We start from the raw sequence: 118,387 nt of genomic DNA on the forward strand, positions 1-118,387 counted from the left end.
TTGAGCTCCATGTTGATTGGTTCAATCTTTGTGCTATATTTCACAGATGTTGATTTATCTTGTGTAGAGCCAAACAACAGTTGCAACCTTTCATCAATTCTCCTCCTTTGCTCTTTCACTTGAATTTCAGCTGCTGCTAGCTGAATCAAATCAATTCCATCAGGCTTTCCTTTGATTTGAATGATTGGAGAAGTAGTGATGGCAGGAACTAGCACTTTAGATATTTTGATTTTTGTAGATGGCTCTCCTTCCCCTTCCCTTTTACTCTCCCCCTTTTTGTTATCATCAAGGAGAGGGGTCAAGCCTTGTGCTTTTGCCAGCTGCATTAGGAGACTGGTTTGAGATTGTTGGTTGTGAAGAATGGTGGCCACAGAATCTTCAATAACTTGAACTCTGTCTTCCAACTTGGCCAGCCTTTTCTCAGTAACTGATTCCTTTTTCAATCTCAAAACCAAGTCCTGCAATGTACCATAGGGCATGACTGAATCCAATTTTTCAGAACTGTAGGATTTCAAGTCAGCAATATCCTTCCTGAGATCATCCATACTCAGATTCTGCTTTACTTGCTGCAACTTCATGAGATGCAGTGAGTCCAGGTGAGCTTGAAGGATAGCCTTGATACTTGCATGTGAAGTGTTCTGAATGGCCTGTTGAATAGTGTTGATTTGTTTGACTAAGGAGACATTGAATTCCCCTGATCTATATTCCTTTGTCAAAGCCCATTCAGGTAGATTTGGAATTGAACTAGGGCCTTCATCTCCCCCTAAGTTCATGCTTCCATCAAAAGAAACAGAGTCATCATCATCAGAATTTACTCCAAATTCCTCAGATGGCTCACCAGCTGTAGAAGGCATCTTGTTAATAGCAGCTTTATCCCTTTGAAGAGATTCTGTTGTGTGTACTAGATGTAGTATCTTTTCCACCTCCTCATTGCCCTGAGCAGCCAACATTTGATAGGCTGACACAGGATGAGTAAAAGTGTCAGCATCCAAGGAAATGTTATCAATTACAGCTTTGTAATGTTGCTGAAATTGTCTTTCCTTTTCAGCATCATCCACAATCATTGACTCACTAGCAATGGCTGGTTCCACCCTTATATCTACTGTACCTGCCTTTCTCTCTTTTTCTCTATTTTCTTGCATCAGGGGCTCCCCCTGGCTCACACAACTCACTCCCTCACCTTCACCTACTAAGGTGGTACTCCTCTCACTTACTTTTGCCATGCTGGAAGAAATAGCATGCATTTTTGAGCTCTCAATCTCTCCTTTTGCCTGGGAGCAACCCAGCCTCTCACTCAAATTTTCACTCCCTTCCCTCAATCCTAAGAGTGATTGCACAGTATTCATGTCTTCTACACTTGGAATTGATTCAGTTATGTGTGGAGAGACTATCAACGGATGTGGAATATCCGTTGAAGGTGAAACTGATGTTATCAACGGATAACTGATGTTAAGCTTATCCGTTGAAGAGCAACCACTTGTCAACGGATGAGTGATATCCGTTGAAGAAGGAAAAGAAGTTGAAATTGAAAGTGATATAACTGTTGAATCTGTGTAGATTGATTTGAGATGTGGTGACACAGATCCTTCAATTATATCTGAAAGAATTTGCGGGTGATCCAACAAATCATCTAAGAGATGATGATCACCTGTATTTGAGTAGGGCTCCTCCCTGAGTTGTAAAGAGGGAGAATCAAGAATTGATGGGAATAACATATCCACATCCAGAGATGGTGATGAAGTGTTTGGTGATTGATGTGTGATTATTGTGAGAGAATGGGGCTGTGACTCCACATTTATTGGAGCCACATCAAACTGAGTTTGAGAAGGCATAGATACAGATGGATGTATCTGTGCAGTGTGTGCACCCTGTGTAGAAGATTGGGTTCTAGCCTTCTTTCTTCTAATAAAAGCTTTTGTTGGTGAGTGTTTGGCTTCAGTGTCCCTCCCTCGTTTGTTCTGTGTTCCTGGTTGGGAACTATTTTCAATAGTAACATCCTTTTGGGAGGATGCAACTAGGGATGTGCTAGATACCTTTTCAACCACCACAGCTTTTTAAGAAACTGTGGCTTGGCTAGCTTGGGAAGCACTTAACTCTCCTTCCTTATCCTGGGGGTTTCTTTGATGTTCACCCCTCCCCTCACCACTCACACCCTGTTCACTCCCCTCAGGGTTAATGGTTGGTGTTACAACTGTTGTCTTTTGAGAAACAACAGAGGTGGTTTTCTTTGTCTTTGATTTTGAAAGTTTAGTTTTGGTGACCTTGGTAGAAATCTGTTGGGGCATTGTCACAGATTTCATGGCCACACTAGAAGATAAAGAAATAGAGGGGTTGGAAGAAGTAGGAGTTGTAGAAGCAATTACCTCACCTACCTGAGGTGCATTCATGATTGGTAAATATACCAATGGCACACTGCTGTTGAGATCCATTCTCAATAAATCTGCAAGAACTCTTTTCTCTTGTGCCCAGCACTTGAGTTTATTATTCTCATTGATTATGACCAAACCTTCAGCAACATGGTTAGCCAATAACATAAAGAATCTAGCATAATAGATGTTATTAGGTCTATTAGCTTTGTTACCTAATCTAGTACCCAATTCTAGCATCACATAGTTGCTAAGGTTAAAATACCTATCAGAAACAAGCATATAGAGCATATTAACAAGAGATGAAGTTATGGCATCAAAATTACTAATTTTCCCAGAGAAAACCTTTATAAAGGCATCCCCAAGAAAACTCCATTCTTTCCTAAGGCCTTTTCTTCTAATACTCCCTAAACTAGCAGAGTTAAGAGAATAACCTATGGAATCTAACATGCTGGATACATCATTATCAGTGTGTGGTGTCATGGCATTGTTCTCAGGTAATTTAAAACATGCTTGTAAATCATCACAGTTAATACAGTGATTTTTACCTTTGAGAGTGAAGGAGATAGTCATATCTATGGAGTTGAACTCAGCAGTTGTCCAAATCTCCTCAACTACTTCACAGTAAATCGTTGGGGCTTCCAGCATTGCATAGCTAAGTTTACAGTTTTTGATGAAGTCCATCATTTTGTGATAGTCTGAATGGGCTTCATTCTTTTCTACCAAAGCTATGAAATTGTTCTTCTCATAGATGAACCCAGATTGAGACATAATTTTCACGACTGGTGCCATTGTTGTGAGTAGAAATTGCAGAGAATAACTTGAAGGTTTTGCAGAGAGAAAATGGTAAATGCTTGAAATTTTAAGAAAGCGTAAAGTAAAAATGAAAAATCAGAAGGGCTTATATGCTTTCAAAAAAAAAAAAAATTAGTAAAAGATTAATCAATAAGTATATGTTAGTGAATTTCAGCCGTTTAAGAATAAACTGTAAGTATTCTAACAACTACCTTTAAAACCAATACATGCAGATGTATGTATGAGTATCAACGGTTAAGAAAATAGAATCAACGGCTGTGAAACACCTGAATCGACTGATGTGACATTTCAACGGATAAGGCAAATTGTCATCCGTTGAAAGGTACTTCAGTTTTATCCGTTGACGGATAAAAATTCCAGAAATGTATTTGTCTTTCAACGGATAATGAATATCCGTTGATAGAGCAATTTTGACTTTCAACGGATAGGAAACATCCGTTGATGGTATAAACTTTGTTAAAAGTCAAATTTGTTCTAGCAACTAATATATTTCAGGCTTCAATTCAAATTGCAATAAGGACATGAATTTTAAGAGTAATTAAGCATACCTAGCTCACTTACTAATCTTGTGAATGTTGATTCATCAAGTGGCTTGGTAAATATGTCTGCAATTTGTTGTTCACTTGGAACAAAATGTAGTTCCACTGTACCATTCATGACATGCTCCCTAATGAAGTGGTACTTGATATCAATGTGCTTGGTTCTTGAGTGCTGTACAGGATTCTCTGTTATGGCTATGGCACTTGTGTTGTCACAAAAGATAGGAATTCTATCAACATGAAGTCCATAGTCAAGGAGTTGATTTCTCATCCATAACACTTGAGAGCAGCAACTTCCAGCAGCAATGTATTCAGCCTCAGCTGTAGAAGTAGAGACTGAATTTTGCTTTTTGCTAAACCATGATACAAGCTTGTTTCCCAGAAATTGGCAGGAGCCTGTTGTACTTTTCCTGTCTATTTTGCAACCTGCATAGTCTGCATCTGAATAACCAATTAGATCAAAGCCAGATTCTCTAGGATACCAAATACCTAAATTTGGTGTACCCTTGAGATATCTGAAAATCCTTTTGATAGCTATTAAGTGAGACTCCCTAGGATCAGCTTGAAATCTAGCACACAGACATGTAGCAAACATTATATCTGGTCTGCTAGCAGTTAAATATAAAAGTGAACCAACCATGCCTCTATAACTTGTAATGTCCACAGACCTTTCAGTCTTATTTAATTCAAGTTTGGTGGCAGTGGCCATGGGAGTTTTTGTAGATGAACATTCCATTAAGTCAAACTTCTTTAAAAGATCATGAATATATTTAGTTTGACTAATGAAAATTCCATTACTAACTTTTTTAATTTGTAAACCAAGAAAATAGGTTAGTTCTCCCATAAGGCTCATTTCATAATTACTTTGCATTAGCTTAGCAAACTTTTTACAAAGTTTATCATCTTTAGAACCAAATATTATGTCGTCTACATAAATTTGAACAAGTATACTAGAGCCATTAACATTCCTAAAGAAGAGAGTTTTATCAACAGTACCTCTAGTGAAGTGATTCTCCAAAAGAAATTTTGATAAGGTTTCATACCAGGCTCTAGGTGCTTGCTTCAGTCCATAGAGTGCTTTCAACAGATAATATACATAGTCTGGAAAATTTGGATCTTCAAATCCTGGAGGTTGACTTACATAGACTTCTTCCTCTAATTTCCCATTTAGAAATGCACTCTTGACATCCATTTGATAGACTTTGAAATTGGCATGAGCTGCATAGGCTAGAAAAATTCTGATGGCTTCAAGTCTTGCAACAGGAGCATATGTCTCATCAAAATCTATTCCCTCTTGCTGAGAATAGCCTTTAGCAACCAATCTGGCTTTATTCCTTATGATAATGCCATTTTCATCCATCTTGTTTCTGAATACCCATTTTGTGTCAATAGGACTCTTGTTCTTTGGTTTGGGTACCAGCTTCCAAACTTGGTTTCTCTCAAATTGGTTTAGCTCTTCCTGCATAGCTAATATCCAATCTGGATCCAATAAGGCTTCTTCCACTTTCTTAGGTTCCTCCTGAGATAGAAAACTACTATACAGACATTCATCTTGAGTAGCTCTTCTTGTTTGCACTTTAGATGATGCATCACCAATGATCAGTTCAAAGGGATGATTCTTGGTCCATTTCCTTTGAAGTGGAAGATGTGCTCTAGATGAGGTGGCCTCAGTATTGTCATGATGTGAGACAGAGTGTTGACTAGTTGAAACTCCCCCTGAGTTGTTGGTCCTTTGCAGGGAACTTGGAGTTCTATCAACTGATGATGTAAATCGATTATCCGTTGATAAACTATGATCAACGGATGCTTCATTTAGTACTTCAACGGATGATACACCATGTCTTTCAACGGATACTGCATTGCCTCTATCAACGGATGCAGAATTCTGACTTTCAACGGATGCAGTATTTTGTGCATTATCCAAGGGCATGTTTTGAATCCCTTTTGAAGTGTTATCTCCATCAGTCTCCTCTTCACTATCATCACAATATATCTCAATGTTGTCAAATTTGAGTCTCTCATATTGTCCCTCATCTGTTAGTCCATCAATCTTTTTATCATCAAACACAACATGCACAGATTCCATAACAATGTTGGTTCTTAGATTGTAGACCCTATAAGATTTTCCAGCTAAATAACCAACAAATATCCCTTCATCAGCCTTTGCATCAAACTTCCCTTTATGGTCAGATTGATTCCTTAGTATAAAGCATTTACATCCAAAGACATGAAGAAAGTTTAGAGTTGGTTTTCTTCTCTTGAACAACTGATAAGGAGTCATGCCTTTAGCTTGATTGATCAAAGATATATTTTGAGTGAAACAGGCACAATTAACAGCTTCAGCCCAGAAATATGTTGGTAACTTTGATTCTTCAAGCATTGTTCTGGCAGCCTCAATTAAAGATCTGTTCTTTCTTTCAACTACCCCATTTTGCTGAGGTGTTCTTGGAGCTGAGAACTCATGCATGATTCCATTTTCTTCACAGAACAGCCTCATTGATAAATTCTTGAACTCAGTTCCATTGTCACTCCTGATATTCCTAACCTTCAGGTCAGGATGATTATTGACTTGCCTGATGTGATTGATAATGATTTCACTTGCTTCATTCTTTGATCCAAGAAAATAGACCCATGAAAACTTTGAGAAATCATCTACAATCACTAAGCAATATCTTTTTCTTGCAATTGACAATACATTGACTGGTCCAAACAAATCCATATGTAGCAGCTGTAATGGTTCATCAATTGTTGTTTCAAGCTTCTTTTTGAATGATGCTTTCCTTTGTTTGCCTTTCTGACAAGCATCACACAAACCATCCCTTGAGAATTCAACAAGAGGGATTCCTCTTACTAGGTCCTTTTTGACTAGATCATTCATTGTCTTGAAATTCAAATGGGATAGCTTCTTGTGCCATAGCCAACTCTCAACTGAACTTGCTTTGCTGAAGAGACAAGTAATAGATTCTGCATTTGCAGAGTTGAAGTCAGCTAAGTACACATTTCCTTTTCTAACTCCAGTTAGAACCACTTTGTTGTCTTTCTTACTAGTGACAACACAGGCTTCAGAATTGAAGGAAACTGTATTCCCTTTATCACATAGTTGACTGATGCTCAGTAAGTTATGTTTGAGACCATCAACTAATGCAACTTCATCAATGATGACATTCCTTGTTGAAATCAAGCCATATCCCATAGTAAACCCTTTGCTGTCATCTCCAAAGGTTATGCTAGGGCCAGCTCTTTCCTTAAACTCTGTGAGCAGGGAGAAATCTCCTGTCATGTGTCTTGAACAACCACTGTCCAAGTACCATAGATTTCTTCTATTTCCCTGCACACCATAAAATCAATCAATTTGATTTTGGTACCCAAGTTTTCTTGGGTCCATTCTTGTTAGCCTTTCTCCTAGACTTCATTCCTCCTGCATCTCTAGACTTAGTTAACTTTGAGTCAACCTTGGTCTTGGATGTAGTTGGTTGAGGTGTAGGGTTAGTCACAGAATCATTTAGCACATTTGGAATATGATAAGGTATGGATTGTGCATACATGTTATTCCACATAGGCATATTGTATGGCATTTGAGGCATACTAAATGCAGCAAGATAAGGATTGTTAAAATATGGCATGTTTGCAAAATGTGCATAAGGATTCTGTTGAGACATAGTAGGCATAGCATGTAGAGATGATGCAGACATGTTAGGCATGGAAGAGGGTACAGTTATGGGGGTTTTCTTAATAGATTTGCAATTAGCAGATAGATGATTAACACTACTACAATGCACACAGCTTTTTCTAGGAGCATACCTATCAGGTGTGTAATTGTTATGTTTGTTAACACCTACCTTCCCATTTCTGTTAGATTTTCTTTTAGTTTCCTTTTTATCCTCAACCATCTTGAGTCTATTATTTAACTGTTCTAAGGTCATGTGCCCTATATTCACCTTACTGACATCTTTGGATGTGCTTGCTTCTTCTTTAACAAAGTTCTTGGAAGTTGAACCAAACTTTTTGTTGAGTTTCTTTAGATTTTCACTATTAGAAACATCTGCCTGTTTTGATTGAGGAACCTTCAACGGATGCTCATTTTCTTCCTTCAACGGATAACCTTCATCATCCGTTGATTCCACATCCGTTGACAGCCCATCAATTAATTCCAGTTTCTTTTTGTTTTTATCCCAGGCAGTTTCACAGAATGATTCAATTCCTTGGACCTTGGCAATTTGAGCACTAACATCCCTAGATGTTTTCCAGGCTTTAATCACCTCTTGCTCTCTCTTTAATTGATTAGAAAGTATTTCTACTTTCTTAATAGATTCAGCTAGTTCATTCTCAACAGATATACAATGCAGCTTGGTTTTCTCTAGGTCAATCAACTTATCTTCTAACATAGCATTTATATTACTTAAAAACAGATTGTTCTCTTTAATCCTACTATTTTCTTTAGCAAGAGATTTAAGAGACACACGCAAATGATACAATTCAGTAGACATGTCATTAAAAGCATCATTGCACTCTTCTTTAGTAAGTTGTGTTACATCAGTAGTGATTACCTGAGTTGTTACCTGATTGCTTGATGAACTAACTTCATTTTCCTCAGAATCAGCCATGAGAGCTAAGTTGACATACTCCACATCTTCATTCTCTTCCTCTCCATCAGCTGCCCAATCTTTTTCTTGAGTAATGAAAGCCCTTTCCTTTTGCTTGAGCAGATCAAAATATTTCTTCTTGTAATCTACTTGGTCAAATTTCTTCTTTTCAGAAGTTGGCTTTCTGCACTCACTTGCAAAGTGTCCACTTATACCACAATTGAAACACTTGAACTTTGATTTGTCCACCATGTTCTTATGAGGTTTAGTGGCTCTAGTGTTTTTCTTAAACTTCATCTTTACAAACCTCCTGGACAGAAATGCAAGATGCTCATCAACACTATCAGAGTCATCTTGACTGGAGTTGTCTTCATTCTCAGCAACTTGCTCTTTTCCTTTGCTTGATTCCTGATATCTTGTACCATCTTTGGAGTTTGATGTAGATCTCACAGTTTCTTGTCTGCATTCCCTCTCATTTTCAGCTACCAATGCAACTGAACTTCCTTTCTTTCTCCCCTTCTCCAATACCTCATCCTGTTCCAACTCTAGTTCATAAGTCTTCAAGATTCCATATAATCTTTCAAGAGTGAAGTCCTTATAATCCTGAGAGTTTCTTAAGGAGACAGTCATGGGTTTCCATTCCTTTGGCAAGGATCTTAAGAATTTAAGATTTGAATCCTTCACCTGGTACACTCTACCATACAGCTTCAATCCATTCAACAGCTTTTGGAATCTGTTAAATGTGTCATTTAAAGATTCATTTTCTTCAAAATGAAAATACTCATACTGTTGAATGAGAAGCTGCATCTTGTTCTCTTTTACTTGTTCTGTACCTTCACACAGCAGCTGAACTGTGTCCCAAACCTCTTTGGCAGTTGAGCAATTTATCACATTATCAAACATATCATTGTCAAGACCATTAAACAAAATGTTCATAGCCTTCTTATCCTTGTGGACTTCTTCTGTGTCTTCCATTGTCCATTCTGCTCTAGGTTTTGGAATGGATTGACCAACAGCAATTGTGGCCGTAGCAACTGTGGCTACTTTGTGGGGAATGTGAGGACCATTCTCAATACAGTTTACATAACCTTCATCTTGGGAGAGTAGATGAAGGTGCATTTTCACCTTCCAGTGGTGATAACTGTCTCTGTCAAGAACTGGGATTTTTACTCCAATATCCTTCTTACTCATCTTTGTTAGATTCCAAGATCTTTAAACTCTTTGTTTGTCAAGAGCCTGCTCTGATACCAATTGTTATTTCTAGAGAACTAACAATGAGATTTACAGAAGGGGGGTTGAATGTAAATCTCAAAACTTTTTCAAGTTTTGAGCAGTTTATAAAGACTGTGTGTTCAAGATGAACAAGTGTGTGAATTGCTTTAAGCTGATACAGACAGATATATATTCAAACACAAATGTAAAGAACACAATAAACCTTTAAAAACTTTTCTGGTGGATTTGTTGTTCCACCAGAGATGGTATTTCAGAAATTCTGTGATCTAAGAATTTGATCACAGCTGCATCCTAGTACAAACTAGATAATTTTTCTCTCAAGATTTTTCTAAACAGCTCTGGAAAAATTCTTATCTAATTACTAGCTACTACTTGGTTTATATATTACCAAGTTTACCAGTGAAGACAAGGATATATAAAATAATAAAGTAAGATCTCCACTTGTTTCTTCTCCAGTTCACTCCAGTACTTTGTTGACTTAATGTCTCTTTATACTAGAGTAGAACGGATGCTTTTTCTGATGTTCCTGAAATTAGGCTGCCACATTTCAGTTATCTCTGTTCACCCACGTGCCTCTGTTTGTAGGTACAACTACCACTTATCAACGGTTAATCAACAGAACATCCGTTGAAGCTTTCATCCGTTGATGCACTCATCCGTTGAAGGATGTTATCCGTTGAAGCTTTAGAGACATCCGTTGAAGCTTAGCTTCTCATTCGTTGAAGGTCTTTAAGTCATCCGTTGATACCACTTCATTTATACAAAATTACAAGGCATGAAATATTTACAATTGGCCTTCCTATCTGCATATCTTCTAGTAGTCAACATGACTCATAGTTTCTCTCAACTTCTAAGAATTACATCTTAAATACAGAGACTGAAATATGCTACAACACTAGACTTATTTCTAAGTAAAGCTACACCATCAACGGATAGCCAAAGTGGTCTTATCCGTTGAGGCTACAGACACTGAATTTCTACTTAAGTGTTTTGTTAAACATATCATCAAACTAATGCACATATATTCCTAACAGACATGTCTACTGAATTGTATCATTTGCGTGTGTCTCTTAAATCTCTTGCTAAAGAAAATAGTAGGATTAAAGAGAACAATCTATTTTTAAGTAATAGAAATGCTGTGTTAGAAGATAAGTTGATTGATCTAGAGAAAACTAAGCTACATTGTATATCTGTTGAAAATGAACTAGCTGAATCTGTTAAGAAAGTAAAAATACTTTACAATCAATTAGAGAGAGAGCAAGAGGTGATTAAAGCCTGGAAGACATCTAGGGATGTTAGTGCTCAAATTTCCAAGGTCCAAGGAATTGAATCATTCTGTGAGACTGCCTGGGATAAAAATAAAAAGAAACTGGAATTAATTGATGGGCTGTCAACGGATGTGGAATCAACGGATGATGAAAGTTATCCGTTGAAGGAAGAAAAGGAGCATCCGTTGAAGGTTCCTCAATTAAAACAGGCAGATGTTTCTAAAAGTGAAAATCTAAAGAAACTCAACAAAAAGTTTGGTTCAACTTCCAAGAACTTTGTCAAAGGAGAAGCAAGCACATCCAAAGAATTCAGTAAGGTGAATATAGGACACATGACCTTAGAACAGTTAAAGAATAGGCTCAAAGTGGTTGAGGATAAAAAGGAAACTAAAAGGAAATCTAATAGAAATGGGAAGGTAGGGGTTAACAAACATAACAATTACACACCTGACAAGTATGCTCCTAGAAAAAGCTGTGTGCATTGTAGTAGTGTTAATCATCTATCTGCTAATTGCAAATCTATTAAGAAAACTCCCATACCTGTACCCTCTTCCATGTCTAATATATCTGCATCACCTCTGCATGCTATGCCTGTTATGTCTCAACAGAATCCTTATGCACATTTTGCAAACATGCCATATTTTAACAATCCTTATCTTGCTGCATTTAGTATGCCTCAAATGCCATACAATATGCCAATATGTAATAACATGCTTGCACAATCCATGTCTTATCAAATTCCAAATGTGCTAAATGATTCTGTGACTAACCCTACACCTCAACCAACTACATCTAAGATCAAGGTTGACTCAAAGTTACCTAAGTCTAAAGATGCAGGAGGAATGAAGTCTAGGAGAAAGGCTAACAAGAATGGACCCAAGGAAACTTGGGTACCAAAATCAACTTGATTGATTTTATGGTGTGCAGGGAAAAAGAAGAAATCTATGGTACTTGGACAGTGGCTGTTCAAGACACATGACAGGAGATTTCTCCCTGCTCACTGAGTTTAAGGAGAGAGCTGGCCCTAGCATAACCTTTGGAGATGACAGCAAAGGGTTTACTATGGGATATGGCTTGATTTCAACAAGGAATGTCATCATTGATGAAGTTGCATTAGTTGATGGTCTCAAGCACAACTTACTGAGTATCAGTCAACTATGTGATAGAGGGAATACAATTTCCTTCAATTCAGAAGCCTGTGTTGTCACGAGCAAGAAAGACAACAAAGTGGTTCTAACTGGAGTTAGAAAAGGGAATGTGTACTTAGCTGACTTCAACTCTACAGATGCAGAATCTATTACTTGTCTCTTCAGCAAAGCGAGTCCAGTTGAAAGTTGGCTATGGCACAAGAAGCTATCCCATTTGAATTTCAAGACAATGAATGATCTAGTCAAAAAGGACTTAGTCAGAGGAATTCCTCTTGTTGAATTCTCAAGAGATGGTTTGTGTGATGCTTGTCAGAAAGGCAAACAAAGGAAAGCATCATTCAAAAAGAAGCTTGAAACAACAATTGATGAACCATTACAGCTGCTGCATATGGATTTGTTTGGACCAGTCAATGTATTGTCAATTGCAAGAAAAAGATATTGCTTAGTGATTGTAGATGATTTCTCAAAGTTTTCATGGGTCTATTTTCTTGGATCAAAGGATGAAGCAAGTGAAATCATTATCAATCACATCAGGCAAGTCAATAATCATCCTGACTTGAAGGTTAGGAATATCAGGAGTGACAATGGAACTGAGTTCAAGAATTTGTCAATAAGGTTGTTCTGTGAAGAAAATGGAATCATGCATGAGTTCTCAGCTCCAAGAACACCTCAGCAAAATGGGGTAGTTGAAAGAAAGAACAGATCTTTGATTGAGGCTGCCAGAACAATGCTTGAAGAATCAAAGTTACCCACATATTTCTGGGCTGAAGCTGTTAATTGTGCCTGCTACACTCAGAATATTTCTTTGATCAATCAAGCTAAAGGCATGACTCCTTATCAGTTGTTCAAGAGAAGAAAACCAACTCTAAACTTTCTTCATGTCTTTGGATGTAAATGCTTTATACCGAGGAATCAATCTGACCATAAAGGAAAGTTTGATGCAAAGGCTGATGAAGGGATATTTGTTGGTTACTCAGCTGGAAAATCTTATAGGGTCTACAATCTAAGAACCAACATTGTTATGGAATCTGTGCATGTTGTGTTTGATGATAAAAAGATTGATGGACTAACAGATGAGGGACACCATGAGAGACTTAAATTTGACAACATTGAGATATATTATGATGATAGTGAAGAGGAGATTGATGGAGATGACACTTCAAAAGGGATTCAAAATATGCCCTTGGATAATGCACAAAATTCTGCATCCGTTGATAGAGGCAATGCAGTATCCGTTGAAAGACATAGTGCATCATCCGTTGAAGTACAAAATGAAGCATCCGTTGATCATAGTTCATCAACGGATAATCGATTTACATCATCAGTTGATAGAACTCCAAATTCCCTGCAAAGAACCAACAACTCAGGGGGAGTTTCAACTAATCACACTCTGTCTCACATCATGACAATACCGAGGCCACCTCATCTAGAGCAAATCTTCCACCTCAAAGGAAATGGACCAAGAATCATCCCTTTGAACTGATCATTGGTGATGCATCATCTAAAGTGCAAACAAGAAAAGCTACTCAAGATGAATGTCTGTATAGTAGTTTTCTATCTCAGGAGGAACCTAAGAAAGTGGAAGAAGCTTTATTGGATCCAGATTGGATATTAGCTATGCAGGAAGAGCTAAACCAATTTGAGAGAAATAAAGTTTGGAAGCTGGTACCCAAACCAAAGAACAAGAGTCCTATTGACACAAAATGGGTATTCAGAAACAAGATGGATGAAAATGGCATTGTCATAAGGAATAAAGCCAGATTGGTTGCTAAAGGCTATTCTCAACAAGAGGGAATAGATTTTGATGAAACATATGCTCCTGTTGCAAGACTTGAAGCCATCAGAATTTTTCTAGCCTATGCAGCCCATGCCAATTTCAAAGTCTATCAAATGGATGTCAAGAGTGCATTTCTAAATGGGAAATTGGAGGAAGAAGTCTATGTAAGTCAACTTCCAGGGTTTGAAGATCCAAATTTTCCAGACTATGTGTATTATCTGTTGAAAGCACTCTATGGACTGAAGCAAGCACCTAGAGCCTGGTATGAAACCCTATCAAAATTCCTTTTGGAGAATCACTTCACTAGAGGTACTGTTGATAAAACTCTCTTCTTTAGGAATGTTAATGGCTCTAGTAACCTTGTTCAAATTTATGTAGATGACATAATATTTGGTTCTAAAGATAATAAACTTTGCAAAAAGTTTGCTAAACTAATGCAAAGTAAGTATGAAATGAGCCTGATGGGAGAACTAACCTATTTTCTTGGTTTACAAGTTAAACAAGTTAGTGATGGAATTTTCATTAGTCAAACTAAATATATTCATGATCTTCTAAAAAGGTTTGACTTAATGGAATATTCATCTGCAAAAACTCCCATGGCCACTGCCACCAAACTTGAGTTGAATAAGACTGAAAGGTCTGTGAACAGTACAAGTTATAGAGGCATGGTTGGTTCACTTTTAAGACATCCGTTGATACCATCAGTGTCACCTTCAACGGCTATTCCATATCCGTTGATAGTCTCTACACACTCAACTGAAACAATTCCAAGTGTAGAAGACATGATTACTGTACAATCACTTTTAGGACTGAGGGAAGGGAGTGACAATTTGAGTGAGAGGCTGGGTTGCACCCAGGCAAAAGGAGAGATTGAGAGCTCAAATATGCATGCTATTTCTTCCAGCATGGCAAAAGTAAGCGAGAGGAGTACCACCTTAGTAGGTGAAGGTGAGGAAGTGAGGAGTGTGAGCCAGGGGGAGCCCCTGATGCAAGAATATAGAGAAAAAGAGAGAAAGGCAGGTACAACAGATATAAGGGTGGATCCAGCCATTGCTAGTGAGTCAATGATTGTGGATGATGCTGAAAAGGAAAGACAATTTCAGCAACATTATAAAGCTGTAATTGATAACATTTCCTTGGATGCTGACACTTTTACTCATCCTGTGTCAGCCTATCAGTTGTTGGCTGCTCAGGGCAATGAGGAGGCAGAAAAGACACTACATCTAGTACATACAACAGAATCTCTTCAAAGGGATAAAATTGCTATTAACAAGATGCCTTCTACAGCTGGTGAGTCATCTGAGGAATTTGGAGTAAATTCTGATGATGATGACTCTGTTTCTTTTGATGGAAGCATGAACTTAGGGGGAGATGAAGGCCCTAGTTCTATTCCAAATTTACCTGAATGGGCCTTGACAAAGGAGTCTACATCAGAGCAATTCAATGTCTCCTTAGTCAAATAAATCAGTACTATCCAACAAGCCATTCAGAAAACTTCACATGCTGGTACCAAGACAATCCTTACAGCTCACCTGGACTCACTGCATCTCATGAAGTTGCAGCAAGTAAGACAGAATTTGAGTGTGGATGAACTCAAGAAGGATATTGCTGACTTGAAATCCTACAATTCTGAAAAATTGGATTCAGTCATGCCCTATGGTACAATGAAGGACTTATTGTTGAGATTGAAAAAGGATTCAAATACTGAAAAGAGGCTGGCTAAGTTAGAAGACAGAGTCCAAGTTATTGAAAATTCTGTGGCCAGCATTCTTTACAACCAACAATCTCAAACAAGTCTACTTATGCAGCTGGCAAAGGCACAAGGCTTGACCCCTCTCCTTGATGATAACAAAAAGGGGGAGAGAAAAAGGGAAGGGGAAGGAGAGCCATCTACAAAAATCCAGATATCTAAAGTGCTAGTTCCTGCCATCACTACTTCTCCAATTATGCAAATCAAAGGAAAGCCTGATGGAATTGACCTAATCCAGCTAGCAGCAGCTGAAATTCAAGTGAAAGAGCAAAGGAGGAGAATTGATGAAAGGGTGCAACAAGTGTTTGGCTCAACACAAGATAAATCAATATCTGTGAAACATAGCACAAAGGTTGAACCAATCATTATGGAGCACAAGCCAGAAAGGAGGAATAAGGTTGGAGAGACTTCTTTCAAGAATCTAAAACCAATGGTTCTCAAGCCCAACACTAGATCCAGCAAGGACTCCACAAAGAACCCCCTAGACTTTGCTCAGATGAAAGAAGTGGACTTTCCTCTTCCAAAGCCTGATGAAGACAAAGTTTTGGGTGCTAACATCATAAAGTACAAGGAGACCAAGGACATAGTTGAAAGAATGAAAATGGCCATTATCTTTAGAGAGGGAAAGAGTATCTGTGTGATGCAAGGACATCCCAAATTTCCAAAGGCCAAGAGGGAAGAAACCAAAAGGTTGAAGAAAGAAGCTGAAAAACTCAAGGCTGACAAAAGAGCACAAGCAAAGCTTGAACAACAGCTAAAGTCAAGTCAAGTTGAAGGAGAGAAAGGAATTGAAGTCAGGGGTGAAGACAAGATTGCAAACCTAGATGAGGTTTTTGGGAGTATATTTGGTGAGAGTATGGAGGAAAGAGAGGAATGGCAGAAGGGAAACAGAAGAAAGGCCAAGGCACATAGAAGGAGTGAAGATAACACTGAAGAAACTAAATCAATATCTAAACCACTACCTTCCATACCTGAACCTTGTGTTGCTGATCCCACTATAAACATACATGGTGAACTAATCATCCCAAAAGAGGAACCTATTGATTGGGACACCATCAAATTGCCTACCTTTTTAACCACTCTTCCACTACCAAAGAAACAGAAAAGAAAATCCAAATCTACACCTCCCCTAACCTCTAAGAAATTCACTCAAAAATAAAAACCTAAGCCTAAGCCACCCATTTCTAAAGATGATTATGTTCACATCTGTGACATAAAAGAAATTTCAGACATTGAACTCTATCTGGATGAGCTGGAGGATGTAAGGGGAATAGCTGCCTACAGACAGCTACCAGAGAGATTGGTGTTCAGATACAAAGGAGCTGGGGAAAGAACATGGCCTCTCTACAGGATTCTGAATGAAGGCTACTCTACCTTGATCAGAGTCTTTTCAGCCATACAAAAGGATTCTGGCTTTACCAGGACTGCCAAGACTGAAATTCTCAACAAGATTGCCAACATAAGGAAAACTTGGAGGGAGCCCAATGCTTTGCCCAGAACTTTACTTATTCAAGAAAGGGGAATTACAATCCACAAATCACCTCATTGGTTGATGGAATTTAGAGATGATAAAGGAGTCAGAAGATTTTTCAGACTTGAAGACAACTCAAGATTGCCAGCAATGAAACTCTCAAGGAAATGCAATCTAAGTTGGATATCAGTGATGAAGATGAAGCTGAATTCTACAGACAACTCCAACTCCAAATTGAGGAAAATGACAAAGGGCTAGGAAAGAAAACAAGGGAACAAAGAAGAAAAAGATGATTTGCTCAGACTAAAGGAGCACCCTTGGAAATTTTGTAAATCTTCAATTACCTCCTAGTACATACACTTTTGCAGCACTTTTAAATTTCTACTTAGTTTCAATTCATATATTTGTTAAGTATTTTGTTATCATCAAGTTAACCCTGAATTTATGTCTACAATTCTTATAGACATAAATAGGGGGAGATTGTTAGGAATATATGTGCATTAGTTTGATGATATGTTTAACAAAACACTTAAGTAGAAGTTTAGTGTTTGCAGCCTCAACGGATAAGACCACCTTGGCTATCCGTTGATGGTGCAGCTTTACTTAGAAATAAGTCTAGTGTTGTAGCACATTTCAGTCTCTGTATTTAAGATATAATTCTTAGAAGTTGAGAGAAAATATAAGTCATGTTGACTACTAGAAGATATGCAAATAGGAAGACCAATTGTAAATATTTCATGCCTTGTAATTTTGTATAAATGAAGTGGTATCAACGGATGTCTTAAAGACCTTCAACGGATGAGAAACAAAACTTCAACGGATGTCTCTAAAGCTTCAACGGATAGAGCTTCAACTGCTAACACATCAACGGATAAAGCCATCAACGGATGAAGGCTTCAACGGATGTTCTGTTAAATAGCAGTTGATAAGTGGTAGTTGTAACAGCAGACAGAGGCACATGGGTTGACAGAGATAACTGAAATGTGGAAGCCTAATTTCAGGAATATCAGAAAAAGCAGTCGTTCTACTCTAGTACAAAGAGGCAATAGTCAACAAAGTACTTGAGTGATATGGAGAAGAAACAAGTGGAGAACTTATTTTATTATTGTATTTTTATCTTTGTCTTCACTTGTACACTTGGTGATATATAAACCAAGTAGCAGCTAGTAATTAGATAAGAATTTTTCCAGTGCTGTTTAGAAAAATCTTGAGAGAAAAATTATCTAGTTTGTACTAGGATGCAGCTGTGATCAACATCTTGAATCACAGATTTTCTGAAATATCATCTCTGGTGGAACAATAATCCACCAGAAAAGTTTTTAAGGTCTGTTGTGTTCTTTATATTAGTGCTTGAATATATATATCTGTCTGTATTAGCTTAAAGCAATTCACACACTTGTTTATCTTGAACACAAAGCCTTTAAAACTGCTCAAAACTTGAAAAAGTTTTGAGATTTACATTCAACCCCCCTTCTGTAAATCTCATTGTTAGTCCACTAGGAATAACAAAAGTAAATTTGGTCTTCATCCAGATGATGGACGGGCTGGTAAGCTCCATGAATAAGTCTGTAGGAGACTAGGGCATCCATTTGAGTGAGAGAGAGAGAGAGAGAGATGAACAGGAGGTGAGTTTGAAATTAGATGTTTGTTGAGAATAAGAGTAGTGATGAATGATAAAGGGTGAAGCATTTTAATTTATAGAGGGAGTAAAGATAGAAACCAAGAGACTCCTGAGTTGCCCAGAAAATAAGAGTAATAATCACATAAGCATATTTGACAGTTAGAAATGACTAGTTACTATTATCCATGCAAGTACTCAAGAATCTTAGTCCACTATTTAGAATAACTATTCCCCATGCAAATAAACAAGTACTCCCTACACATAAAGTAACTCCTCCTATCAGCATATAGTCAATTAATTTTAACTATTACCAGCTTTCTCAAAACACCAGATATAATGTACTAGTCTACTTACATTAGACTAACATATTTCCACATTAAAAAAAATATAAGCACGTAAATGTGTCAATAAGTCAGAATAATTATAGACAAAGTATGTCAAAAGTAATTTGCTGAACATAATTTATGAATTAAATTATTTCAGTTTTTCATACTTTTTACTTCTTTTGATCTGTTATTTATTAACTTCATATAGTTAGAATATGAATTAATAAATATTCAGTTTGCTTAGAATTTCGAGAAATTCCAAGTTAAAAGAATCGAGAAGTCTGGGTATTTATAGTAAATTAGATGACTTTTCGAGAACTAAAAAATAGATATTTGGAGTTTGTCTATCGAGAAGTCATTTTGAGAAGTGAAGTACATGTCGAGAAGTCATATTTAAATTACTCTTATATAGAACTCAAACTTGACTTATCGAAGTGTCAAATAAATACCCAGTTTGTCGAAAAAATGAACTGAACTAATTCTAACTTTTACTTGAATAAATTCAAAATAAAATTAAAATAAATTTTCCAAAAGTATTTTACCAAAATAATTTATCAATTTAAATTATCTCAGTTCTGAGTTATTGATAAGTCAAAAATTGTACTTGTAGAGATCTCTGTGAATAAACACTATTAGAGAACTCTACAATGACTTATCGATAAGTCATTTTAAACTTATTGAGAAGTCACTCGAGAAGTCAGTAAATTGACTTATCGAGGACTCACTCGAGAAGTCCTAAAATGACTTGTCGAGAAGTCAATTTATACTTATCGAGAACTCAGTTTTCTAAATACTTTTGGTTATTGTAGTTTTGCCTTGTGTTAATTTTACATATTAAGGATGTAAATTAACAACTTAAGCAATTGACTTAGAATTTAAAAAATTCCAAGTTAATTGAATTTGAAAAATAAATATATAGAGATTTCTGAAATATTTATAATTCATATTTCAGTTAATTTCCAATTTAATCAAATTAATTTTGATTTACTGGAGATTAATCTGCTGCAAAACATTAACTGAGTTCTTGCCTTAAGATGAAGAATTAAGCATTCAAATTTCACTTACAAGTCTAGTGAAAGTTGCTTCATCCAAAGGTTTAGTAAAAATGTCAGCTAAGCGTTTTTCTGTTGGTACAAAAATGAGTTTAATGCAATATCAGGATACAGCTCTTTGAAAGACAAAGTTGACACCTTCCACTGGAACTCTTTTTGTCATCCCTCCTTCTTAGCAAAATCTGTATCTGTGAGACCAACAGCTCCAAAACTGATTCCCTTGGGATACCATAATCCCAAGTTGAGCTTCGTTTCAGTATCTGAAGACCCTCTTTCTCCCCCTGAGGTTGTGCATTCAAACTCAGTTGTATGAGATGAGCTTCCATTCCCATGATTCTCTTGTTGAGTAGTTTCTTCATTTCCTTAGTCTGACAGACTACACAAACTTCAACTTGAGCAAGCTCCATCTTAGGCATGTCTCTTACCAACTCCTTTTTGACAAGGTGTTAATTTTCTTGAAAATCAAGTGAGACAGATTTTTGAGCCAGAGCTTGTTTATTTCTCCTGATACCTTGGTGTATAAGCAACAAATACCATCCTTATTTGTTGAGTCAAAATTTTCAACAAACAAGTTTCATTTCCTTGCTCCTTTCAGAGCAACTTCACCAGTTTTCTTGCTGATAACAGTGCATTCTCCTTGAATAAGACTTGAGACCATTGTCTACAAACTGCTAGTTCTGAAAAGACTCACTTCAAGATCAACTACCAGTGCTACATTATTCAAAGACAATATTTTCAGAACATTCTTTCCATATCCCATTTTAAATCCTTTGTTGTTGTCTCCAAAGGTCACCAATGGGCCAGCTTTCTCTTCAAACTGTGATAGCAGGGCTTTACCACCAGTCATATGCCTGGAACATCCATTGTCTATGATCCAGATGACTTTCTTCACTTGCCCTGCACACAATGAGTCTTAAGTGTGTTTGGAAACCCAAGTAGTGTTGGGTAGTTTCTTCTTGGTAACTTGTTCAGTAGAAGTAGAATGAGTAGTTTTAGAAGAAACAGAATTCAGTGATTGTTGTGCATGTTTTCCTTCTGACGTGGACTCATTTCTTGATTCTTTAAGGTCTACTCTCAGTTTGTGGCAACTCTTCATTAGCTTCATGTTGCAAGGAATGCAGTCAAACTTGTCACAGAATGAATAGGGATAATTAGAATTTGCTTCATTGTATTTGCAAGTTCCTTCAGCTGGCTTGCTAATAACCTTTTTACAAAGGTGAGTTAGATGATTTGAAGAGCCACATTTTTCACACTTCTTTCTAGGAGCATTAGCAATATAAGAAAAATTATTGCTTTTGTTTATCCCTATTTTCCTATTTCTATTTTTATTTCTCTTTCTTGCATCTTCAGCTTTGGTTTCTTGAACATGAGTCTTGGGACTTTGTTTGTTCATGAGCTTCTCTTCAGTATTAGAAGATTGAACTGATTCTTCAGTTTTCTTCTTTTTATCTTCATCAGCAATTTCTTGCTTGATAATCAATTCTTCTTCACTGAAGTTAACTACACATGATTTGAATATAGGTGCATTAACCTCTTTCAAAAAGGTTGGAGCATTCTCAGTCTTCTTTGTTTTCCCTTTGTCACCTACAATTTTCTTTTTATCACTCATGTCATCATAGTCAAGGCCAATAACAATGTTTGCACATGGCTTATTCTTCTCATGATACCGTTCGACTAGTTCAGATGCATTTTTGAAAGATTTCATCTTTACTTCATTCTTTTCTAGCTTCTCCCTTAACACTACTTCAATTTCATTTGCACACTTGAGCTTGTTCTTGAGATAAGCATTTTCTTGTTTTAAAGCTTCAAGCTCAACTAGCAACAGTTTCTTGCTTCTCACTCTCGAGCTTCTTATTTATCTTTGTTAATCTGTTAACTTCTTCATTAGCAGCAACCATGCTTGTGTGAATGTGAAATATTTTTGTGCTCATCTTTTCAATATTTTCCTTGTATTGATTCACGTTTAAATCGATAGTGGTAAGAGTTGGTGTCTGTGCTTTTGATGAGGATGATTCACCTTGCTTCAAAGCCATTAGAGCATAGTTTCCAACTTCCTCATCTTCATCATTATCTGAATCATCCCAACTATTTCCCTCTGCAATGTAAACTTTGCTCTGTTGCTTTTTCAGAAGAGCTTCATATTTTGCTTCCAGTTCAAGATAAGCTTTGTATTTCTTTGCCTTCTTAGGTTTCCTGCATTCTTTAGAAAAGTGGCCTAGTTCATCACAATTGAAACACCTTATATTAGATATGTCAACATTTCTGTTTTATAACCTTTCTTGCTGTCAGAATTATACTTCCCTTTCTTTTTCCAGTTGTTGTCTTTGTTGAAGGATTGTCCTTTATTTCTGAAGTACATTGGCTTCTTTACTCTAATGTTAGAAAATTTTCTAGCTAAATAGACCATTGACTGATCTAGCTCATCCAGTTCTTCAAGAGTGTAGAACTCATCCTTTTCCAATTCTAGTATGACTTGCTCCTGTGAATCATTTATTCTCTGCTCACTTGTTAAGGCAACTGAAGTTTGGGATCTTAGTTCATCATTGAAGGATTGGCTTTCATTTACAATTAAAGCACTTGAGTCATCCACTACATGTCCTTGACCAGACCTCAACGATTGTCTTGAATCATCTCTAGTTCATATGTTTTGAGAATTCCATATAGAACTTTCAGAGTTATTCTGCTCAAGTCTCTCCCTTCTCTGATTGCTGAGATTTTCTGCTCCAAATGGTCAGGGAGAGTAAGCAAGAACTTTAGATTCACCTCTTCAGCTTCATAGCATTTGTCATGAAGCTGCAAGTCATTTATCAGCTTATTGAATCTTTCAAACATATCAATAATGATTTCCTCAGGCTTAACCATGAAACCCTCATATTGTGAAATCAGTATCCTTCTTTGATTAGATCTAACATCCTCAGTTCCTTCACAGAGTATTTCAATATTTTCCCATATTTGATTGGCAGTGTCACAGTTAACAATATTGTTGTACATCACATTGTCAAGTAACTCAATTAATATCAATTGCAAGCTGCTATCCAGGGAGACTTTCTCCTTCTCAGGGTAAGAATACTCAGCTGGATCTTTGGGAGCATAATGAGTTGGTATGACCATGTCTCCATCTATAGATTCTTCAACTCTTACCATAGGAATGATGAGTCTATTCTTGAGGATCTGAATATAGAATGGATTGGCCATCTTGATAAACAACATCATTTTCTTTTTTCATAGAGTGTAATTAGCTTTGTCGAAGGTAGGAATTTTGATGCTACCGATTTTCTATGTATTCATTCTTCCAAGATCTTGAATCTGTTTACTTTCAGATTTTGCTCTGATACCACTTGTTAGGTAATGAATCACACATAGAGGGGGGGGGGTGAATGTGTTTTTCTGATTTTAGGCTTTTCTTGACAGTTAATGGTTGGACAAAGTAAATTAAATCTCGTATAGAAAAGTGTTCATGCAGAATCTAAACTTGCAGAAAGTAAAGAACACAAATCTTCAAAACTCACTTAATTTTTATATTAAAAATTAAGACTGTTTTGCTACAAAATTTCTAAGCTCTTTGATATTAAAGAGCTCAGCTTCTTCTTGAGAGTGATACAAGAGATTTGACCTAAATTGTTACTTCTAACTAGAGGACCAGTGTTAACTTTATAACTCAGTTAACTGTTGATTTACACAGTGGATAATAAACATGCTATTAGCTTTTCTAAACTGTCACTTGTCAGTTTTATTTATAGGAAAGCAAATCTTCCATTTCTGGCTTAGCATATCTTTAGCATCCCGTATTTACTTTAATCTTCCTCTGTCAGTTAATCTTTGCCATTGATCTTGCACACTCTTCAAGCTGCTTTTTGTAGACTTGTCAATCCAGCTGTTGGATTGTATGTTGATTGTTTATTTTGGATATTGAACTGATCTGCAATTCTGTACTTTGAGACTATACCTCGAGATCTCCAGTTTGAATTATTAGAACACTTGACATCTCGATAAGTACATAGGCTTATCGAGATCTCTAGCACTCCATATTGAGTTTGACTTGTAGAGGTCATCAGCTTGTCGAGATCTGTAGCTTCACATCTTCACTTTGTCTTATCGATAACTCAGAGTTCTCTACTAAATGTAGACTTGTTGATAATTCTAAGTTTTCTTAGTGAAGGAATGACTTGTCGATATCTCCCATCTTCATTTCTTCAATTTTGCTTGTCGATATCTTCCTGAGTTCTCTAGTAGCTTTCCTGACTTCTCTATTCTGAATTCATTCATTTCTTCTATGTCGGTGGATATTGCTCATCCGTCGAGTAGTGACTGTAACTCGACGGATGTGCCTAACATCAGTCATCCGTCGACTAGCCAAACTACTATTCCGATGGATGTTCCTCATCCGTCGGTACTCTCTCGATGGATGTTCCTTATCCGTCATTACTCTCTGAAACTTGAATGACTTCTCGATAAGCCATTCTGGAGTTCTTGAATGACTTCTCTATAACATTAAATATGTGACTTGTAGAGATCTTGACTTAGGGTAATTTTCTCCAAACAGATTTATTTAACTCCAAGCTTCTTCAAAATTCTTTTGAGGCATGATCTTCTTGATCTTCTTCCAGATAAAATCCTTAGGTTTGATACTGTTTTAGGAAAAAGACTCCAGTCTGCTCCTTTGCATTTTTACAGATTTTAAGTGTTACAAGTACAAAATATAAATTTAGATAACAATACAACTTACTTAGAGTTGACCCCAAGTTTAGCTGATTACTGAAAATAATTGTTCATTAATCTTCTATTCAGATCAGATGTCCATTTGGTTTGCTTCATACTATGATCAGAGATGCTTATGACATTGTTAGCTTCAGTAATCTTTGACATCATCTATTATATATTACACTTTAATACTCAAGTCTAACAATACTCACACATCCGCTCTCGAGTGATACTTAAGTTCTATATCTTGTTCTCTTATCAATCAAATAATAATACCTCAATGGTGTTTAAACTGATACTTAAACCCAAATACCGAAGCATCTCTCAAATAATATATAAAACGATTACATGTTTTAAATATATCTATCAAATATAATATATAGTAATCACAAAATTTAGCCAAAAAAATATATAATCTAATTATAATAATAGTTATCAACTAATACAATTATTACCAAATTCCCTTATAATACTAATTATCTATGCAACTATTATCTAATTCAATTATATGTTAGTATCCAAAGCCCATATAATTTTTAAACCCAACGGTAATGATCCTAAAATTTTATGTACTTCTTTAGTACATCACCCACTTCATATTTCAACTTTTTTTTATGTCCTGGTCTTATCTTTCGCTTCCTTTAGATCAATTTTGACTCGTCTCTTCCTTTAGTTGTAGTATTAGTAGTACTTGTCGAAACGACTGCCTAGCAGTGGTTCAATGGATTTGTAGCTTTTTTGTTACTCTTTCATACTTGGGGAGAGTAATTAATCAATGTCGAGAGCTCTTACTAGGCTTGAAAAATCAAAACGTGATGTTAAGATTTGTAAAACGATCTGCGAATAACGTAGTTCACTATCTAGCGAGTTATAGTTCTTCTTTAGCTGATCGGAGGTGGAGGAAGGAAAATACCCATCCGGAGTTCCTTTCTATTTTATGTAATGATTTGATTCAATAAAATCATTTTCTTTTGTGGCAAAAAAAATAAAATAAACCCTTTTATTATTTGTCGCACATTTATAGGATGAAGACTTTAGGGGAATTGGTCCCGAATATTATTGACGGAAAGATATTGTGAAGAAGAGTTCATGTGCATGGGAATTAATTCGAATGTTGTTGATGAAAATTTTATTTGCATCGAGAAAAATTTAAATACGAATTGATAAAAACGAGTCAATAGAAACTAATAACCAAGTAATCACACTTTTAATTCACATTTTATGCCTTACACGATAATTGAACCTTATTAAACACAAAAAAGGAAAGATCACCAAAGTCCAGTTGAACTCGTTATGGATGAACCAGTTCAATATATATTAAACTCTTGCTCTTCTAGATACACGCAGTTATAATACATTATTATTTTTTTAATAATAATAATTGTTATGTTCACGCAATTTACAACAATATTATGCTATAATTGTTAGTGAGATATTGAAGTAAACTTAAATTTTCATCATATATATGACTGGTTACTTCACGGGATTAATTTTTAAGATTTTGTTTCTGTAGCCTACTAATGTTTTAGAAAAAAAAAGTCAGCATCTTCTTCCCCAACGGTGAATCGGTGATGAAGTTATATGTGATAAACAATTGAATTTTATAATTCGATTATTTCATAATTTCGTTTGTTTTAAATATTTTTGTAGCCGATGAGACCATAAATTCATATACATTAACATACATTACAGTATCTATGTTTACAAAATGGATAAAAGAGTAACATCAATGATCCTGGCACTTGATTTTCTCTTGCACAGCACTGGAATTTTTACAATGAGTAATAGCAGATTGAATTGCAGCCTGCAACTCTTCCATTGTGCTATCACTAGTTGAGCAACCAACCATAGCTCCGGTTGCTACAAGAAGTCCACTATTTGTCGGAGAAGCTCTCATAGAAGCCGGTGCTGAGAACAATCCTCTCCTTCCTCTGAACTCATCTTGCTTTCTGGAACTTACACTCCCGGGAAACGAATATGATTGGTTATGAAACGTCTTGTTTATCGACTTTCTTGATCCTCGAAAGGGCAGTAATGGCCTCAACATTTTCATGTACTTTTTTAGTACTTCACTCACTTCATATTTCAGCTTCTTTTTCTGTCTGTCCTGGTCTTGTGATTCATTTCCTTTTTTTCGGCCTCCAAAAATGGAGAACGATCTCGACTTGATTCCTCCTCTAGCTGTAGCATTAGTAGTACCAGTACTGTCATTGAGTTCTTCAAAGTTGGTGAACTCTATGTCATCATTTGAGCTGTTTTCTTGAATCATTTGATCTTCATCTTCGGAAAAAAGTTCCGTTATTGGCAGAGTAAAACTATCTAGAGAATTCGTGGAGGAACGAGGGGAAACCGGGAGGTGGGAGAGGAGGTGCAGAGGAAGCAAATGTCCATGAAAAAAGATGTCATCAGCAGGCGAAAGATCGACAGATGGAGAATTTATCGAAGACTTGTTATTGTTATTATTTATCGCGTTCGACGAATGTTGCTGGTGAAAAGATATTGTGAAAGAGAATTCATGAGCAGGAGAACTGGAAGAAGATGAAGGTGGTGAAGCTGGTGCAACTAATGTCGGTGGTGCGCCCTTCGCACTCGAATCCGAACAGTCAATGTAAGATTTGTTGCTGTTTTTTTGAAACTTCTGAATTTCCATTTTGAATGTCACAAAAGGAAGATTGGAGGTGGTGAGGGATAAGGAGATGAGGAAGCAGTGGAGAAAGCTAGGGGAGTGTCATTTAGTACGCGCTTGAATATAAACTAGACAAATAATTGCTCTAGAGCTAATTTTTCAAAAATTTCCGATAAATTACTTAAAATATAAGTTTTATTTGATCGATTTCTAATAAATCATATGATTTTTTAAAAATTGTACGATAAATCACAAATCGATATCTCAACCGAATAATTCCGATTTCCACCTGCGGTTGTTCAGCTGCGTATTCCCCGAAATTTGTAACACCAGTCGAATAATTCTGATTTCCGAAACTATAAAAGACGAGGCTGTTGGGTTTGTGGTTGGTATGGAACCTGTATTACAAGGGTGAGAAGAAACAAAAGAATGTGGGTCCTGGTCAAATTAACATACTGGTGTGTCCCATAAATTGTAGAACACTGTACTAAAAAATCCCATGGTTCTTTATCAATTTCTTTCCATACATTGCAACTACTATTATTCATGAATTGCAAGTTTTATATTTATGGTGCATGGGTCTTTGCTTCATATTATACCAATCACCAAGTATGCCTCACATGTTGACAACGGAACAATGATGTACAGGAATTCTCTCGTTTTCTTTGCGGGATGTTCTCTGACAATCGATAATCTAAGTATCGTTAACTCGAACGGATACTGAGAAATTAGAAGTCTCACTAATTAAAAGAATACTCGGTCGAGCACTCAGATACCGAAACAAATACATAAAAAACCAATTACTTGGATTTTGGAGACACGATCAAGTAAAACCGATTTTCGAGTTTTATAACTTGATTATCAAGAAATTATCAACACAAAATATTCATCTCCCATGCACAAGCAAGTTTGCAAAAAATCCCACTTGAGCTTCTTCATCCTTTTGCATAAAGGAAGGGGCATAAAAGTAAATATAGAGAATGAATGCCAAATGATTTGAATAAAGATCCACCTAACTCGAATACTTTCGTCTACCAAACTTTTTTTTCCTCGAGCACCGAAAACACGGATCAGAAAGCTATACATTCACGATACGCCATGTACATATTATACAAAAATGGACGCAATGTAAAATTGCTAAATTTGAAAGATCCATTTATCTAATTATACGTACATATAGACATAAAAAGTATAATTTACAAAAATGACATGCACGTAGAGGTGTCAATTTCAGGTTCTGCCTCGGTTTCGTGTCGAATTGGATATACGTGAATTTTTTTAGTCAGCTCCGAACCTGACCCGAGCCGAAACAGGTTTAAAAATTGTGACACGAACCCGACCTGATAGATACGCGAATAACCCGAAACTGACTTGTTTGACCCGAAATAACCCAAAATTTAGAATAAATTAATAAAATTAAAATTAAAAAGTTTTTATGTGCAACATTACAAAAATAAAAAGTTAAGCTAAATTAACATAATAAATTATAATGTAATCAAACACAATACTACAAATATTTTATAAGTAATAACCAACCATATATATGCATTATATAATATATTATTAATTATTTAAATAAACATATTGTGTTTGGGTAATTCGGGTCACTTCGAAAATGACCCAATTTGTTCTGGTAAATTTTTACCCAACCCCAATTCAATCCGAAAGTCAAAAACCTCAACCCTAATTCATATTTTTGCGGGTTGGGTTCATGTTGGGTTTCAGGTCATATCTAATTTTACCACCCTTACATGCATGTGCAAGATGAGTTTAATTAAGTCTTTAAACGAATCAAGTTGTTCATGAAAGTTGGAACTCAACTAGTTAATTAAGGACTTGACTAACTCGATTTGTTCAAGGCTCAAATCGATAATTACAAAAAAATGTGTTAATAAAATGAGCTCGAATCGAGCTACTAGCCTGTATAACTTAAGCTCGATCAGTTCGTGATTAGAGCTCGTGCTCGGCTCGTTAAAGTTCGAAACTTTGACCAAATGCATTATGCATATTTCGGTCTCCATCTTGTGCATACATGTATACACATATAATAATACATATTGTGCAATTAAACCATATAATGCAATAATCATTCACCCCCTTAAGACAAATTATCCAAGACCCTCTTATATACGATCTGATCACGGACACCAAGATTAGATATGATAATTATTAAGCTTCATATTTTTAGTATTTAACTATGTTTAGTTTCTTCTTAAAACGGTGTTAAAAATATTCCCAAATATTATAAACCGGGGTTCTTGTTTGTCAATAGAAATTAATAGAAAATAAATAAAAAATAATAGTATTAATTTATACTCCTTCTGTACCATTCATTTTTATACACTTTTTTTTGAATGTTTCATTCAATTCTATACAATTCAAACTTATTAAAAATAGTAAAAATTTTATAATATAAAAATCAACTACACCCACTACTTTCTCCCACTATACTCACTTTATTCATTAAATATTGAATAGTACCGCCACTTTAACCAATCTTATACTTTTTTTTCTCTCTCATCCCACTATCTTAATAAAAATAACATTATTTTATTATGTTTCTTATCCTCTGTATTTAAACCATTTATATACAAATGATCGGGACGGAGGAAGGAGCATAGACCAGAGAGCTTGGTGAGTGGGGACGAGCACACGTGTGCTGAGCGGGATCATGGTCCCTTGCGTCTTAGAAATTTGTTTACGTGGTCAAGGTCAATATATCTCAATTATACAGGCATTATTTGAGTGGACAGGCAGCTCATCTCCTCCGTTTATTGGTCGCACAACAGATAATTGTTATGACATATTTTATGACGTTTGTGTGTCTAGACGGAAATTTACCATATACTGCGATTAAACATAATGCAGAGTGTTTATTTTTGTATGTTTATTATACATATGAAATATGTTGAAATATTTATGTGTCAAAAACGTGATCACGTATATAAGGGACGATCTCGTATATAAGGGAAATAATCGGGAGCAAATATATATTGATACTCCGGAAAGTTTTAGCAATCTGTATAAAAGATGGGGATCATGTATGCTCACCAAAAATCATAGTGTACATGTATAATAGGGGAATAACGGAATTTTTTTATATTAACATACGTTTGTCCCTGACTGGATCCCGTAGGCAATGGATTAATGAGCAAATGTATTGCACCATATGATACTCCAGAAAGTTTTAGCAATCTATATAAAAGATGGAAATCATGTATGCGTACCAAAAATCATAGAGTACATGTATAGGGGAATAGGGAATTTTTTTTTATGATAACATATGTTTGTCCTTAACCGGATCCCGTAGGCAATGGACTAATAAGCAAACGTATATTGCACCATATGATACACCAGAAAGTTTTAGCAATCTATATAAAAGACGGAGATCATGTATGCGCATCAAAAAACATAGTGCACATGTATAGGGGAATAGTGGAATTTTTTTATGATAACATACGTTTGTCCCTGACCGGATCTCGTAGGCAATGGACTACCGGTGTATATACATGATGGTAAGCAGAATGAGAGAGGATAAGAAGATTGATAGACAGTTGGAATTAGCATGGAAGAAAATAAAGGGGATGGTCAAGTGCTTTTGTCCTACTTCACGTTGCATTGCTTTCTACCTTTCTGCAAATGACTCTTTCTGTCTGTAGTGTTTTGTTTTGAGAAAAAAAGAATATATAAATCTGGGTGGCAAGTATCAAAAGCCAGAGAAGAAGAAGAAAAAAGCATTGTCAAACAAAGGATGTTTGCTGGAAGACTGCGAAATCCTTTGTTTTATCCATGTTAGAATAGAATGAAGGAAAGAATGCCCATAACTCTACTTTAAATTTGTGTATGACAATGTCACAATCTTCACCCCCACAATAAAAAACCAAATCAAAAGAAAAGAGTGGTCTGTTTTGACTCCAGGCCTGTCACTAACAACACAAATAACCCTACAAGTGCTTCAAGAACCACTTATTTCCCAAGAAGCAATATTACTGTAACCATCTGTTTGCGGAAAATTTTGGTGCTTAAGTGTTTTTGGTTTAGGGATTTTTTGTGCTTAAGTGTTCTTGGTTTAGGGATTTTTCGTGCTTAAGTGTTTTTGGTTTAGGGATTTTTCGTGCTTAATACGAGAAATTGATGTGAATGTAGGTGTCACGACGTCACTTTATTCGTGCTTAAGTGTTTTTGGTTTAGGGATTTTTCCTATCGGTGGAAATTTTTCGCAAACAAATGGTTTGTCAACAATCGTTGGATGTGGACCAGCGCCTACAAGAGCTTCAAGAACCACTTATCTATGATTCCTGATCCTCGAAAAGCGATGATTGTAATCATCTGTTTGCGGAAAATTTTCGCGGATAGGTTAAATACGAGAAATTGATGTGAAAGCTACGTCACTCTGTCCACGCTTAATTTTTTGGTTTTAGGGTTCTTCCTATCCATGATTTGCCAACAATCGTTGGATGTGGAAGTGCCCCTTATCTACAGATGTACTACCGAAAGAACAAATGAGTTGATAAATTATTGCCACCGGTTTCTTTATCCCGAATAATTACCTATTACATGATAATGTTACCTGAAGAACTCTAGTTGGAACTGAGAGCTCTTGTTGAAGTCCCTAACATCATTACACCAAAAATTGAGTTACATACTGTTGGATTGTGAGGTGAAGAGCCAGTGTACTATACTGAACATATTTAGAGGAACAAAAAAAATTGTTTCACTTTCAACTTGTCTGGTGTATTACTTAGTGAGTCTCGCATCCTCAAATTGAGACAGACGTACCTGATATATTAACAGCGATCATGATTACTCTAACTACAGTGTGCAATCCTAGTTCTGATCTCTGACTTGCGTATAAAAAGCACAGCGAAGATTGTCATAAGCCCCGAGGTTTTTATAATTTTGGACGCAAATTGAATATCTTGCAAGAAATTTAGGAGGAATACTTCTTTCTACTTTGCTTTCCCTTTACAATTTAGCTTCAAACAATGGTTAGTTCTTTGTGTAATGTACATGTAGTCAAGTCTGGCTATTCGCTTCCACTACTGTATCTAGAATCTGAAAAAAAATGATACAGCAATGTATAAGGTTCAAAACAACAAAATGTGAAGTAGAGGGTATATATTAGAGTTTACCTCCAGAGGGTCTTTTCCCTTCCATGGCTTCTTTCTTCTCTTGGCAACTTGAGCAAAGAAAAGGACCATCCCAGGGCCGTAATTTTTTTGAATTTTCAGGTCCCGCGTATATTGATATTCCCTCTCCAGGTTTCATTTCCACTTGACACACAGCACATATGAACAACTTAAACATGTTGCAAATGGGGTATTTCGTATCCAGCCTGCAAGTCATAAAACAAATCAGACAACACTGAACTAGGCAGGCACGAGCGTTCTCCTACTGATGGTAGGAGAACATCAGGAAGCATGACAAACCTTTCAGAAAGATTTGCAGATCCCTCTTCTACTAATTCCTCAACCACATCAGGTTCACTGTACTCCTTCTCAGGAGCTGAAGATGGCTCAGAACTCTTCTTTTTTAACATAGACTTGAAAACATTCATTCCCTGCTTCTTTGGTGGTGCTGGCAAAGGAGGACTTGACTTTTCTGGGGGTTGTAAATCTATCACGATGCAGGTTGTGTCATCTCGAAGTCCTTTATACCCTACAGCCTCCTGCTTATAGGGCCATTTTATTGAAAACAGACTTCTGACTAATTATAATTAACAGTAACAAAGTTGCTGACATGAGAGAGCATTTGCAAGCATATACCTTGACTATTTGTGAAGCTGCAGCATCTGGTGGCATTCCGCGACAACACTCAAGTGCCGTTTCAGCACTCAAAGCATCCCAGACACCATCACTTGATATAACAAGCCTGCCACCACTCGAGGCGAGCTACAGGAGAAAACATTTACAATGTTATTTATATAAGTTAGGCACCATTAAAGAATTCAGTTGTGAATTGCATAAAAGCAGAATCTCAAACTCGTGCCAGAACCAGTTTAGTTTAAAGTAACCTTCATGCCCCATAACATATGGCTGTGTTCATGTCCATAATTGTTATTCACAGCACTATGACAGTAATAATTCGTCATACAATAACAGTGGAAGCGTCTTCTGATTAATTTGGATTGAATAATATAATAAATTCTTATACCATGACAGGCGACAGCTACAAATTTGGACCAATTATTTTCACACACGAACACATGGTATTCCAACATCTAAACAATTAATCTTTAAACCTTATTAGATCTTCAAACCCTAGCTGCAGTTAGGCTTAAATTGTAATATTGATTCATGCTAAAGGTTTTAAGAAAATAATTAATATGTTGAGGGTTTTACATGTTCACGTGTAAACATACAAGGGTCCAAATTGTCATTAATTCTTCTCTAACACACCCAGTAAGCATCCTAATGATTGCTCAAATATAATTTACACTAGAACCTGATTCATTGATCCTCATCACGGGTATACAGAGGAGATTGTCTCGGTCTTTAGATCATTCCTTATTTTAGACAATATATAATTGTTTCAGCAATTTCTATTCAATTTGGTCCTGCTCTTCAACTTAATCTCAGTGTAAAAACATGGGTTTCCAAGTCTGCGGGATAACAAGGAGGAAGCAATAATAGTATGACGGAGCATATTATGTTAATGATTGTCCTGACTAAGCAATCAGGAAAGGTACCAACTACTTTACAATATAAGCTGTTAGATATAAACATAAAAACAAGCTCTATGAAAGGAGTAAGAAAGCTAACAAACCTTCACTTGTTTTACATGAGGAACAGGAACAATAAACTCGCCAACATCCATATCTCCAATAGATCGTGAAAGGCACAAGCCACCTGGCCAGCATCTCAAAGGACCAATCTGCCATGATTATAATCTTGTAAGATATTGTTATAATAAGTGACTGGATAAATCAGTGATTCTTTTTCCTCAAATTTACTCCACACCAAATTCTAGGATGTTCATGTACATCAATGTGAATGATCGATTTAGGATGTTAAACCAAATCCAGGGAATCGTTCTAGATGCAATTAAAATCATCAATATGCAACATTGATGTTGAATGTTAAATCTATACAATTGTTATGATTCAGTATAGAGCATCAATTACTTGAGATGGAAAGTAACACGATTAGAAAAAGATGAACTCTAAGTAATTAAAACACTAAAAGACGACTAGAAGAATATAAATTACATGTACCTGGGTACCGCCACCAGTATTAAGTCGACCAACCTCACCACCACATGCAGTGATACGTTCCCTCCTGGTTCAGTAAATTAGAAGTTAAACAAACGGCCACAAAAGAAACAGTGATCTGACAAACTAAAAGTATGTGAGCATACTCTTCTTCATTGGTTTCAAGTCTATGATCTGCTGACAGATAATAAATATCCCCATCTGAAGATTCAAGGATGCACCGGGAATCACCAACCGATGCTACACTTACAATTAGTCCTTCGATTATCATAAAGGTAACAGTTGTTCCTGAAGTTTGCGCTGATAACCAAAATAGGATAACTAAGTATCTACAATATATAATATAACTACTTCAATCAAACACACTAAACTTGACAGGATATTGCAATAGACCATAAGTAGAAAGTATATTTCAGATCAAAATGCAACAAATACAATGTAAAAGATACAATTAGTCCTTCAATCATCATAAAGGTAACAGTTGTTCTTAAAGTTTGCGCTGATAACCAACAATAGAATAACTAAGTACCTACAATATATAACTACTTCTATCAAACACACTAAACTTGACAGGATATTGCAATATACCATAAGTAGAAAGTATATTTCAGATCAAAATGCAACAAATACAATGTAAAAGACATCACGAAGCAAGACGTTGGGATTACTGTTGAATTTAATTAGTGCAAGGTAAGGCCAAACAATATTTCCCTACTGCTAATTTTCAATAAGACATGCCCCCAAAAGATCATGATTTGTTGGTGCAAGTAGTAGTAGTAGTACTCTATCTTATAAACTAAACAGAAAGCCCAAATCTCCTCGATTTGAGAATGGGGTGTTACAATGTAACTATAGACTTAGACATGGATTCCAATCATTTATACCTTTTTCTTGCAATTCCTTATCCGTTTTCACAAACCCTGCAACCAAAGCCCTCGGCAGTGCTGCAACCCATTCATCCCTGTTAAGGTCTGGCGGAATAGCACCCAAGACATTATTTAGGAGATTCTCCTTACTGTATATAGCAGCTGCAGACCCATTGTGCCCATCAAATAGCTGCAAACAATCGGCTTCATTATAAAAGAAAAGGGCAAAAAATCGATGAAAAAGATAACTAAAATTTGTTGCATAGGTTTTCTAATGATAAAACCATCCTCAAATAACATTAGAGTAACGAAAACAAGCAACATCCAATCCTTGACCATTAAAAAGGAACTCTTGCGTGAGCCCGTGTGGTTTACCCAGTAGTGCGCACCCGAAGGGCAGCGGCTGCGGGTTCCCTACGATTAAAAAAAACTAGAAAACAATCTTACTGCAAAAACATGAAATGTAGTAACATCATCTCCTAGCACATGTTCACATTCTGTCTTCCAAAACGTAAAGTCTTCGCCTTTCTTGCTGTGATTAGCCTGGCCATACGATATCTCGAGTTTATCAACCTTGTCATTATCCGATTCACGTTTAAGAAGCACAGAAAGTGGAACACTTTGATGATGATCAGCCTTATTGGAGGTCATTCTTGTTCAAAAATCACACTTATATCCTCAAATCAAAGAATGTGCCTCCTCTTATTGTTCCATTCGTAATCCAATCAATTCCTAAAACACATAAAAACACATAATCAACCTACATGAAAAAATTACATTAATCAATCAAAATCTAATTTTAAAACAAAGATAAGATCCTCACATTATAATAATTAACATGCAACATGAAAACAGAGGAATCAAAATGCATATAACTTAACACTACAACATATGTACATATAAATTAATCGGTCCTGGTCCACACAATCGATAGCTGCAACCATCTGTCCGTCGAAAATTTTAATGAATAGAACAAATTTCTCGTTACTAATACAATATACATAACAAGATATAAACTTATCAAGAGCATATCCTTGCATGCACAGAAATTCAAAACATTGATATATAATGTTGATGCATGAAATGCATATATAAATGTAAAAGGTAAGGAAGAAAAATTACATGAAAATGTGAAGAAATGCAGAGAGAGATTGAGAGAGAGAGAGAGGAGAGAGGAGAGAAAGTATTGATTTTGGCAGAAAGAGGAAAACAAAAACGGAAATGGAGCTGTTTGTCCTCTTTCATTTGCCAACTAATTTCTGTCTTTTTTCTTTTTTTAGAATTATTTATATTTATTGTGTACAAAATCAATTAGTTCAAAATATTTATAGCAAAAGTTTTAAGATTGTTAGAAATATACTGTGTGTTGTCGTCTTGTCGAATTATTTATTTGACTTTGTATTCTAAAAATCTGTCGATTATACGAGTATCAATTTCAGGGTTTGAACCTTGTTTGTATTTATAAACGGGGTAATTTTGGGTGAAAATAAAATTGTTATAATTGAATGAAATTGAATTTATATGAATGAAATTCTAAAATCAGATTATTTTAAATAAATTGGATCACTTTCGAGTCAGTTCGAGTTAGAGTTCAAATGAAAGTCGGTTCAAGTTCGAGTTCGAGTTCGAGTTCGGATGATACAATGTAATGGATACGACTTCTGTATGTAATGCATTTGGGTCAAAGTTCGAGTTGGCTTTGATTGGATGGATGTGAACTGTAAAACGCAGCGTTTTAGGTATGCGCTAAAATAAGTCGTCAGTTTACATGTGCTTTTCGACTGTTCACATCTTTCATTTCAACCCCTTTTTCTTTTTTCAGTTTTTTAACATTCGCATTTTGTTCTACTTTTTCTATTTTCTTTCATATTCGGAAAGATAAACAACTTTGGTCTACGTACAATGAACTAAGGAGCCGTTTGATTTACGATTAATAAGTCTGGTTAACGAGAATCGGAACTTCGATTTCATTTCATGTATAGTATTTGGATTAGTAAATGAGAAATATTATTTTCGGAGCTAATTTTTTGTTTCCCGAACTAAAAAATGTGAAAAGATCAAATTATTCTCGCATTTTTTTTTCCAGTGTTGTTTATGTGATTTCGGGGGAGCAATTTTGCTTTTTCGCCATATTCTTGCTCCGGAAATAAAAAAAATAGCGCTGAAAATAGCATTTAGAGAACCTCATCTTCTCTAAAGGGAATTTCATATCATTCTCATTATCATTCTCATTTATCCTAATATTCTCGTACCCTTCATTCTCATTCCAGATTCCAGATTTCGTTTCCCCGCTACAATCCAAACACCCCAAGACTTACGACCAAATATTTGGTATATATTTAAAAGGCGTTATGTTAAACGAGTAAAAAACACACTTCCCTGTATGCTGTTTAAATCATTTCTTTCGGACTGAGATTGTTAAAGAAACAAAATTAAAATACATTTACAGAATGTCGAGAATTTGAATTTTGTCAAAAACGACAATTCAAATTACTCTCTAAATTGAAAATTAAGGCCCCAAATGTCACTATTTGGGGTCAAATGACCCTCAATGTCATTTTTTAAAAAATTGGCCCCAAATGTCACTTGAAAACGGCATTTCGGGTGAATTTTTTTAAAATAGACGAAAAACGCAATCCCGTGTTGAGTTTTTCTATAAAAAAAAATTTATTTTTTTTGAAATAAAAGGAAAACGCAGTTTCGTTTCGTGTTTTTGTGTAAAAACGAGGTTTCAAACTGAGTTTTTGATGAAAACGCAAATTCAGAAATTGTTTCGATTAAAAACGCAGTCTCGTCTTGAGTTTATGAATATAAAAACGGCGTTTCAAACCGAGTTTTTCGTAAAAAGGCAGTTTCTAACCGAGTTTTTCTCAAGATACAAAAAAAAAAATTCAAAACGCAGATCCAAAATAAGTTAATATGAAAAACTCATTCTGAAATTGCGTTTTTGCCCCCATAAACACGAATTGAAGTTGTGTTTTCAAATTTATTTTTTTAAAAAAAATTGAAAACAGAACACGAAATCGCGTTTTTCATTAATAACAAAAACTTCACCCGAAACTACGTTTTAGTGTGACATTTGGGGCCAATTATTTAGAAAGTGACATTGAGGGTCATTTGAATCAAAAAAGTGACATTTGCGGCCAACACCCCTAAATTGATTACAACGTTACGTATTGCTGCATCAATAATATTTTGCAAGGTAAAATGTATTTCATATTTATATTCATTTAAAGGGAGGACATTATTAGATTAGCAGATTCCTCTTATTGTATGTCTAATAATACAGTGAAGTGATCATATTTCCCTCTATAAACAACAGTCTATGTTTCATGGTATATATTGAAATTACAAGAAAAAAGAAAGCTGCCACTAGTTCAAACTTCGAGACCAGAGCGATACCTTTGCAGCAGCAGAAAATTTGCACATGAAACCTGTCCATCCATTCAACCTGAAACACCATGCCGGTCCACAACGGTTTTACCACAGTACTCGTGATCCACATACTGACGATAACCAGTTTTGAAGCTTCTCTTAGATGTATGAACTGCCGATATTAGAGCCTTGAGCGTCGAATGCACTTGATGGGATTGAAAGGTGAACTTTTTCTTGAATAAGAGGAGGGGGGCTTTAAGAAGGATGATGGCTTTATATCCCAGTTTTCGATATCCGTTGGAACGCAGACGTCAAAGAGAGCCTGACCAAGAATACCATGAGCCTTGATGACTGGTGGCTTCGTCAGAGTAACATAACGTTCTTTTTGTTCATCGTGTACAGACCCAAGTACTTTATCCCCGTGATACTCCACGGAGCCTGGCACAAAGAAGTGGTCATTCAGCTCCAGAGCAACTCTTTTCTGAAAGGTCTGACTTGAGCTCACTGCTGCATCCCCCAAGTGGGCTATTGATTCTGGGACCTCATCCTGTGTTCCAGCAAAGCCCATATTTTCTCCCTCGAGTTGTCTAGATCTTCGAGAATACATAACTGCAGCTTTTCCAAGTAGCTCTGTAACAGCTGCCTTGTAGTCAACTGGGTAACGCCTAAAGTGGCCTGTGTGACATTAATTCATTACATAGTATATGACATTAGCGTGCAGATAGAAAATATGATTGTAGCAACACATGGCAACTAAATAATTCATATTAAAAGAGTAACTGATCCGAGAATCATTCACAATGCATCATTATGAGACAGGCAATAAAGACATCAGCCTAACAGTCTACTGAATCGTAAACCTAAAACTATACACTTCTGTCATGTTCTTAATTATTACTCTCTGGGCCATTCTTATGAGGTGGTTTTTTATTGAATTAATGACCTTTCGGCCCCTAAAGTATAAGCCGTTATACCCATCAGCCCCAAAAGTATGAAGTCATAGCTTTTAACCCCTGTAGTATTAGGTATCGTTCCTTTTAGACCTTTTCGGCAATAAAACGACATATCAACCAATATCGGCCATACGTTTTTACCCTCCGATATTGGCCGATATGTCGTTTTATTGCCGAAAAGGGCTAAAAGGAACGATACCTAATACTACAGGGGTTAAAAGGTATGACTTCATACTTTTGGGGCTGATGGGTACAACGGCCCATGCTTTAGGGGCCGAAAGGTCATTAAGCCTTTTTTATTTTGAGATTCTCAATTTTCACGGCTGAGAACTGATCACCTGCAAAACTATCTTCCTGTCAACAAAAGTCTTGGTGTGTCCGCACTATCACTAATAAACAGCTCAAATAAATTCCCCTCTACCAAGGCTTTCACTGTAATACCTGTATATAAACCCTTCCTTTTTCTCAACGCAGGGGGCAATGAAATTAAAGGTTTCGTGAAAACAGCAAGAAAGCGGATTAATAGGTAATTAGAATATCATGATTATAGGCAAGGTACAAAAGAATAGACCCCCATTTTACGATCCAAATTGTCCTAGGAGAAATGTTGCTCAGATTCTTTTATTGATGAATATTCGGGTAAGGTTTGCAGATTATACGGATCACTGAAGGAGGGATGTAAATATGTAATGCATTAGAAAAAAAGTTCAAATTCATTCATCAGCTGCTAAAAAATTACGACAAAGTCCTACCAGATGCATATATCACCCTTGCTCTCCCACCAAAGCTCTTACGATATAATAATCAAAATAAAATATATAATGCAGCTTTTTACAAAAAACGTTCGCAGGAACTTTTAAGATATTCCTATTAATTAATAAAACACATTTTATCAATTATCGGGAAATATCTCTATGTAATGTACGACATTGTTCCATTCCATCAGCCACAAATACCAAGGCTTGGGTTTCGATCCCTAGTTCTTGACATTGCCACTTATATATTATGCTCACTTCAGGTTTCAAGTAATCAAAATCCTACTTTACTGATAGTTAGTACAGAATGAATATAACTATAAACAAGATTTAAATAATTACTATGAAAATATCAAATTTACTACCTGAATCAGAAAAAAATAAGCGAAAAGCAAAAGTATAATAATAGTATCACTTCTATACCTAAATAAAAAATTAGTTCGAAAGGAACAAAAATTATAATCAGCAGGGGAACATATGGACAGAGGGCTAGGCTTATTACTTCAAACATACAAGTAACTAGCAACTAGATTTCCAATTCAATGAAAGACCGACTGCCTAGAAAATCTATATAAAAATGGGAAACTAAAACAACCTGGAGCAATAAAGTTACACAGAGAAAAAATTGTCTGGGAGGCCTACCTACATGAGAAGAGCTACTCCACCTAACCAGTTTAACCTCGCCCCCCAGGTCTTTTAATCTTTGAGCAAAATTACATATGGTTTGAAAAGGAGCAAGGTCATCGTTCTCTGAGCACAAAATAAGATATGGAGCCCCCATTCGCTGCATGACAATAATAATAATAACAATAATAAGCTGCGAAGGTGGAAAAGTTGTAACAACTTTATATGATTTTCAGCCTGAGAGATACTTACAATTGTAGAGTATAGAGTTTGCCAATATTCAGCCCGAAGTGATTCCATTCTGTAAAGGAAGAATCTATCTGCCGTATACTGTAAGCTATGGGCAATCCAGGATGCTATAAGAGGAGGACGCGGTCTTTTTAGAACAGTTGGATGAAGCACAAATTTTGTACCCAGATCACTAGTGAAATCTACTGGAGTAGAATCAAAAATTTGCCCAGAAATGCAATCTCTAACCAGTTGATATTCATCCTACAAAGAAATAAACAATTAATGAATAATAAAGTCACCTGCCTAAAAAGTTAATAGTCATTTCCAATTTCAGTATAACTATTTTACAACAAAACTCTACATCATATGAAAAATGCAGAAGGTTGAGTAAAAGCAACTAATTAGTGGGTAATACACTGGAAAAAGATGATTGTATAATTCATGTGCACAAATATATGTAGGGAGGTGGGCATGTATGAAAAGAAAAGAAAAAAAGAAGGCATACCCGATTGGCGTGCTCTGCACAGTTCTCTTCAATAATCTACGAACAAAAAATAAAATAGTAAGATAATCTTTACTAAAGCAAGCTCAGACACGCTAAGTTCCCTTAAGTATCCCTAGTCCCTAATTGGAGAACTCACCATCACAAAACAAATTACCTGAAAAACTTTACACATGCATGCTTTGGGTCCACCGGAAAACGACGCAAACACCACAGGGCATGACCGTACTTTTAACTCCTTCATGTACAAAATAAAATAGAGTCAGATGAAGTATAACTGTTTAACCGGTTACCTTCTACCTAATCATAATTAGGAAATGATTATAAATTAATAACAGTAAATCAGTAGACAGAAAACTTGCGTTATTCCATAAGGAAGCCAAAAAATAACATTTAAAATAATTGCCACTATAACTCTTCATAATAGTTATTTTTATCAAAATCATAGCAGAAGAGAAATCATTCAGAAGACTCTTTCTCATGCAAAATGTGAAATGTATAGGGTTACCTCAATAAGCTCATGGAGAACTTCTAAAGCCAATGATGCGCCCTTCTCAGGGAAGAACCTGCATATAGTGTTAACATAAGCAAACATTGAATAAATAAACATTAATCATATATATAAATGGAGCACACTAACAATCCATATTAATTCTATTGGCCCGAATTCATACTTATGTCATAGTGACCATTTATAGAACTAATAATTTGTTTTACTCTTACCGCCCCACTATGTGATCACTTTGATTTAAAGTACACCCTAAAACATACAATGCTCAGTATTGGTGCAGTTGATTTGAACTTCAACAGTAATGAACATTCAGTTAGTAGTTTGTTTAAAAAAATTACTACTCTTAGCTGTATATACCAAATTCAAACGAAACATAGATATTTTATTTATTTTTTTAGAGAAAACAGTGGACCTAACAGTTAGATTCAAAATGAGTAATCTATCTGTAAATGGATGAATCCACATTTTGTGAAAAATAGATTACAATTCCAGTACAGTTCTTCAAATGTACTACTTACTTCTGACCCACAGTTATAAATTTCAAACTGAAAGTTATAAATGCACATACATATTCATAATCACATCACTCGCACATGCGCGGGCTCACACTCATGCACCGATTTAAAATTACTGAATTTAGATAACTAAAATTTAGTAGATTACATTTTACTACAGGCTACCGAAGGATATAGTTGTTTCGTCAAAACAACCTTATGTGGAATGCAATCCTCGGTCAAGAAAATACAGCTGATAAATGATGTAATCATCACCAAGTAACTTAGATGTATCATTTTTCGGAGATGACCTCATTAAAAAAGTGATTTTTACTAGCAACAACGGAGTTCACGTCACTTCATAAAGTTTCCATTGAAAAGGGAGTAGAATTACGCAATTTGTGAAAAGGATATTTGATTACGCAATCCATGAAAAGTGATATTTGATCATTGCGTATAAAAGGCTAAAGGACAAAATTAAAAATTTATTACTAGTCACAACAAAATATTTGAGACCTCTAATTTTAACAACTATAAAGCAAGACCATAGCAAAAGGTAAGACTTTCTTCAAGAACTCCTAACCATGTACAAAATGTTTCCATCCCCAAACCCCTCCTATGATTACATTAAACACAATCCATAGACTTAGCACCAATGTAACCGTTGCACAAATGTACCTCAACTGCCAAAACAAAATTACATTTTACATAGTTTCAAAGTCATTACATACAAAGATAAATAAATGACTAAAACAACAAGCTAACTGGGAACTAGCACATACTACTCATCAGCATTTTATCTCAAAAATCAAACCAAACTAATATCCATATAAATCAAGAACAAAAGGAAGTCCATTTAATAATTATTAAGCTCAAAATGAACAAAACCCATAAACTGAGAGAGAGAGAGAGAGAGAGAGTGATAGGGGAGAGGGGGGAGGGAGGGGGAGAGAGAGGGAGGGAGGGGGAGAGAGAGAGAGGGGGGGGAGAGAGAGAGGGGGGGGGGAGATAGAGAGAGAGGGGGGGAGAGAGAGAGAGGGGGGGAGAGAGAGAGAGCGAGAGAGAGCGGAGAGAGAGAGAGAGGGAGAGAGAGAGGGAGGGAGAGAGAGAGAGAGAGAGAGAGAGAGAGAGCGAGAGGGAGGGAGAGAGAGAGAGAGAGAGAGAGAGAGAGAGAGAGAGAGAGAGAGAGAGAGAGAGAGAGAGAGAGAGAGAGAGAGAGAGAGAGCGCGGAGAGAGAGAGCGGAGAGAGAGAGAGAGAGACGTACATATTCAAGAATTGGGAATGACAGACAAGTGAATTCCAACCAAGAGAAGCATAAAGATCAACATAGCTTTTAACATGTTTCTCTTCACTTGACATCCAAGCATATATAACTACTAACCCTTTTACTTTTTCTCCTCTCTCTCTTCTTCCCCAGTAACATCTTCCCCCAAATCCCCACATCTCCACAACAACTTATCACCAACTTATCTACACAAGTTCTTGAAATTTCTTAAGCATTAAAAATCTCATCTTTATTATTAATATCAATTTGGGGAAATACAAACACAAAGGGGATGATGATGATGATGATGATGATGATGATGATGATGATGATGATGATGATGCTGGATTGTGTTTGTTACGAGAGAGAGAGAGATGAGGAGGATGGGCAGCTTGCCTTTCGATATTTTATACTCTAGTTTCCAATTAATTTTTCTTTTAGGATGGGCTATATGCTATTACTGTTAAATGGGCCACTGACATAAAATAATTGGAAATCAGGTACTGTGTTGCATTTGCATCTTTCATGTGTCCGTTTAACGAATCGGAATCTTAAATTTCGAGTAATAGTATTCGGATTATCAATTTCGTGGTGGAGAATGAGAACCTCGTTTCCTCTTGATGTGTAAATTAAACCCTCATATTTTTTTATTTTCATTTTAATCCCATTCTTATTAACCTCATATTCATACCCTACATTCTCATTTTATGATATATCCGAACATCCTTTAAAGTCTTTAAATAGGGATGGGTTTTTCCCCACCCCGATCCGATCCCCACCCCACGGGGTGGAGAATCGAGGATTTTTCGGGTACGGAGCGGCGATCGGGGAGATATATGTAAAAAATTTGGGGATCGGGGCGGAGGCGGGGATTAGTGTCTCCCCGCCCCGATCCCCGACCCCGAATCATATTTTAAATAAAAATAATATAATAAATATATAAATATCTCAAATAAATATTGAAATATATACAATATATTATTATTTTCAATTTCTTATCTCCTAAATGGTTTAAATTTACTTATCGTGATATTATTTCATTATAATAATATTATTTTTGTTTATTATTATACTAGAAATAAATATTAATTCAAATTAAGGTTAAACATTAATATTAAATTTTAAAGGAAATCTATATATTATGATTTATTATGTGAATTTTTATGACAAAATATTATTTAAAATTTATTTTTTATTAAACGAAAAAATTAAAGAAATTCTCTGAATCCCCGTTCCCCGTCCCCGTTTGGGACGGGGAACGGAAAGTATGTTCACGTTTTCAATCAGTATTATAAAAATCGGGAATCGAATAAGATTGATGAAGTTATTAATTTAGGATTAATTGAAGATCATGAATTAATCGGAATAAAAATTGAATATATTATAATATTAAATTAAATTATTATAATTATATTAGTTATATTAATAAATATATATATTTAATATATCATACTTTCTATAAGTATTCATATTTATAAGAATTAATCAAATTTCAAAAATAAAATCCGTAGAAAATCTTGCAAGGTTAATCGGTAATTAATTGGTAATTTTTAGAACAATGATTTCAATACAGTTGCTTTGGATTATTACTTATTAGTATTATTTTGAGGTTTGAATACGAAGACTTTGGCGAGGCCGGAGAAGATCCATGTCCATAGCTTTGTAAAAGAATAAATTTATTTTCATTTGACGAGAGATTTAAAGAAATATAATTAGATAATTAGTTAAGTGATGATAACAAACGACCAGACAGCAAAATATATAAGAAAACAAAGCAACTGATCAAATACATTACACTACTTTATTACTAGTATACTACAGTTGTAGAATGCTCAATTTTCCCTCGTGTTCTCTGAACAAGAAAATATTAATAGTCCATTTCAAGTATTGTATTGAGCTTCTTATAAGAACAGCCATCAGGACCAAGACATTACACTTGTCCACCACCACTATGCTCTGTGCTCAACATAAGAACCGGAAAGCCCTGAAGTTCCGAGAACTGTAATCTGCAGTTGCATACGCGAAGTATTATTTATAATTAGAGACCAGCATCACATGTCTTGTTAAATGTATGAAAACGACAGTATTGTATTCATTAATACCATTCTCAATAATAACAATTCTATGGCTTAGTGGAAGCCCTAACATAAGTATAGCTATTGGCTGAAGTTAAGTTCTCTCTTGTATTATATAACATAAGTATAGCTATTGGCTGAAGTTAAGTTCTCTCTTGTATTATATAACATAAGTATAGCTATTGGCTGAAGTTAAGTTCTCTCTTATATTATATACCTACTAGGCATGCAAGTACAAGAGCAGGTCCAAAATACTCTTAGATCTGTACTTCAACAAAAAACTAAAGAAGTAGGCTCATAGTAACCTGGGACATAAAAATGTGTTTTTTATCACCAACCATTCTCTTAAGTCTTAATGCGCACTTATCTGATATTTTATTATTAGAAGTACTTTCTTTCACTAGAGGTCCAATATAAAATGGAGAGCGAGAAAGAGAGTTCTTTTAATAGGAAGGGAGGGAGGGTAAGGGGAGGCTCCTTATAAACCACCCCATTTGAAACCAAACTTATACTTGGACACCCACCTGCACCAATGTTTACAATCATGGTTCCAAAATTGGAAAATGGCACCTAATTGGTTGGGTTGCTGGTGCGATTTAAACTCAAAACCAGAGATTCTCAGACGTAATATAATTTATAAGTGCACAAGAAAAGGAGATGGAGCTATTTTAGTACTGTACCTTTCCCCATTCAGAACCGAGACCACCGCATCTCATTTTTAAGTGAATCATCCGTGTTCCCAGCTCATTCTCCACTTTCTTTCGGATAAAAGTCTCATCAGGGTTGAAGGCATCCAAATATGCATTGTAACGCTGAAAAGCAGTTAGCAATGCTTTGGCAAACACATCTGGTAGAGGCTTGACATCCTGAAAAACTGCTATACTTTGAGTACTGAACATTAATCAAACAAACATAGAATAAGTAGTCACTAAAAACACTGATCTTCTTAATCTTATATAACCTCTCCACTCAATCCAACGGAGTCGTCAATTTCCATCCTCAGGGATACAAGTTTGCCTGTAAACTCCTCGACTGCCTCAGCTGCAAGGAGAACATTTTTCAAGGTCTCCTGACCAGACTTATCTTCTGTGCTCTTAGTCAATGCTTTGTTTGCTTCAGAAACTACAGCACTTGGGATTTCACTCCAATCTGCCGCTAGTAAATCCTTAATAGCGATGTTTATCTCGGAGTCTTTAATGGTAGGCATATGAGTTACATCCTCACTAAAAGAACGCGTGCTTCCCATGTTTTTGATTAACAAAGGGGACCTGAAATCTGTGCGAAGTACATATAAGAAAACCAATTATTTCTTTCTAAGCTCATGCAAAAAAGACGAACAAACTCACACAAGAATCCAGACAAAATGAAAAACATTATTACTGAACTAAGCCACGCCTATTTATTCACTTAATCTACATAGTTATTGAACTAAACTACACCTATTTAGTTAATCTACGTAACAATAATTTGTGCAAGCATTAAGCAACATGATTTTCAGACTAAAAACTGCCCCCCTGTTATTATGACATAGACCTCATTGCAATATACAAAAGTAATCTTACATTTCTTTTGCTTTTAACACAATGCATCATACATTTATAAGATAAGAAAATAAATTAAACTAACACATTTCATGGCAGAAAAATACTACATACATAAGATGTTACACCGTAACAAGATAAATTGTTGGAAAAGTTCAATGCATAAAATTTCTGAGCACATTTTTCCTTAGTCATCACAAAACTAAATATACATTGTAACCTTTCTCCTCTCGGAAAGTTTTATCTGTTTCCATTTCGTCCACTAGTGTATCAAGTTCAACTTACGTACAGGAAATCCGACCAAACACTACAACAAATGGCCGAAAGCAAAACAAAATGCATTCTGTAAAGCTGCAAATTTACGATACTGGCATTACTAGACTTCACATCATGTCCAACTTAACGAATTACGATTAAGTCTCCAACAATAAAATTATCCACAAAAATCAAGGTGTACAAGTAATTGTGATTGTAATTTAATTATTATGCGTATTTTGTGGTTTAACAAATCTAATGTGCCAATCTCAATAAACACAAACTTATAATTGTACAGAGCGAGGGAGTGTGTGTGTGAGAGAGAGAGGGGGGAGGAAGAGAGAGAGAGAGAGAGAGAGAGAGAGAGAGAGAGAGAGGGAGGGTAGAGCGAGAGGGAGAGAGAGAGAGGGAGGGAGGTAGGGAGAGAGAGGGAGAGAGAGAGAGGGAGGGGGAGGGAGAGAGAGAGAGAGGGAGAGAGAGAGAGAGAGAGAGAGAGAGAGAGGAGTGCTGTACCTGGAGAGAGGCGTTTAGCAACGGTAGAGAGAGGAGAACTCCGGCGAGAGGCGGCGAGGAGTTGGTGGTTGACGGAAGTGGTGATATAACCTCGGGATCTGTGAAAGATCGAACGGTAGAGAGATCTAGCTCTCACTATTTTCTCCATCTCTGTTTCTTCTCTTCGGAGTTGCTGATCGATCGATTAGTACACAAAGCCTTAAACAAAATTAAATATTTAATATTACAATTTAAATTACTATTATGTTATATTTTTATTTATTTATCTTTCTATAAGATAAAATCTCGATACTATTGGATAGATGAACGATCTTTAAAAAAATAATATTTTTAATTTTATCATAATGCACATGGACTCCAAGGGAGTGCTATTAAAAACTGAAATGCGGGTGAAAAAGTGTTGTCAGGAAAATTAGATGACTGTTTCGTAATTTTTTTAATTTATGCATATTCTGAGATATAATATATAAAAATAATATTTTTGAGAATGTTTGATAATGAAAATGATAGCTATTTCATGCAAAAGCTGTTGCCAAAACCAGGGGGACATGTTTTTGCTAACGACGGCATTTAGATCAAAAGCGTTTTTCCAAACATCAATTTTTAGAATTTATCAAAAACTTTTCTGACAGATTTTCAGCAAAAAGCTGTTGTAACTGTTGTAACAGCAATACCAAAAGGATCCTAAATCTGATCCTAAAATTATAATATGTAACCGTAATTATATACTATCTTGTCGGACGTAGTCATGTAATGTAACTAATAAAATAGTTTATCGGAGAATATTACGAAAAAGAGAACTGGAAATCCGACAAAAAATGTACAAAAACCTGTAAACAAAAACCGCAGAAATGCAAGCTAGCTAGTAGCTATATGGTGTTGAGAATTTGGATAATTTGACTGTAAACTTGTAATTAATAAAGGCTAGAAGGTAAAGTTATATCACTATGTACAATTGTTGGCCATGAATGATACATATGGATTTTGATTGAAAATATCAAACCCAGTTAAATAGACTTCTGTACACTTGACACCTTGAGGCTATACAAAAATGAGTAATTAAAAAGATTGGTTGAGATTTCATATGGACTTTCATTTCATGTTCAATTCTTCAATGATGCTCCTCGCTTCAGTGACCGGGTTGGATTGAGTGAAGTCCACCCCCCATATATTTCTCATCGGAAGATTTGGCATGTTCAGCGACGTCAATTGGTTTTCTAACCTCTCAGTTTCGGTTGAATCCATGGGACGGCCAACAACAGTCTGTAAAGATATAGAAGTACGAACTTTGTCAGCACGTTAGGAAAGATGGGAAATGAATATGCATTTTAGACGAGAATCATAATTGCGATGGGCATAAGAAGGCTTTTACAGTAGATATATTACTTATGCGGAAAACTTACCCAAAGGGTGCTTCTGAAGCAAGCATTTAGGATACTCGACTTAAGGAAAGCCTCATCTCGCCAGCTGAAAAATTTATTTGAACCAAAAGATACTATTATGTCCTGAAAACAAGAATCGGAAGTTGATCCACAGTTTCTCATGACAACTTTCCCATACTGCTGCACAATTTTATCCAATTTAACACTGTTGGGATTTCTGGATTTCGTTAGCAAGGTCTTCTTTAATCCCCTTGAACTTTTTCTTTTAGTATCGTATTCTTTATCCAGTTGTAACAAAGTCAGCGCCTTCTCATTATTAGTCCAGCAACAACACAAGGATGATCCATCGTCTACATGCGGAAAACAGGTACTTTTTTAAGAGTACGAAATCATAGTAAGGAACAAGATGATAAAGCTAAGCTATCAGCACACACCAAAAAGGTGCAAACATACTCTCCATTCGAAAGTAATTTAGGTGCTTCTTTTTCTGTTCTTAATAGAGACAGGTGTCTGATTTCAACATAGTAGAAGTTGAGAACTTGTCATACATAATTAGAGCTGTTAAAGTACAATTGTCACCCTGATTAATAAATCAAAAAATGCTGTTTAAGTGTATTAAAAAGATAGGGTACAGAATGGCTTTAAATCAAATCTGTAACATCATCCTTTGCAACCAAAGCCTATCATGTGACGAACCAGCATGTGCACCAGAAGAATTCACAAATTAATGTACATTGCAATAAGCTCGTCCTAATAAAACATTGCTCAAGAGTTTGCTGATGTTACATTACTTAGATTTATCGATTTCAGCCAAGTGAAAAAATTTCTGATGCAATTTCTACTTCTTAGGGTGTAGGCTTTTAAAGCATAGATGACAAAAAATATTCATAAGAAGAAATTCCATTTAGAGGAAAAGACACATTAATGGGTAAACCGGAACTCCATTCTCACAAGAGTGCAGCCCTTAATCTTTTTGCGAACTGGTCAGAGATAATAACCCAAAAAACCCTAAAGCATAATCTTAAAAAGTTGAAAACGAATGAAAAAACCAGCAGCTTGAAGATAAAAAGGTTTCTCGAAACAATCTATCATAAGTTCATGCCAGATTCTTCATACAACTGTAAGTAAATAGCAGAAACACATCCATTTAGTTGGATGTCCTTGCTGCAAATGTATATCAACGGGCACTCATTTGCTACGTGAGGAATGGGCGTGATACCTTTCCCATTTAGCTGAATACAGAAAGTAATGATTGTAACCTCATGCCACATTAGGTCCAAAGAAAAAACCTAAGAAATACAACCTAGCATCCAGATATTATTTCAGGTAAAACGTAATAGCATAGAGGAAGATGGCCAAAACCACTTTTTCTCCTTCATATATTGTAGTAAAAACCACAAAAAAACACTTGAGTCACTTGTTAATCACCTGGAACACGGTCCTCTAATAGCCGACACAATGCAATCCAAAATAATCATGGGGTGTGTGCGTGTGGGAGGGGGGGGGGGGGATTAGAAGCAATAACATACCAAGAATAAAACCCGCAAGAGGAATGTTAACTGCACTTGAGTGGATGTGAGCTATTGGATGAGAGTGCACAGCTTTTTTACTTTTCTCCAGCATCAAGATATATACAGCAATAATCTGTGACATACTAATTAATAACCATAAAAACCAAGAAATGAAAAACTAATAAAGCATTATCGGAATTATATTTCATTTAGATGTAGTAGGAAATCTGATAAGAAAGAGATGGAAAGTCAGTTTGTGGATCATTAAGTTGACAGATTAAACGCAAATCACCTTGCAATGCAACTGCAGTAGCATATGGTCTGAGCATTTGTCCAATTCAGATATCAAAGACACTGGCCCAACTTCTTTTGAGGGAATGTTGGGAAATTCTAAAGTAGCTGAGAAAATATTACAACTGCCTTCATACACAACCAATACAGAACTGATAACGATGACAGATGCGGGTATTAGCAGAATTTCATTTTGCCGTCTGAAAAATAAAATATCCAATAGTTTTTTAGACAAGTATTAACGGGTTCTATTACATATAGAGCAAGTTCAGAACATCCTAATGCCGTAAAAATACATAAATTATAGGGATAGGTGCACGTAGGGTCAGAGTCCAGAGAAAAACCTCAGCACTTATATATAAAAGAATGGGGGAGACTGGAGAGGGACCACCCTATTGAATCAGCAGGCCCATATATAAAGAGTTTATGTATCAAATATCTAGTTCAAGAGGAAAATAGCAATATGAATTAAGAACTAAACTTACCCTGTTATGAGTATTCTGTGGAACGTAGCATTTACACCTGCTCCAAATCCAACAGGAAGAGCATGTTTACTCAAGTTGCCAAAGACTTTCACCTAATTTATAATTCAAATAACATAAGATTGCAAAGTTCCCTGAACAAAATGAATAAGACTAGAGTTCGATGAATATTACCATGTGGTTCTTAACTAGAACATGGATGCAGGCACTCTGTGTTATACCCATATTGAAATTTGGGGCATAATCACCAATAATACTCTTAGTGCTGTGAAAACCAACCACATGTCCATGCAAAGATATTAGTTTTCCCTTGGGCAAAAAAACATCCAAATTTGGAGTCTGAAGAGATTGTACTGATCGAGTCATGCATTCAGAGACGTAAGTCAATTCTTCAAATGAGACAATTGGCTTTACTAAACCTTGCCCTAAAATATTTATATTGCCTTCTAAGAAACCTAAAGATTCAGGAGACAAAATTATTTTTATGTCTGAACAGGATTGAGGACATGCATCGATGAATCTTAAAATTGGATGCTCAACTCTATGAGAATCTTCGGGCAGGGTCATTTTATTGCTGAAAAATGTTTCATGAATTAGAGGTGTTTGATCAGTTTTCAAAAGTGCCTCCTGTGATGAGAATGAAATGCTCAACAGACTTGCTCTAGAAGTTATAACTATTTTACTACTTCTCATATCGTTGGAGCACTTAATAGTGCAATAACGATCTTCCTTGTGGTGCTTTATAATGTAATAACCACCAATCTTCAGTGACTGCAAAAGTGGAAGAAAATTTGCATGTTCTATAAGAACTCGGGTTAAAGTAATAGGAATTTATTAATTCTTCCAAGAATGAGGTAAAAGAGTATGGAAGCATGCTCACCTGAAATTTGCAAAAGCTACCCTGATCAAACTCCAGCAAAACCTTTCTGACACCTGAGTTGGAGGAAGAAGTAATCTTTGCATTATCATTTCTACAGTTGAACAGGGTTTCTTTTGAAAAAACAGTGATGCAGGAGATTTCAAGTGGATGACTTGATCCAAAACATATCTTCTCATTGTAAATTTTACTGCAAGGGTTTAAGCAAGAAGTTGAACTGCCAGCTGAATCATTTCCAGCATCACTGAAGCCAACACTAGATGCTTCAATTGTTTTACATCTTTTACTCCTCTTCTCGTAACTTCTAGTATAACGTTCCGTCGAGTCGCAGGAAAGAGTTTCGGATATAGCAATTACATGATCTCCATTTTTCTCAGGGAGAAGCAGATCCCAAGGCAAAATAATGGCCTCAGCATATATTCTCAACCTCTCTGTAACAATTTGATCGCCTTGAAACTGGATTTAAAATGTAAAAATCATCAAGTGAAGAGATGGAATTAGTATATTGATTAGATTGCACAAGAACACACCTTTTGTAACACGGGAAATTTGTGAGTAACATTAAGAAAATGGAATCTTCCGCTTAGATCTTCAAAATTCTCCTCGTTACTAAAACCAGGGTAAACTGCACGGTTTCTATAAAGTTCATCTTTTAACCGGCAATGCAAATAAATGGCCATATTTCTCCCTTTTACAGATATAGCATTATCAAATATACTTTTACACGAAAACAATCCACTTGGGACTGTTTCTAAATGATCTTCTCGGTCAGAAATGCCTTCCATTACAACCGTGAAGTCATAGACCTGATAACATAGACAAAATAATATTAAGCAACAATGTGTAAAAAGATATATTGCACTTCAGACATAGTGCACAGCTGCAAGCTAAAATAATACAGCACGAACTTCATAACATGTACTTTAGAAATAAAGTTAAATATACCTGATATATGGTTCCGATGCTCCAACTTGATGGAAGGTTGGGTATGACAGAGTCGATGCTGCCAGTTGCATCAGCCAGCTGCAAACGTCCGGAGGATAGAGAATTCTAGATAAAAATTACAAAAAAGAAGATAAGAAGATAACATATCCGCTTTATAATTTCACCAATATCTCCAGATTCAGGAAAACCTACAAGCACATTAACTGCAATCATAATCCATTTAATTATCAGTTTTGGACTTCAAATATCCGTGCTTGACATATTAGCTGGCAAAAAGCATTTTTTGGCATATTGGAAGTTGGAACTAGGTCTTAACGTTTCATGGTAAAAAAAATTAATGTCTGAGGTTGCAGGAGAATAGGTAATAGTTTTTTCATAATGATGAGGTAAACAGTAGTGATTAGGGAACAAACTATAGTCACACCTAGGTCATAAAAAAGAGAGCAGAAGACATATCTATGTGTACACAGTCACAAGTAATTGGAGTAATCTAAGTTCCCCTGCTTCCTGTGTGTGCAATCTAACCTAATTACTGAAAATTTAATGAAGAGCATGCATTATTAGATTCAACAAAGCAAACTTTGAAATAACATTTACTCCGGCAAATATTTGAACCACATAAACAGTTTGGACAAAATTTAAAAATAATTACTGTTTTTACTACTGAAGCAATGTAAAACTATTTATTTATGGTCCTCACTAATATTTAAGTCGTTGCATAGAGAATGCTTTAATCTCTGAATTACACTTGGCAGCACTGGCAAACAACCAAGTGCCATATTTCCTATGCATAGAAACTGACTTCATCTATAAACTAAATTCTAAACATTGACCAGTGATCTATTGTCCATTTATACAGGGCCGGCTCAACAGTAAAGCAGAATAAGCGGTTGCTTAGTGCCCCACATACAAGGCCTCAAAATTTTTAAGCCCTTTATATATACATATTTACATAAAAATTAGTATTTGTTTTTTATGAAAAAAAGATGGGAGCTGATATGTGCACACCCTTCGTTTATAGGTGCACACCTTTTCTTTATATTGTGACTAAATTACCCTTATATACGTATTCAATTTGAAACTATTTTCATGCGCATAAGGATAATTTGGTCACTTAATTTCAAAAAAAGATGTGCACCTATAAATTAGGGTGATTAGGGTGTGCACATATCATCTCCCAAAAAAATTATATAGAAAATGTTGAAAACAAAATTCTACAGAAAATTAACCTAGTATTAAATAATATAAACTAGATTTACTTTTAAAAAAAATTAAAAAAAAATGAATTGCATTATTACTATATATCAGTAATAGGTGTGCAATCTCTTTCCAAAAATATTAATGTATGTTTGCTGCATGTTGATGTGCTCATGACAATTAATATAACAAGTTTTGTTTCCAGAAATTTAAGAGTCTATAGTTTGAAGTTACATAAATTGTATTTTTTTTACATGATTTATAATTTTTTTATATACTTAATTAATTTAAAAAAATTAGGTATCATTTAAAGATGAGAATAATTAAATAATTCATCATCTTTTTGAAAGATTTTTGGAATATGAATTATTGTTATTATGTTACTATTAATTATATATATATAATATATATATCACATTTATATACAAATTTGTTCAAAAAACTTAAAATATATATCACGAATAATTTTGATGAAAAATATTATTACATTTTACTAATATGTATTATGTATGATATGTTAGAATCAAATATAAAAAAGAGAAAAGTAACATACCTAGAGAAGTTTGAAAGACAAGTATGCGCTTGATAAAAAAGAAAAAGAAAGACAAGTGTGTGACATAAATAACTTGTCTAGCTAAATGTAATATCAAGTTCATTAAATTGAATTTTAATTACAATATTAAAGCTACTAATTTTTTTCATTTGCCTATATAGTTGATCAAATATTAAGAACAAAAACTTAGTTTTGATTGTTTTGTTACGTAAGGATCTTTTTGTTAATAAATTTTGCATTATATTAAAAAAAATGAATTTTATATATACATACAAGGGCCACATTCCCCAAATTTAGTTGAGACGGTCATGAATTTATATGCTTTTATGCAAATCTACTTACAAATGGAATTTAATGAGTACTTCAAAAAATGCATAGAAATGTTAAGTAGCACAACAAATACACGTAAATCACTTACCCTTAAGCTTCCCAACAAAACCATATCGATATCTTGACTTTGCAGCATCCTTTTAGTAGGCTGATTAAAAGATTTCTGCCCACAAGTTAGGGGGCTGTTTCGGTTATTGTTACTAACTATATTAGAATCAGTCTTCCCAGCTCTCATCTTTATCCATGTGGCCTCACAATGACTAATAAAACTAGACATGGGAACCACCTGAGGATATGAAACAGTTAAAGTAAGTATGTGCAGCTCATTAGACATGCTTCAATGCCTAAGAAGTGTTGTACACTTCTAATTCTCCATTACTTGGGGATAGATATTTAGTTCGATAAGACGAAAACACAATATAAGGTGTTACGATTCTCAGTGACGTGGGAGCCTTCATACAAATCACAAAAAAAAACCCACCAATCATGCATCATATACATACCAATTTCAAGTGGCTACAATCAGGTTCGGATCCACAACCACAGGAGTCATGCTTGCAGTATTCTGTAAATATGCCATGCTGCAATTATCGCTACCATTAAAAATAAAATTGAACATAAGCATGAGTCACTCGCAAGTAAAGTGATCTTTTACCCGTAAACGGACGACTGATGAAGGTAAACAGGAAGTGCAATATTTTTGAGCCACTCCTTGCTTCTAGAAATAACATGCAACTGTACAGATCAGCTTCACAACTTTAAAAGCACTAAAAAGTGTAGTAACAACTTCGATTCTTTCATATTTACAAGATTTAGGCCATTACTATATTTTAATATATTTTCTAATAGAAGGAAGATTCAGAAATGATATACATTGTGACGAACAAGAAACATATTTAGGCACAAAGGAGGAGTACATGTTTTGATCCTAAAATATCCTTCTCGGATAAAATCCCGTAGAACTTTCTCTTGAAGCACGAGATGGTAAGTAATACCCTGAAACATAAGAACATTGTCTAAGAGATTGTATCAGAATTAGTAGAAAATAAGGAAACTACTTCATTATGGAAATAATTTTAATACCACATTTTTGCAGAAAATGACAAGGAGTCAATGAACTTCCTCAAAAGGCTTCCAGAGTGTCGCTGGATATTGCACCTGTGACACACATTTATGAGTAACCCGTATCCATGTAGCAGAATAACGAAACGATAAGTAAGCCCAGTTACTAACCCAGTTTTCATGGGAGAAAATGAGTTCACATAAATGCTGGTTTTAATACAGGCACCAAGTACAAGTAGTTTTGTCCAAGAAAAATTGGGATGCACAAAATGTACATTCCTCACAGATACCTACAAAGAAGCAAATTATCTAATTATCTTGTAGAGCATGTTAAAACTCCAGCTGTCCAAAAATTCTACGACACCTACGATTATATTTACCAGGATTACTCATTAAAACTAAGTAGACAGAAAGGTTTGTTACTCACGATTGCACCAACTCTGAGACTATGTGTAAAATTAAGCAGCTGGTCTGTTAATAGTAACATCACTTTCTTATCAAACTCAACGACCATTCCCTGCATGTAAATTTCCGTTACAATGCCCGTGTAATCACCACATTCACCTTTACCGAGAATATTGCTCTTCTTCAATAAAACAAACTGATCCCGCAATCTAGGAAGATGTAACTTAGATTTCTCCGAGGTCACATACATTAACTGCGACTCTTCTTTCCCAATAAAAATTAACTTCTTCTTCAAACCCGTCAATGAAACATACTTTCCCACCAATCTCGAAACCACAGGGTGCCAGCACGATGCAAAATCATAAAAATACACAATAAATGATTTTGTAAAACTATCAATACTATGTCCTTCATAAACACCACACAATGCTCTACCCGGATCACTACAACTACACGATTTACACTCACAAACCAAAACTTTAGTTAAAAATCCACACACTAAACTTGCTCCCTTACCATCATTTCCCCCAACACTACAAGGAACAACCGTAACAGGACTAACCGACTCTACAACCCCATGAACATAATACTTAGCATTACAATTCCCATTCACATTACCCAAAAACTCCAAATTTAACGAAAAAGACTCAAACTTCAACTCACACGAAACCAACAAACCCGAAAATTCCACAAAATCCCACTTAATAATTTCCAAGAACCCCTCACCACACTTAAAAGGAATGTAATTCCAAGCAAGAACACGAATCTTTTTCCCAATTACTCTCGGATGAAAATCAAGAAAATCGCAACAAATCGAAAACCCATCATCACAAAACAAAAAGCAACTAACTTTACAACACCCAGAACCTGAATTCAAATTCAAATTCAAACTTGCAAGATTCTTGTGAATTGGAAGATTTAGGGTTCCTATTAGAATTGTGGGCCCATTTAGGGGTTTTAGGGTTTTGGGGTTTGGGGAATTTAAAAATTCAATCTTTTGCTCATCTGATCGGTTATTTTTCGGGTTCGGTTTCGGTTTCGGTTTCGGTTTCGATTGCGAAGAGGGTATAAAAGAAGCAGCTGTGAGTGGGAGAGATTGACGAATGAGTTGAGAAAGTGAGAGGATTGTTACAGATTGTTGGTCCATTACATCAAGAACTGAATGGTTCAGATCAAGAATTAGTACTAGTAGTTGTATAGAATATGTGAGGAGTATGTACACATATAGACACAAATTTAAGCTGTCGATGTGCAGAAGTGATGAAGGATTTAGGAGAAGAAAGATTGCGCGGGAAGGAACTATAGTTCTACTTTTGCTTGCCCTCTTTGGTTTTTTTGTTCCATTTTTGTGGGATCGAAATTTTTAAAAAAAATTAAAAACTTATACCAAATAAATTAGATGACGCTCCATTTGTTATTGCTGTTGCGGAAAAATTGTAAGAAAATATTTGATAGCTGTTATCTGGAAAAGTATTTTTGGTTCAAAAACTGTTGTTCATGCTTTTGGAAAAAACAGTTTTTAACTTTGCAGTAAGTAACTATCAGTTTCACCATCAAACCTTTTTAAAAATATTATTTTTATATATTATATCTCAAAATATGCATAAATTAAAAAAAAATACCAAACAGTCATCTAATTTTCCTGACAGCATTTTTTCAGCATTTTTTTTACTAACATTTTTTCTCAAAACACACCAGTTTTAAACTGCACTCCCAAATAGAGCATATATATAATAAATAATTTTTTAAATTTTTTCTTCTAATTTTGTCATAATGATGTAGTATTTGGTCATGCCCTAAAAACTACTATATTTTAATAATAATGATTCAAGATCAAAATACCGATAAGATATTCTATTTTTGCGCTAACATGTAGGCGGCAGAAAAGCAGATATGTCCATTAGACAAATCCAACGGTGATTCAAAAATCCAAATTTTAGGTACATTATCCCAAATTCTATTTCAACACTGATCCAAATGGTGATGCAAATTTGGATCACTAAACAATACTGATTCAAATTTGGACCACTAAACAATACTGATTCAAATTTGGATCACTACTGTTCACTGATCCAAATTTGGATCACTTGGTTTAATATAAAATAATGGTTTGTTATTTGTAGTTTATGAGATGTTAAATTAATTTATGATTTTTAAATTATATAATTAATAACAGAATATAATTAATAGTTAATAAAATTTATTTTTAAAATAAAACTTAAAATAATGAGAAAACATAATTTCATTAAAATTTCATTAAAAATTCAGAAATGTCGGATCCAGAAGTTGAGACTATTTCGATCGATGAAAATACTCGATTCTAACAATTCCTGAACCCCCATTAAAAAATAAAAAATAAAGAGGCACATATTGCACTTAGAGATACATTAATTGAGCATTTCTAAAAAGAATATACTAATTCGGAAAATTGGTGTGTATCAATGATACTTTGTACGTTAATTATTGCAATAAATGTATTTTTTGTGAATTAAGTGCACAATTTTAACATTTTTATGTGTATTAATTTTTTTTTGATTTAATTAATTTATGAAATGTTATATAAATTGTTAATAATGATTAAACGATAAATTTAAGGCAAAATTTCTTAATATGATATTTATATATTATTATATGTAAAAAGTAATTTGGATCAAATATTTGGATCATACTGTTGGAGTGGAGTTGATCAGAAATTTGGATTAGTATTTAGATCAAGATCCAAATTTGAATTTTTGGATCACAACTATTGGAGATGGCTATGGATTTAAAATAAGTCATAGTGCACTACGGCCCCAATTTATATGTATAAATATTTTCAGTATGTTGCAACTTTGAGCACCTTTAATATATCCGGTGATAAATTTTGAACATGATTTATAAATTGTGTTGAAGTTGTTCTATGATTAATTTTTAATAAATTTTGTTGTTATGTAAAATGCTTCAAAATTAATTTTACTTTTAGGGGGCCTCTAAATATTTATCAGGACGTTCAAAAACCAGTATTGAAGTATCTCACAAAACACTCCATTTTCAGTGAAATATCATGATATTTATTTGTCAACGGAGTATAAAACCTAATGCTCCTTTATTAATTTAGTAACATGTACCATATTTTTTTGTCATCGAAGTATTATCCAGAATTTTAAAATTACTAAATTAAGGTCCACACTTTTAGTTATAATATAGACTCTAAGTTTTAGGGTTCTAAACTCTAAATTGATTTATTTTATTCGTATTTTTTAAAATATTTCTAAAATTCGAATGAGAATTTTTTGAATTCTTAAATATTAAAAATTGTAAAATATGGTAAATATTTAAATAATAAAATTTAGAGTTTAGAATCCTAAAATGGGTGATTAAAAATGAAAAAATTGAAGTCTAATACAGAACTAAATAAAAACTTTTCAATCAGGTGAGATTAAAGATGCACAAACAACCCGAGTCCAAAAATCTGGCACGGCCCGATCCGGTCAAACTCCGGTCAAGCCCGACCCGATCCGGTCAAAGCCCAGTCAAGCCCGGCCCGGTCAAAGCCCGGCCCGGTCCTCCATGATGGAAATGTTAATGCATGGCTGTCTCAAACGTTGACAAATTTGACATGACCCAATTACATTACCATCCTCCATCTGCATCAACAGCTTGTATAAGCTTCAAATATTCACAGGTAACCTAAACATTTGAGTTCATAATATATAAATGGTCACTGAACAATGTTGAGGATGTGCTTGGAAGAACATGAGCTTCTTGCAAGTCTGGAGCTTCAAGATAAGATTTTGCACTCGCAACAAATCGGAAAGGTTGTCGTAAATCAAATACTCCTTCCGTGACTCTGTCCCACTTTACTTGTCCAATTACGTAATTTAAGGTGTATTGTCCAGGTAGTTCCGTTGTTTTTTTTAAATTTCATTTTGTGAATAAAATTTAAAATTAAATTTTTTATTTACAAAAAAGAAATTTGAAAAACAATCAATAGAGTTATGCGTTCAAGGTATCTTAAAATACGTGTAAAAGTCAAAGTAAAAAAGTAATTCGGATTGGAAATAATAGTATACAACCATGTAAAGTCTTTGTTACAGATCCCTTGCAAAATTAGTGGCCTGTAAAACCTGTAACTCTATCGTGTGTATATCTGTATGTATAATGTGGAGAAGAAGTAATTTGTTGTATGTACTGAATGACGAATTGAAATGTACAGAGAGGGAATATATAAATACAAGCCAAAGGCGGGAAAACTACTAACTAACTAGCCGACTTTCTAAACAAATATTTACAGAAAGAAATAGAAATGCCAGCTGGATATTGTCTGTCAAGTGACGTGTCTTGTGATAATTCAAACACCCCCTTCATGTTGGAAGGGGAAGATGTCATTCCTAACTTGCCAATAATGACCCGATGATGAAGACCAGTAAGGGGTTTTGTTAACACATCAGCCAGTTGGTTCGTAGTGGGAACATAGGAGAGGGAAATGAGTCTGGAAAGTAATTTGGTACGAACGAAATGTCAATCAAGATCGATATGTTTTGTGCGTTCGTGAAATACGGGATTCTTGGTTATGTAAATGGCTGCCTGGTTGTCACATTTGACAGGAACCGGAAGAACATCAGGAACTTTAAGATCATGTAGAAGGCGAGATAACCAAGCCAATTCTGCAGTTACGCGGCGAAGAGACCTGTATTCTGCCTCGGCAGAAGACAGAGAGACTGTGTGCTGCTTCTTGGACTTCCAAGAGATCAGAGTTCCACCAAGAACAACAACATAACCACTAACTAATTTACGAGTATGTGAGCAGGCGGCCCAATCTGCATCACAAAAGGCCTCCAGAGCAAAAGAAGGGGAAGAATTAAAAAGTAGACCCTGAGAAGGGTTAGTTTTAAGATATCTGAGGACGTGTATTGCAGCATGCCAATGAGGTAACCGAGGAGAACTCATGTATTGACTTAAATGTTGAACAACAAAAGATAAATCAGGACGCGTGTTTGTCAAAAAAATCAGTTTGCCCACCAATTTTCGATAAGAAGAAGGATCTGGATAAGGATCGCCTTCATCTGGATGAAGCTTAGTGTTCAAATCAAGAGGACAAACCACTGGAGATAAGTCTTCAGAAAGAATTTCTGATAGTAATTATGTTGCAAACTTGGCTTGAGATAAAACAACACCATGGGAAGACTGTTATAATTCTAAACCCAGAAAGTAACGAGGAATACCCAAATCTTTGATTTTAAAAGTTGAATCAAGAAACTGCTTGATACTAGAGATTTCAGCATTATTATTACCAACAATTAATATATCATCAACATTGATGGCCATGTAAATGACAGATGAACCAGATTTCTTGTAGAGCAGAGAATAGTCATTTTGAGATGCAGTGTAGCCCATAGAGAACAGAATAGTAGTGAGCTTTTCAAACCGTTATGTGAAGCCTGTCGAAACCCATATAACGACTTGAGTAGCTTGCAAACAAGGCTGGGATCAGAAACAGTAAGGCCGGGAGGAATTTTCATGTAAACATCCTCATGGAGATCTCCATGGAGGAACGCGTTATTAACGTCCAATTGAGACATTATCCAGCCCTTCTTAACAGCAACAACGATTAGACTTCGAATAGTGGTCATTTTGACAACAGGGGAGAACGTTTCTGTGTAGTCAATCCCTGCTTTTTGAGTGAAACCTTTTACAACCAGACGAGCTTTATAACGCTCAATACTGCCATCAGAGTGATGTTTTACCTTGAATACCCACTTACAGCTAATTGCTTTCTTTCCAGGAGGAAGGGGAACTAAGGCCCAAGTGTCGTTGGCCTCTAAAGCAGAAAATTCATTTGCAATAGCATGTTGGCATTCAGGGTACTCATTTGCTTTTTCAAAAGAAACAGGTTCAGCAGGTGGTAAAGAAGGTTGAGATATGGAGACTTGACAACAGACTGATTGTAATGGACTGCTGGTGGTAGAAGAAACACACAAGGAGGTGATAGTATGATCACATACTATAGAATTAAAATAAGAAGTATATGGATGGACATAATCATGTAGATATGTAGGTAGTTTTGATACTCGGGTGGACTGTCTAGATAAAGGTGTAGAAGGTGAAAGTGTAGGGGCAGAAGGAGAAATTGTAGGTGCAGAAGGTGAAATTGTAGGTGTAATGGTAGGAGAAGAAGGAGGTGGTACAGATGTGACAGGTGTAGATGATGGAAATGGATCTGTAGATGGTATGTGTTCTACAGGAGGAGTAATATCAAATGCATCTAAAGATGTAATATTAGTGTGAACATTATCTTGGGTAGAATGGGATGTGCCAGTAGCATCTTCAATAATGTGAGGAATGAAACAAGAAGAATTACCCTTTACAAAAGGGAATATGCTTTCATAAAAACGAATATCTCTAAAAAATTGTATTTGATATGTGAATAGATTAAGAACCTTATATGCTTTCTTGCCAAAGGGATAGCCAAGAAAGACACAAGAATCTGCTCTAGGAGAAAATTTATCTCTAAAAGGTTTAAGAGCGGATACATAACACAAACAACCAAAAGGTTTTAGGTGTGTGTAAGAATGCTTGGTGTTGAATAAGAGTTCATAAGGTGATTTGCCCTGCAACAATTTAGAGGGATATCTATTAATGAGATATGTGGCCGTGAGAATACAGTCACCCCAATATGGCAAAGGTGCATTGGACTGAAACAGCAGAGCCCTAGAAGTTTTAAGGATGTGTTTATGTTAGACCCCCAATCATAGCTACTTACCATAGAAGGGCAAAGAAAATTAAGGAGTTAAAAGTTTATCAGAGACGCAAAAAGAAAGGAAATATGGTGGAGACATAATCAAGGGGTCAACTATATATCTTGATTGGTGGGGACAGTATCAGACTCAATAAAGGGAAGATTTGAAATAATTTAGGAAAGGATTCCCTGCATGATTAGGGGGATCAGATTGGAGAAAATAAAGTATTTATTATGTCATTTAGTTGTAGTTGAGGTATGGAGAAATTTATAAAAAGTTTTGTAGCAGAGCAGCTCTGCAGCGATGGTGAAGCATCATCGGTTTTAATTCTGGTGTAGCATCAGAATATATCTATTATAAGAGTTCTACTATCATTTCAATAAATCATATTGCTTACTTTTCTCGTGTTCTAGGTTAAGATTGTTCAGAGTCTTAACAATTGGTATCAGATTCAGGTTATCAAGGTCTTTTGGTGCAGTAGTAAATGGTCGGTACAAGAATGGAAGGAAGACTGGACAATGTTGAGAAAGAGGTCAAGTTGTTACAGGAATTGTTACAGAAGGAGCATCTGGAGCGTAATAATCAGTTCATGGTACTAGAAGGGAAACTGTCGGAGATATCTTCTATCCATCAGATGCTTGCGAGCCTGCAAGACAAACTCACTGTTTCCGGTGGTCAATCAAGTGAAAATACATCACCATCTAAAGAACATCCGCATGAGAAAGGGGTGTCATCAACTTTGATACAACCACCATCGTATCAGGAATATGATGACTTCCGGCTTGCCGTCAAGAAGGTGGAACTTCCAAACTTTAACGGGGATGACCCGGTGGGCTGGGTGTATAGAGCAGAACAGTATTTTGAAGTTCAAAACACGAAGCCGGAGCATAAGGCCAAACTGGCATTTATTGTAATGGAAGGAGTAGCGGTTCATTGGTTAAAGTGGTTGCGAGGCAAGTCTCCGGGCATTCAATGGGATGATTTGGCTACGGAGCTAATGAGAAGATTCGGAGGCTCGAAGGCGGGTAACCCATATGAGAAATTGGCAGAGCTTCGTCAAGACTCTACGGTGGAAGAGTATATTCAAGCATTTGAATATGTGGCCGGTATGATTCCAGGTCTTCCTGAACAAGCATATGTGGGAAATTTTATCAACGGGTTGAAGGAGAACATCAAAAGAAGGTTGCGGGTACACGATCCACAAGAGTTAGTTCGCACTATGGAGTTGGCAAGAGATATTGAGGATGAGTTAGCAGAAGGAAATCCAACTCAGGTCGGTAGTCAGAGTCACAGACCTGTATTTCCTTCAAATCCAATTCCACCAAAAGCGGGGTACATGGTGACAAAGCCAACGTCAGCTGTAGTACATAAAGGCGACATACGAGTGAAGTCTGTGCCACAATTGTCCGCAACAGCAGCAACATCTAATCAGCAGCCTTATAGAAGCAACAGGGGAAATTTGAACATATCATCTGCTGAAATGAGAGCCCGACGTGCGCGCAATCAATGTTTTAGTTGTGAAGGTCAGTTCTCACCGGGCAATGTTTGCCCGAATGCCCATCTCCGAGTTATGATTGCGGCTGAGAATCCAGAAGACGAGCTGCCAGCGGACAAGGTGGACGAAGATGACATTCATACGTCAATTTCCCATGTGGAATGTCACACCATGGAGTTGCATCTATACTCTACAGCAGGCATTACACGACCAAGCACTATGAAGATGCAGGGATTTGTACAAAAATGTCCGATTGTGATACTTATTGATAGCGGTGCTAGCCATAATTTTATTTCAGCTGATCTGGTAAGAAACATGGGTCTACCCGTGACTCCAACGAATGAATTTGGTGTGAAATTGGGTGATGGACATACAGTGCCTTGTAACGGGGTCTGTCGAGCTGTGAAGATGCGTGTCGGTGACTTACACATCACAGCAGATTGTTATCCCTTCCAATTAGGCGGGGTGGACTTAATTCTTGGCATTGCTTGGCTCGAAACATTGGGAGAGGTTAAAGTAAACTGGCAGAAGATGACAATGACATTTGATGCGGACGGATGTTTACGGAGATTACAGGGCAATCCATCTCTGTCTACTTCTGTAGTCTCTTTAAAGTCTATTCTCAACACTGCAGATGCAGATACTTGCTTCATGTTATGGGCTATGTCAGCAGTGGAACCAAAACATTCTAACATCCAACATTTGACGGAACTCCAACAACAATCATTACACATGTTGTTGGAACAGTATGATGTGGTCTTTCAGGAATCAGTGGGTTTACCTCCTCAAAGTGATCGGTCACATGCAATTACATTGAAGCCGGGTGTTACTACTATTAACGTGCGACCTTATCGTTATGCTCATAGCCAAAAAAATGAAATTGAACGCTTAGTTCAAGAGATGCTGGGTGCCGGAATCATTCAACCAAGCAGCAGTCCTTTTTCTAGTCCGGTTATTTTGGTTAAGAAGAAAGACGGGAGTTGGCGATTCTGTGTGGATTATCGGGCTTTGAATGACGCCACTATTCCAGATAAGTATCCGATTCCAATTATAAATGAGTTATTAGATGAATTGGGAGGTGCTAGTTATTTTTCAAAGATTGATCTTAAATCAGGGTATCATCAAATTCGTATTCAGCCCAAAGACATCCCGAAAACAGCATTTAGAACTCATGATGGCCATTACGAATTTCTGGTGCTACCTTTTGGACTTACAAATGGTCCCGCTACATTTCAATCTGTAATGAATGATTTATTCAGGCCGTATTTACGAAAATTTGTGTTGGTATTTTTTGATGATATATTGATTTACAGTCGAGATTGGGAATCTCACATGGAACATATGAGGATCGTGTTGGAAATTCTTCGCTCTCAACAATTTTTTGCTAATAAGAAGAAATCTGCTTTTGGGCAGCAGCAAGTGGAATACTTAGGCCATGTAATATCAGCCACTGGAGTCGCGATGGATCCTAGTAAGTTAAAGGATGTGGAGAAATGGCCAGAGCCACGTTCAGTTAAGGCTGTCAGGGGATTTCCCGGTCTCACAGGTTACTATCGCAAATTCATTCGAGATTATGGTAAAATTGCTCGACCCCTGACTAATGTCCTTAAAAAAGATTCCTTTCACTGGAATTCGGAGACTCATCAAGCTTTTGAACAGTTGAAGCGTGCGTTAGTAACAGGTCCAGTTCTTGCTATGCCTAACTTTTCTAAACCATTCTTGGTAGAGTGTGATGCTTCAGGGAAGGGTATAGGAGCAGTTTTAATGCAAGATAGTCGTCCTATAGCCTATTTTAGCAAAGTTATTTCAGATCGAGCACTTAGCAAGTCAACATACGAAAATGAGTTGTTAGCATTAGTGTCTGCTGTCCACCATTGGCGACCTTATTTGTTGGGAAGGCAGTTCATCATCCGCACTGATCATAAGAGCCTTAAACACTTGTTAACTCAGCGTATATCAACTCCAGATCAGCAAAAATGGCTATCTCGTTTGTTAGGATACACATTTGATATTGTCTATAAGCCAGGAACTGAAAATAATGCCGCTGATGCTTTATCACGTCGGGATGACGACAGTGAACTAGCGTTGAAAGCAACTGATGCAATGGAACTATCTGCCATATCTCGACCCCAATGGAGTGATACCCCGGCTTTGGCAACAGCAGTTCGATCAGATACTTACTTATCTAAGATTGTGCAAGCTTTGGAAAACAATCAACCTACACTATCAGGTTACACCCTTGCTCATGGTCAACTACTCTATAAAGGGCGTTTGGTAATTCCTGCAACTTCTGAGTGGGTGAGTCAATTTATTCAAGAATTTCACTCAACTCCCACAGGAGGACATTCGGGTTTTCTCCGTACTTACAAACGAATTTCCAGCAACCTCTTCTGGAATGGCATGAAAGCTGATATTATGAAATATGTGGCAGAATGTACTATTTTTCAGCAACATAAATATCAGGCTACCTCTCCGGCAGGTTTGCTTCATCCCCTTGCATTACCCACTGCTGTTTGGGAAGATATCTCGTTGGATTTTGTATCAGGTTTGCCGCGATCACAGGGCTATGACACGTTATTGGTGGTAATTGACCGTTTTTCAAAATATGGTCATTTTGTATTGTTGAAGCACCCGTATACAGCTAAAAAGGTTGCTGAAGTGTATGCCAAAGAGATTGCACGCTCACATGGCATGCCTCGATCGATTGTAAGTGATCGTGATCCGACCTTTTTGAGTCAATTTTGGACCGAATTCTTTAAATTACAGGGTACAACGTTGAGAATGAGCTCTTCGTACCATCCAGAGACCGATGGCCAAACCGAGGTATTGAATCGTTGTGTTGAGACTTATCTTCGCTGTTTTGCGTCCGATCAGCCTAAACAATGGAGTCGTTGGGTCCACTGGGCAGAATATTGGTACAACACCTCGTTCCAATCAGCCACTAAGATGACTCCATTCCAGGTCGTTTATAACCGACCTCCACCAACGATTTTGAAATTTTTGAAAGGGGAAATAGATGTGGAGGCAGTAGCACAAGAACTCGAGGACAGAGATGAGATTCTTCGTCAACTTAAATACAACTTGGAACGTGCCCAACATAGGATGAAGAAGCAAGCTGATTTAAAACGTCGAGATTATTCTTTTGCGGTGGGAGATTGGGTGTATTTAAAGCTTCGGCCATATCGCCAACAGTCTATAGCTAGACGCATCCACCCTAAATTATCTGCTCGTTTTTACGGCCCCTTTGAAATCATCGCAAAAATTGGCTCCGTTGCATATCGCTTACAACTCCCAGAAGGCTCTCGCGTGCATCCAGTCTTTCACGTCTCTTTATTAAAAAAGGCTTTAGGACATGGTCTTCAACCTGGTCATCTACCAGCAGGCCTAGAAGTCGAGCTTCCTCCTACAACAGAACCACAATTTGTTCTAGCATACCGTGATATAGTCCACGATGATCAGTCTACTCCGCAAATATTAGTTCAGTGGAAAGGTCAGTCACAAGATGAGGCTACTTGGGAAGATGTCCATACAATCAAGAAGCAGTTTCCTCTATTCCGCCTTGGGGACAAGGCTACTCTTGAGGAGGGAGGAATTGTTAGACCCCCAATCATAGCTACTTACCATAGAAGGGCAAAGAAAATTAAGGAGTTAAAAGTTTATCAGAGACGCAAAAAGAAAGGAAATATGGTGGAGACATAATCAAGGGGTCAACTATATATCTTGATTGGTGGGGACAGTATCAGACTCAATAAAGGGAAGATTTGAAATAATTTAGGAAAGGATTCCCTGCATGATTAGGGGGATCAGATTGGAGAAAATAAAGTATTTATTATGTCATTTAGTTGTAGTTGAGGTATGGAGAAATTTATAAAAAGTTTTGTAGCAGAGCAGCTCTGCAGCGATGGTGAAGTATCATCGGTTTTAATTCTGGTGTAGCATCAGAATATATCTATTATAAGAGTTCTACTATCATTTCAATAAATCATATTGCTTACTTTTCTCGTGTTCTAGGTTAAGATTGTTCAGAGTCTTAACAGTTTATGTTTTCTCTCTACCACCCCATTCTGTTGGGGTGTGTAGACACAAGAAGTCTGGTGATGAATGCCTTGAGACATGAAATAAGCAGTGGCAGAGGTAGAAGAGCCTAACTCTAGAGCATTGTCAATTCTAATACATTGAACTTGACATTTAAATTGAGTTTTGACCATGATGACAAAATATTTGATAAAATCAAAAGCACTGCTTTTGTTACATAATAGATGTGTCCAAGTAGTTCTTGTGAAGTAATCAACTATAGTGATAAAATACTTGTATTTATTGTAAGTTGGAACAGAATATGGACCCCACAAATCAATATGCAGAAGTTGAAATTTCTGAGATGTTTGAATAGTACCGTGTGGAAAAGGTAGTTTGTGTTGTCTAGCTTTAGCACAGATTGCACAAGCATACAATTCAGACAAACAAGCATTGTCAAACTTACAAAGAGACAAGGTTTTTAGTTTAGACATTGGTAAATGTCCTAATCTAGAATGTCATAATAGAGCATCTGTATTACAACCATTGGTTTGGACAGCTAAACTGGAACAATCAGCAGCAATATGAGAAGAAGATGTTGAAGAGAGGAGGTAAAGGTCTTTAAAATTTCTACCAAGAACCAGAGGCTTCTTCTGTGAAGAGCCTTGCAAATAACAAGTATCAGAAGTAAAACTGATCATGCAGTTTAATTGTTTTGTCAACTTAGGAATTGAGATTAGGTTATATTTAAACATGGGTACATAAAGAACTTCAGTCAAAACAATGTTATGTGAAATAAGGACTTGACCAATGGCATAAATATCTAAAGTATGACCATTAGGAAGAGATTGTGACTGGTGTGGGCAAAGATTCCAAGGAAGTAAACAAGGATTTATCAAAACACATGTGATCACTGGCACCACTGTCAATGATCCATGCTGATTTGTTTGTATTAGAAAAATATGCTATATGAGAGCTGACAGAGAAAGTACCTGCAAAATTTGCAGAAGAGGGTTTGTTGTCTGATTGCTGCACTGTTTTAAGCATATTCATGAGCTGTGAGCAAAGTTCAGGAGTCAAAGTGGCAGGGAGAGAAGGTGTACCCACAACTTTCTCATCAGAAGATTCAGTGCACTGAGTAGTTGGAGAGCTTTCAACTTGACCCGCAAATTTCTTGTTTCTAGTAAACTTAAAGTCAGAAGGGAAACCATGAAGTTTGTAGAATTTTTCAATCAAATGTCCTGATTTCTTACAGTAGTTGCAATGAAGATTCTTTCTTGCATCATTGGGTTTTGTCTTAAATTGAGGTCTTGAAGAATTAGCATTGAGAGATGCAGAATCTGAGAGAAAATGACTGGTGGAGTGAATTTCCCTTTGGGCTTCTTCTTGTAGGAGAAGACTGTAGACATGTCCTAAAGTAGACAATGGTGACATCATCAGGATTGATCCCCTCATCATGTGATATGAATCATTCAATCCCATAAGAAAGTGTATAACACGTTGGTCTTGATGAAATTGAAAATTTTTCTGAGTTGCTCCACAAGTACAACCGCAGGTGCAAACAGGGGCCAAGCAAAGTGAAGCGATGTCATCCCACAACATTTTGACTTTAGTAAAATAACCCGAGATACTCTGATTTCCTTGTGAAATTTCAGTTCACTCTTTATGCAATCCAAAGAGTTGAGCACCATTCGATACTCCATAGCGTTCTTCAAGTTCTGTCCACATTTGATGAGCAGTGGACGAATATATGACACTACGCCCAATTGTTTTAGAGAGAGCACCAAGAATTCAAGAGATTACCATGTCATTGCAACGCTTCCAGCTCTTATAAGAATAAGAACTAACTTGTGATTTTGGCATAGAACCATCCACAAAACAGAGTTTATTCCGAGCTGAGAGTGCAATGGTCATGGAGCGTTTCCAATTTCCAAAACCAGTTCCGTCAAAAACTTCATTAACTAGTCTCATTCCAGGACTATCAGATGATTGTAAATGAAGAGGATCATCAAGATGATTCGTGGAAGAATTTGTAGTCAGATTTCGACAAAGGTCGAAGAAAGATTGAGTATCGGTATGAGATGTGGTATTGTTGAGAGAAATATTACTACTTGAAGCCATTAGTAGTGAGAAGAATTGAAGAAACTCTATGAGATTTTTACTCAAACAGTTTGTGTGCAAACGCAAGAAACTATATTATATAGACTGATGAGAAATGTAAAATGCCAAAAACACAATTAAGAAGTTTCAAATCGCAATCGCAACACACAAGAGAGTAAATTGATGAATTATAAGTAATGAATGCGGAAAACTGTACGAAACGAAGGATATATTTGAGGGAGAGAGATCGAGAGAGAGAGAACGAGAGAGATGAAACAAACAGAAGAGATGAGTAGTACGAGTGTGAGAAATAGAAGCTCGCCCTACGTCACCATTGAAATTGATCTTCGTCTCAGCTCTGATACCATGTAAAACCTGTAACTCTATCGTGTGTATATCTGTATGTATAATGTGGAGAAGAAGAAGTAATTTGTTGTATGTACTGAATGATGAATTGAAATGTACAGAGAGGGAATATATAAATACAAGCCAAAGGCGGGAAAACTACTAACTAACTAACCGACTTTCTAAACAAATATAAACAAATATTTACAGAAAGAAATAGAAATGCCAGCTGGATATTGTCTGTCAAGTGACGTGTCTTGTGATATTTCCAACATGACCAACTTAAGAAGCAACCCTTAGTCCTTACCTTGTGCTGAGATCTTTTTCCTTGGTAACAAATGTTGATGGTGAAACTGACCTCAAGTTCTGTTTGTTTCTACATTATGTACATAAGATTTGATGACACTGGAGTTTGTACACAGTAATTTAAAATTGCGAAATCAGTGAAAGAATGCAGAGCAAACATACTATACTTAACTAGTGTTTGCATTATAAACAGTTTCAGCAGAATTATTAGAAATGATACAAAATGTATTACAAGTAGTAAACATATAGCTGATTGAGACCCCTTAAGGGGGTCTGAAACTTACAGGCAATTTACGGCCAGAATATCTGTTCTGATCCTGTAAGTTGCTTAGAAAAGGATGGTCTAGTAGTATAAGAGCTGTAGGCCTGTCTGCTGGATTTCTCTGGAAGCACCTACCGAGGAAATCCTTGCCTTCTGCAGATAACGTTTCTGGTATGGTCGGGGATCTGTTCAAGACGTTGAACATAGCTTGTACCTAACATATTGGCACAATCACGCAGAAAGATAAACAAAAAACAAGAGCAAGATAGCGCCTTTTCTTCTGCACATTTTCGTTAGAAAAGTGATATTGATATAATAAAGACAGGTCTGAGTACATTTACTTGAACAATTCATACATCTTGTCACTGCATACTTCTTAATGTGCATCATGTTTCTATTGATATCATGAATATTGAGAGGCTAACTATACTGATTAATCAATACGCGCAGTTGTTTAGATCCTTACCCCGCTATATTCACTCCATGGCGGTTTTCCAGTCAGCATCTCAATGACGGTACAACCTACACTCCATATGTCAACAGCAAAGGCAAGCTCTGGTTTGGAATCTTTTCGCATCATAGACAGCAAAACCTGTGCATAAAGATATGAGGATTATACTCGACAGTAAGCATTAAGCAAGGCCAATTTATCGATCCAAGTACAAATAAGATACCTCTGGAGCCATCCAATGTGGACTTCCCTTCAAAGAAAGATCAACTGCATAATTTGTAAGCTGAATAGAGAAAAAGACCGCAACATAAGACAAATGAAGAGTGGAAGATACAACCAAGAATTGCATACCGGCTTATAATGAAAAAAGAAAACTTACAAAGTTAAGCATCAAGGCAAGATTTAATATAAAACATAGCAAAATCTATGATGATATCAGTGGCTAAGGACTGTCAGATCTTACATGTTTTGCCAACCCAAAGTCGGCAAGCTTGACAACACCGGATGCATTGACAAGCAAATTTGCCCCTTTAATGTCCCTGAAAGAAAATCAGCATTGACTCAAACAACTCAGCGGATCAGCATATCTCATAAAAATTCTTCGTAGCCAAGGAGAAACTAATCTGAAAGACATAAGCAACATGTAGTTATAGAAATGGGCCATTTCTGTGATTCTTAACTTCTTTTGAAGGCCTATTGTAGCTTCTACAATATCAAAACATGAAACAAGAAAACTGCCTACATGTTTGGATAAATAGTACCCTCTAAAAAAGTTCATCCAATGCTGATAAAGTCAAGCTTTCACCTGTGAATTGTATTTGTGCTATGCAAGTATGCTAGTCCCAAGAGAATATGACGGGTAAAACTGCGAACCACAGATTCAGTTATTGATCGATGATGCTCACGGACATAGTTATTAATGGATCCTGGATGGACATACTCTAAATATATGCAAAAGCGATCCTCAATCTGCAATAGATATTCAATTTTATGATCTGTCAAACTCACAAGGAGTAGAATCAGACAAACACAAGAGAACATGAAACCAACAGTATACTAACTATATCACTGCCAAGATATTGCACAATGTTCGGATGATCCAGTTGCTGAAGAACTTTTATTTCCTGCTCCAACTGCTTAATACATTCAGCAGATTTAGAGTCGGAAGGAATAACATCAACTTCTTTCATTGCGCACATCGCTCCATCATTACTTGAAAACAACAATAGCAGTGATAAATTATATGATATGCATGAACAACACCAACACAATGGCAAGAAAAGTACAGTTCATATCTTACCGGTTGATTGCAACATAAACACTTCCATACGTACCACGTCCAATGAGTTTTTCTTTTTGCCATTGACCTTTTGTTGATGAATCATTCATTTTGTGGGACATATTAAGTAAATGTGAAGGCGATGGCATTCCTGGTGGACGGGGCAAAGGGTGAGCGCTGGAATTGTAACCTTCGGGCCATGCTGCAGGACTTCCAGGAAGAGACTTATACTGTGAATGGCGAGCAATGCCAGAACGATTCCTGATATTTTGGTGTGGACTTGGTAGAATTGGACTATGAAGTGGAGAACAATCAGGGCCGGGTAAAAATCTTTCTGGCAACACATAGGACGTAGAAACTACATTCCTATTCGTAGAAATCTTAAATTCACGAGGAACAGAATATGAAGAATGGAGAACATCCACCGAGCCAAATCTTTGTGGGCTAACAGCAGGACTTGAGAAGCCACTAGTTGGAGCACTCCTTGCAGGAACATCCAGCCTAAAGCTGTGATCATTACCAGCATTTTCTGGATGGAATCCTCTTCGACGATAAGTGGGAACTCTAGATAATTTACCAGCAACATAATTTGTGCTCTTGCTGATGGTACAATGAGAAAATAAAATTAAGATTGCAGCAACACATCAACTATTTACTTGAAACTTGGAAAAAGAGTAAGATGTTAGAAACATATCAACTATACACTTGAAACTTATTGTACCAATTTGCTTTTACTTTTACAAAGACAAAAACTTATAAATCAGAGAGTATATAACATTGTGATAAAGCACACATTTTATGTCACAATCTAAATTACTCCCTCGGTCTCTAAAAACGTTTCCTCTTTGTGTTGGACACGTTTGCCAATGCACACTTTTAATTGTTAATATCTTTAATTTTGTATTAGTATTAAATATAAAAATTTCATTGTATTAAAGTACTCATAAATACGAATCCAACAAAATCACTCGTGATTATGTTTGATCTTATAGATTATACGTAAATTAGTAGTCAATCGATTACCATGAACGGTACAAAAAGTCAAAATGGGAAACTTATTTTGGGACGGAGGGAGAAACAAGCAGCATCATATAACAGGTACTTTCTGAGCATAATCAATGTTTTTATGAAACAATCTTTTCAAGCAACATTAAGAATATACTTTTGAAATCATATAGATGCAAATCATCATTCTTAGTATGATGATTCAGAATCCTAATTTGTTTACCTCCCGCTGAAAGAGCTCGATGAAGTACTCTCCCCTACTGCACCCCTTCCATTAATCTGCACTTTTAAGTCATCACTTTCTTTGAAAAATGAAGACGGTTCAGGAAGTGGCAATGGTTGAGGCACATCAGGCACAGACCAATGCCTGATATTAGTCGGTGATCGCGATCTTCCTCGTTTAGGAGAAACAGGCAACGACTTTGAAATGACCTCAACAGGCTGCAACCCGAGGTCAAATTCAGTAGCATGGCGGTACTTACGTTGTCTAGTAAGCTGCCTTCTCGACCCCAATGATCTTCCACTAATCAGTGGAGAATCAGGAGGAGACGACGGGCGAGAAAAAAACACATTTTTCAAATGAGGCATATGCGATCTCTTAAGAAACTCAGTCAATACATTCTTGTGTTTAACTTGAGAACTAAATGAATCAATAAGTCTAAAAACTGTCCATGTTAGAGACTACTACTAGAGTCATCACATTCACCCAACTGGCATGAAGATACCAAGTCAAATAGTTGAACTTAGAGCCATATGTTGAAATGTCCTCGCTAGTGTTATATATCAACAAAAGGTCAATATTGTATTCCTTTATATATAAAAAATGACTCAAATTCTCTAGAAGTTCTATGGTGACCACGTTTTTCGCTCATACAATAATCTGGCGGAAAGTCACTATCTAGATCGACATTTCAGAAGTTGAGAAATAATATGGGTATGCGGAGGTTAAAAAGTTTGCTACATCAAAATGTCAAAATGTGAGACATTTTATTCGGGGGAGGTTTTTCCTTCGTCAAGGTTTTTATCCCACTAGGTTTTTCCTTGCAAGATTTTAACGAGACAGTCAATCTTTGCAATAACTCGCATCAAGGGGAGTATTAAAATATTTCAATAAATATAAAATGATTGTCAAAGAGTATCGAGAAAGTCTCTCAAATCCTACTGAGGAAGATTTGCACAGCTTCTTAAGAAATAAAACTTATCGAGAAAGACTTGTAAAGCTTATCGAGTAAGTTTTGTACTACTTTATGAAAATGATTTGAATATCTTACTTAGTAAGTGTCCGTTTTGAAAATTTTAAAATAAGTAACTTATGATTTAAAATGAATAAGTGACTTATAAGTGGTAAGTAAATAAATACCTATAAGTTACGTAAGTGTTTGCATAATTTTTTTATAAGTTAGAGTTACTTTTACTTAAATGAACTAAAATAAATAACTTTTAAATATAATTATCTTAATTCGGAATTTTATATTAGATTAACATTTACAAATATATTTTTTAAAATTAAAATTAATAAAATAAACGAAAAATCATAATAAGTGGAGAAAAAGTACGTCGTTGCTAATATTCAACTTATCAGCTTCTCAACTTTGAGCCACGGAGATCACTTATGTTCTGCAACTAAAATCTTGCATAAAAACATTGCTAAATGTATTATTTTACGAATTATATTCTACAAAGATCATTATTTTATTCAAAATCTTGAACATCATACATGTACTGCATGTAAAACATTACAAAATATTTTATTCTACGAAACATGTCTAGTTTGCAGAACATTTGTTCAAATTGCTGAACATACACATTATACTTATTAAACTTAAATGATCTTCAACAATTTTAATGAATTAGTTCTATTACTAAAACATATTTCACATAATAATATATAAATTTGATAGTGTTTTGATTGCAGAATATAGGTGGTCTCCGAGGTCTCCGAGTTCTCTGTCGTCTCGTAGAACTTTTCTCTACAAACGATAACATGACATGAAAAGTTCATACTTCTAAAAATGAATAAATTAATCCTTCATGGCCCAAGGCCAAAGCCCATATTAGAAGACCATATTTTACAAAGTGTTTGTATTTGTAAAGTTTTCAAGACTACTGTACAAAGCCCAAATAACGAATAGCAGCTGTAAATTTGGTGTATGTAGAAAACACATATGTGGCTATGATACGTTCAGGGTCCATTTAAAAATAAGTGGCTGTAAACAAAAGAAAGTTTCAAACGATCAATGAAGTGATGCTTTGCAAATCGGTTTATTATTGTTAAAAAAAGTTTCAAACGATCGTATGAAGTCCTTACAATTGCTTCTAGAAAGTGGGCTATCACTTACACAAGTACGATGGTGAGCTAGCAAACACAAATTTATTACTCTCTCCGTCTCTAAAAACATTTATTATTTGTGTTGAACACGTTTACCAATATACACTTTTAATTGTTAATATCTTTAATTTTGTATTTCATTATATTAAAATACTCGTAAATATGAATCCAACGAGATCACTCATGACTATATTTGATCTCATAGATTAGACGTAAATTAACAGTCAATTGCTTAGCATGAATAGTGTCTGAAGTCAATATATGAAATATATATCGGGACGGAGGGAGTAGAACATTTATTTGTGTTTGACACGTTTGTCAATGTACACTTTTAATTGTTAATATCTTTAATTTCGTATTAATATTAAATATAAAAAGTTCATTGTATTAAAGTATTCATAAATACGAATTCAACATAATCACTTACCATAAATAGTGTCAGAAGTCAAAATAGGAAACGTATAGTTAATCGTTTTACATGAATAGTGTTAGAAATATGAAATATATAATGGGACGGAGAGAGTACCGGATATAAGAGAATCAACTATCTATGTCTTGTCTTGTTGATGAACCAAGGTCAAAGATACTCCTATTAACTTAGAACATGTTAGCCACTATTATACGTAAATTAAGAAAAAGGAAAGTCCGAAGTAACGTAATTTATTAATATTTAATATATAAAATTGATATAGTGAAAAATAGTATAAGATATAAGTGAATGTAATTAATTTTATATTATAAAAAAGTACTATTTCTCATATGTAGTGTGGATGTTCAAAAAATGAACGTGACAAATGGTGTAGCATGTGTATTCTCAAAATTTTGGCATCAAGAGTTTACTTATTGAACTGGAATTTTAATGAATTATATATAATTCATGAATTTTTAATGAATTATATCTGATTTTAATTTTACGCAGATTCTATATAAAATGTTGTGGAGTTGATGAAAAGTTTTTAGAATTTAAACACAAGAGTCCAAAAAATACAAGAGTCCAAAAAAATCCGTCTCAAGTGAATACCATCAGAACCACCAGATTTTAATGGATTTTAAATAATATCATTTGAATACAGATTTTTAAGCATAATTTAAAATTCCGATTGAATACCATCAGATTTTTTAGCATAATTTAAAATCCTAGTTGAATATCATAAAATTCTGATACATTTTTTAGAATCACAGTTGAATACACCTAGACTTCGTGAATGATTTTTTTTTTTTTTAAATCCAGGTTCGAAACATCCCCAAGTAATTTATTTTGTAGTTATGTAGCTAATCATTTTGTTATACAAATTTTGAGAACTTTGATTAAAATATTTGTAAACTTAATTTCATGTTCTCTATTTTAACATCATTTTTTAAGCAATTCATTTTGTAGTTATGTAGCTAAACATTTTGTTACACAAGTTTTGAGAACTTTGATAAAAATATTTGTAAATTTAATTTCATGTTCTTTATTTCAATATCTTTTATTCAACAGTAAGCCAATAACTAAGCCTACCTCTAATTGTCATATTCATTCGAGAGTCCCATTGGCCAATACAAATAACTTATTACACATAAATCAATAAAATGTGTTTCATATTATGTGAGTTGCGCCTCTTTTCCATATAATTAGATAAACTTTTGTATGGATAGCCAAAGTTTCATAATGTGAAATAAATTTGAAGTCAAAAAATGGGTACTATTTTGCTCTATAATTGAGTGACATTGAGAGGCTCCAATGATACACCAAGGAATAAAAAACATATTGATTCCAGGACAGCAAAAATGGACAATTTTTCTATATAAGCAGGCTGCATTAACAGTAATTCATTTATACACAAGTTAAAACTACTACTAGTTTCTCATTGCTTTAGAGCCTACTCAAAGCAAAGCTCTTTCAACAACATGGTACTGTTCTTTTCACTCTTAACCCTACTTGCATGCATGTTTACTTCATATTTGTTTAAACATATCCTTGCTAAAATTGGATGTGCATTATTGATTTATTTGTTTATACAATTCATTATTGTTTATTTGTTTATATTTAGTTTAATTCCACTGAAATCTGTCAAAAAAAAGGTTATATACCACGGATTTTGGCAGTGGTTGAGTTTTTGTACCACTTACGGGAGGAGGTCATTACCAAAATGGATATACATTATGATTTATGATTTATGATTTATTAGGTGTTTATATATGGGGTTTTGAATTCTTGTAATTACAATGCTTGTTGCATTATGATCAGAGCAACTCAGGAGAAATCGAAACAAAACATAAGCAGAAAATGGAACGCGGAGGAATGAGAGCTACTCTCTTTGTATTTGGTAATATTTCTTGATTTTTATACAGTATATACAGTCATAACCGACCGCACCAGAGGTGATCGGTTTTAACCCCGCTTATTTAGACGGCCGGATATGAACGGTTTAACCTGTTTTCTTGCGGTGATATTCAAATGTTTAGTCTATTGCATGTTTACAAGGGAAATACATTTGGGGCCACCGGAAACTAACATTCCTAGTATTTCTAAGAATATTACAATTCTGCTAAATAAGTGGGCTAACATGTATTTATACATGCAAATACAATTTTACAATAATTATTGTGTTTGATATTTGTGAATGATATCTGCAGTGACCACGGTGTTTGAGAGCACAGCATTTATAGGGAATGCAGCGAGTTTATTCATTTACTTCTATGGATCTATGAACTTCAGCTTGACAAAGTCAGCGACAATTCTTACCAATTACATGGGATCTGCATATTTGCTATCATTAGTTGGAGGTTTTGTTTGTGATACCTTCTTGTCCAGATTCTGGAGTTGTGTTCTCTTCGGACTGATACAAGTCTTGGTACGAGCCTTCTGACTTCTTTTTTCGTTAAGTAAACTCACGCACACCCAAGGCACGTAACTCTTGACCTCCGTCATAGGAGACAAGAGCTAAACCACTGCACCAACTCTTTGTTACCCGAGCCATCAATTGTGGGAAAGTATATATTATAGCCACCAATTAGATGATATTGCGATCTGCAGCTAGGCTGTAGCGCCATTCTGCTAATCATGTTAAAAGCGAGGTTCATGTTTATTTTTCTAAATTTTGAAGTTCTTGTTTTTATTGACTCAATTGCAGGGCTACGCAATTCTAGCAACACAGGCATTTATCGACCACTTAAGACCTGCTCGCTGCAAGGACATCACTCTTCTTCTAATGAATAAATGCGAGAAAGCAGATGACGGGCAAGTCTTAATGCTTTACACAGGCCTGTATTTGGTTGCACTGGGAGTAGGTGGAATTAAAGCGGCAGTCCCCTCACTAGGAGCTGATCAATATGATGAGAAAGTTCCTGAGGAAGCCGTACATATTCCTACATACTTCAATTGGTATTTTTTCTCCTTTGTGATCGGGGCTATGATTGGTTGCACATTCTTGGTCTGGGTAAATACATATCGAGGCTGGGATTGGGGTTTTCTCGTGTCCACGTTATGCATGGTAGCTGCAGTTTTGTTCCTCTGCACCGGATTTACATTTTTTAGGCATAGTTCCCCGAAAGGAAGCCCCCTCACTCGAATTGCACAGGTAGAAATAGACAAGTGCTTAATCACATTGATGTTTTTAAGTAACTGGCTTACAGTACTATTCTATTTTCAATACAGGTATTCGTGGCTGCATTTAAAAATCGAAATGTTTCACGTCCAGAAACTTTACAGGGCTACCATGAGATTACTGATAATAAAGACGGAAGTGGAACCGAGATTCTCAAGAAAACAAATCAGTTCAAGTACTAGTTTATCCTTTCCATCATTATCTACCAGCTTACAGTTAAACCTCGATAAATGAATACTCTTGAAACCGACATATTGTATTTATTAATCGAGATTATTCATTTATCGAGGTCAAAAACACACTATCTCTATTATGTTGGGACTGAAAAAAAGTATTTATTTGACGAGATTATTCATTTATCGAGGTTCTACTGTACTTGCTGCCAAAAATTATGTAGTGTGTACTATATAATAATCCAACTCCACAGGTTCTTGGATCGCGCTGCAATTATTAGGACCACCGAGGCGTCTGATACTAACAGACCATGGTCAATATGCACGGTGACACAAGTCGAGGAGGCGAAAATAGTTGTACGGATGCTCCCAATTATAGGGAGCACCATTTTCCTAAACACGTGTTTAGCTCAACTCCAAACTTTTACAGTCCAACAAGCCAATACTCTAGACAGATACGTAATCGGAATTCACGTCCCCAGCTCTTCCATTCCCGTCATTCCACTAATCTTCATGTTCATTGCAGTACCATTATATGACCGCATTTGTGTTCCAGCACTTAGAAAGCTGACAGGAATTCCCACAGGGATCCGACAGCTCCAACGCATTGGAATTGGACTCGTTTTAGCAACTATATCGATGGCAGTGGCCGGATACGTCGAGACAAGACGCAAGCGTGTTGCAGTCCACCACAACATGGTGGACTCTCCGAATCCACTGCCAATGAACGTGTTATGGTTAGGTATTCAATACGGTATTTTTGGCATGGCAGATATGTTTACACTGGTTGGGCTCTTAGACTTCTTCTACTCGGAGAGTTCAGCTGGAATGAAGTCATTAGGCACCGCGTTTACGTGGTTTTCATCAGCCATCGGATACTATTTAAGCACGGTGATAGTGAATGTGGTGGATGATGTGAGTGGTGGATGGTTTAAAAGCAATAACTTGAACAGGGATAAACTGAATTACTACTATTACTTGTTTGCAGGTTTGAGTGCTTTAAATTTCGGGTTTTATCTGCTGTGTTCATCTTGGTATAGGTACAAAGATGTGGAAGTGAAGAAGATAGAGGGTGAGAGTAAAGTTGAAATGGGGAGTGTATAGGACAGATTATTATTCGAAATATTATTTTAAAGTATGATGTTCTTGATATGCTACGGTCGAATTTAGCTAAATACAATCGATTTGTATTTAGCCGTTAATCCTGAGTAATCTTCATTTTTCAATCAAGCAAGTAGAGTGTAATCTAACTTTCACTGTGTTGAAATCAGTTAATTATCGGTAAGTACTATCTCCATCTATCATGTATCCACTTTTGACTATTATATAGTTAATTTGACAATATTTTGACTATAATTAAAATAAATTTATGTATTATTTTTATAAATTAAAAAATACATTTTAAAGAGAATAAAATATATTTTCCAATTATATAAGTTTTGACATTTATTTAATTATATATTAAGTATAATTTGCGGTCAAAATTCAAATAAGTTAATTATTGACTAGTCAAAACATGACACATAATATAAGATGAAGAGACAATAATCTTCGACATTTTTAACACATTCATTTCTTAAATTCGTTTATTCCTTTAAATTCAACATAAATTTAAAATTCGGCTACACATATATCTTCTTATACAAGAGACATTTCAATAACATCATATTTGTTATAATATAATATAATATAATAATAATTGTCAAAACTTAATTAAGGAAACTCATAAAATTTATCGAGAAAGTCTCTTAAAATTTATCGAGAAAGACTTGTGCAGTTTTTTAGAGAGGAAACTTAGTAAGGAAAATTGTAAAACTTATTAAAGAAAACTTACGATACTTATCAAAGAAGACTTAAATAGGTAAAACTTGTCAACCAACGTCTATAAATAGGATTTTTAGTTATTGAAATCAGATACACTGAAATATATTAAAATACAATTCTCTCTTCAATTTTTATTATCTCTATATGTGCAATTTAAGTTATTCATAATCAAGTAATTCAAGATCTACAATATATTATTTACAACATGTTATCAACACGAGTCTCTGCCCGAGCAAGCTTTATTTACGAAGAAGGTATTATCCAAGTAAACTCTATTCACGAAGGAGGTATTACTCGAATAAGTTCGTGAATAGAGTTTTACTTAACGAAAGAGGTACATTTTAAATTTAATCATTTGATTTTAACTATTATCGTTATCTATTTATATTACTATTTAAATGGTATAAAGATGGCTATACCGTTAAGTATTACCCAAAAGTTTTCTGACTGGTTATGACATCGTAACTTTTGTATTAATCGTATCATATATGTTATTATTTGAAAATAATTGTTTAAATATATATGTGCAGTATTATATCATGTTTTAATATTTATTTTACATTCAGAATGGCAAATCTTGCAAAATTAGAATTTATTGTTTTGGATGTGTCTCGGGATAATTATTTATCCTGGTTGCTCGACGTGGAATTACATCTTAGTGCTAACAGGTTAAAAGACACCATAGAATCAACAAAGACCCCAACTGTTGAACAAAATGACAAAATTATCATTTTTCTTAGATACCACATCCATGAAATTTGAAATCTTAATATCTAACTGTGAAAATCCACTCACCCTTTGGACCAATCTCAAAGAGAGGTTTGATCACCAAAAATTTATCCATTTGGCACATGCCCGTTATGATCGGATAAATATAATGTTGCAAAATATTAAATCCGTCACTGAATATAATTATGCCTTGTTCAAAATAAGTTCAAAACTGATTTTGTGTGGTGAAAATATTACTGATGCTAGCATGATAAATAAGACCCTTTCAACATTTCACCCCAACACCATGATTCTGGCACAACAGTATAGAGAGCGCAATTTTCGGAAGTATAGCGAGATGATATCTTTTCTTCTTATCGCTGAAATGAATAATGAGTTATTACTGAAAAATCATCAGATATGTCCCTTAGACTCTACCCAGTTACCTGAAGTACATAACACGTCATTCTAGAAGAATGAACATGGGAAAAAGTATAAAGGAGGACGAAGTTACGGATGAAACCGTGAGCATGAAAACTTTCGAGGCCGATTTCGAAATCATTATAATTCTAGCCACCTGAAGTGGCAACGTGAAGGTTACACCAATTCCGACCACCAGAAGTGGCAGCATGGAGTGCCAAATAAAAGAAAGGCACCACAAAAATAAAATACTAGGGATATCTGTCTCAGATGTGGGGCACATGGGCACCGTAGACGTATTTGTCGCACACCGAAATATTTAGTTGACCTCTACGAAGCAAATAAAAAGAATAACGGAAAAAGGGTAGAAACGAACTTCGCTAGTCATAATCTAAGTGAATAACCAAATAACAAGATCTCAAATGAACTAGACACTGGTGCTAACCTTTATTATAATTTAGATAACTAGATTTCATTTGTATTTCTTTGATGTTATATTTTAGACGTGCTTGTTTTAATATTTTATTTTCATGTACTTATTTTATTTTCTTGTATTATGTACATTGTTTGCATAATTTAATTGTTGTTCATTTATATACATAACATAAATATGGGAGATATATGCATTGTTGATTGCACAGCCACTCACACAATTTTACAAAATCAGAAACATTTCTCAAAGTTGACTAAAACCAACTCACATGTTTGGACGATTTCGGGAACATCAAATATCATTGAGGATTTCGGGAAAGCCAATTTTATACTATCAAATGAGACACAAATTCACATACATGATACTCTATATTCTAGCAAATTCACTAGGAATCTTCTGAGTTTTAAAGATATTCGTCTTAATGGTTTACATGTAGAAACCACTAGAGAAAATGAAAAGAAATATCTCCTTATCACCTCAATCACCTCAGGATATAAGAAGATCTTAAAAAAATTACAATTAATCTCATCTGGATTATATGCTACCGAAATTAGAGTAATCGAGTCTCACAATATCACTACTCCCAAAATTATAGATCCAAAATCGCTCACCCTTTGGCATGAAAGACTTGGTCATCCAGGAGTATCCATGATGCGTCGAATTATAGAAAATTCTACAAGACATCCCCTTAAGAATCAAAAGGTCATACCACGTGATGAACTTCCTTATTCAGCATATTCTTTGGAAAAACTAATTGTTCGAACATCTCCAATTAAACTTCAAAACGAGTCTCCAGATTTCTTAGAAAGAATTCAAGGTGATATATGTGGTCCTATTCATCCATCATCTGGACTATTTAGATATTTCATGATCCTAATCGATGCTTCAACTAGATGGTCTTATGTTTGTCTACTCTCGACCAGAAATACAACCATTGTCAAACTTCTTGCTCAAATAATCAAATTATGAGTCCAATTTCCTAATAATTCAATCAAATCAATTCGACTTAATAATGCCACGGAATTTACATCTGCTACTTTCAATGATTATTGTATGTCAGTAGTAATCACTGTCGAACACCCCGTAACTCACGTGCATAGACAAAATGGTTTAGCAAAATCGTTAATTAAAATACTTCAGCTTATTGCACGACCCTTACTTCTAAGAGCTAAATTACTCACTTCTATTTGGGGTCACGCAGTACTTCATACTACAAATATGATTAAGATAAGACCACCTGCTTACTACAAACAATCTCCTCATGAATTAGTTCTTAGCCAAACCCCTAATATTTCTCATTTTAAGATTTTTGGTAGTGCCATATATGTTCCAATTGCACCTCCACAAAGATCTAAAATGGGATTACAAAGAAGAGTATGTATATATATTGATTTTAATTCACCATCTATTATAAAATATCTTGAACCATTAACTAATGATGTCTTTACTGCTCGATATGCTGATTGTCATTTTGATGAGTTTGTATTCCTTCCATTAGAGGGAGATAATGTTTTGCATAAGTTAAATTCTGAACTATCATGGAATGCATCTGGATTAAGTGCTATGGGTTCACATACTAAACAATTTGAATATGAGGTTATAAGAATCATTCATATGCAAAATATTGATAATCAAATGCCAGATGCTTTTAATAATTCTAGATATGTCATAAATCACATATATTTGCTGTTAATGCACCGTAAAAGATTGAAATCTCAATTCATAAAGTAATTCCTGAAGAATTGGCTGGTAATTCAAAATCATACCTGAATCATGGTAGACCTATTGGTGCAAAATATGTTGTACCACGAAAATGGAAATAAATTGAACATGTCCCTGAAGTGACAAGTGTTCCAGAAAAGCATCCAAATATTTTGAAATATTTAAATATGATATTTGATATTGTTTAAGTACTAAATTTGATCTATCCCTGAATTGTAGATTAAGGGACCATCTAGCATTAACAGTTAGGAGTTGTCCCGCATCATTTGTGGGAGGGGCAGTTTGCTAGAATATAAGCAGCCAGAAAACTCCACTAGAATGAGGCCTTTTAGGATGTGCCCAAAATCAAATCCGTGTGGGCTCGACCCAAAGCGGACAATACCATGCTAATGTGGAGTTAGGCCTGCTCAGCAAGCCCAACAAGTGATATCAGAGTTTCAGATTATAAACGGTCCATAACAATCTCAGATGAGCTCCAAAAGTGACTTAGGAAGAGGCAGATGGACTTACCCCAGAATGAGCTCAAGTAAAAGGCATAAGGGCCTTCTAATATGGGTCTAGGGGGAGCAGATAGCCAGATGGACTTTCAGTATGGATCGAGGGGGAGCCCGGTCACACTGAAGGAGGCAGAATTGACAGGTGTCGGATCCGATGTGTGAAGGGGGTGATTGTTAAGAGTTGTCCCACATCATTTGTGGGAGGGGCAGTTTGCTAGAATATTAGTAGCCAGATAACTCCAATTAGTATGAGGCATTTTGAGAGGTGACTAAAATATCATACTTGTGGAGTTAGGTCTGTTGAGAAAGCCCAACATTAATTGTATTGGAACAATTAAAGTTGGTATCCCAAATACTAAAGAAGTAGTGCAAGTGTCCTAATTTTTTTTATTAAATAATGTGAATTATTAAATTTTATTTTGTAAACACACATGTATGAACACGAATCCTATATTATTGTTAATATTAGAAATGTTACTGATCATGCTCATTTTACATCAGAATTAGAAAAAAAATAAGACATTTTTTGGAACCCATAGAAAAAAATAAGTCTAATGCACAAATCCAGCTTTACCTATAAATGATTGGAAACTATGGATGTCCAATTATGAGATGTGTTCTTAGATGATTTTAATTGTATGGATGGACTAAATTTGATGATACAAAATAAATTTAAAGTCAAAAAATGGGTACCAATTTAGTCTACAATTGAGCAACATCGAGAGGTTCCACTAATACACGGAGAAATGAAAAACATTTAAATTCCATTACAACAAAAGATTGACAAATTTTCCGTATAAACAAACTGCTTTAACAGGACTTCACACCTAAGAAGAAGCTACCACCTTGTTTTCTCATTGCTAGCCACAGAAAAGCTCTTTAACATGGTAATGCATTTCTTTACCAAGTAATAGCCTACTACTTACATGCATGCATATTTATATTCATATATACGGGAGTTGTTCCCCGGCCATCGTTAGATGGGATACAGCTGCCGCAATATTTCATTGCGGTAGTACTCACATGCCGTAATAAAATATTGCGAAAGCCTGCAATGAAACATTGCGGATGGTGTATTCCAACTAAGTTGGTTGGGGATAATTTGCCTATATATATATATATATATATATATATATATATATATATATATATATATATATCGAATCAGGTACTAAAAATTGTTATAAAATGACGGATATGTGTTTTACGAAATATTTTTATTAGTAATATCGATGTTAATGCATGTTGGTTCATTGAAACAGGGGTGGGACTCCTGACCCCCACACTCGAGGGCCCCAAAAATTTCTAATTTCTTCAGATAAATGTATATGAATTTTCATGATATATATATATTAGGGTCTCATAAATTGATTTCGACTAGGGCCCCTCGAACCTTATGGTCCGCTCTGCATTGAAACATAGTCAATCAGCTAACAGGTGTCATTTTGTAAAAGAAAATTGTACTCAATTTGGGGTACGTAGCATTTCTCTTGATTTATATAATTTTTTTAGGTTTTATTTTTTCAACTCATTCAGTGACATTGATAGGTTCCAATAATAGACTACATATAAATAATATATATTTTGATTCCATTACAAAAAAAGTGGACAACTTTTCCTATATAAACAAACTACTGCAATAGTATTCCATACCAACAAAAAACCGCTACTTATAGTTTCTCATTGCTCTATCCATTGAAACCCTCTTCAAAGATGGTAATGCATTTCTTCATCAATAGCCTACTAATTTGCATGCATTATGCATATATATATATATAGATAAATAGATTATTTCATGTGTTTATATATGTTTTTTCTAATTCTAAGACAAATGTTTGCTGCATTATGATCAGACCAACTCTGGAGAGATCGAACCGAAACATAAACAGGGAATGGAACGCGGAGGACTGAGAGCTACTCTCTTTGTGTTTGGTATTCTTCTACCGACTTGAGATTTTAGAGTAACCGGTTATTTAACAACGAAAAATGTCTATGATTTTTTATGGAGCTGATTGAATTTAATGTCTGGTATCTGCAGTGACGACGACGCTTGAGAGCATAATATTTGTTGGGAACGCAGTGAGCTTGTTTGTTTACTTTTACGGAACCATGAACTTCAGCTTGACAAGATCAGCAACGATGCTTACCAATTACATGGGGTCTGCATACATCTTTTCATTGTTGGGAGGTTTTATTTGTGATACTTTCTTGTTAAGATTCACAACCTGTGTCCTGTTTGGATCAATACAAGTCGTGGTATGTACCCGCAACTTATTTAACTAAAGATATCTCGTTTACTTACTATATACGTGCAAGAGTAATGCTAGAGGTACCAAATTTGATACCAAAAACTGTTACAAAATGAAATGTCACTGGTAATGTAGCGTTATGGAATGTTTATAATGGTGGTATTTGTGTGAATACACGTGCCTCTATTGACATATAGTCAATCACCACCTGACACTGACATTTTGTATATTGTTTTTGACCAATTTGGTACCTCTGACATTTTTTAGACGTGTAATATTGTTTAACTAACTAAGGATTGAAATGAAAATGAAAGCTAACTTGATTCATGTTTGAACTGAATAAACTGCAGGGCTATGTAATTCTAACCATACAGGCATTTACCGATCACTTAAAACCTGCTCCCTGCAAGGATATCACCCTTCTCCTAATGAATAAATGCGAGAAATCAGATGATGGGCAAGTGTTTATGCTCTACACAGGCCTTTATTTAGTTGCATTGGGGGTAGGTGGGATTAAAGCTGCAGTCCCTTCACTGGGAGCTGATCAATACGACGAGAAAGATCCCGAGGAGGCGATGTACATTCCTACGTACTTCAACTGGTATTTTTTCTCGTTTGTTTGCGGGGCTGTAGTTGGTACCACATTCTTGGTCTGGGTAAATACATATCGAGGCTGGGACTGGGGGTTTCTGGTGTCCACCTTAACCATGCTGGCTGCGGTTTTGTTCCTCTGCACCGGAGTTGCCTTCTTTAGGCACAGTCCCCCGAAAGGAAGCCCGCTCACTCGAATAGCACAGGTATAAATATAGAAGAGCTTGATCATATTTGTGTTTTTATGTAACTTGCTTAGACTAATCTGTTCTCAATGCAGGTTTTCGTGGCTGCATTTAAAAATCGACATCTTGAACGTCCAGAAACTGCAGAGGGATACTACGAAATTACTGATAATAAAGACGGAAATGAAACTGAGATTCTCAAGAATACAAATCAGTTCAAGTACTAGTTTATCCTTAATTTTTCATTATTATCGATCAGCTTGCTGACGTAAACTATATATTGTTGTTACTGATTAGCTATGGCAATCCAACTACAGATTCTTGGATCGTGCTGCAATAATTAGGACAGCTGATTCGTCTAATAGCGGACCCTGGTCAATTTGTACAATGACACAAGTTGAGGAAACGAAAATAGTTGTGCGAATGCTCCCAATTATAGGGAGCACCATATTCCTCAACACTTGTTTGGCTCAGCTCCAAACTTTTACAGTCCAACAAGCTAATACCCTAGACAGGAATGTCATCGGGATTCACGTCCCGAGCTCTTCCATTCCTGTCATACCACTCGGTCTCATGGTGTTTGCAGTACCAATATATGACCGTTTTTGTGTTCCAGCACTAAGAAAGCTGACAGGAATTCCTACAGGAATCCGACAACTGCAACGTATTGGAGTTGGCCTCGTTTTAGCAACTATTTCCATGCTAATAGGCGGGTATGTAGAGACAAGACGCAAGCGTGTTGCTGTCCATCATAACATGGTGGACTCCCCAAACCCCCTGCCAATGAATGTGATGTGGTTAGGCTTCCAATACGGAGTCTTTGGAATGGCTGACATGTTTACAATGGTTGGCCTACTAGACTTCTTCTACTCTGAGAGTTCAGCTGGAATGAAGTCATTAGGCATCGCCTTCACGTGGCTGTCATCGTCTATTGGATACTATTTAAGCACCGTGATAGTGAACATTGTGGATGATTTGAGTGGTGGATGGTTTAAAAGCAATAACTTGAACAGGGATAAACTGAATTACTACTATTACTTGTTTGCAGGTCTGAGTACTCTAAATTTCGGGTTTTATCTGCTGTGTTCATCTTGGTACCGGTACAAGGATGTTGAAGTGAAGGAAATAGAGGGTGAGAGTAAAGTCGAAATGGGGAGTGTATAAGCTGTTGAGGCCAAACTATTATTTAAAATTCTCTTTGGAAGATTCATGTTCTTACTTTGTACTTAATTTGATTCTATAAGGATGACTTGTTTTTCTAAATTCTTACTGATGTTCATTTTATCAGTCGAGTAATATTACTGGTAAGTTTTCTCAGTGCCTCAGAATGCCTCAATGCTCGGTAGGGCTGTAATTCAGCTCGCGAGCTCGCCCGGCTCGAACTCGTTAAAGTGGCCTCGACTCGGCTCGTTTAACTAACGAGCCGAGTTTGGGCAGAGGTTCCGGCTCGTTTAATTACTCGGGTAGAGGTTTAGACTCGATTAAGTGTAAAATTAAACGAGCCGGCTCGCCCGACTCATTAAAACCAGCTCGTTTAGTTAAACGAGCCTGCTCGACCCGACTCGTGAAATTAAACGAGTCAAGTTCGGGCAGAGGTTAAGACTCGTCTCGATTAATCTCGGCTCGAATTATGCTCGGCTCGAAACTCCGCTTGCTCGGCCCGAATTACAGCCCTAATGCTCGGTAGAGTAGTCGTTTTTTTAACTAAATGAAAATGACACAGATATACATAATGCGCCTTTGCCTTTGAGTTCTGCTATTCATCAGGATCAGGATAGAAATCGCTACAATTTGTTTAACGCGATTCAACTGAAACAGTGTCAGATTGATTTTCAACTGAAACAGTGTCAGATTGATTTTATGAGCACGGAGATTTTAGTTCCAATGTACTTGCCTCCTCTGCAACCAACAGCCTCTCAATCTCTATTTTCTGTCTAAGAAAAACATTGCACCCCCCTTCTCCTTTGCTTCCTGCAGGCTGCATTTCATCACAGGCTTTTCATATGACACAATCGCGGATCCTGTTTAACCGGATATCCGAATATTGACATTTTCTCCTAAGGCCGCTAATATTTTATTTTTACTTTGTTTTGCACCGAACAGAAATTGTTATATTTTGACCTTAATCCTTCGGCAAACTGATCAGTTTAAGTTGATTCTGTCCGGTAACAAAGTCAAAAGTTAGCAACTAGTCAATATTGAAGCTGATGAAGTTTGACTAGTTATATGATGATTGGGCAATAATGTATCGGATCTTCTTCTACGCGGTATACGAATTGTCAGGTATCAGACGACAAAAAAAGGTGTGATATTAACCGATTTTTATTATTATTATACTCCCTCTATCCTTCCATTTGTTTATACTTTCCTTTTTGGGATGTTCCTTCCAATTGTTTACATTTCAAAATTTTCCAAAAATAGTAAAGTTTTTATAATTTTTAAATTAACTACATCCACTACTTTCCTCCACTATACCCACTTTATACATATAATATTAATCGGTCCCACTACTTTACTCATTTTTTCAACTTTTCTCCACTACTTTATCATTTTTCTTAAACTCCGCGCCTCACCCAAATGTAAACATTTGGGAGGGACGGAGGGAGTAATATTTAACGAAATTTAATGTTAAAAATTCAAGACTAAATCAAAAACACTTTTCTTTTTTCTTTTTGTGCTGGAGAGGGGGCAAACGAGAATAAATAACTAACTAAAAACTATTCTGAGTACAAGACATTTTTGACTAAGTTTTCACGAAAAATATAACGAAAAAATGACAAATATAGTTTCTTTTTAGATTTTTTTAATAAAATTAGCCATTTTAAAAAAGTTGGTCAATTCTGGCCGATTTATTACCCATTTACCAATTGCTTAATCCATTCTACAGGAAAGAGAAAAAGAATAGTAAAAAAGTTGGAAAATATGACATCATGTGTCAGATTGGTGGTGTAATAGAAGTAATAGAAGTAATATTACGCATTTCGTAAATGCCTATTAAAGTATATTACGCATTCAAGGAATGCTTATATAGAATTTTATTCCGTCCCCATTTGCGTATTCAGTAAAAATTTATCGGAGTAATACATATTACTCTGATAACGAATGCGTATTATGTATTACCTTACTCTCAAATACGTATCCCGTCTGCTAAAATTGATCAACTTTTTGAAACCGGTTATTTTTGTTATTATTTTATATAAAATGGGATATTTTTGTCACTCGCCCGAATATGACTCAGGTCTTGAGGCGGCACTTAAATCATTTATATCCTTATAGTTTGAATAACTTTTCGAATCACCATCGCCAACTAATTTGTTGTTCTATTTTCTTCTTTATAGCAGTGAAAAAAACTAATCGTTATTTTTGATCGATTCTCGACAAAGATGAACAATATAAACAATATAATCATTTGGTGTTCCGAGGAATGTGAGTTTCGAGATTGTTTCTTAGTTATACAAATTTGCAAAAACGCGTCGAGGTTGCACTTAGTCTAATCGAACAGCACAGAACCCGTATTTTTGTCCAAAAAATTTGAAAAATCCTATTTTTATAAATAAAAATTAAAAACATGCTTTTACAAAAAAATAAATAATTATGGTATAAAAATCTTTTTGAACTCGGATATTTTCATAAAAACTCTAAAAATTATATGTATATCATATTTGGGCATTTTTGTTAAATTATCAAATTTGTATTGAAATGAAACTTCTGCAGACATGCCAGGGCACCGATGTAAATTCCCCGAAAATCAAGATCCCATACGACACTAACAGCAAAGCCGCCAGCAATAAAAGTCGTCAACCTGTTCTCAAAAGTCGTTACATTTTTTTTCGATCACAAGTTTCACAAAAATAAAATCTCCGTTAATCCCTGAGCGCCAAGCGCATCAGGGCAAATCAATCCAGGGCTTTTCGAGAACTCCAAACTGTTAAATTACTTGATCACTTTTTACAAGTTTGCAGTTATGGCTCTACGTGTTACTCTCACTTTTTCCGGACATGTTGCTCACAATTTAGTTTCATCGGCAGCCACTAAGGCTGGTGGCTGCCGATTGTTGCATGACTACCTGACTCAGGCGCTTTTGCGTCCGAGTCTTGATAGTCAGTTTTTGACTCAGCCGAACGATCATCGTTCGGCTTTTGTTTCTCTTGCTGGAGAATTATTTTTTGATCGTAGTTTGTTTAGATCGAGGAGGACTGGTTTGGCTATCGGGGCGTTTGGGGTTTCTCCGATAAAAGCTGCTTCGATGCTTCCGTTTTTGCACGGATCGAAGTGGTTGCCGTGTAATGAGATGAGTGTGAGGGCTGAGGTGGATAAAGGTGGGACTAGAGGTGAAGAATGTGATACGAAATTTTTGCGGAAGTGTGATGGGATTGATTTCGAGAGGAGTAATTGGTTGTCTAAGTTGTTGAATTGTTGTTCTGAGGATGCAAAGGCGGCTTTTACGGCTGTGAGTGTTGGTATATTGTTTAGATCATCTTTGGCTGAGCCTAGGTCGATTCCTTCGGCTTCTATGGCTCCAACTCTGGATGTTGGTGATCGAATTCTTGCAGAGAAGGTATAATTTACACATGACCTGATCACTCGTTTAATTGATAATAAATTGACTGCTTTGTTTGTTGAATTGAATAGTATGTAATTCGTTATAGCATATGTTTTTATGTTTTAGTTTGACCTTGATTGTTTTTGGGTGAAGGACAAATTTAGCCTATTTTTACATAAAATTGATAAAAATAACCAATTTCTGAAAAGTTGGCCAACTTTAGTCGATTGGATACCCAACTGTCAGTGGAGTATCCACTTTATATAAGATACCCAACTGGCAGTGGAGTATCTCATATATGAAATACCCAACTACCAGTGGAGTATCTTATATAAATTGGGATATCCAACTGACAGTGGAGTATTCAATCGGCCAAAATTGGCCACTTTTTTCAGAATGGCTATTTTTGTTAATTTTTTTCAAAAATCGGCTACTTTTGTCATTTTTTCATTGTTTTTCTACCTAAGAGAATTTATTGATATGATCTGGAAGAATTAGAATATTTACATATTCGCTTCTTTATAGTTGACATGCTTTGATTGTTTGATATGTTGAAGCATTAGGCGATTTGTGGTTTTGAGCATTACAGCAATATTATGCATACCAAAGAAAAGTATATTTGCCAATTGTGAATATATCTTGCTGATCAATTTTTAGGTATACACACAAAGAATGGGCTTGTTTCCTTTTCAACATTATCTGCAGTGATCATGTTCTGTGACTCTAGGTTTAGGGGTTGGGCAAGAAACGTGACGGATATGAGTATAATATAGGCTCTTTGTAGATATGAATGCAATTATATATAGAGGATTCTCATCTATTACTTCACAAACTTGAGTCTAATGTTTTTTTACAATCTATCATCCGCTTCACTCTCGTTACCAACACTTCTCTTGATGGTCTCATGAATCTTCCTCTCATTCCTGCCAACCAAATACAATCTGTACGTGTTATTATCTATAAGCTTATCCCTGTCATATATTGTTTGATCTAAAAAGTTACAGAAGATGCTATGTATTGTCCTCAAGTAAATGGCTCTGGAAATGCCTAGTGATTATTTACAACACGAAATTTGGTGTGGAACTAGGTTTTTTGGTTTTTATAGAAGTTATGGTTGTTGCTTATAAATGCCGTAAGCTATTTCTGGGAATAGAATATTTATCTAATGTTCTGTGCTTTTTCATATGGTGATTCAGGTTTCTTATGTTTTCAGAAAGCCAGAAGTGTCAGACATTGTCATATTCAAAGCGCCTCAAATTCTGCAGGTATAATTTTTTCTATCCAAGACTATCCTTTGTGATATTCTTTCTATTTGGAGTTTGATTAGAGAAAATTGACATTGTTGCTATATTTGCACTACTTGTATACGCAGAATATTGGCTATAGTCCAGATTATGTCTTTATCAAACGGATTGTTGCAAAAGCCGGGGACTATGTTGAGGTATAATCTTTACTTTCACATATTTCCTATTTGTTGGGTAAATCATAATTTATTTGTTTCTAACCCCTTGTGCATTTTACTTTTTAAAAGGTTCGAGATGGTAAATTGATTGTAAATGGTGTTGTTCAAGATGAGGCCTACATTCTAGAACCAATTGCTTATAACTTGGAGCTCCAGGTATGTTCTGAAACTTGTTGCTCTTCTTAAGCGCCTAAATAATCAAAAATGGAACTTGTTTGAGTGGTCTTACTTCTTCCTTTCCGTTATTTTACAGCTTGTGCCTGAAGGACACGTGTTTGTGTTGGGGGACAACAGAAACAAAAGTTACGATTCTCATAACTGGTAAGTTTATATCTAAACAATTATATTGCTTGATATGTAATGATAAGAAATTCTCATAACTATGCAATTGAATAGGCAAAGGGAAATACTTAATTCTGACATATTGTTGGTCTGCATCTTATCAGGGGTCCTCTTCCCATCAACAACATTATCGGTAGATCTGTTCTTAGATATTGGCCACCCTCTAGAATCACCGATACAATCTATGAACCATATGCAGGACACAAAGCCTTTGCTATCTCTTGAACAATTTTCATGCTGTGTTTATCAATTTTCATGCCTGTTTTGTGTATTAATGAGCACACCTGATTAGACAAAAAAGTGAAGTGCGACATTTGGTCGCGTGGTGGTTACCCCGTCTTTGTTGCGAGAGGTTCCAACAATGATTTCTTGTTGGAAGGATGATGCAGTGCCTCTGTGGGATAGGAGATTATACTCTGTTGCACTCCTTGGTTGGTGTCGAATTTAGATCGTGCTACGGCAAGTTGTTTGCGGTCTCTAGAGTTCGCCAGGTTGTGGTTCGTGATGCTTTTGCTGGGTTGGATTGATCTCTCTAGCTTTGTTTTTGCTGTATCAGCTGGGCTGTTCCTCAAGGATAGTTGAACATAACAAAGTGAATATTTTGTATGAATGTGGATTGTTATACAGCACTGCAGCCTATAGGTGGCCAAATATAATTACTTTTCTTTTCTTTTACCTCTCGTCCCACTAAGAATATTACGTTCACTATTTACACGTATTTCGAGACTTCTATAAAATATAATTTTATAATATTTTTTTTTTAGTTTTTTTTAATAAAAGTTTAAACATAAAATTTTTATTCAGAAAAAAATTATGTAATTATACTTTAAACGAGCATTGAAAAGCGTGTCAAAAAGTAACGTAAACAACCAACCAAATGAGACTGAGATCCACCTATCTATTTTGATTTTATATGAAATTTGTAGGTTTTTTTTAGAACAAAGACCTTTATTATATTACATCCCGTCATAATTTATATACATATTTTTGAATTATTATATACAAATCAATTGATTATTACATCTTTAATTTAACATAGTAAAGTAAAACGTTCTAAATACTCCGTCGTTTTTTAATTATCACATTTGATACGGGGAAATTGAAAAAAGAATTATTACAGGCAGTATCAATCATTGACCTGGAAACCACAAAAACATTTAAAAAATCAAGAACTAAAAATCACTAAACTCTAGCTGTATCTATCTATCCATCACCACGACTATACATACAAATCACACAAATCTACACAATCGATTCGATCGAAACAAAAACGATGATTAAATTCATAATTATCTCTTTATTTATACTATTTGAAACCCTAATCCCTAAATTAACCCTCGCAATCACACCTAAACCCCCTCCTTTCAATCTCTCTCACTTCATTTACCCCAAATTTTACGATGAGTTTCGTCCAGAACCTTCCATTTTCCTCAAGGTCAGTTAATTCAATTTTTCGTTTTTTAATTTTTTTTTTTGTGTTTAATTTTAATTTTGTGATTTTTGATTTTTTTTTTTAATTTAGGATGTTTTAGATGCGATATATGAGGAGAGGAAGTGGAGGAATGAAGATGTTGAGGTGACTAATTTGGATTTGGAGAAAGCTGAGTACGCGAATTTGAGTAGTTATGATGTGAGTTTTCGAGTAGGTTCGATTAGTGAGTTTGCGTATAAGTTGAGGGACGCTGAAGTGTCGAAATGGAGTAAGGTTGGGGAAGTTGGGGATTTCGAGAGTTTAGTGGATGAGTTGAGCTATAAAGGTGTGGTTGATGAGTTTGAGATCGAAGGGCCTTTTGAATTGAGGGCGGGTGGTGGTGATCGGTTTCAGCTTAATTTGCCGGTATTCTTCTTGTTTGGTTTGTTTCGTTATTTATGTTAATGTTGCGATTTTTGTTCTATTTTAGTGGTACATTGTTTTTTTATTTGACTTAGTTTCGAGTTATTGAGTTATGTAGTGTTTTGCTCGAATGTAGTGTACTAAACCTTCTAATAGTTTTAGGACGTCTGGAATTGAAAAATATGAGGTTTGTTAAGCTAGAAGTGTACGTTTTCCTAGTAAAAGGAATAATGCGGTCTCGTTTAATTTTGTTGACCCTGACCAAAGGGATGGCTTAAAAATGCATTAATTTGCCTATCTATCAGGCAGGGTTTTGTTTTGAAAAGTTATTGTAGTTTTAATCAATTCCGGGGGACTTGGTTTGGTGCTATTCATTCAACGTTGTTTTAGTTTAGGATGACAGTGAGAAATGGTATTTCAGGAATGTAGCATCTGACATCTGTTATCTTGACTGCTTTTGTGCTTTCAAAATACTGGTCTTGCTTGGCAGAGAATTACTCTAATGCTTATATTTTTAATTAGCGAGGATACTTGGGATATCTGTAACTATCATAAGTACCTTAGCTCTTTAAGAATACGGTGTGTATTATATGGTTATGTCAGTTTCACTCTTAAAAGTAAACTTGTTCTCCTTTCGAAAAATTTCTTTACTCTGTTACTTTTGTTTGTTTTCTTCATTTTAATCCATATGATTCTTTATCTATAGAGCTTTTGTTTATTTAACTAAATTTTAGATTGTTAAGCTTCTATAATGTTTTTGGCGTCAATAGCTACCCAACCAGTGAATTATTAAATCTTCTATAGTTTATCTGTGTACTTCAATTATCCTAATAAATTTGGCGAGTATGTAATATGCTGTTGCGTGAAATTTTTCTCTGGCTAGATAATAAAGAAAATTCAATTTCACAAACTTTCTTTTTTATTTTTTCCGTGTAATTGTATCTCCTCTGATTTTATATTCTGTGAGTTTCTCGTGAACCACATTTTACAATGACTAACATGCAGGGTATATATCGTCACAAGTCATTGATTTTCATCTGCAATGCAGTGATATTGGCATTACTTTGCGAGTAGTTCTTTTTGTTAAATTAAAAATTTAGATGTCAAAGTGAAATAAGAAAAAGAAAAGTTGGAGTGTACGATCATTTAGTGTATGCTCTAATTGCATTAAGGACTAATTAAAGCATCAAAAACTTATTTAATTTCTCATACATTAATGTTATTGTTAAAGGATAGGTTACAAGCTAAACCAATTCGGTAGAGATTTTCCCATGGAAATTTTTGAAATTCATTTTTAAATATTTGATGATACAAATAATGAATATACAGGAGTTTTATAGGTAATCATCAGATTATAATTACATTAATCATTAAGTGGAATTGTATCTTTATAATTTTAAAAAACATTAAATCATTTTTGTTAGTTTTTTACGTCCTACTACTATTCTAGTGCTACATAAGATGCAAGCTGTGATTGCTAAACGCAGACAGGACACCTTTATTTTTTTTGCTAAATTCAGACAGGACATCTTGATAGCTTCTGCTCATCACTTCAACTTTTTTTTTTTGGCTTGTCAGATGAACTCTTCGCATGATGGCCTGAAAAGAATTCTTGTTAGTGAAGGCATCACATTGAAAGTGAAAAGTGCTAAACAAGTTTCTTTGTTTAACACTTACAATCTTGGGCACCGAGAAAATGGAAGTTTGATCGTTAATAGAAATAGGGATAAAACATGGTCTTTTGGGAATTCAGTATGTATGTCATTGCTTCCTATAAACATTGTTGGTTCTGCATCGCTAGTTGCCTACAGGACTCGAAATCCTGATGCTTACATTGAATCCAATTTTTTAACGGGAGAGACACTTGAATTGCTGCCAGAGAAGTGCTACATTACTCATACCTATAGAAAGCACGGATGTCCGATTGACTCCTTCAAATCAAGGATAATGTTACTGGAAAAAGTTATGCAGAGTTTATTAAGTGACAAAATCAGTCAGAATTCAGGGTTGGGATATTTTAAAGGAAAAGTTCGAGCATCAACACTATTTCGCTTTCACTTGGAACTTAAAAGAGACATCAGGAGCAATGACACGTCGTGGACCACCCTTGCAGAGTGGAGAACCAGGCCTAAAGTCGAACATCTATCATTTCAGATTGTGGCAAAATATGAAGCTAAGAGATTAAAGCCCTTAATCATGAAGAAAGTGGGACCTTTTGATGGAGTGGATACATATCCTTGGAGCACATTAATGTCCAACATCTCTTTTACAAAGTACCCGTCTGTGCTTGTTCCTCCGGAGACTCTAACGCTGGATGTGAGATGGTAGCAAAACTGAAGTGTAGCTTTACATCATCTTTGCCAGACCAGGTCATAAGCCTTTTGTTCTTGTAGATCAGTTTGTTGACCTTTATGGCCTTTTTTTGGTTGTATACATACCTGTTAAAATTCAACTGTAAAATTCAACTATTAATACTTGTTGTAAATTCACCAAAGAAAGAATTGTAAGAACAAGTTCTTATTACCAAGAAAGGTTATAATTTGTTGTATGGTCCTGAATTACATATCAAGCGCGTTGTTAGAGCAAGAATGGCTACCGGGTGTCGGCTTGAATGCACATGTAATTCTGAAGAGGGTTGGCACTTAGCACCATAATACATTGCTTTAAATGTTAAATTTGTGCATTCACGGGGAACCTAACTAAATTTGTTGAGCTACCTTTCACGAACGGCTTTGTTTATTTGCGGCCGTGCCCTATTTTTTGAACATTAAAATTTTATTACCTAACTTGATTTTCAATTTGATGAGACATTTTGTTGAAGGAAGAAACCCAAGTCTTCACTCCTATTTACCCGGATATTATATTCCGATACGACACAGTTACTAAAACGCATCTTACGATAAAAAAATATATTTAAAATGTTATTCATCCTATATAAAATATGTTATATCCTTATTATATAATACTAACCTATAACCCGTGCGATTCACAGACCGATTACAACATCTGTGATTTTATTATGTTATTAAAATGAATTATAAAAAATAATAAATATATATTTATGAGATTACAGAAGTTTAAATATTTACTTATTATTTTGTATATATTATATTATTGAATGATTCAAATTTAAAACCAAACAGCCTTCCCCTCATTCAAAAATTGAATAAATTTCAAAAACATCTCCGGCTTATGTGTGTGCAGGTGCACAAAATATTAAAAGAGTAACAACTACAAATACACAAAAGTTTATAGCATAAAGTAAATATATGTTGAAACAAGCCTTAACCCATGATTTTATTCACATGAAACTTACAGATGAGACTTACAGAATTCAAATGTAATTTTCTCTTGAACACTAAATTAGAGAACACAGTGATTACAAACTTAAAATTTAGATAGTTAAAATTTCAAAAACTCGTCCTACTACAGATGCGGGGCCAATAGGAAAGTGGAAGTGATATTTTTTTTTCTTAATTTATTAATTATTTTATTACATTATAACTTGAATTACTAAAATTAGTTGTTGAAGTGTTTAGTTCCCTACAAAAGAGATAAAAAAGAAGTTGATTGCAATTAGAAATTAAGTTGAATATTAATTCATAGAGTTTGTAGTTATATTGGATACATGATTTAAATTTTTTATTTAAATTATTTTATTTAAACTTTATTTTGGAATATGTTAACATACTTTTTCGAAAGACGTTAACCAACTGATCAAACGAAACCATATTTTACTTAAAATAGTCACGGACTGATTATAATATTTGTAATTTATTATTTTATAAAAATAAATTAGAAGACACTAATTATATATTATTGAGATTAATAAAGTTAACATATTTATATATTATTTTGTATGTATTATAATATTGAAGAATTCAAAATTTAGATAGTTAAAATTTTAAAAAATCCTCCTATTATAGCCTATATAGGCCGTTTCGATGTGCGGGTGGAAAGCCTATAAGAAAGTGAAAGTCTTGAATATCACTAATGTATATCGATGATTTGGCATTGTTTTTTTAAATATTTTCGTCTTTTATTAATTATTTTGTTATATTATAATTTGGATTTCTATAATTAATTTTAGAAGTGTTTGGTTCCCTACAAAAGAAATAAGAAAGAAAGTGTGTACGATTAAAAATTAAATTGGATAAAATCCATAAAGTTTGTAGTATATAGGTTGTTTCGATGCCCAAGAGCCTATAAAAAGTGGAAGTCTTGAATATTAGTAATGTATATGGATGTTTTTTTAATATTTTTTTGATGTGTTAATTATTTTATTATATTATATTTATTATTAGATAAATACATTATACAAACTAAGACGGACAGGGTATACCCTCAGTACTACTAAAATTAATTTTGAAAGTGTTTGGTTTCTTATAAAAGAACTAAGAAAGAAGTTGTGTGCGATTAAAAATTAAGTTGGATAATAATCCTTAAAGTTTGTAGTTATATTGGATACATTATCTAATTTTTTTAGTTAAATTATATTTATTTAAATTTTGTTTTTTAGAAAGTTTTAATCAACCAACGAAACAAAACCATGTTTCGTTTATAATAGTATATTATAGATGCATGAGGGGGATCTTATCCAAATTTTTAGTAGTTATAGTCCATATACTACTAATTTAACATGGATCCTTAAATCTTTAAACAAATTGATTATAGTTGTTGGATCTAAACTAACGATAAGTTTATATTTTATAACCAACAATAAGTAAGTATACTAAATTGAATATAAATAAGTATACTAAACTAAATATAAGTAAACATTCTAAATTGAATAGAATTTTCTATTCTTTCAATGATTTAAACTAAAAAAATTAGTTATCCTAAATTGAATAGTATAATAATGCAAATTCTTAATTATTTATTGTCTTCAAATTCTAAATAATATTATTTGTACAAAAATTTTAAACGATCACTAAATTGAACATTAATTGTGAGTTTCGCATGGACTGAAAAATCATAAAAGATAGAGTCGAAATAAAATCAAACGAAACTTATGAATTATTTTCGTTTGTTTGAAATTTAATTTGATTTTTTAAACTATTTCAGATTAAAAAACATTTGTTAAATAAAAATTAAATCTTTTGTGTATTAACATTGAAAATCTGGTTGTCGGTTAGACGGAATCGTAGTTGAGTTTATATAATATTTGGGTTAATGTAATATACGGGATTGCTTTTGTAACTTTGTTGTTCATGATGCATTTTTTAAATCTTAAATATAGATAATTCGTTTGTCGCTATAATGACAATATAATATACACTATTCATCTTAACTAAAAAAAATTATATTATCGGTCGAGATTAAAATAAATTTAAAATCAAACAATGTATAATCAGTTGAGTTTAATCGGTGTAATGAATTTCGGGCTAAAATAAAATAATAATAATATTGATTCGGCTAAAGAAAATTATATTATTGAACTAGTATTTCGTCGATCGGAATAATAGCATCGGGCAAAAACAAAATGATATTTACAATTCATCCATTTTGAAAATTTATAAAACTTATTCACGGTAAAAAAAAATCAAAATAAAATTGACTGGTTAAAACAAATAACATATACCATTCATATTACTTAAACAAAAGTATATATTTATCCGACTTTAAACAAAATTAAAATTAAACTAAATATAATTATTGGATTTGATGAGAATAATAGGTCTCGAGATAAAAAAAATTAAAATAAAAATAATTATGATTTGTATACTATTGAAACAGGATAAAAATTATCGTTTGAACTAAAAAAAATATGCTTCGTAAAAAATGAAAATGACAATAATACTATATATTTTAGTTTATTTTTTTGTTAAAAAAAATAAATACGTCTATATAGAAAATCAAATTAAATCCCTATTATATAACATATATAATGGAGAATTTATCCAAATTTTTAATAATTATTTTTCATGTATTATCAATTTAATATGAGTTATTAGATCTTTTTGTAAATACATGTGTATATGTGTAACAGATTAATTGTTTTCCATTCACGTCATAGAAAAAATTTTGAATGAACAAATTCTGTATTTTAAAAATTGCAATTCAATTAATATAAAAAATTATATGATATTAAAAAAATATGTGACCGGCACATGCTCTGGGCTTGCAAGGATAAATACACTAATAATGGATAAATACAATATTTTATGTGCACTCCTTGTACCACTAACAATTTTATTCCACTAGTTTTAAGTATTATTCCTTTGTTTTTAATATTTTTTATCCATTATTTTATAATAAAATATGAATCATATTATCTTTCTCTCTCTTATTTTAATAAAAAAAATGATTTGTTAAAATTAAATTAATAATTATAAAATAAATACAAGAAGTAAATTAAATTAATAATTATAAAATGAATAGAAGAAGTATTGTTGAAGACAAATTTTTTTATATACCTATGTTTTAAATCATTATTACTAATTTATATTTTATAATCTATACTATATTATAATAGCCGGAATAGAGATAATTTGGTTAAACGGTTTGGTTCAACGATAATTCCCTAATTTTGATTATTACAAAAATAGATAAATAGTGTTATATATCTAATAAACTACTAAATTATTAAACTACTACTAAATATAGTATACTTATCCTATTAAAATACGAATACAACTTATCCTATTATTAAAAGATATAAATAATAGTGTTATATATCTGCTAAACTACTAAATTGTTAAACTACTAGAAATAGTCTATTTATTCTACTAAATTACGACCACTTGTTATTCTATTATTTTTATTATAAATTTATAATCATTATATATTTATATAAATATTTTAAAAATATAATATAACTGGATAAATAAAAATTTAAAATATTAATGAAAACCCGTGATATATGTCAGTATATATAATAGATGCCTCTTATAAGTTATTATCAGAGAGAGATTAGGTGATGATAAAATAAGTGTGCGCTGTTTCAGCTAGGGGTTCGATTATTTGACAACAGTTTTATATCCAAATATGTTATTTGCTCACTTGGCTACTTGTAAAAAACAAGTTAGTAACCATTATAATTATAATTATTGGTTATATATTAAAAAATAATATTATTATCATAATTTTAAATTGATATGATACTAGATCATGTAACATATTGCTTCATATCTCAACTACAGGTTCAACATATGTAACAAAACAATGTTGGCTGAATTTTTAGCAAAAAATTATGTCACATGACCAATTACAAATTATCTACGATTTCTATTTAAGACATTGCCATGAAGAATTTTAGCTAAAAATATTTAAACTCCTCACGTTGTCAAGGCTTTTAAGCGAAGATGAAGCCTAAAAAAGTATACAAGGGAAGACATTTGGTTAACTGTCCCTGAACCAGCTAGGACGGTGCTTATGGAAGGGCTGAGATCTGTAGAGATGGTTGAGGCCATGGCGGTTAAAGAAGCGCTTAGCTGGATTAAGAATCAGAAATGGCAAAATGTTATAGTTAAATCGGACAGCTTGGTGGTGATTCAAGCAATTCGTAGTCAGGTACAGATGAATTCTCCATTTGGTGAAGTTCTAAGGAATTGTAGAAACATGTTAGATGATCAAAACACAGTGTCGGTGTCATTTCTCAGACGATCTGCCAATAGGGTTGCACATGAGTTAGTGCAGCATATTCATTCCCAAATCGATTTTTCGATAGGAGTTCGGTTCCTATCGGTGTAGCTAAGGCCCTGGATAATGATTGGTATTAATGAAAGTTTTTCCTTGTTCGTAAAAAAAAAACACAAATTATAAGAAATATGAAAAATATTAACTACTTTGTTCAACCATAATAAACCAAGTTTTCTTTAAAAGGAAACCCAAGGGAACCGGAAAACCTTGTCTCGTAAAGGCCTAAATCTCTAAACCTTAATTATCTAGAGATATGGTAATGCTAGAGATTATCAAATGACGAAGATACGACCATCTTCCATTCGTGTCATTGAAGTACATCTTCGTATATCTTCCTCTGTCAAAACCTCATTTTCTTTTTGCGGTGACCAGAATACTTCAACGGACTGCACCAAAAAAAATGATTATTATGACAAAAGGAAGCTTATTTAAAATATAAATGACTAAAAAATTGATATCTCATTTAAAAAAGTTTACAGAGGAGCAACTGAATTGAATAAAACTTATAATCTATTTGATAACTGAGCATAAAAAATATTTTCAGTACTGCTAACAATCGTAATTTGTTAATTTACTACATAACCCTATGGCTAACATGTAAACTTGACCATTTATAAATCATGATCAAGATGATGCAAAATCAAATCGAACCTTATTATAAAGTTTGTTACATATGAAGTTCATATTATTTTAAGCTGTGAGATTGAGAATATTATTGTTTAGTGCGTAGCTTGATATTGTGGTTTTCTTGTTTATTCCTCTTTTACTATTCATTATAAATGTATAATCATTTATAGGTTTTTCTCTTTAATATTTGTCCCCTTCTCTATGCTATATCTCTTCGATAACTCTCAAAGGACTGGAGTTACAAATATCAATTCGCTCACAGTCAATTATTAATAGTTATGTATTCATTTAACTGTAACTAATATATTTCTCCATTGGTATAACAAAAGCATTAGAAAACGTGCAAGATAGGACTGTATTTTAAAAATCTATATTATAAAATTAAAGACGAAATATTGAAAACTTCGTTAGTCGTCTATTTATTCAAATCCTAATTGTTGAATCTTTTAAAATCAATTTGATGATAACCATTAGATATAATACTAACTATTATATTGAAGACGAAACATTGATAGTTTCACTAGTAGTATGGTCTTATGTAGTTTGGTCCTTCAATTCCTAATCGTTGAATTTTTCAAAATCAAAGTGACAATATATAATACTAAAGATTATTATATAAAATAGTCTAAATTTCCAAACACACCGACAACATATGTAATTTTAAATTAAAATTTTCTAATTGAAACAAGTGACCTATTTTCTTAGGCCAAGTATATATTTTTCAGAATCTATTTACTTGGGTCAGTTTATGAACATATTTATTTTACAACCTAATTTAAGAGCGATAATATTTTAAAAAATTATTTATCTAATTTCAGATGTCTACTTATTATAAATAAAAAATTTAATGTCAGATATATTTGGGTATTACTTATTCGTGCATATTTACTCTTTGTAACAAATTTAATTAATAAAATAACAATTACTTAAAACAGCCATGCGATCAGGTTATAGGCTAGTATTTTTAAATTTAATAGAATAATGATAATATTATTTGTTTAGTCTATTTATATTGTACAAGCACATATCGTTCTTATATTAAATATTCATCCTTTTCCTTAAGTCATCAAAATATTTTCAGCATATTAGTATTATAGAGTATCTAAACTACCATTTGAAATAACCCATTTTTTGAACTCCGGTTTGACCCCATCATTATCTACATTCTTAAAATCTTTTTTTTCCTAGATCCATTCTAAAAATATTATTTGCAAAGTCCTATTTATCCCACAAATACAAATTTTGATTTCAATTGTTGTTTATATACAATGAGGGATCCAATTATTAAGAATTCTTCCTTTTCACAAGTCATAACCTCTTATAGATTTTAGAATTATAATTTATTATAAGACCCAAAACTCATTACATGACTATTTACGCAAAAAAGTAAACATAAATACTTAGAACTATGAAGTGGCAAATAGGTTCTATTCAATGATTTTAGTTTACAAGATTTAACTTGCGGTTTGTATTTTGTTTTTATTATATATTACAAGTTATTAATTAGTAATAAGATTCTCCGAACTAATAGAAACTCTTTAATGACAAGCAATGAATGTAAATCAGAGTAAAAACTACTTTTATAACGTTTAAATCCTTAATTTACTTCGAAGTTTTTTAGTGCAATAATCCACATATAATTAGCGCCCATTTGAAAAATTTTAAAATAAGTAATTTATTACTTAAAATAAATAAGTGTCTTATAAGTGATAAGTAAATAAATGCTTATAAGTTAATAAGTGTTTGGATAAAAGTCAGAATGTTTTTTACTTAATTGAACAAAAATAAATAAATTATAAATAAAGTTATCTTAATTTGTGATTATTATATTAGAAAAATAGTTTAGAACACATTTTTTAAAACAAAAGTTAATAAAAAACAAAAATTCAAAATAAGTTGAGAAAAAGTACGTTATTATAAATATTCAACTTATCAGCTTATAAGTTGTAAATCCAACTTATAAATTGAGTCGACAAACACTTTGACACAAGTCATTATGGGCTTATAATCTACAGGTAACTTATAAGTTGATAGACAAACAGGGTCTCTATTTGAGGTATGATTGGTGTTTTAGTCATATACCCCTTTATGAAAAATCACTTGTAAACAGTTAAGTCAATTACATGTATTTGGTCTTTTGGGATACGCTGAAGTGTTTGCAACACAGCGAAGGAATCGAAGTACTCTTTTCCGTTCTCTTTTTTTTTAGGAATCCGGTGGTGACCAGCAGCAAGCACCATAATTGTAGCCATTGTATATTCATTGCCAACGCTCCTATCAAGTTTAACTTGCTTTTCATATTTTACACCGTTTACATTCCCCAATGTAATATTGTTTCCGTCAAATCCCTCAAGCAGCTCACTGAGAATTTCTTCAAAAGACTTGCCTAAGCTCTCCCTAGTTAGATAACATTGATACTTAAGCTGCAATCCAGATTTAAAAAACATGTCTTATTATCTACTAGTAATGTTGTTAATGAGTAAAACTATATTAAGAACTATGTAAAAACAATATGGATGTATAAAATTTGATCTTATCTTATATATTTAAATATGAGAAGACGAACTACTTTTATTTTTGGTAAATGAAGACGAGCCTTTAATCATAAGATCAGAAATAGTACATGACTTACAATTAGACGGCAAAAATTCAAAGAGGAATTGTCATGTTGAAGAAGAGCTCTCACCACCTCTACAAAATAAAATGGTTAACTTAAATATCATAAACAGAAAAACAATACCAAACAAACATCTAATCACGAGCAGAGGAAGATCCGGTAAGGGGCACGGGGACACGTGTCCCGCATAAAACAAAATTTTATGTTTTTTCACCATTAAAATTATTAAAAATATATGAAAGTGCCCCCGGAATTTAAAAATATGAAGGTATATTTACAAAATATAGATCGTGTACTCCCGGAGTTTGTTTCCTGGATCCGCCCCTGATCATGAGTAGTTATATTTGTTCACCATTTCAATCAAGTTACTGACAACTCGGCACGAAACTTTGATATATCAAACTGTCTAAAAGATCACAAAGCATGAATTGATAATATTATCAATCAAATAATCAGAACCAACCTTCAATCTCTGGTACAAACGTACAGCTATCACTATAATTTGTTAACTACTCATGAACCAACCTTCTTCACAAACTAAAGGAACTTTTATAAATTATACTGCAACCTACAATTTCAAATTTGTACTACATCTACATGGATAACAATGGGCTATTACCACGTCTTTAAATAGTTGCCATGGTTTAGATAAAACATCTCTTTCTGGCCAGCAGAGGAATTCTGACTAATTTACAGAGTCAAAGCAACTAAATGGAGTTGATCTAGTTAACACTGAGAGTTTGAAATCGGTCACAGCAATTCAATTGGGTCATGTTAAGTATACTAGTCATAAAAATAAACATATGTTAGGATACCTTCTCAGTGATAATAAGCAAGCAGCAAACAAAAGAAACAGTGCCCAAAGGTGTTACCTTTCAATGTGCGATTCAGACCGTACACGGTGGATGTATCTGCATTTTTAGCTATGTTGTTAAGGTTCCTTTGTAATATTCCTTTCTTATCCAAAACTCCAACCTTGATCAAACAAAGTAGGAGAAAGCAACCATAAATCGAGTAAAAATATTACAAAGTTTTAACTATATGTCATAACTGTATAAAAGATTTTACCAAACCTGTAAAAAGAGCATCGTCCCGTCGTCAGCCGACTGCTTCTCTGTTTCAACATATATCTGACCTACTATAACAAGAACAATATAAGCTAATGTTATATAATCAGATAAATGATCGTATTTTTTGTGGAAATAACAAGTAGAGTGGCAATTGCAAGAACAGGTATTAGTGCTAGAATTGTTCTCTCCTTTTTCTTTTTTCCCTTGTGTGTAGCCATTTTTCCTAATCTCGCAAACAATGCACTTTGTGCAACTAGTATCACAAGTACAAGTATGCGAGTCATTTTTGTTAGAATAATAACAATCATCATCATCAGACCAATAATACGAAACCGATGATTGACCCGAGGAAGACGAATAGGATGATGATGATGACGACGAGCCCCCGATTCTTCCGGATGAGACAGCCAATGCAGGATTTGAAGCATACAAGAAAGTGGCCATAATAACTAAACTCAAGAATGTGCCATGTGTCAATAACGATGCCAAAATTGTTGACAACCTATCAACAAAATTTTTACAAACACTAGGCTTAGTCATCATAAACTGTTGAGCACCAAAAACATCACCATCGCAATTATATAAAATCTCTTGTAAACTGCAATTAGTACGATGATACACACTATTTGGCTGCTGCATTAAAGTATAAAAAATACTTTTCTTGGGAAAATTACGATTACTACAATTCACTTGTCTTGTACAGGGGAGCGCTAAAACCTTGGCGTAGCGCTTCGAACACATCCCCATCAAGTTGAGCTGTGAGATAATAGTAGCCATGATGAAACTTCTGCAATTACACCCGCTGTGTTGATATATATATTATTAGGGTTCCGATATGCCCCAAAATCAAATACTAAAGTTCTTGGTAACCCTTTTTCTTTTTCTTTTTCTTTCTTGGGCTAATTTTTTCATTTTTTGCTTATTTCCATTTGACTTGGTGTTTTACCTATTTCTTTAGCTTTTCTCTCTCTTTTTAAAAAAACCATATTTTTTTAACTCAAATAATCTTCAAATAATCTTGAAGCATGAGAGGATCGGGTAAGAGACCCGGGAGTCTCCCTAAAAATTAAATTTTACGGTTTTTTATCATTAATTTTTTTGATAAATCCTGAATCTGCCCCTATTTAGAAACCAGCAAGTATTCATAGATATTTTGAGCCCAAAATTAGTAATTACAGTAATATTAAATAAAATATTTGCAATAAAATACTTCTTTTAAACATATAAAATATTACTTTTTAACCCCATTCATTTGTAATATTTTAAAAGTCTCATTTACAAAAACGCGGTTGATCTAGCTAGTTTATGGGATAGTGTTAATTTTATTGGATAAGACTAATTTCATACTTTAATGGCCAGTTGACCAAACTTGTTTTTATTTATTTTAAGAGTCATAAGTATAGTTTTACCTAAACAATGATTTAAAATTGTAATTAATCATCATTTTAGATAACTATAAGTTAGATGTGATGATTTTAAATAGCTAAAGTTTCATTTTTGTTAATATATATATATATTATATATTAGTATATATAACCCGTGCGATGCACGATTGTTTTTATTATATATTGTAAAATATAATTTTTAATATATTACTGTTGTGATTCAAAAATTATACCCCTGGTATAATAATTTTACAATGCAGCACGGTAATTTTTATCATTATATATGGTAAATTATAATTTTAATATATTACTGATAGGATTGGACATTATACTGTTTATATAATAATTTTTAAGATTATATTGAACGGTTTTCATCAATTTGATTTGACGGCTCTGGATTGGGTGACCAACGATCAACAACCAAAATTTTAATGTTTCATTTTTAATATAATAATATAGACTATAGACAATATAAAATATAGATAGATTGATAGATATATAATCAACATATATTAAAAAGAATTGTGCATAATATTTCTAGATAAAGATTTATTTTATTTGAAGAAAATAGAAAAAACAACATATTTTATTTAAAAAAAGGGATAGATTAAAAAGAATTGTCTAAAATATTTGTAAAGAATGAGGTGTTTTAGTTGGTGAAAATAAAAAAGTCAACGTATTTTACTTATAAAGATAATTGATTAGATATTAATTAAGTAAGGGCAATTAAGTAAAATATTAATTTTTTTAAGAAATGAAAATTATGTTATTGAAGTAAGGACCTTAAAGTTTTGTATTTAATATAATAATATAGATAAATAGATAATTCGACTTCAAAAATCAAATAATGTTTTTCCTCTTTTGTTTACGTAATTGAATTGTAAGATAATACTTATTTTAAGTATATTGGTCTTTATATTAATAGGGCTGAGCAAAACCGAACCGAAATCAAAAAACCGAACCGAACCATGCTAATTCAGTTCGGTTCGGTCCTAAATTTTTCAGAAATTCGGTCTATTCGGTCCGAACCGAATAGACCGAAATAAAATTCGGTTCGGTTCGGTTCTTTTCACAAATATTTCGGTCCGGACCGAATAGACCAAATCATAAATACTATAATTTTGTATTGTATATATTTTACATATATCTTAAAAATTATAATCAAAATTTTTTAATTTGTAATTATATTTATGGAGTATTTTAACTCTACATATCACATTTTACATATATCTTAAAAATTATAATCAAAATTTTCAATTTTTAATTATATTTATGGAGTATTATAACTCTACATATCACATTATTTTAATTATATTTTAAAATTTATAATTCATAATTTAATTTTTAATGTAATTTAATTTTTGGGAAAAAAATCGTTCTATTCGGTCTAAAACCGGACCGAACCAAATTATTTCGGTCCGGTTCAGTCTGGTCCATGATATAACTTCGGTTCGGTTCAATCCAAAAAAAATGACCATTCGATTTTTGGTCTATTCGGTTCGGTCCGGTTTTGGACCGAGCCGACTGAATGCTCAACCCTATACATTAATACTAAAAATTATATCAAACAAATATTTTTTAATGTGGACCCGTAAAAAATATATTTGCGATAGCTAATAGTTAGAGGTGCATGTGATTTTGATTTTTGCATTGTTTTAATAAGAGAGGGTTTTGCATTATGAGATGATTATGAGATGATGATGCTAAGTTATTCTTGTAAAACAATTAAGAATTTATTGAATTCTAAAGTCAAGGAGCTTAACAAAGTTTTTAAGTAAAATAATAATTAAATAAAATAAACAATTAAGTAACTAAAATAGGTAATTTATTAGTTATTAGTAATTATAATTTTATTATTCTATTTTATTAAATAAACTTGCCTGTGATGTTTAGAGAAATGACGGGTTTTAATTTAGGGATTTAGTCATAAGAGTCGTGGGTTATAATTGGGTCGGGTTTAATTTTTTGGGTGGTTTTAGGATTGGGCGGGCCAGTTATCTGATGTGGTTGCGAACGTGTAAAAATTTAACGGAGGGCCGTCTATAGTCAACGGTCGTGAAATTTTTAACGTGTACAATGATTAAGTTGAATACTTTTATTTTTTAAGTGACCTCATTGATAATTTTTAGAGTTGAATGACACAAGTGAAAGTTAGTGGCCATTTGAGCGACCAAAATGTCATTTAACCCAATTTTTTTGTCCATTGCTCCTGATTCATAACTTGGTTGTTCTTATGTTAATAACGGCGCAATGTATTTAATTTAAGCTATTATAGTTCACAGTATGTACCACATGGATTTTAGAAATATGTGGTGTTTTCATTTCTAATCTCTGTCATGATCCAACATTTCATCCGTTAGCACATAGGTTGACGAGAAAACTGTTAGTATATATTGTTAGCATACATGTTTGTGATGATAAATTTTCTGAACATTCCCGAGAACAATTTAGCATTCAGACAGTGTTGGAAGCAAGTTTTCTCCCCTTTATTTTAATTTGATTTTTTTCATCTGTTAACTTTTTAAAAATATAATTTTACCGTGTTTTTCTCCATCTTCTACTCGTGGATTTGCATAACATATTTGCTACTCAAATAAATTTTTACTGAATTGCGCGGAAAAAAATCACTACAACCCCAGTAAGTTTATAATCCTGGGTCCGCCCCTGATAATGATGAATTAATGACCCAAGCAGAGGAGCCGAGAACTATTTTTTTGGATAGATGATGAATCGGTTAAGGGTCATGTTCCCTGACAATCATGTGTCTGGGAACGTTTATCCAACACACTACTTCCTGGTCGTTGGATCAACGATCCAAGGACCGGGATTTTAAAAAAAATCCCATGTCCGCATTTTTTCCCCCGGAACGATGGCCTTCCGCGCATAATATACGTGGGACGGGTAATTACCTTTTTACCCTTAATTGCCTTCCGCGTAAAATATCCGTGGAAGCCCTGATAAACAGATTAAACGGGTTCAAATGACCCATTTAGCAGTTTAAACCTAAAATTCTACAAACAAACAGACTCTATGGCGATTTCAAGGCGACTGAACAACGAATTAGTCTCGAGTCTTGTTTTTCTTTACTTCCCCTTTGATTTCCCGACTCCAACGACATTAAGGTTCGTTTTACAATGACTTTTTTGCGTTTTTGTGGATTCTAGGGTTCTTTTTAATTATAGGGATTAAGGTTCAGTTTTTGGCAAATTAATTGTGTATGTTCAAGTATATGTTTAATTGGTTTAATTATGTCCAGTTTTTGCGTGTCTGTGAGTCTTTGACTGTGTCTGTGATCGTGTATATTTGTATATATGTTCTTATTATGTTTTTCGTGTCTGTGATTGCAGTCGTATTTTGCGTGTATGTGATATGTGGCCTGTAATTTGTGTGTCTGTGATCTTATTTTTGGACTGTGGATTTTGATGTGTAATTTGCGCATCTGTGAATATGGTGTGCGATTTTGAATTGTTTGTAGATGTTGCGAGTATATTGATGGATGTTGCGAGTGTATTGATGTTGCAAGTATATTGATTGATGTTGCGTCTGTGAATATGGCATTTTTGAATTACGGTATTGAATTTGTGGAATTGGTGTATGATATTGTTTGAGATATATCGAATTAGATTTTTTTCATTGCAGTTTTGAATTTGTATTCATAGTTGTGCTGATATGATCGGAATAGGTTATACATATAATTTTTTGGATTATATGGTTTATGATTATCTTATTGAACTATTTTCATGTTTATTGTATCATGATGGATAACATATTGTCGAGTTCAGTTAGTCATTACGTTATATTTTATAACGAGTATCATGTGAGTTCGGATGTTTGGGAGGGACATGAACGGCGTCCTTTGGAGTGTTATTGTGGGAACAGGAACATGCGTAGTTGGGTTTTGTCTGATGCTCAAAAAGAATTATTGCATAGCATTGGTTTTGGTGTGTTTCCAAATCCGGGTGTGGTTTTGCAGAATGATGTGAGGCTTGTCACGGTACTTGTAGAGAGGTGGCGTCCCGAGACCAACACCTTTTTCATGAGTCAGGGGGAAATGATAGTGACTCTGGAGGATGTTGGCTATATCCTGGGTTTACCAGTTGCTAGACTTTCGATAATTGGCGACGACCTTGAGAGTGGCTTGGGGTACTTTGCGAGACATTGGTTTGAGCCGTTGGATGAAGAGGAGGTGAAGGTGGCATGGGCCAGAGCCGACATAAAGTACACATGGTTGTATCAGAGATATGAGAGGGCTGATCTGGGTCCTGATCCGAGGAGGATTGCCATCCACATACAAGCATACTTGCTCATGGCTGTTGGTTCTGTTCTGTTTCCTACCAGTAGTACATCCCTATTCTGCGAAGGCCATGCATTTCTTTCTTACTTGGGCGAGTTGTGGGATAGGTCCACCAATTAACCAGGTGGACTGCATATTTGTTCCCGCGAACGTGAATAAGAATCACTGGATTCTCATCGTATTTTCTGTGAAGGAATGGGGCGTGATGGTACTTAATCCTATGAACTACAACGCTAAATATCCCGAATAAGAAGAGTGTGTGGTAATAGTTCCTCGACCACAACTTATATCGTAATTTTGAAATTTTTCCTTATTACTTTCGTGAAGTGTTGTTGTTTTTTGTTGTGTGTTAGGTTGGAGTTGTTGCGTGTATGCTTCGTTATGTTGGCAAGAATCGAAATGTCCCAGATCAAGAGCCTTTAATTCATGTTTGGGATGCAATGCCTAAACAACATAACTACTCAAATTGTGGTGTGTACGTGTGCAAATATATGGACTACACCTTGCAAGGATATGATCTTCCTAAAGTGCGTTGGGATGCCGCAGATGTGGAGATCTTTCGTTACAGGATTGTCGAGGAACTTCAAAGAGGGATGGCTAAACCCATACCAACACATCGCATGAGGCAAGTGATGGAGAGAGTAGTCGGAAAGAGTAGCAGTTAGGTCATTCGTCTAGTTGTGTAGTTTAGTTGATCTTGTGTAGTTTAGTTGAACTTGTTTCCTTACATTCGAACATCCTCACATACCTTTTATTCGGTTTAATTATAAGTGACACTTGTTTCATTTATATCGGTTGTTTATCGACCGTGTTCGTTTCCCGTCCCCTTTTTAGCTTTTTTGTTACTTTTCTTTATTGATTTGTATATATAATGCCCCCTTCAACTTGTGTGCAAGTTTTAAAGGGTTTGGAAATATTCAAATTTTAGGTTTTGAAAAAATTGGGCGATTTGGGCCATATCTGGGGTGTTGCCTAATTTTTGCAATTTTTTTTTAAAATTTTTCAGGCTTTGTTGTTGTTACACTATTCATGTGATGTTGGATTGTTGTTGGTATCTTGTGAAACAGGTGGGAATGTGCCATTACAAATGACACCTTTCAAAAAAAATTAATCTGCCTTTTGCGGAAAATAAGCGCGGAAGGGTTAATGCTTTCCGCGGTTATTTTACGCGAAAAGGATAGTAAGATTTTGAAAAAATTAACCCTTTTTTTTCTTTGAAATTTGTAAAAAATGATGTATATCAACTCTATGAACTCATTATGGTATAAAATATTGATTAGAACATCGTTGCTTATGATTTTCAAAATTTAAGCATTACTTTACTATAATGACGAGCATATGGTCATTTTGCCAACTTTGCATGTAAATTCCCATGTATGACAAGTATAAATATTACAATATAAATGTGCATTCCACTTCACATCACATAAATAAAGTTGTATTTCGACATAATAAGTTTTCAAGTATTGGATTAATAACAAATTAGAAATTACATAATCATCGCAATTCAAATCCAAATAAGTGCATAACTTGTCTAGTTTGACAACATTACATCAAAATACAACAAAATACTTAAACAAAGGGAATTCTCGTACAAGCTACCCTAACTAACTAAATATCTCTAAAAAGTTAGAGAAATTGCCCGATAGTCGGTGCGTTGAGACCCCCCCGGGGGGGGGCGTCGGCCCTCACAATGCATGTAACCCAATGGAGCACAACAATACAACCTTCGCGGATCACACCTTCAGTGACTTCGGCATGGGTTTCGTGATCATTCCATATGGTGACGAGAATGGTGCTCAACCCGTCGTAGAGAGTGAATTTGCACCATGGTGCGCGCCTTCAAGCCCATGCGGTGGTATCGTCACCATGTATGTGGGACACCCAACCCTTGACGTGTTCAATGCGTACTTGGTCCCGGGTGGCACCCTCACGAGCCTTCAACTTACGTATGTCTGCGATCCCATCATATTCCACAAGTTTACCGTCGTCCCATTCAGATAGTCTCCATGGGTCATCGGGGACCTCCTTACCCAAGTTCAGAACAAGGAGAAATTAAGACGACATGTTGCTCCACGCTCTTTCAAACTTGCAAGAAAGGGTTAACCAATGACATGTTTCGGCCCAAACCCTTGAACGGTATGCCTCTTCTTCGGGAGGGTACAAATCCGGGTCTTATTCATCCTCTTGGGGAGGTACTTCGTTAAGCCGTGATAGTTCGTCGCTCCATTCACGAGCGATTACATCCAACTCGCTAAATGTTGGTGACATACAATCCTCCAATTCAGAGTCCGAGTCCGAGAATGAGTTGCTAACGTTTGACATCGACTCGTCATCCGAAGTATTGCTCATTTCACCTACATATAACAAGAAATGCATGTTAGTAAAATGAG

At 34.8% G+C, this 118,387-nt stretch overlaps 11 protein-coding genes across 18 annotated transcripts; 4 read left to right on the top strand and 7 right to left on the bottom strand.

Annotated features, from left to right (window-relative positions):
- Positions 1-26,307: 26,307 nt before the first annotated feature.
- Positions 26,308-27,370, bottom strand: LOC141711437 (BRI1 kinase inhibitor 1). The gene has a single exon (XM_074513878.1). The coding sequence runs from the start codon at positions 27,299-27,301 to the stop codon at positions 26,378-26,380; it is 924 nt and encodes a 307-aa protein (XP_074369979.1). The 5' UTR covers positions 27,302-27,370; the 3' UTR covers positions 26,308-26,377.
- A 4,555-nt stretch (positions 27,371-31,925) lies between these two features.
- Positions 31,926-36,609, bottom strand: LOC141711438 (putative protein phosphatase 2C 12). 3 transcript variants are annotated; one of them, XM_074513879.1, is made up of 10 exons: positions 36,476-36,609; positions 35,801-36,085; positions 35,372-35,543; positions 34,634-34,787; positions 34,491-34,554; positions 34,043-34,150; positions 33,043-33,168; positions 32,707-32,945; positions 32,410-32,612; positions 31,926-32,332 (listed from the first exon to the last, which is right to left on the bottom strand). In XM_074513879.1, exons 2-10 carry the CDS (start codon positions 36,002-36,004, stop codon positions 32,304-32,306), a joined length of 1,299 nt encoding a protein of 432 aa, XP_074369980.1. In that variant the 5' UTR covers positions 36,005-36,085; positions 36,476-36,609; the 3' UTR covers positions 31,926-32,303. The 3 variants fall into 3 exon arrangements, with proteins under 3 accessions (XP_074369980.1, XP_074369982.1, XP_074369981.1); XM_074513881.1 differs by lacking the exon at positions 36,476-36,609 and adding an exon at positions 36,251-36,269; XM_074513880.1 differs by lacking the exon at positions 36,476-36,609 and adding an exon at positions 36,177-36,196.
- Positions 36,610-38,546: 1,937 nt separating this feature from the next.
- LOC141711439 (uncharacterized) lies at positions 38,547-44,495 on the bottom strand. Its single transcript, XM_074513882.1, has 7 exons — positions 44,064-44,495; positions 42,302-42,359; positions 41,951-42,031; positions 41,797-41,832; positions 41,313-41,552; positions 41,079-41,220; positions 38,547-39,403 (listed from the first exon to the last, which is right to left on the bottom strand). Exons 1-7 carry the CDS (start codon positions 44,240-44,242, stop codon positions 38,910-38,912), a joined length of 1,230 nt encoding a protein of 409 aa, XP_074369983.1. The 5' UTR covers positions 44,243-44,495; the 3' UTR covers positions 38,547-38,909.
- A 1,328-nt stretch (positions 44,496-45,823) lies between these two features.
- Positions 45,824-48,651, bottom strand: LOC141711440 (succinate dehydrogenase subunit 5, mitochondrial-like). The gene is made up of 4 exons (XM_074513883.1): positions 48,448-48,651; positions 47,100-47,413; positions 46,819-47,004; positions 45,824-46,069 (listed from the first exon to the last, which is right to left on the bottom strand). The coding sequence occupies exons 1-4, from the start codon at positions 48,593-48,595 to the stop codon at positions 46,013-46,015; spliced, it is 705 nt and encodes a 234-aa protein (XP_074369984.1). The 5' UTR covers positions 48,596-48,651; the 3' UTR covers positions 45,824-46,012.
- Positions 48,652-49,334: 683 nt separating this feature from the next.
- LOC141711442 (CST complex subunit CTC1) lies at positions 49,335-58,813 on the bottom strand. 2 transcript variants are annotated; one of them, XM_074513884.1, is made up of 16 exons: positions 57,505-58,813; positions 57,249-57,367; positions 57,099-57,173; positions 56,933-57,011; positions 56,671-56,733; positions 56,519-56,596; positions 56,104-56,301; positions 53,936-54,040; positions 53,521-53,796; positions 52,994-53,446; positions 52,288-52,884; positions 52,117-52,208; positions 51,633-51,831; positions 51,359-51,473; positions 49,851-50,179; positions 49,335-49,710 (listed from the first exon to the last, which is right to left on the bottom strand). In XM_074513884.1, the coding sequence occupies exons 1-16, from the start codon at positions 58,627-58,629 to the stop codon at positions 49,540-49,542; spliced, it is 4,074 nt and encodes a 1,357-aa protein (XP_074369985.1). In that variant the 5' UTR covers positions 58,630-58,813; the 3' UTR covers positions 49,335-49,539. The 2 variants fall into 2 exon arrangements, 1 of the variants encoding a protein (XP_074369985.1); XR_012571334.1 differs by lacking the exon at positions 49,335-49,710 and having other exon boundaries at positions 50,044-50,179; positions 51,359-51,483.
- Positions 58,814-60,847: 2,034 nt separating this feature from the next.
- On the bottom strand, positions 60,848-76,166 carry LOC141711443 (mitogen-activated protein kinase kinase kinase 5-like). 3 transcript variants are annotated; one of them, XR_012571335.1, is made up of 10 exons: positions 75,682-76,166; positions 74,475-75,053; positions 74,236-74,386; positions 73,980-74,143; positions 73,638-73,713; positions 73,398-73,457; positions 73,190-73,315; positions 72,746-72,937; positions 70,703-72,531; positions 60,848-61,108 (listed from the first exon to the last, which is right to left on the bottom strand). XR_012571335.1 is itself a non-coding variant. In XM_074513885.1 (9 exons), the coding sequence occupies exons 1-9, from the start codon at positions 76,044-76,046 to the stop codon at positions 72,322-72,324; spliced, it is 1,923 nt and encodes a 640-aa protein (XP_074369986.1). In that variant the 5' UTR covers positions 76,047-76,166; the 3' UTR covers positions 70,026-72,321. The 3 variants fall into 3 exon arrangements, 2 of the variants coding, with proteins under 2 accessions (XP_074369986.1, XP_074369988.1); XM_074513885.1 differs by lacking the exon at positions 60,848-61,108 and having other exon boundaries at positions 70,026-72,531; XM_074513887.1 differs by lacking the exons at positions 60,848-61,108; positions 70,703-72,531 and having other exon boundaries at positions 72,581-72,937; positions 75,682-76,163.
- Positions 76,167-79,522: 3,356 nt separating this feature from the next.
- On the top strand, positions 79,523-82,780 carry LOC141711444 (protein NRT1/ PTR FAMILY 4.5-like). The gene is made up of 6 exons (XM_074513888.1): positions 79,523-79,680; positions 80,018-80,096; positions 80,407-80,624; positions 80,904-81,350; positions 81,428-81,552; positions 81,805-82,780. Exons 1-6 carry the CDS (start codon positions 79,678-79,680, stop codon positions 82,652-82,654), a joined length of 1,722 nt encoding a protein of 573 aa, XP_074369989.1. The 5' UTR covers positions 79,523-79,677; the 3' UTR covers positions 82,655-82,780.
- Positions 82,781-88,760: 5,980 nt separating this feature from the next.
- On the top strand, positions 88,761-91,442 carry LOC141711445 (protein NRT1/ PTR FAMILY 4.5-like). Its single transcript, XM_074513889.1, has 6 exons — positions 88,761-88,870; positions 89,008-89,086; positions 89,193-89,410; positions 89,754-90,200; positions 90,275-90,399; positions 90,497-91,442. The coding sequence occupies exons 1-6, from the start codon at positions 88,868-88,870 to the stop codon at positions 91,341-91,343; spliced, it is 1,719 nt and encodes a 572-aa protein (XP_074369990.1). The 5' UTR covers positions 88,761-88,867; the 3' UTR covers positions 91,344-91,442.
- Positions 91,443-93,952: 2,510 nt separating this feature from the next.
- On the top strand, positions 93,953-97,201 carry LOC141711447 (thylakoidal processing peptidase 1, chloroplastic-like). Its single transcript, XM_074513891.1, has 6 exons — positions 93,953-94,737; positions 95,919-95,987; positions 96,095-96,163; positions 96,254-96,340; positions 96,438-96,505; positions 96,631-97,201. Exons 1-6 carry the CDS (start codon positions 94,144-94,146, stop codon positions 96,749-96,751), a joined length of 1,008 nt encoding a protein of 335 aa, XP_074369992.1. The 5' UTR covers positions 93,953-94,143; the 3' UTR covers positions 96,752-97,201.
- Positions 97,202-97,656: 455 nt separating this feature from the next.
- LOC141711446 (protein TUNICAMYCIN INDUCED 1) lies at positions 97,657-100,908 on the top strand. Its single transcript, XM_074513890.1, has 3 exons — positions 97,657-97,961; positions 98,049-98,363; positions 99,939-100,908. Exons 1-3 carry the CDS (start codon positions 97,800-97,802, stop codon positions 100,686-100,688), a joined length of 1,227 nt encoding a protein of 408 aa, XP_074369991.1. The 5' UTR covers positions 97,657-97,799; the 3' UTR covers positions 100,689-100,908.
- Positions 100,909-106,118: 5,210 nt separating this feature from the next.
- LOC141711448 (FLUCTUATING-LIGHT-ACCLIMATION protein 1, chloroplastic-like) lies at positions 106,119-111,245 on the bottom strand. 3 transcript variants are annotated; one of them, XM_074513893.1, is made up of 6 exons: positions 111,033-111,228; positions 110,319-110,817; positions 110,118-110,220; positions 109,261-109,319; positions 108,752-109,051; positions 106,119-106,387 (listed from the first exon to the last, which is right to left on the bottom strand). In XM_074513893.1, the coding sequence occupies exons 2-6, from the start codon at positions 110,757-110,759 to the stop codon at positions 106,274-106,276; spliced, it is 1,017 nt and encodes a 338-aa protein (XP_074369994.1). In that variant the 5' UTR covers positions 110,760-110,817; positions 111,033-111,228; the 3' UTR covers positions 106,119-106,273. The 3 variants fall into 3 exon arrangements, with proteins under 3 accessions (XP_074369994.1, XP_074369993.1, XP_074369995.1); XM_074513892.1 differs by having other exon boundaries at positions 110,319-111,245; XM_074513894.1 differs by lacking the exon at positions 110,319-110,817 and having other exon boundaries at positions 111,033-111,243.
- Between the last annotated feature and the right edge of the window lie 7,142 nt (positions 111,246-118,387).

This window comes from Apium graveolens, chromosome 3, assembly GCF_009905375.1.
Source record: "Apium graveolens cultivar Ventura chromosome 3, ASM990537v1, whole genome shotgun sequence".
NCBI classification, from domain to species: domain Eukaryota; kingdom Viridiplantae; phylum Streptophyta; class Magnoliopsida; order Apiales; family Apiaceae; genus Apium; species Apium graveolens.

Excerpts from the sequence above, each read along its gene's own strand:
- LOC141711437 (XM_074513878.1), bottom strand. The coding sequence starts at position 27,301 with ATGGAAATTCAGAAGTTTCAAAAAAACAGCAACAAATCTTACATTGAC.
- LOC141711438 (XM_074513879.1), bottom strand. The coding sequence starts at position 36,004 with ATGACCTCCAATAAGGCTGATCATCATCAAAGTGTTCCACTTTCTGTG. Across the intron at positions 34,788-35,371 it reads TAAGGAATTGCAAGAAAAAG|CGCAAACTTCAGGAACAACT; the intron begins GTATAAATGATT and ends TTTGGTTATCAG. Across the intron at positions 33,169-34,042 it reads CTCATGTAAAACAAGTGAAG|CTCGCCTCGAGTGGTGGCAG; the intron begins GTTTGTTAGCTT and ends TTTCTCCTGTAG.
- LOC141711439 (XM_074513882.1), bottom strand. The coding sequence starts at position 44,242 with ATGTGGGGATTTGGGGGAAGATGTTACTGGGGAAGAAGAGAGAGAGGA. Across the intron at positions 42,032-42,301 it reads TTCTCCATGAGCTTATTGAG|GAGTTAAAAGTACGGTCATG; the intron begins GTAACCCTATAC and ends TTGTACATGAAG. Across the intron at positions 41,553-41,796 it reads GTGCAGAGCACGCCAATCGG|GATGAATATCAACTGGTTAG; the intron begins GTATGCCTTCTT and ends ATTTCTTTGTAG.
- LOC141711440 (XM_074513883.1), bottom strand. The coding sequence starts at position 48,595 with ATGGAGAAAATAGTGAGAGCTAGATCTCTCTACCGTTCGATCTTTCAC. Across the intron at positions 47,414-48,447 it reads TGCTAAACGCCTCTCTCCAG|ATTTCAGGTCCCCTTTGTTA; the intron begins GTACAGCACTCC and ends TACTTCGCACAG. Across the intron at positions 46,070-46,818 it reads TCGGTTCTGAATGGGGAAAG|ATTACAGTTCTCGGAACTTC; the intron begins GTACAGTACTAA and ends ATGCAACTGCAG.
- LOC141711442 (XM_074513884.1), bottom strand. The coding sequence starts at position 58,629 with ATGGACCAACAATCTGTAACAATCCTCTCACTTTCTCAACTCATTCGT. Across the intron at positions 56,597-56,670 it reads CATCAGTCGTCCGTTTACGG|CATGGCATATTTACAGAATA; the intron begins GTAAAAGATCAC and ends CGATAATTGCAG. Across the intron at positions 53,447-53,520 it reads AATTTCCCGTGTTACAAAAG|TTTCAAGGCGATCAAATTGT; the intron begins GTGTGTTCTTGT and ends TTTTAAATCCAG.
- LOC141711443 (XM_074513885.1), bottom strand. The coding sequence starts at position 76,046 with ATGCCTCATTTGAAAAATGTGTTTTTTTCTCGCCCGTCGTCTCCTCCT. Across the intron at positions 74,387-74,474 it reads GTTTATGTTGCAATCAACCG|TAATGATGGAGCGATGTGCG; the intron begins GTAAGATATGAA and ends GTTGTTTTCAAG. Across the intron at positions 73,714-73,979 it reads AGCACAAATACAATTCACAG|GGACATTAAAGGGGCAAATT; the intron begins GTGAAAGCTTGA and ends ATTTTCTTTCAG.
- LOC141711444 (XM_074513888.1), top strand. Across the intron at positions 80,097-80,406 it reads AGCTACTCTCTTTGTATTTG|TGACCACGGTGTTTGAGAGC; the intron begins GTAATATTTCTT and ends TGATATCTGCAG. Across the intron at positions 80,625-80,903 it reads TCGGACTGATACAAGTCTTG|GGCTACGCAATTCTAGCAAC; the intron begins GTACGAGCCTTC and ends ACTCAATTGCAG.
- LOC141711445 (XM_074513889.1), top strand. Across the intron at positions 89,411-89,753 it reads TTGGATCAATACAAGTCGTG|GGCTATGTAATTCTAACCAT; the intron begins GTATGTACCCGC and ends AATAAACTGCAG. Across the intron at positions 90,400-90,496 it reads AAGAATACAAATCAGTTCAA|ATTCTTGGATCGTGCTGCAA; the intron begins GTACTAGTTTAT and ends ATCCAACTACAG.
- LOC141711447 (XM_074513891.1), top strand. The coding sequence starts at position 94,144 with ATGGCTCTACGTGTTACTCTCACTTTTTCCGGACATGTTGCTCACAAT. Across the intron at positions 94,738-95,918 it reads ATCGAATTCTTGCAGAGAAG|GTTTCTTATGTTTTCAGAAA; the intron begins GTATAATTTACA and ends ATGGTGATTCAG. Across the intron at positions 96,341-96,437 it reads CTTATAACTTGGAGCTCCAG|CTTGTGCCTGAAGGACACGT; the intron begins GTATGTTCTGAA and ends GTTATTTTACAG.
- LOC141711446 (XM_074513890.1), top strand. The coding sequence starts at position 97,800 with ATGATTAAATTCATAATTATCTCTTTATTTATACTATTTGAAACCCTA. Across the intron at positions 97,962-98,048 it reads AACCTTCCATTTTCCTCAAG|GATGTTTTAGATGCGATATA; the intron begins GTCAGTTAATTC and ends TTTTTAATTTAG. Across the intron at positions 98,364-99,938 it reads GGTTTCAGCTTAATTTGCCG|ATGAACTCTTCGCATGATGG; the intron begins GTATTCTTCTTG and ends TTGGCTTGTCAG.
- LOC141711448 (XM_074513892.1), bottom strand. The coding sequence starts at position 111,092 with ATGGCTACTATTATCTCACAGCTCAACTTGATGGGGATGTGTTCGAAG. Across the intron at positions 109,320-110,117 it reads TCTGAATCGCACATTGAAAG|AGGTGGTGAGAGCTCTTCTT; the intron begins GTAACACCTTTG and ends TTTATTTTGTAG. Across the intron at positions 109,052-109,260 it reads TGAATTTTTGCCGTCTAATT|CTTAAGTATCAATGTTATCT; the intron begins GTAAGTCATGTA and ends TCTGGATTGCAG.